The sequence below is a fragment of the Podarcis raffonei genome, chromosome 6 (genome assembly GCF_027172205.1).
Source record: "Podarcis raffonei isolate rPodRaf1 chromosome 6, rPodRaf1.pri, whole genome shotgun sequence".
NCBI classification, from domain to species: Eukaryota; Metazoa; Chordata; class Lepidosauria; order Squamata; family Lacertidae; genus Podarcis; species Podarcis raffonei.
Genome location: NC_070607.1, coordinates 91,941,447 through 92,085,625, shown reverse-complemented (window position 1 = coordinate 92,085,625; position 144,179 = coordinate 91,941,447). Strand labels below are relative to the sequence as shown.

The 144,179-nt window shown below is 45.9% G+C and overlaps 1 protein-coding gene across 2 annotated transcripts; it reads left to right on the top strand.

The window, feature by feature from the left end:
• Positions 1 to 53,059: 53,059 nt before the first annotated feature.
• On the top strand, positions 53,060 to 128,146 carry CHRNA4 (cholinergic receptor nicotinic alpha 4 subunit). 2 transcript variants are annotated; one of them, XM_053394492.1, is made up of 7 exons: positions 53,060 to 53,776; positions 59,636 to 59,787; positions 82,066 to 82,110; positions 84,052 to 84,161; positions 104,392 to 105,775; positions 112,440 to 112,499; positions 127,813 to 128,146. In XM_053394492.1, exons 1-7 carry the CDS (start codon positions 53,653 to 53,655, stop codon positions 127,936 to 127,938), a joined length of 2,001 nt encoding a protein of 666 aa, XP_053250467.1. In that variant the 5' UTR covers positions 53,060 to 53,652; the 3' UTR covers positions 127,939 to 128,146. The 2 variants fall into 2 exon arrangements, with proteins under 2 accessions (XP_053250467.1, XP_053250468.1); XM_053394493.1 differs by lacking the exon at positions 112,440 to 112,499 and having other exon boundaries at positions 53,063 to 53,776.
• Positions 128,147 to 144,179: the final 16,033 nt, after the last annotated feature.

Below are 144,179 nucleotides of genomic sequence, written 5' to 3'. Positions count from 1 at the left end.
TTTAGAGAAGAATGGAAAATGTTTAATGACTATATGGGGGGGGGAATTGGGTACACTTGAAAATGTTGGCAGCATTGAGATAAATTCAACAGTGTAAATAAGTTTTGACGGATGTAATATGGAATACTGAATGGTTTAGTTTATGTAAAATATGCAGGGATTTATGATATGCAAAATGAACCATGGAAAGAGAAGAAGGGAAGTCATCGATATTTTAAGGTTGTTTAAATGAAAATTCTAAAATGCAAAATAGAAAAACTTAATATTTTTTTTTAAAAAAAGAAAGTTCATTGTGCAATGATTTGACATAATTGTTTAGCTTTTATCTTTTTATCTTAGTTTCTCCAAGGAGCTAAAGGCAGTGTAGACGTTCTCCTTCCCTTTGATCTTCACAGTACTCCTTTGAATTAGACTAACTCAGTACTTGAATTGCTGCATTGGGGAGTCAGGTAATGCCTACTGGACGGCTACTGCCACATCCACAACCTTCCAGGACCTGGTGGGTGGAGCCGCAGGCAAAGGTGGGTGGAGCAACAGCTGTGGCTATATTCCAGCCACACTTAAATTGGTGGTTGCTCTGCACTATCACTTCAACGTGCAACTTTTCATTCTCTACCTTGTTGAGTAAGAGGCAGTATCACAGGCAGTTCAAGAAGGTGTTCCCCACCCCACCACAGGCAAAAAACACCTGAGGATGCTGGGGAACTGGGTGGACAAGGGATGTGGCTTGGGGGGAAGGTTTATGGCCTAGGAAGAGTTCCCCAGGGAGAGAGGCCTCTGCTAGTGCAGCATCAAGTGACATAAACAAACAGTTGTCCTACACTTAGTATACCCCTGTTGTACCACTTCCATTTTTGACCAGTTCAAACCTTTGGTTATCTTTTTTCCATGGCCTTAGAGCTTTTGCTCTACCTTGGTCTGAGGAAACAGTGTTGACTCTTGCAACCTTCAGGTGTGGCTTTGTCTCTCCTGTGGACAAACCTTGTACCTCACTGAAGACCTCAGTGTCTGAAACCTGGTTTGAGCTGCTAGCCACAGCTATACATGCAACAGCTGCCACATGTTGGAAACACGCCCGGGAGGGCCGCCAACTTCCCAAGACTCCGGGGCCGTCTCCTGGGTGGTCCTCCCTGGCTGTAAATCTCCCTCAGTCCAGAGAGACCAGTAATAAGTGACCCCTCCCTCCTGAGAGGAGCACGCTCGTCTTCTGGCATATCATAGCAGAAGAAAGCGTCAATCGTAGTTCTAAAACTACTTTATTTACAGTCTATATACACAGAGAATCCATCAGCACATCTGTGCTCCTTGAGCACCAGTACAGAACAGCAACACTTTCAGAAGTGAAACTAATTTCCAACAGTACTCCAACAGTACAGTGGTACCTTGGGTTACATACGCTTCAGGTTACAGACTCCGCTAACCCAGAAATAGTACCTCGGGTTAAGAACTTTGCTTCAGGATGAGAACAGAGGGACTTCCGGGTTAGCGCCTCCGGCAATGGCGGAATTCCTCTGATCAGGAGGATCTGCTCCGTGGAAATCAGGGTCTGGCCGCCACGGCGAAGGCAGACACCCACTAAAAACCACAGGCGGGAGAAGCCTGTGGACCTGGGATTCGGCTGGCACCTTTTGCGCCTCCCCTACTCACGTGGAAACCCAGTTTCGGGGATCCGGAGCGACGTGGGGTGAGTGGCGTGGTGCTTCGAATTGACTGCTTCTTTCACGGAGTGAAGCCGCATTGCTGTTTCCGGAGAGCGCTGACTTTTTCCTGTGGACAATTGGACTTTAAACAACTACCCGTGAGTAGAACAGAAAATTGGATCTTTAAACATTTTAATTTGGCACCGAAACGGGAAGGTTTCAAACAGGAAGCCCGCCTTCCTCTTTTGTAAATAGATTGAAGGAAAGATGCTGCAAGCTAAAGTCTTGGAAAGCCTTTTGTAAAGGATTAAATTTCCATCGGTTAAAATCATTAAACCCCCCTTTGAAGCAGGGGAAGAGGGGGGAAATTGTGGACCTAGTCACCCTGCAGGAGAGAGTGATGAAAATCAAATTACCACCGCTCTGAACCTGGAAACGGGCTGCCAGGAAGATTGACGTCTTGGGAGAGTTCATTGACTGTGAACAGAACGTATGTTGACAGCTAGCTAAATAAGAGAAATATATTGTTTCCATTGTCCTCTTCTGCATTTAAAAAGGAGGAAAAGTAACTGAAAATTGAAACTAATTTTATTGCTTAAACTGTGCTTGAAAGGATTGATACAAGTGGAGACTGTTTCCCTCTAGAGGGAGCTTTTGAAATTGTTACAAGAGTGGAGCTGGGGAATCTCCAGCTGCAAGATAAGAAACTGTGAGGATCAGAGATTGACCTTGGACCACTTAAGAATGTCGACAGAAGAAGCCTTAGTGACTGCATTTTGTAAGATAAGCTATTCACTGGAACAGCTCCACAAGAAGATGGATGTTATGACTACTAAAATTGATAACTTGGGACAAAAAGTGAACATCAATATAGAAATTATTCAGGATTCGACACAGGAATCTACTTTGACAGGACAAATTGGGGAGAAGATGAAGGAGAAAGTTGTTGTTGTTGAACCTAAAGTAATACAAGTGGGGGCCCCAGCCTTACAGAGGCAAATTGAGGACTATAAGTCGAGGCCTTTTATGATTGAATATAGAAAAAGTCAGATTTTGAGGATCGGAGCCCTGCTTGAACTGGAGAAGGAAAGTTGGATAGATCCTTTAACGCAGGGATTTACTGACCGTTGGGACCTGGATTTGGGTCAGGAGGTGATTGGAGTTGTGGGGGCCTTTGGATTTAGAGGAATTTTGAAACATGCCCTGAAATATTATATGGACCTTAGTTTTAACTATGGAAAGTTGGCTGTCCTGTCGAGAACGAATAAAAGCATTGCTAGGTTGGAGTCTCCTCGAGATCTGCTTTTCAGCATCAAAGAATATGAAGAAGACCAGCAGAAGGGACTTGGAAAAGAGTTAAGAGCCTCGGACAGAAGATCTCCAGGTTGATGAACTATATGGAATTGACGGAAAGGACTGGCAGAATCCGAGACCAGGGAGAAGAGATGGTGGAAGAAGATTGGAAAAGTTTAAAGTTTATATATAGAAATACTGTAAAATTAATGAGGGTTAGAAAAATGTTGGAATGAAATTTTACGGCTTTAGTAGAAATGTTATAAGGAGTTAAGCATAAATAAGTACTTTAGCATTAATGGAAAATAAGGTTAAAAATATGTTAAGATATTTATATGACAAAAAATAGAGAAAGATGGAAAGGAATTGCTGAAACAATTAACAGAAGTGGAATACAAAAAGGGAGGTGAGAGGAGGTTGATGAAACAAGGGAATGAAAGATAGAATATTGAAATGGCATGATGTATGTTTTTAAATTGTTGTTGTTTTGCTTTGTTTAGTTTAATGTGTTAAGGTAGCGTTTTGTATTGTTTATATATTGTATTCTATTGTTATCTTTTCTCCCTTTTGTTTTTGTTTTTTTCTTGTCTTTTTTCTTGTAAGTTTTAAAAGTAATAAATATTATATTTTTTTTTTAAAAAAGAGAACAGAAATCGTGCAGCGGCAGCGGGAGGCCCCATTAGCTAAAGTGGTGCTTCAGGTTAAGAACAGTTTCAGGTTAAGAACGGACCTCCGGAACGAATTAAGTACTTAACCTGAGGTACCACTGTACTCAGACTTCCTGTCTCATGCTCTCTCACTCACATGATGTACACAAAACATAATGCTACTGTTGGAGCAGCATGGATGGATAAAAACCCTAACAGCCTCATGGTTGTGTTCAGCTCTATGACTGGACTCCATCTTCTCCTAGGAACCAATGAGCCTGCTGGATCAGGCCAATGGCACATCGAATCCAGCATCCTCTTTTCACAGTGGCTGACCAGATTCCCTTGGGAAACCTGCAAGCAGGACCTGATCACAAGAGCCCTCTCTCTTCCTGGGGTTACTAGCAACTGGTATTCAGAAGCATCATTGCTTCTGACTGTGAAGGCAGAACAAAACCATTATGGCTAGTAGCCATTGATAAGTCCTCTTCTCCATGAATTTTTCTAATCCTCTTTTAAAGCCTATTTTGTTCAGGGCCAAGGGTGGCAGTGTCAGGAGCTCATCCTACACTCGAGTAGGACCCTGGCAGAGATACATGCCCGACTGGCATGTCCCCCCCCCCGGTCAATTGTTCGGGAGCTTCACAAGCTTTCTTCAGCCCGAACATCACAGCGACCGATGCCAACAGACATCAGCACACTTAGGGATCCGCAGTCTTGTGTAACAGACCTCAGCAACTCAGCATTTTGGCTAATCTACTTTATTTACATATAAACACACGCAGAGCACTGCAACATGGCTCCCTCTCTCTCTAGCATCAGACGGCAAAGAGAAAGAACAGAGGACAATAGTCCCACTTCACGGAACACAGTAACACAAACATCTTGTCTCCGTCACTTCCCACTCTGTGGAGTCAAACATATACCGTCATGTGATAGACAAAAATCCCATGACTGCAATCACGGCGCAGCAATTCTAACAGGCAGCCACTGTTAGGCCCACACAGAGTAGAATCATGACATTCTAGAGTTGGATAATAATTTCAACTCACCATCATTTCAATGAGTCCCTACTCTAGAATAATGCATCAAAACATTTGCCAGCTCCTAGTTCTGCATTCAGAGCTCCTAATGCATGAATCATTCCTAGCTATAGCCATTCTATCAGGTTTCAGAACAAAGAAGCAAAGTTATTCTTTGGAGGGTACCAAGGGCCATCTAGTCCAACCCCCTGCAATGCAGGGATCTCAACACATGGTCCCTCATCCAGTTTGAAACCATACCGGGTGCTGCTTAGCTTTGGAAATGTGCTAGCATTTTGTTGCTGTGCCGCTACAGTAAACATGTTGGAATGAATGGATCCAAGTTAGTCATATCCATGCATTTTAACAGGTCTGATTTGAACAGGGCAAACACTGCATGCAAACTCAAATATGGATATTTCTCTGTGGTTGTTTGGCAGCCTTTCTGCAGACCAAATGAATGGAGCTCGCAGACCGCATTTTGACAACCTCCGCTCTAAATAATTGCAGCTGCTTCAGGCAAAGCAGACCACAGAGGAAGTAGAAGAGCAGAGGGCTAGGGGTTCAGGGGCTTGAATGAATCCTGAGAGGATGCAATCCATTCCATCCGCGTTGCTCCAGCGGTTGGTTTTCCCTGGTCTTCCATGAGATTGTTCTTGCCGGCTGGCAGAGGGCGGCTGCTTTGACTGACACAAAGCAATTTGGGCCTTGAGGAAAAGGACATGGGGGGAAATTAAATGAAGATGACAAGCTGGAAGTTTGAATTAGCAAGGTATACACACACGGGGTGCTTTGTAAGCCTAATTAGAGATAATTGGAAATACTCAGAAGCAATCCATCAAAGCCCCGCAGAAAGCCAGAGACCACTCACAGGTGCCTTCGGGAGAGTCAGTCCTGGAAACAATGGTTTGAGAACAATAATTGTTGTTTTCTCAAAGCATTCCTCCTCTCCCTCCTGTGCCAGGCACACAATGCTATTTCTGCTATTTCTGGCATTTTGCAGACCCATTCAGAATCTAAACAGAAGGCAAATAAGCTTCCAGGGGTGTGAAGTATCTGACTGACAAATTGGTAAATAGTGGATGTGTTCAGCTTCTTATTCCTGACCCCCCAATTCTCTCATTTGTTTTTGGATTGGGTCCTACGTCACCACTGATTCCTCTTCAAAGAATCATAGAACTGTCGAGTTGAAAGAGACCCCAAGTGACATCTATTCCAACCATAGTTGTTTGAAAATTAAGTCAGCAGAGTTTATGGTCCCTGTCTAAGTCAAAGAATCAAAGAATCATATAATTGTGGAGTTTGTAATGATTCTGAGGATCATCTAGTCCAACCCCCTGCAATGCAGGAATATGTAGCTGTCCCATACAAGGATTGAACCTGCAACCTTGGCAATATCATCTTCATGCTGTAACCAACAGAGCTAAAATGTGAGCTACGAACAGTGAAATACTCAAAACAAGGCTTATGAGAAATGAACAACAACAACAACTTTTGAAGGGTGCATTCAGAAATTCAGGTCTGGAACATTTCCCAGTGGTTGGTTTCTGAATGGAGATATCTGCCTGGAAGCCACAATGCCTGGCATATAAGCTATGCTCCTAACTTCTGATATAGGTGGCTGAGCAGTGATGATTAATTACTGACTGAAATGCACTTTGCACATGCACAGATGCCCATTCATTTTCTTTACTCCATGATAAGGCATTTTTCAGGAGGAGCCAGAATCCCACTAAAGCCCTACAGAAGACAACTTTCTTATTCTTATTCTTTTATTCTTATTCTTATTCTTTGCTGTTTACAGTCCTTCTACCCTATGCCAGAAATTCCTGACTGCTGACTCTGCAGTGAGGTTTACTGGGCCAAACTGCAGTGATTTAAGCGTACAACCTCATTCTGAGTCCTGGCTGTTGCTCCACCATAATCAACAACTGTCGAGCAAGTAGTCTTAGTGGGAAACAAGCGGCAGGCTGCCATATTGATTATATTACTTGCGGCCTGGGAGCTGGGGAAGGGAGAGGGGGAAAGAAATCGGCTAAGTGCTAATTTCAGATATAAGTCTTTACAGTCTGGCTGAAGCTCCTGCTCAGTTGATGGAGGGAAAGCCAAGATGTAAAAGATCCCTGGTGTTTCGTTCTCCTCTTTTGCTTCTGTAGAAATAGGCAGAGCCAGAGGCTGTACCTTACAGGTGGTCCTCCTTGTTTTATATGCTCTTCAGTTTGCGAAGAGGTGAAATGTCCTGCGCTCGAGGATAAATCTGCTTCCTTGAAGGCCACATTTTCCAATGACAAGTCAGGCATGCCTTGAGAGAGTTCCTACTCCCCCTTTAACATATGGGGAGGGGGAAACAAGGACACTTTTGCAACACCCTGAAGGCCATTGCCTAGGGTCTTCCTCCATAATTAGGCATTGCTCAGGGTTCTTCTTCACATGCACACTGCAGAAAGCCTTAATTTATCTTGCAACAATCTGCATTTAGATCAACACAGGACAAAGAGCTTGACCATTGTCCTACTACAAGAAGAAGAAGAGGAGGAGGAGGAGGAGTTTGGATTTGATACCCCACTTTATCACTACCCGAATGAGTCTCAAAGCAGCTAACAATCTCCTTTCCCTTCCTCCCCCCCAACAAACACTCTGTGAAGTGAGTGAGGCTGAGAGATTTCAGAGAAGTGTGACTAGTCCAAGGTCACCCAGCAGCTGCATGTGGAGGAGCGGAGATGCGAACCCAGTTCACCAGATTACAGTGGTTCCTTGGGTTAAGTACTTAATTCATTCTGGAGGTCCGTTCTTAACCTGAAACTGTTCTTAACCTGAAGCACCACTTTAGCTAATGGGGCCTCCTGCTGCTGCCACGCCGCCGGAGCATGATTTCTGTTCTCATCCTGAAACAAAGTTCTTAACGTACTATTTCTCGGTTAGCGGAGTCTGTAACCTGAAGCGTATGTAACCTGAAGTGTATGTAACCCGAGGTACCACTGTACAAGTCCACCGCTCTTAACCACTACACCACACAGGAGCCAACATGTCCCTGGGCACTGAGTGTGAAACTGTAGATTATCTGGTCCATGTTCACACACCCATGGAGACATGATGCAGATAGTTCCCCCTCTTCCTCCAGAAATCTAGCTTCTGAAGAGCCAGGGGAAAGGAGCTTGAAACCCAAGGAATGGCAAATCACAGCAGCTCGCAGTAGACCAGCAGTTTGTCCCACCAACCTAAGTCTGCCCTCAACCAGCCCCCATCTGCCAACCTTCTTGCATCCAGGGGGTGACACTGTCTGTCTCCTCCCTTTGGTCTTGGTGTTGCCCCTTGTAGAACACACCAGGGTGGAGGAGGACATTAGAATTGGTTATTTTTTTATTTCTTTATTTGCATTTCTTTCTTTATTGCACATCCTCCTCAAAGGAGCTCAGGGTGGCACACACGATTCTCCCCTTCCTCATTTAATCTGTACAACTACAGGTGGGTTAGACTGAGATGCAGGGATTGGCTGTGAGCTTCATGGGGATTCGAACCCTGGTCTCCCAGGTCCTAGTCCAACACTCTGAACACTACACCACATTGGTTCTGCCTGCTAATTGGTTGTAGCTCTACTTACTCCTGTCCTCCTTGCCTTCCCAGTGGGCACCATCCACCATTGCGTAATGGTTCTGGCATCTCCAGCTTATAGACTCAGTTCTTCCAGACTTCCTGGCATGCCAAGCGCTGCACCCAAACCAGTGATCCTTGGCTTAAGCAGGGTGAAATAATGAGAGGAAACGAAGAGAAAGTTGGGGGGAAGAATGGCACATTAAAATTTAAAGATGAGGACCTTCAAAGAGGTGCGAATAACAAGTAGGAGCCAATGAAAAGACTCCAAAAAAAGAGAGAGAAGCCTGATCAAAAGGATGAGAGGGAAAAATTAATTTGGCTGCGGTTTTCTGATTTGATTGAAGAGCAGGGAGGTAAGAGGCAGCTGATGGGAGATTATGGTAATCGAGGTGAGAAATGGGAAGAGAATCGGAGAGCTGAACATCATAAGAAAAGCCAATGGCTCATCCTGAATACTTTCCACTCATCAGTTTCCTGCAACTGTTTTTTCAGAAGCATCACTGCCTCTGACCGTGGAGGCATATCATAGCCATCATGCTTAGTAGCCAACGAGAGCCTCACCACCCATGAATTTGTCTAATCATCTGTTAAAGCTATTCAGGTTGGTGGCCATCATGTGGCAGTGAGTTCCATAGTCAACGATCCACTGCACAAAGAAACACTTCCTCTGTGATGTCCCGAATCTTTCAACATCCAGCCATTCATAAGTTAGGAGAGAGGGAGAAAAACTTTACCTACTTTGACATGCGGAATTTTACAACAGACCCTCCAAGTGCCCCTATTTTCCAGGGACAGTCCTGGTTTCTGACTAGGTCCTGGAATGTTCCGCTTTTCCTTAGGACGTCCCTATTTTCATCAGAGAAATGTTGGCGGGTACGGAGTTATGCGCCCCTGAACCCAGGAGATAAGTAGCTATGGAACCTTTAGAAGACATCTGAAGGCAGCCCTGTATAGGGAGGTTCTTTAATTTTTAATGTTTTATTATGTTTTTATATATGTTGGAAGCCACCCAGAGTGGCTGGGGCAAACCCATCAGATGGGCAGGGTAGTAGTAGTAGTACAACAACAACAACAACAACAACAACAACAACAACAACAACAACAATAGAACATCCCTATTTTTATTGGAGAAATCTGAATGAATAGACTTTATTTGCGTAGCCGACAGGCCATAGCATCAAAGGACAAACACCGACAAAAATACATTACGAGAATGTATGGAGAAATCTTGGAGGGTATGTTTTAAATTTCTATCATGTTGCTTCTTACTCAATGTTTCTCCCAATCTCCTCCTCCTTCTTCTTCTTTGGCGATCACTTGTAGCCAAGTAAGATTGTCTTCCATAAATATGGTCTTAACAATAAGTGACTGTGGAGGCCAGTTTTGGATCCACACACCCTTCCACAGTGGGACATTGGTTTCCGGGTGGGAGTTGATCACAGTGTGGATTTGCCAAGCGTGCCTTCCTCTTAGCATGCTTCTCCCTTGCGTCCTGAGTTCGAGTGTCTTCAAAGCCCATGACACCTTTGCTAAAGACTGTCCTCCAATTGGAGCACTTGTAGGCCAGTGTTTCCCAATTGTCTGTGTTTATACTACTTTTTTTTTTTTTAGATTTGCCTTGAGACAGTCTTTAAACCTCTTTTGTTGACCACCAGCATTACACTTTCCAAGTTTGGAATAGAGTAGTTGCTTTGGAAGACGATAATGATGGTGAAAGAAGAACAAATAACAGCAGCAGCCATGTTCATAGAATTGTAGAGTTGGAAGGGACTCCTAGGGTGATCTAGTCCAGGGGTCAGCAAGGTTTATCTTGCTTGGGCCGGATCGATCCTGAGGAGATCCCTCTGTGGGCTGGATTGTGTGTGTGTGCATGTGTGTGCCCCTGTGATTTTCGGTGTCTGCATCTGCGCAGAAGAGATTTTCGGTGCCTGCGCACGCACAGATGAGATTTTTGGTGCCATGGAAGCGAGTCCCTGCACAGCGCTGTGCCGGTTTAGCACAGCGCTAGAGCAGGTGGCTCTAGTCAAATGGCATCCGCGGGCTGCTTCCGGCCCATGGGCCTTAGGTTGCTGATCCCTGATCTAGTCCAACCCCTGCAATGCTGGAATATCTCTGTCCCATACAAGGATTGAACCTGCAACCTTGGCGTTATCAGCACCATGCTCTAACCAACTCAGCTATCTAGCTCAGTAGGCAGTTGGGGGGGGGACATTCAGGAAAGGCGCTTGACTCTCCCTAACCTCGGCCCATCAGCCTGCTCTCTAATTGCTTCTGTGCTGACAGCAGTCCTACCAGGATACCCTAGTGCTGACTGTGCATAACTGAGCATGAGAATTCTTTTGTCTGTAATTGCCTGTAAATGGCAAATTTGCTCCCACATTTCATGCATGACAAGCCCGAGGTGGATTATTTGTTTTGGTTTTTTTGCATCCGGTAGCCTCAGAACAGACTCTTCACGAGTGCGCCGGCTTTTCAACACAGCAGTAAAAGTTCATCCTTCGACGTTCTTTCATCCTCAGTTCTCCAACCTTGCAAGCACCTTTGCCAGACTCTAGGGTGACTGAAAACAAGCCCTGGCTCTAAGATATGTTTCATGCCTTTTGGAGGGGAAAAAAAGAAGCCTTAACATTCTTTCAAACCTGGGCCCGTTGAGCTGTTTAGGATGCACTTCCAATCATGAGAATACAGGTCTTGCTGTTTACAGACGAAATGCGGAGATAATGATGATGTGAGATGAAAGCGAGTCTGAAGAGCTAGGCTGCTCAGTATGCTCTTAGTTTCTCAGCCTCCAGTGTTAAAAATCTTGCTCTGATGATATGAAATGGTCTTTGTAATGCAGACACCGAGCAAAACTTTGTTTACTCTTTCTCTGATTCCACTTACAAAGAGCTTATTTCTACAGGTTCTTCTCACTCAAACATGTCCCCCCCCCCGAGTTTTGGGGTGGTAGTGCTCAGGAGATTGTTCCATCAATGGAAACATTTCTGTTTGCCCAATGGAACAATTCCACCCTCTTTCCTCCCTTGTGCTGTTCCGAGGGTATTCCCAACCAGAGTGGATTTGGAGAAGGTGAGATGGGGTGTGTGTGGGGGGGGAATCAGGGGGGAAATCAACTGCATTAGCAGGAGTCCCGGTGCTGGCTTCTGCGAGTGGCGCTTGTTGGCATCCATCAGTCTTGAGAGACAATGGAGTGTGCCTCCGGGGGTGAAGTCAAACCACTGTGTTAGCAACACTGGTGACCTCCCGGGGGTGACCTTCCACAAGCCTGGGCAGTGTATATGGAGGTCCTGAGCTGCCCAGATGACAAGACCCCCACCACCCAGCCTCGCTGGTGTGGTCCAAAGGAAAGTAGGTGATGTGGTCTGCAGAAGTCATCTGGCGATAGGATTGGTGCACCGGTCAATTTCAGTTTCCCTCAGTTTCTCATTTTTCCCCAATCAGAAATTCAGTTCTCCACTTATCCAGATCAGTGTGTGTGTGTTTCAGTGTCCTCAGGAGAATTCACCAGCTTTTTAATGTGAATTTCTCCTAATACGTACATTTTTGTATGCCAACCATAGACCTTTTTTGTAAAGCAATTATCCCCAGTATAATGTGTACTCTGCGTATTATTTTTCACCATGCACAGTTTAGCTTAGGAAATGCATGTTACGTGGAGAACTGCACTTGAAATTTCAGAGAAATACAAATTTCAAAGGAGGGCTGGTTTTTATTTTAGTTCCCATATTGCGTTGGAAAATGGGAATTAGGTCAGTTCACCTTTAAATGTGAACTGGCCTGAATTTATCCTCCAGCTGTAACTGGGATGTCCAAGGCTGAACCTGTCATCCAAATGAAACGGGTACAGAAAGCATTTCAGATCTGCTCCTAGTTCTTTATTGCTATGGCTCAAGGTCAAAGTATCTGGCTTCTGTTCCTTTCCTATCAGCAGCCACATTTGACTCAACCATACCTTGCTTTTTGACTTCTGGTAGAGAAGCAGGTGCTGGAGGAGACTCTTGAGAGTCCCATGGACTGCAAGAAGATCAAACCTATCCATTCTGAAGGAAATCAGCCCTGAGTGCTCTCTGGAAGGACAGATCCTGAAGCTGAGACTCCAGTACTTCTCTTCATGAGAAGAGAAGACTCCCTGGAAAAGACCCTGATGTTGGGAAAGATGGAGGGCAGAAGGAGAAGGGGACGACAGAGGACAAGATGGTTGGACAGTGTTCTCGAAGCTACCAGCATGAGTTTGACCAAACTGCGGGAGACAGTGGAAGACAGGAGTGCCTGGTGTGCTCTGGTCCATGGGGTCACGAAGAGTCAGACACGACTAAATGACTAAACAACAACAGTTTACATTTAGTGCAAGCTTACCTGTTTTGCTTTTCCTGAACTAACACATGAACCAAAACCCAGCCATCCTCCAAAATCCACCCTTCTCTGAATTTTGCGATGAAGTTCTCCAGTCAAAATACATGTGCAAGAAAGCAAAAAAGTGAACTGGGAAAATGTGGATGTTTCTGAAAAGTATATACGGAAATACATTACATTAGGAAAAACTGTTTCAATTTTTTTTTTTAGGATAAATGCACACATTTTGATGTGGACTATTTTATTTGTGAAGCTTGCAAACTGATGTGGAAATAGAGCGGACTGAGCTTACAAGTGGAAAAATGAGAAACCAAAGGAAACCAAAACTTCCAGATCCACCCATTCCTAGTTTCCTGGCAGAAAGATTGAGCTTGTCAGACTTCTTCCTGCTCAGACAATGTCTGCTCTGCCGAATGATCTCCCTCGCCCCTTCCCAGTAGCTGACAGTTTGCCTCCGGGAATATCATTTCATGGTACCAAGCAATTTACACCCTGCCGCAATGATCAGGATATTAAAATCACATCATTTTTGGTACTGAGTATGATTGGATTTTTAATAAGTGACTGCCCTGGCTTTGCAATACATAAATATGTTCAATGAAGGTTCATCCAAACCAAATATTGAATCCCTCGAGGCTGCATAAGAACCACTTTCATGTTCTCTTCCAGGGAATAATCCAGTGAAAGGATGTATCGGCAAAGAGGCACAAGTGACAACTAACTTTTAAGCAAATATCAGGTTTAATTAACAAACAGCCACATGCTTTGTGTAAATGGGGAAAATAAGGAATATATATTTTTAGGAAAGATGCAGTAAGCCCAGATTGTCAGCTGGGACTGTCAGTGGTGGGAACCTGGCAGAAGGTCTTCGGTTCAACTCCTAGTTTCTCCAGGTGAGGTTGGGAGGCAGGGGCATAGGAAGGGGTGTGTGGGGTGTGTGGCCCCCTCCTGGTGTCATCTTTGAGGGGGGTGACAAAATGGCACACTGCGGGGGGCAGCTGCTCACGGCCCCCCTGGGTGGATCATAGTGATGCCCCCATGTGTGGATCGCCGTGGTGCCCCCATGCGATGCCCCTGAGAGTGGCTTGCTCTGCTGCCCCAGGTGCCAGAGCAGCTAGCTATGCCACTTTGGGGAGGAACCATAGTCTGGAACCCTGGATATCCTCTGCCAGTCAGTGCAAGCAATATGGCCCTGGATCAGCCTTTCTCAACCTGTGGGTCCCCAGATGTTGTTGAACTACAACTCCCATCACCCCTAGCTAGCAAGGCCAGAGCTCAGGGATGATGGGAGTTGTAGTCCAACAACATCTGGGGACCCACAGGTTGAGAACCGCTGCCCTAGATGATCTGACTCAGCATAAGCCATCTTCTTCTGTCCCTATGGGACCACAAATCAGCAACACTGATAGTTCACATTAGCCTACACGTATATAAACCGCTTCATGGCGCGTGCCCATCAGAGTGATGTACATTATAAATAATAATAATAATAATAATAATAATAATTTATTATTTATACCCCGCCCATCTGGCTGGGCCTCCCCAGCCACTCTGGGCGGCTTCCATAAAAACCAAAAATACAGTAAAATATCACACGCTAAAAACTTCCCTGAACAGGGCTGCCTTAAGATGTCTTCTGAATGTCAGGTAGTTGTTTATCTCTTTGACATCTGCTGGAAGGGCATTCCACAGGGCGGGCGCCACTACCGAGAAGGCCCTCTGCCTGGTTCCCTGTAGCTTTGCTTCTCGCAATGAGGGAACCGCCAGAAGGCCCTCAGCGCTGGACCTCAGCGTCCGGGCAGAATGATGGGGGTGGAGACGCTCCTTCAGGTATACTGGACCGAGGCCGTTTAGGGCTTTAAAGGTCAGCACCAACACTTTGAATTGTGCTCGGAAACGTACTGGGAGCCAATGTAGGTCTTTCAAGACCGGTGTTATATGGTCTTGGCGGCCGCCCCCAGTCACCAGTCTAGCTGCTGCATTCTGGATTAATTGTAGTTTCCGAGTCACCTTCAAAGGTAGCCCCACGTAGAGCGCATTGCAGTAATCCAAGCGGGAGATAACCAGAGCATGCACCACTCTGGCGAGACAGTCCGCAGGCAGATAGGGTCTCAGCCTACGTACCAGATGGAGCTGGTAAACAGCTGCCCTGGATACAGATTTGACCTGTGCCTCCATGGACAGCTGTGAGTCCAAAATGACTCCCAGGCTGCGCACCTGGTCCTTCAGGGGCACAGTTACCCCATTCAGGACCAGGGAATCCTCCACACCTGCCCGCCTCCTGTCCCCCAAAAACAGTACTTCTGTCTTGTCATTATAAACCATAAAATAAAATGTAAATCATAAAAACACACACAATTAAAATAATTAATACCAATTCTAAGTAGAATTATAATATTTTCTACAGATAATATTTCATAAATGGCAGGGTTTAACCTCAAAGAAAGCCTCCATGTACAGATATACCTTCAGTAGGTGCCTAAACTTTATGATGCTGATCACCTGTCTACTTTCAAGTGGTAATTGATTTCCAGAGGAAATCAGTTTAGATGGTTGCAGAACATGTATACCATGGGTAGGCAAACAAAGGCCTGGGGGCTGGATCCAGCCCAATCGCCTTCTAAATCCAGCCTGCGGACGGTCTGGGAATCAATGTGTTTTTACATGAGTAGAATGTGTCCATTTATTTAAAATGCATCTCTGGGTTATTTGTGGGGCATAGGAATTCGTTCATCCCCCCATATAGTCCAGCCCCCCACAAGGTCTGAGGGACAGTGGACCGGCCCCCTGCTGAAAAAGTTTGCTGACCCCTTCATTCTGCCAACTCGGGAGATTTTGCTAATCTTGTGCAAACTCCTCTTTGCATTCCTCAACATTTACCCAGCGAGGCACCAGGAACTCCAAATTCATCTTGGAATTTTGCTTTTGGTAAAAAGTTGGTGAAAGCACCATAATGTGTCGACACCCAACCCCTAGCCTTGTAGAAACTTATGAGATACGCAAAAGGCCTGTAAGATCTCTGAAGCCGAGAACAACCCACAAGCCTTATACAAACCCACAGGACTTTCGAGTGCTTGACAACCTTCCTGTTCTATTGTTTTCCCAGGAAGGCAAGAAAAACTCGGGAGGTGTTGCTGAACAGACTGAGAAGTAGTAGGAAAAGGAAACAATTGGGAATGGAGAAGTACCAGGAGGGAGGGGTCCTTAACCCCTCTCCCTGTAATTTCTGCTTGCAGCCCCTTGCACTCCAGCTACTATCCCCTTAGCCGGGGTTGTTGGTGCAGAATTGTGGTGTCACAGTAAACATGGCTGGGACTAGAGGAGGAAATGGGTAGGAGGGGAAGGGTCATGCAACCCCTCCCACACACTCCTTCTCCATTACAAAGCCCCCGTGCCTGCTATTTTGCAGCTGTTGGGCAGCTGCCCAGTTTCCAAATCTGCAGCCTAACTAGCTTCAGTTTAAAGGTAAAGGTAAAGGTACCCCTGCCCATTGGGGCCAGTCTTGCCAGACTCTAGGGTTGTGCGCCCATCTCACTCTATAGGCCGGGAGCCAGCGCTGTCCGCAGACACTTCCGGGTCACGTGGCCAGCGTGACAAGCTGCATCTGGCGAGCCAGTGCAGCACACGGAACGCCGTTTACCTTCCCGTCAGTAAGCGTCCCTATTTATCTACTTGCACCCTAGGGTGCTTTCGAACTGCTAGGTTGGCAGGCGCTGGGACCGAACGACGGGAGCGCACCCCGCCGCGGGGATTCGAACTGCCGACCTTTCGATCGGCAAGTCCTAGGAGCTGAGGCTTTAACCCACAGCGCCACCCGCGTCCCAGCTTCAGTTTACTTGAACTCTATGAAAGATTCAGATCCTTCTTCCCTGGCACAATATCTCTCTCTCTCTCTATATATCTATATATCTATATATATACACATCCACCAAATGCCATGCATCTTTTTAAAGGCTTAAAAAGAAGATAGAGATGGAGAAAGAACGAATACCAGGTGCCGTCCTAGTTGTCTGCTAAGTGCCTTATCATTTTACCTGCTGAGAAAAGCAGCGCAGAGGAAGCTTTTGGACTGCAATGCCTTTGTTGTGAGCAGTTTCCAAACAGACAATGAAGGATCATTGATTCACCTCTCTTGCTTCTTAAACAGCACATCTTGTAATTCAGCCAGCTCCCTTATGATTGCGCCAAGCTGCTTCCACTGGGCTTACACGAGAAATAATTAAAGTTAACATAAGCCTTGCTACTAACAATGGTCTTTTCCCCTTTTCTTTTTTTTTTGGTACTGTCCTCTTATCTGCATGTAATTCTCTGTAAGACAACCCTAGAGTCACATTTCCCTTCCTTTCTGACACAGAAAACCTCGTTTGTACAAGCTTCTGTACAGCTCTCTATACCAGGGTTAGGGAAACCTTTTTTTCTTAGCCCAGGGGCCATGATCACTTCTGTGCAACCTTCTAAGGGCCACAAACCAGCAGTAGGGAGGCCCAGAGGCCAAAGTGGGTGGAGCAAGGAGTGTAAAAATGACCTTTGAACTGTAGGCATCCACACCCATCTCTAACCTCTGTCCAGGCAAGCAAGAGGCATTATCAGAGTTCAAGGACGCATCTCAGCCAGGCAAATACCCTCAAGGAGAGCATAAAGCAGGGGTAGATAGGGTTGTGACCTGGGGAGAGAGAGGGTGGTTGGAGAGGAGGGAAAGGGCCTGGGGGGAGTCCCAGGAGGCAGATAGGGATGCGGGTGGCGCTGTGGGTTAAATCACAGAGCCTAGGACTTGTCGATCAGAAGGTTGGCGGTTTGAATCCCCCCAAAGGGGTGAGCTCCCATTGCTCGGTCCCTGCTCCTGCCAACCTAGGAGCTTGAAAGCACGTTAAAGTGCAAGTAGATAAATAGGTACAGCTCTGTCAGGAAGGTAAACGGCGTTTCCGTACACTGCTCTGGTTCACCAGAAGCGACTTAGTCATGCTGGCCACATGACCCGGAAGCTGTACGCCGGCTCCCTCGGCCAATAAAGCGAGATGAGCGCTGCAACCCCAGAGTCGGCCATGACTGGACCTAATGGTCAGGGGTCCCTTTACCTTTATGTAGACTATGTAGAGGGTCCTACAGGGCCGCATTTGGACCCCAGATCTGAGGTTCCCCACCTGTACAACTAACAGAGGCCATTGCCTAAAAAGAAATGAGGAAAAGTCATACACTGCCAATGCTATTGGTTTTAGAATCATAGAACTGTAGAGTTGGAAGTGTTCCAAAAGGGCCTTCCAGTTCCAACCCCTTTCAACGCAGGAATCTCAGCTAAAGCATCCATGACAGACGGCCATCCAACCTCTGCTTAAAAACCTCCAAGGAAGGAGAGTCCACCACCTCCCAAGGGAGACTGTTCCACTGTCGAACAGCTCAACAGTGCATTAACAGAAGTTGAAGATAATAGAACCATAATAGGGGTTGAGTTGGGTGCAGGACTCAAGCATGGGATGGACAAGGGTAAACTTTACAGGAGTCTGGATGTCCAGGGGGACATGACTCAGGCAACATGCCCGTTACAAAGAGATCAGCTCTCAGATAATGTCCAAAGATAGTCAGGCTGTATCCCTGTTTCTTTTTACTTATATGGGGTGTCAAGATATTATAAGCCAATGAGATCTTGTGTGCTGATCAGAAGTAGAGTCAGTACAGATGAGATCAAAGCAATATGTGTGAGCTGTTGAACCAAGACTCTTCTGATCTGTTCTTTTCTGGTCTGAATGTAGATGATAACCATAGATGCGGCATTTTCAAGACCTTCCTTCTGAAATTTGACCTGCAAAAGTGCTGCTACAGAAAGAAACACATCTTATGAAGCATTGTTGACAAATTTTCAAGCGGCTGCATAAAGTTACCAACTTCCTAAATTCAATGGTTTTATGCCAGGGGTGGAGGAACCTCAGACCTGGGACTGATTTCAGCTGTCAGGTGGAAGAGGATCCAACCCCCGTGGCAGGTTGCCAGGAATGGACAAGACAAGGAACAGTTCTTACCAACTGCTTTTTATTCAATATTCACAGAAAGAGGCTTGGAAATGCAGACTATTGGAATAATGGTGTTGCCCCGGGTGAGTCTCCAACCTCTCCCTCTCTCATGCGCCACAGCTAAGGGTGCAGACAAGTGCCCTCTGTGTTTGAGCTCTTTGCTCTTCTACTTTCAATGCTCTCCAGGTTGTGGGAGGGGGGTTCCTGGAATGCTTTCTAAAGACACTGTGTCTGTCAGCTGTTGCCCTCCTGGTGCTTCTTCTTCCTCCTCCTCCTCCTCTTCTCCCATTATTTTCCAGCTTTCCCCCATATCTGCCTCTGAGCTGTGATCTCCCTCAAACCCCTGTTGTAATTCTGAACTGCCTTCTTCTTCTCTGGAAGGAAGGGTCAGGCTGGTAAGGGCGTCTCCACCATTCCTCCTCTGCCCAGTCCCTGACACCAGCTTTCCTGGCCTCTTGGCCAAGCCTTTGGGACTCTACCCAACACTGGCAGACTTTGGGTTGTTAAATTTCAGCAGTGCCCTGCGTGATGTCAAAATTTGGCACCTCTCCAACTCTTGCCTTTCGTCGCTCATCATTGCTGCAGCATCCCCTTGTGGTACCCTCTTGGCTCAGCGCCCGGTGCGGGCGAACTGGTCACACTACCGCAAATATGCTTCTGTGCCCAGGCCACACCCTTCACGAACCTTTTCTGAACCTTTGCCTAAGTTTGTGCCTGAAATGTGCCCTTGGACTATGATAGTGCCCCTTGTTTGCCGGGATGGAGAAATGTATGCACTGAGATATCTGAGTTCTTCCTGGCTTAAATTAGCCTACTGTTCAAAGTCACATCTGTAGCTCCACCCACTCTTGACCTCTGCCCCCATCCACCATTGGTATGCGTCCCCCAGAAAGTTGTCCAGGAGGAAGAATGGCCATTGAGTGGAAAAAAAGGTTCCCCACTGCTGCTCTATGCTTTGCTTTTAAATCCTTCTTCTGTGAAAACAAAAAGCCCAATACAGTGGTACCCCGGGTTAAGAAGTTAATTCATTCCGGAGGTCCGTTCTTAACCTGAAGCACCACTTTAGCTAATGGGACCTCCCGCTGCTGCCGCACCGCGAGAGCACGATTTCTGTTCTCATCCTGAAGCAAAGTTCTGGTGTGGTGTAGTGGTTAAGAGTGGTAGACTCGTAATCTGGTGAACCGGGTTCATGTCTCCACTCCTCCACATGCAGCTGCTGGGTGACCTTGGGCTAGTCACACTTCTTTGAAGTCTCTCAGCCCCACTCACCTCACAGAGTGTTGGTTGTGGGGGAGGAAGGGAAAGGAGAATGTTAGCTGCTCTGAGACTCCTTCGGGTAGTGATAAAGCGGGATATCAAATCCAAACTCTTCTCTTCTTTCTCTTAACCCGAGGTACTATTTCTGGGTTAGCGGAGTCTGTAACCTGAAGCGTATGTAACCTGAAGCATATGTAACATGAGGTACCACTGTAATCCAAATCCAACATCATCCATAACTGGAAATATTGCAAAACCGGGACGTTGGGGGACAAATCTATTTAGGGGCTTATAAGCAAATTTGACTGGCAAAACATTTCTTGAGAATTCTACTCACCCACCCAAATTTAATTCCAGCTGCACTAGTAGTTCTCCACGAAGGCTTGCAATTCTCTTCTAGAAGTGGCAAAATGGCTGTCTGAGAAATGAAGGGAAAACATTGGGGTGTCTGGCTGCATGCCAGCCCTCCCAAATAGCAAACAGCAAATAAGGAACCAGGAACCAACTTCCACCCTGTTAAATGGGCAACTCCACATACCTCTTGCCCAATGGGTGGGCAGGCTCAGCAAGACGATTACATCATCCAAGACGTGTGGGTGGGACATATGGCAAATAGTCCCCTGGTGCTAATTATTTAATAGCAGCCAGTACACGAACCAGTGGGAAGATGATTTAAGCCGCAGGATTTCAATAACACAGACACGCAAAAACATCCTGAATGGGAAACACCAGATGCTACCTTTCCTTTCTCTCTCAATAATATTTCTTATCCTAAACTTGGGGAGGTAACATGCTTGTTAGAAGAAATTAAGGAAGAGTTTGTTTTTTGAGGCACTGTGTAATCACAGGAAGAACATGGGAGTGCATATCCCTCAACCACACTCACCACAGTGATTCATATATACTGGAGATGTCACTGATGTTCATAATTATCAGAGTCTGTGCAAAGTTGCCCAGCTTGTGATGCTGAGATGTACTATGAATTGAGTATCATCTTCTCCCAGAATTTCCCTTCAAAACAAAAAATCTTGCAGGGAACCAGGCAGAGGGCCTTCTCCGTAGTGGCGCCTGCCCTGTGGAACACCCTCCCATCAGATGTCAAAGAAATAAACAACTATCTGATGTTTAGAAGACATCTGAAGGCAGCCCTGTTTAGGGAAGTTTTTAATGGCTGATGCTTGAATGTATTTTTAATCTTTTGTTGGAAGCCGCCCAGAGTGGCTGGGGAAACCCAGTCAGATGGGCGGGATATAAATTATTATTATTATTATTATTATTATTATTATTATTATTATTATTTTGCACATGCTGGATGCATCATCCATGCCGATCAGTTTTTTTAGGTGCATGGGCATGTCTTGAATACAGTGGTACCTCGGGTTAAGAACTTAATTCGTTCCGGAGGTCCATTCTTAACCTGAAACTGTTCTTAACCTGAAGCACCAGTTTAGCTAATGGGCCCTCCCATTGCCGCCGCGCCACTGCCGTGTGATTCCTGTTCTCATCCTGAAGCAAAGTTCTCAACTCAAGGTAGTATTTCTGGGTTAGCAGAGTCTGTAACCTGAAGAGTCTGTAACCTGAAGCATCTGTAACCCGAGGTACCGCTGTATTAGCTCCTTGTTTCAATTAAACTCTTATTGATCAGTGTAAAACTAAGTGAACTACAAAGTCAGCAGCTTTAGGCAGATGCCCAGAAGTTACCTAATATTATGCCTATGCTCCCAACAATATTAGCATTGATCGCTATGAAGCACTTGAACAGAACTCTCATATAAGCATCCTTTAGTTTGAGGAGCATATCTACTCTGTTTGGGTTATTCGATTCTCTGGATTGCAACATTTAATGTGGTTGCTGCCCGCAGTGTAAAACCCACTATTATTCACAGGTGAGTCCAACAGGGCTGGTGATATGGAATGGGTACAAGCAAAGACAAATTGGCCAATTTCAGTTCCTCACTTTTCCAATCTGCCCATTTCCACATCAATCTGCAAACTTTATTTTCAAAAACCCTCTGAAAAATTGTACACATTTTTGTGTGTGCATTTCTCCCAATCTGCACATTTATGCAAGCAATTTCCCCTAGTATAATTCATTTTTGTGCCTCATTTTCACTAATAGTCCCACCTTCGTGCACACTTCTGCCTCCTTGTATGCTGCTTTGGGTTTGAGAACTACACTGCAAATTTCAGGGGGAGGGTTTTGAGGGATATCTGTGTTGTGGTTTGTGCATTGTTTCAGGAAGTGAAAAATAATCAGGTTTGCAATGAAAAATTGAACAAATTTCTCCCCCTTCCCTCGGTGCTGGGCACTGACAACCAAACTATACTCTTAGAGGGACAGTGATACAATAATGCACATGGGTACAACATCGTCAGTATGCAATGACGATGCAACAGACTTTCCCCTAGATTCCTCTGAGAAAGCATTGCTGCTCTAATAGGCAGTGATGGGCAAATCGGTCCATTTTGGTTTCTCTCAGTTTATTGTGCTTCCAAGGAGGGTCTCCATCCCCATTGCTCAGCCCAGACACTGAGGTCCAGCTCCGAGGTCCTTCTGGTGGTTCCTTCACTGCAAGAAGCGAAGTTACATGGAACCAGGCAGAGGGCCTTCTCGGTAGTGGCAACCGCCCTGTGGAACGCCCTCCCATCAGATGTCAAAGAAATAAACAACTACCTGACGTTTAGAAGACATCTTAAGGCAGCCCTGTTTAGGGAAGTTTTTAATGGCTGGTGCTTTAATGTATTTTTAATCTTTTGTTGGAAGCTGCCCAGAGTGGCTGGAGAAAACCCAGCCAGATTGGCGGGGTATAAATATTATTATTATTATTATTATTATTATTATTATTATTTTCAGTTTCCCACATTTTCCCACCAGTTTGTGGGTTTTTTGTATGCTCCCCCCAAGCTTATTTCACCTAATGTTTTCCCCAATGTAATGCATTTTTGTATGTTAATATATGCATTTTTATGGACACTTTGCCCTAATATATGCATTTTTGTACACATTGCTTGGATGGAGAACTGCCCTGCAAAATTCCGAGAATTTCGCACGATGACTGAACTGGGTAAACTGCATTGGATTTCTGTCCTGTTCCTCCTCACAGGGTGGGCGCAATTTGCATTCTGGCTCTGCATTTTAGTTCCCGGCTGCGGCTGATGCCTGTACCAAAAGCATCCCAAACTCTTGCCTCTGAGCATGGAGACAATCTTTTGTCAGTCAACCCTTCCCAGATTCCTATCATGCGCAACCTGGGATACATTTGTCCTTTTGGTGAAGAAAGGGCAGAAGCCGAATTTAGCTCTCCAAAGCTGTGCAATGAAACCAAAGATCTCCTTGGAGAACAAACTTGTCTAAAGAGACATGTTTCTGTTCTCTAATTTAAAATCCATCTGCCTGGATCTCCGGGGAAGGGAGCCTGCCTGCGTCTCTCTTGTTTCCTCCCCATCCTTTTGTAATAGCCGGCATTTACAAAACAGAAGTTTGGATCATTTGTAATATTAAGTCCCTAATTGCCTGGGGAAATGGGGTCCTTTAATTAAGCTGTCATTTTGCCTTCTTGACATCTTTTTCTCTGCAACGGCCCCCGCCCCATTAGTGCCTTGTTTCCAAATGTGGTCATTGTAGCCACAAACTTGCATATGACCTTATCTGTCACTTGGTTTCAGATGCTTTAGCACGGCAAACGCAAAATGAACAAACGTGACAAGGGAAGGAATGAAGGAGAGGAGAAACGCAGACGTTCTGAAATACAGTGTGGCCAGATCCTGTGAGATGCTGTGTCCGTGCTGCAGCTGTTGAGGTGAGGGGGGCAGCCGGAGTCCAGGGTTGTGTTGCTGTGTGTCGGTTGGATATCGTGATGGACAAGAGCAGTGGTGGGGAATCTCTGGCCTGTGAGCCTCATTAGAGCCACTTGATCAGCCCATTTGGGCCAAGCTACGTCTACCTTAAGGGACACGGGTGGCGCTGTGGGTTAAACCACAGAGCCTAGGACTTGCCGATGAGAAGGTTGGCGGTTCGAATCCTCGCGACGGGGTGAGCTCCCAATGCTCGGTCCCTGCTCCTGCCAACCTAGCAGTTCGAAAGCACATCAAAGTGCAAGTAGATAAATAGGTACCACTCTGGCAGGAAGGTAAACAGTGTTTCCGTGCGCTGCTCTGGTTAGCCAGAAGTGGCTTAGTCATGCTGGCCACACGACACAGAAGCTGTATGCCGGCTCCCTCGGCCAATAAAGCGAGATGAAAGCTGCAACCCCCGAGTCGGTCACAACTGGACTTAATGGTCAGGGGTCCCTTTACCTTTACCTTATGTCTACCTTAGGGTTGCCAGACATCCCTGGTTCCCAGGGGCAGTCCCCGGATTTGCAAATATGTCCCCGGACAAAATCCGTCCCCGGAATGTTCCCAGTTCTCTCTGGCTGGCTTCAGGAGCTGTTTGCTGCCGTGGCGCCGGCCATTTTTCCTGTGCCATGGCAGCAAGCAGCTCCTGAAGCCAGCCATAGCCAACTGCACTACCAGGCTGGCCCCTCCTGGGCAACAGCTGCCCGCCCATGACTCCCTAGCCTCCCCTGATCTGCCAAAACAAAGGGGGGAGGGGGGAGGAGATAGGGGAAGGCTCAGGAGTCACATGTTGCCCAGTCTCTGTGCATTTATGTTTCACAGGTTGCGAAAGAAGGGCTTTGCACCTTTATACAATATGCATGCCCACTACTGACTCCCTGTTGCTACTCAGCTTAAAAAAAAATATGTCCCTGGATTCATTGAAAAAAATCTGGGAACCATAGTCAACCTCCCTTATACCTGACATCATAGAATCGGAGAATTGTAGAGTTGGAAGGGACCCAAGGGTCATCTAGTCCAACCCCCTGCAATGCAGGAATCTCAGCTAAAGCATCCATGACTGATGGCCATCCAACCTCCGCTTAAAAACCTCCAATGAAAGAGAGCCCACCACTCCCCGAGGGAGTTCATTCCACTGTCAAACAGCTCTTACCATCAGAAAGTGCTTGCTGATGTTAAGTTGGAATCTCCTTTCTTGTAATAATAATATAGAATAATAATCTATTATTTATACCCCACCCATCCGGCTGGGTTTCCCCAGCCACTCTGCGCGGCTTCCAAGCGAATATTAAAAACAACACAGCACCAGACATTAAAAACTGCCCTAAGCAGGGCCACCTTCAGTTGTCTTTTAAAAGTAAAATAGTTGTTTATTGCCTTGACATCTGATGGGAGGCGTTCCACAGGATGTGAACCAATGGCTTCAAGTTACAAGAAAGAAGATTCTGACTAAACATCAGGAAGAGCTTGCTAATGGTAAGAGCTGCTCCACAGCAGAACAGACTCCCTCAGAAGGCAACACACTTTCCTTACCTGGAGGTTTTTAAGCAGAGGTTGGATGGCTATCTGCCATTGATGTTTTAGTTGAGATTCTCGCATTGTAAGGGGGTTGGACTAGATGACCCTTGAGGTCCCTCCCAGCTCTGGACTAGATGGGCCATTGGCCTCATCCAGTAGGCTCCTCTCATGACTGGCAAAGTCTTGAAACACACACCCAGGAACAGGTTTTCTTGGTAATAAAGGTTGAGCTGGTTGCAAGGCGTGACTTTGATTTTCCTCTAGGATCTTCTAAATTGTTGTTTTGTTGATGTTTTATTTGCTGCGATAGCTTCCGAGGCGCACAACTAGGCAACAGGGTTCACTGCACCACGGCGGTTAATGCACAAAAATTCATTAACAGCGATTTTGCTTGGAAGTGACCCCCAAGTAGATAGGCTAGTGAGCAATTGCGCCTTGCACTGGAACACATTTTTATTCAGCCAGCAGATCTGTCTAATCTTTCATTATTAGCCCTCTTCCCTCCAGTGGGTTTGCTGCACCAAGCAGGTCCTGTTTGGTGCATTGGCAGAGCTACCCGGGAGAGGATGCTCATCTGATGCCAGTATTGCAGTGAGCCATCATGCCTGGCTCGGCTGCTGTGACATTCACAGTTTTACCAGCACCCAGATCAATTAAGTTAACACCTGCATTGCAATGGGAACTGTGGCACAAAGAAAAGTGTTCTAAAAGTGTGCAAGAGCCACTGAGATGTAAAACTGCCCCAGAAGCGACACCCTTCTCTCTCATCCCCACATCTGTGGGACGTGGCTGCAATTGCTCAAAAGGAAAGCATGCCTTAGTAGAGGATGCACTCTGCAAAGCCTCCTCTTATTTAAAGTGGGAGATGTGGGATATTTAAAGTGCAGTCAAATTCATGCTTTGCTAGATAGGCACATGATAGGAGCTGAAGCTCACTAAGCTTGTTGGAAAGAACTCTACAAGAGGCACTTCCTGCCTGGGCAGACCCTCTTTCTCCTCTCTTCTTTTCTTCTTCATCTTAACCCCAAGCCAGAAATGTGAAGGACATCTACATGTCTGAACTCCAATGCTCAGATTCCATTTTAAGCTAGACTTAAGCATCTCTTACCTTTTTAAACCTACTCTTCAACAGTTATTCCCAGGGAGTAAATGTTATTTTTTACCTATTACAAGACTGTTTGTTTGATTATTGTTTTAAGGGGGAGATATCAGGAAAATCCAATCTGCCTTAAAGCATCCTGAATTACTCAAACTAAAAAGCTAAAACAAGCTGATCTAAGCTTCCCTTTTAAGCTGCCAAGGGATGGCACTCTGCTGAACTCACAGACGTGAAAAAGGAAAGCATAATATCTAATAAATATATCACCTCCTACCATCTATGGGACGCGGGTGGTGCTGTGGGTTAAACCACAGAGCCTAGGACTTGCTGATCAGAAGGTTGGTGGTTCGAATCCCCATGACGGGGTGAGCTCCCATTGCTTGGTCCCTGCTCCTGCCAACCTAGCAGTTCGAAAACATGTCAAGGTGCAAGTAGATAAATAGGTACTGCTCCGGCGGGAAGGTGAACGGTGTTTCTGTGCGTTGCTCTGGTTCACCAGAAGCGGCTTAGTCATGCTGCCCACATGACCCAGAAGCTGTACGCCGGCTCCCTCAGCCAGTAAAGCAAGACGAGCGCCGCAACCCCAGAGTCGGCCATGAATGGACCTAATGGCCAGGGGTCCCTTTACCTTTACCATCTATTCACATCCCAACAAGAGGTGCATCACCAGCAGTCTTCAGAGGGAAACATGAGATTATTAGGGTCCACTCTGCTGGTGTGGAGACCAACTGCCATTCGACTCCTTCTTGCAACAACTGTCTCCTTGTGAAGGACTAGCCTCTTGGGAACAAGAGGGTGCAATTTGCTATGGAAACGTTATGGGCAGAGGAAATGGGCTCGTCCCCTTCCTTCTAGTTTACCCCTGCAACTCCTCCTAGGGAAGCTGCTTTCCCACTCTATTCAGCTTCCAGGCCCATGTTTGTGATGAAAACACAATCCTGGAAGTTTAATAGGGAGTAAAAAGCAAGTAGCAGTTGGGAAAAACCCACCTGGCAAGGAAGGGTTAAGCACTCTGCTCCCACCCAAAGCTTCTGTACTGCAAATTCCGCCTTTCCAGACCTCAATTTGTAAAGGAAATGGAGCACCTGGACGTCACACATAATTCCATCCCTGGCCTGCAGAGAAATTCATTTTCTGGCCACAGCTGTGCCATGTCTGCATTGGACTTCCATGACTGCAGGATGAGTGGAATTAACAGTGGTCAATTCTCAGCCCTGTTCTGAAATACTCTCAGGCTGCACGTCAATCATTTGCTCTGGTCCTCTGCATCTGTGATCATGGTGATTGGCTCTGTAGTGGTACAGCTTATAATTTTAGAGTCCGTTCCAGGGAACATTTGGCATTTTGAGAAAGCTCTGATAGGTGGCAGTTGCAAAATGGCTGCCGTGAGGGTGTGGCAAAACATTAAATGGCTGACACATCTGAAAGAGTTAGGAAAAGAGGCTGGACCACAAAAATGGCATAAGCACGGCCCCTCCACCAATGCGGAAGAACAACCCACCTTCATCAGCTACTGCTGGACCTGCTCAGAGAAAACTTCGCTCCTCTCCTCTGCTCAGGATAGGAGGAAAGGTAGCTGTTCAGTCCTGGAATCCAAAAAATGTGGGCATTTTTAATGTGGCATGTTCAAAGTAAGAAAGACTGAGCCTGGGCAAATGGAATCAGGAAAAGCAAACAGTCTTGAACATCCTGCTGATTTTTAAGGAGGTATTTACAGGATTTTTTTCCAGGGATGCCACAGAAGGTATTGGTGGTGCCCACAGCTGCAACCCCTCCTCTAAGCTGCTTCTCATATTTTGCTAGACTGCTTCCCTCCTGGCTTTCTGCACCTTTGCTGTGCCTTGACCTGCTCCATCCTGCCTTGGCCTCTTAATTATGATCTCCACTTTGGACATCCGGTCTTCCCTTTGGCACAGGCTCACCATCATCACACCAAAACCTGCAAAATGTCCTTCAACCCTGAGAGCCAAAAACGTTCACCCGAGGCATGAAGACTCTCAGCATGCATATGACAATCCCCTAAGGGAAGCAGGCTCAGTTATAGCCAGGAGGCTTGTGGGAGGTTGTTTTAAAATATTTACTGAAAAGAACAGAAGAAGAGACTGGCTGGATCAGACCAAAGGCCCACGTAGTCCTGGCATCATGTTCTCCACATCTGCTGGCCTCCTCCAGTTAAAGAGTTCCTTTAACCATTGAACTTTCATTCACCTTAGGAGCTTCCTCCCCTCCTGCATGGTGGCCATGTGTCCTACTTTACAGAGGACAGTCCTCTATTTGAAGACACTCTCTTTTTCAAAGGGCTGCCCAGCCCAAGTCTGGTTTAAGGATAAAGAGTCATCAGAAGGAAGAGCAGGAAGGACCTTGAAGATGCCCATCAACAGTGAGCAGATGGACAGAACACTGAGCAGCCACACAGCTCACCTGGCAGCAGCCTTCTCTACAGTAATAGACTCACAGAACTGTAGAGACAGAAGGGACCCAAAGAGTCATATTGTCCAGTCCCTTGCAGAACATTCTTTCTAAAAGTAAATCTGTGCACACAGGAAGCTGTTGTTGTACCACGTTGCACCATTGGTCCATCGAATTCAGCATTGTCTAAAACGGGGTGGAGAACCTCAGGTTGGGGGTGCGGGAACAGCAAATGTGATCATCCAGTCCTCTCTGTGGGACTCTCCCTATGCCACACTACCTCCCCAGTGACACCCCCTCTCCCCAGACCAGAGCCCTGCTTTGCACCCTCCACGATTGCTTTTGCCTGACTGGAATGTGTCCTTGAACGATGATAACGCCTCTTGCTTGCCTGGATAGAAGATGGATATATATTTGTTTCTGTGTGTAACCTCTGATTTTTTCCATGGCTGGCATATTCCCACTGTATTATTGACTCCGACCTTTCATACACCCATTAATTGCAATGGGCCCTAAGTGGCAAAGATAAAAATCAATTAAAACTATAAAATGAGAATACAGTTCAAATGCCTGCTGGAATACTAATACTAATGTCATACCTCGGGTTACAGATGCTTCAGGTTGTGCGTTTTTGGGTTGCGCACTGCACCAAACCCAGAAGTACCAGAACAGGTTATGGCACAGACGACTAAATCGCACTTTGCGCATGTGCAGAAGACCAAATCACGACCCACACATGCGCAGACGAGGCACTGCAGGTTGCGAATGCTACGGGTTGTGAACGTGCCTCCCGCACAGATCACATTTGCAACCCTAGCGTCCACTGTACTAATACTAATATTAATACTAATCGTCGTCAATGGGAATTGGAAGTTCAACAGGGAGAAGGCCTTTTTGTCCTTACCTGGAATGGAGTTTCATAATAGTGGGCTCACAATACTGAAGACATGGTTTCTGGTGGCAGGAATACGCAGCTATCCCATACAGGGATAGAACCTGTGACACTGGCATTATCAGCACCAGGCTCTAACCAATTGCGCTATCCAGTCTGAAGTACCTTAGAAAGGGCCTTGGAAATTAATACAAGAACCTTGAACCTGACCTGCTAGTCTAGGGGCAACCAGCACAAGCTATTTAGTACTGGAGTTTTGTGCTGGCACTTGTTTGTCCCCATCAACAACTTAGCCATGGTGTTTTGTAGCAGCTGGAGCCTCTGAATGAGGCCCAAAGGTGGCCCCACATCCTGCACATTGCGAGAATCGAGTCCGAAGGTTACCAGTTGCATGAATCAGCGTGGCCAGACTGTCTCTGTCCAAGAATGCCTATAGCTGGCGTACCAGCTATTAAGACACAGGTAGCTCCTGAAGCTTCCTGAAGCTCCAGCGACAAAGATGGATCCAGGAGACCCAAACCTGTTATTTTAGAGGGAATGCAACCCATCCAAAGCAGGCAGCAGGCCAGTCTCCCAGACACAGGAGCCACCAGCCAACAATGCCTCCATTTCCCCATGGTTCAAGCTTGGTCTACAACCCTTATCCATGAAGTAATTGTGGGATGTGAAACACAAGAGCAGTCAAGTACAACATTCCTAGAGTGAACATGTTTACACATGGGGAGGGATGTTTGTCCAGCCAGCAGGTAAACTTCCTGTTTCCTTCTGGGCTGGGACAGACTTCCTCTGCATGTGACTAGAGGTGGGCGTGGCCTCACCTGTGCAGGTAATGACAAAAGCACAGGGCAGGGCAGCCATCTCTCTCTCTTTCACCACATGCATCGAAGACACAACATCTACTGAGCGAAAGATGCCCTCTTGGCTTCCAGCCAAGAGAGGACAAAGGGACTGTCTTCTTAAGAGATAGATTCCAAGTGTATGTTACTTCATTAAGCTAAGTCTGCCTTCTGGGATCTGATTGTGAACAGAATGTGAGTAAACTCTTTTTATACTTTTGTAAAAGACTGTGTCGTCTCTTCTATTTTATGAGGGAATAAGGGGAGATTACCAGAACAGTTATTATAGAGGCTTTAGCGAGCCTGAGCAAACGCTGCCGTTGCAAAGCTTAAAATAAAGGGGAATCTATTACTCTGCTGAAATTGGGGAACTTGTTAACACAAGTTGGATAAGGATATAATCAGACAATATATCCTCTCCTGCATCCCTGAACATTCCCACAGTAATGTGGTCCTCAGGCTGAGAAAGTTCCCCCGTGCCTGGTCTAAACTGACAGGCAGAAGCTCTCCAGAATTTCAGACAAGAGATATTCCCATCCCTACCTGGACATGCTAGACTTTGAACTTGAGACCTTCTGCATGCAAAGCAGCTGCTCTCCCACTGAACTCTGGCCCTCCCATCTGTTCTCTTTTTGAGGATGCAGAAGTGATCACTCTCTGTTCCTGGCCTACTATCTGCCTGCTACATCTGTGCCGCTGGAGCTTCTACCCAAGAGAGCAGAGTTCCCTCTATTTCTCTCAAGCTCCAAAGCATATCTCTCAGATTTGGACGGTTAAAAAAGAAGGAACAGGATGTATTGAAGCACTCGCTGTACCTCAGCAGTCCTGGGGATAACCCTTAGCCAGCTCAAAGTAAATGACTGCAGGAGTAAAAGCTATCCTTTGCTTTATTGAATGGGATTTTTCCCCCTCCAGCATCTGTCTGCTGATCATGATTTTGAAATTCAGCTAGGGAAGAAATTCAAACGGCATAGGCAGAACATGTCTCGCTTAATCATGCCTACGTTTGGGTTTGCATTGCACAATGCGCATTAGAGCTCTGCCTTCTGCTTGTTCCTGACCCCATATGCAAAGCAGATTTTCTCAGCTAGTTCACATGAGGCCAGCAAGACACTATGGGGAGTTAAATTGAAGCGCAGGCCTTTTCCTGGGGAAGATGGGAAGCAATGGAGAAGTCTGATGCAGAGGAGGAGGAGGAGGCAATTGTACTATTAAGAGTTTGGTAGAATATGGAATTCTAACAAGGGTTAGAAATTACATCTCTTGAATGGGGAAGACCCCTTTCCTGCACAACTGTTAGACTAAATACTTGTTTTGTACAGCATGTTCAAAGTGATTCATACACGTGGTCTTGCAATTCTTACAAATCCCTTAGCCATTCCAGCCCACCAGCTCTGTATAGCAGCATGGAAACTCTCTTCTCCTTCCCTGAAGCTGATCTCTATAACGGGAACAGAGGAGAATATTTTCTACCAGAACAGGCTTCCACTGAGCTAAAGACGTCTCTGTGGCCCAGACAAATAGGAACAGGGGATAAATTTTAATTATTTCACATTTATGGGTGAAACTACCTCATTCATACTTTCCAAAACAATATGTGAACCTAATCACATCTCTGAATTTTGCAATGCATTCCTCCGGCCAAATAATATGCACAAAAATGCATCTCTCAAATAAAGTGCAGATAAAAATGTGCACATTTGTGAAAATAGCATGCAAAAATGCATTGTGAAAGTGGAAATTGCTTTTCAAAAATGTGCATATTAGGTGAAAGTGTGTATAACGACATATTTGTTAGAAGAAATATGCGCTGAAATGCTGAATTTTCATGAGGGTTTGTTTGTTTATTATTATTATTTTTGCAAAATGATTTGGAAATGTGGAGAACTAAACTTAAGCATGGAAAGATGAGGAAAAGAGAAAGATTGAAAATGACAGATTTGCCCATCCCTTTTAAAATTCTGTTTCTCTCTGTTAGATCACCAAGCATGGCAAATTCTGGCTAAAATCAATGTCTAGCATTTATCAGAGTTAATCACATCAATACTATTACCACTAATTTAAGTTCCAACATCCTACCAAATATAACAGGCCTCCTTATCTGAAAAAGATGACTGTGTACTACTCTGTGTTTGGTGTAAAGCTGGTGCTTTTATGAAGATGCACCATTGTATTATTAGCAGGGCAGTTGTTCTGCTGCCTGGGGCAAAGCATGAGTTGCCAACTGCCTCTATTGCATGGACGGATTAAGATTTTTGTGGTTTTGTTTGTGCCTTAATGAGAAACTACCCGATTTGCACTTCCTGACTTAATCAGTACATGAACCAAAGCACAACTCTTCTTTGAATCTTGCATTTCTCTGAATTTTGCAGTGCAGTTGTACAACCAAACTGTCTGTACAAAAATGCATATATTAGGGGAGAGCATGCATTAAAATGCATGTGCTAGTGAAAAGATCGTACATAAAATGCATTATAACTGGGGAGAAATAGCTTGCAAAAATGTGTACAGTATATTACTCAAAGCTGTGATTATGTAGCTTCATGGATACATCCCAGGGGTCAGCAATCTTTTTCAGCCGTGGGCCAGTCCACCGTCCCTCAGACCATGTGGTGGGCAGGACTAAATTTTTTTTTGGGGGGGGGGCGATGAACAAATTCCTATGCCTCACAGATAACCCAGAGATGCATTTTAAATAAAAGCACACATTCTATTCATGTAAAAATACCAGGCAGGCCCCACAAATAACCCAGAGATGCATTTTAAATAAAAGGACACATTCTACACATGTAAAAACATGCTGATTCCCGGGCCGTCCGCGGGCCGGACTGAGAAGGTGATTGGGCCGCATCCGGCCCATGGGCCTTAGGTTGCCTATCCCTGATTCACTAAGATGCTGGCGAATTTTCATGTCAACCTTTTTAAAATCCCATACAGTGGTACCTCTAGTTACAAACCTAATTCGTTCTGGAGGTCCGTTCTTACCCTGAAACTGTTCTTAACCTGAGGTACCACTTTAGCTAATGGGGCTTCCCGCTGCCGCCGTGTTGCTGCCACACGATTTCTGTTCTCATCCTGGGGCAAAGTTCTTAACTGCTTCCGGGTTAGCGGAGCCTGTAACCCGAAGTGTTTGTAACCCGAGGTGTTTGTATTACACCCAGCAAGCTAGCAGAGTCCAGGTCCTGATCTCTCGTGCTGCAACAGATCTCTACGTTCTCAGGAATTACGGTTCACTCCCTTATCTCTTCCATCTTGGCATCCATAAAAATAGGCAAAAACTATTAGAGGAATTCGTGTTTTGAGATTAAAGGTCACGGTATCCAATTCAGACACAGCTTTTCCTCGCTCATTTTGTAAATTTGAAGGGCACTGACTGTTTCTTTTGAAAGCAGAGAGTGAGAGAGAAATACAATCTGGGCAATTATTAAAGGGGGAACAATAAGATGATGATCTATGGATGGGACATGGGCATGATGGAAGATTGGGAGAAGCAGATCTATTGCCCATATTAGTTTGCTATAAATTATGTCTGAAGGGGGATCTGTGCCAAACATCCAACAGCAAGATATCTAGTCATTACTCACAGGGTGAAAAATTAATTTTTCAGTTCAGATGCTGTAATCTAATGTTCTGCACCCCGGCAATTGCTTTCTCCCTTTCTTCTTTAAAGTCTGCCATAATGAAAATGTTTCAATAAATAATGAGGCATAAAAGAAAGTGAAATGGATTTGTGTTCCAGTCTCTCAAAAACTGCTTATTCAGAGGAGGGGAGGGGGAAATAATTTAAAAACATCGTGCTTTGAAAAGAATGCATGTGCTGAACCCCTAAGTCCATTGTGCAGCTATTGAATCAAAGTAGCAGAAATCCAAGAATTCGGACTGAACGTTGATTTTAGCGATTTGTTTTTAAGAGGGAGCATAGGTTTCCTGTTTGGGTCTTACAAGTTTGTCTGTGGGGCTGCCCTGTGGGACAAGAATCCCTAGGACTTGATGTTGGAGGTTTTAAAGCAGTTTAGGCATGATATGAGCCTCTACAAAAGGCTGTGCGTGAAGTGTGATTATTCTGTTGCCAGCAGGTGATGGTCAAAGTGCCTTTCCTTGAGCCAATTAAATCCCGAGAAGAAAAAGAAAACCTCATTGCAAAGCACCAGGGAGTGGGGCTGATTTGGGTCAGGACTGTGGTCTTGGAGGAGAGGGATTAACAGTTTACTCCATGCTGTTTTCCTGGTGGAAATTCGTCCACCCCCCCCCCCAAAGTCAATAAGAGACAAACAGCAGTATTAGAGACATCTATATTGGCAAAATGATTTGTGGGGAGGGCTAACTCCCTCTCCCCCAGGGCTGTGGTCCAGAACCCCTCATTCTCTAGCTGTTTAACTATTAAAAAGACAGGATCTACATCATCTCATTTAGCCTGGCTTCTATTCACCACATGTATTCAGAAACCTCAGCTACAGGGAATCAAGGACTGTAATGCAGCAGAGGAAAAAAAATCTAATATGGGAAAGGATGGGGTGTGGGGTTGATTGGTTCTGACCTTTTGCAAAATACTGATCCAATTCCTCCCAGGAGTTCTTTGCTACTAATATCTCAGAGGAGCGGTAAATAGAATTTGCCGTGAAGGCCAGAGTAAATAATACTGGGATGCAGTTACTATTGATTCAGTATAATTTGCCACATATGCAACTGGCTCCTTGCAAAACAAATTTACAAAAGGAGCTCCCACCCAGCAGAATTTGCCTGCTGATGCTCGGCTGTTTAAACCCATGGGACGAGTGTCACAAACCCGACGAAGGTCAGGGATGGCTGAGGAATTCCATCTGTCCAAATTCTGATATCAATCAACCTGACCCCACATTCCTCAGAGGTTCATTATACACAAGCTTTTGCATTTCCTGAATGTTCTGATGCAATTCTCAAATTATATTTATCTTTTGCCTACCTATATTCATTTTTTAAATGCGTACCCCCTTGCGTGTTCAAACCCAGAAACCACCCCCCTAAATAAATTCACACTTGACTCAAATTTTGGTTTTGGTTTTTGGCAGAATTTAGGCCACAACTTTACTGATTACAGAAAGTGACTGGTTGCATAGGCTCTGGTTCGACTAGCTCGCTTCCATGCAGGAAGCGTTGAACCAGAGCACCAGCATAGGTCAGCCAAGGGTGAACACCTGGATAAGCAGAAAGCTGGGAAGGGGCTAACTCCACCACCCAAATGTCCCCCTGCACTCAGGCACAGGCACAACCCCCTCTCAGGGGTTGACCTTTAACAGAATACCCTTCACATAGGGATGGTGAGAGCCTTCTCCCATCCCTATCACCTGAACCAGAGCCTATCCGCAACCTTACAAGTTGTGACAATTTGCTACGCGGCAGGCGAAACCCAAATGGCAACAGCCAATTAGCAAAGTGGGGGGAAATCCTGCCGTGCTCCTGCCCCAACGACAGACAACACACGACGGCATAGCACGGTAAAGCGCAAAGCCCTAAAAGTAGGGAGAGGTGGTCGGGTGTTCCGAATGCATGCGCCAAAAGAGGAAGCTCTGGGTCACGTGCATGGGCATAAATAGGTCCCTCGAACTGTTTGGACTGCGACCCATTACCCAGATTCCACCCAGCTTCGAGGGACCCACCAATCGGGTGTTGTGGCTGACCAGTCATACCCACCCACAACACAGGGTGTCGGTTTTCCAGGTCTCACCGCAATATGTGCCCTCTTTAAGGGAGGACCTGATTTCTCCCTTTATTTTTTAGAAATTTATTTCCTGCTGCATTGGCTGCGTGGGAACGTTTTTCACTGTGGGTCTGATCTGGTTGGCAGTCTGATCATGCATGTGCCATCAGGGTGAATCTTGCAGGTGGCACTCCCAGTGGTGCAGTCGCATGGCTTCTGTATGGGTAAGCAGCAACAATGTAGCAGCTACACCTCACCTGCTGCCACTGGCTGGAAGAGTGCTGCTGCTCTCACATCTTGCTTGCTGACTTCCTACAGGCATCTGGTTGGCAGGGCCGGCCCACCCATTAGCCTCAGTGAGGCAGTTGCCTCTGGTGGCAGGCAGGCTGGGGCAACATAGGTGGCATCTGACATCTGAAGGCAGCCCTGTTTAGGGAAGCTTTTAATGTTTGATGTATTACAGTATTTTAATATTTTGTTGGAAGCCACCCAGAGTGGCTGGGGAAGCCCAGCCAGATGGGCGGGGTATAAATAAATTATTCTTATTCTTATTCTTATTCTTATTCTTATTCTTATTCTTATTCTTATTCTTATTCTTATTCTTATTCTTATTCTCCCGGTTCCCTGTGTAGGGGAATGCCTCTCCATCACCACTGCTGCCTTGGAACCAGAGCTGTTTCCTGTGTGATCCCACCACTGAAGAACCTCAACAGCCATCTGTCCACCAAGACTCGCTTCCTCCTCATTCTCCATGACTCTGAAGGCTCCTGAGTGCATAGCTGTCAACTTACAGATTTAAAAATAAGGGATCAGCCTTGAAAATAAGGGATCGGCAGTCAAAATAAGGGATTTTCCAAGCACAGGTATGTTCAACTTCTGAGCCCCTCCGAGCCAAAGGCAGAAAGCCCAGCCAGCAGCCAAATGAAGCCTCAAGCCTCAAGGAAAGGAAAACCACCGTTACCTCTCCGCTGGGAAGCGCTGAGCAAAGGCGAGTCCCTAGGCAACGCAGCCGATTTGATCAGCAGAAGGCATGCAAGCTCCACCCCCCAGTCGTTCTTAGACTCCTTATTGGGTGAGCAACGCAGCCAAGCAACACAGTTGGAGCCTCCCTCCTCCCTGGCCGGCAGGGAGGGAGGGAGAGGAGCTGCTTCCTTTGAAACCCGGGAAATTTCAGGGACATCATCAATAAGGGACAGCAGCAGGACATGGTGCTGGGATAAGGGACTGTCCCGCCAAATAAGGGATCCTTGACAGCTATGCCTGAGTGGCGCTGGTCACCAGCACCCAGCACCTATTCCTCTCTGGACTCCTTTCCCCCCCCCTCCGCCTTCAGTGCTCCGGGGCTTCCTCAAGCCACCTCCAGTTGCCTCAGGTGGCGGAACAGGAGGTGCCATTTTCTGTTTTGCCTCAGGCAGCAAAATGTCTTGGGCTGATCATTGTGAGAATGGGATGCTGGACTGGATGGCCCATTGACCTGGTTCAGTGGCCTCTACTTGTGATCTCATGAACCTACTGCAGCTGCACTGACCAGCTTTAATGGCACGGGGCTCCTGTGTGTCACACAGAACCAGGATTTACCGGGGCCCCAGTTACGCACCTCCACTAGCCCCAGAGAGTAGCTTTCCTTAGCACAGTTCCGTGATGCATGGCTTGAACCTCAAACCTCTGCAGGATCAGAAATTGTATTAAATATATCTCCTTTGGCTTTTAAACAAAGACTCTGGTTTACTCAGCTCCCCCAAAGAAATCAATAGATGTTTATAACTGGGTAGTGAGGATGTGTTTCAGGTTAATAATGTTTTGATGAGCCTGGGAAGACCTTGGAACATCAAACAGACAGTCTTGCCTTGGCAAATCTGTGGGTGGCCGGATCAGAGCATTGCACCAATAAGGAGCCAGAGACTGTGAAAAACATTGTGTCCTCCTTTAGCTTTTCAAGATCCTTGGCTGAGTCAACCCTTGACCTTCACACTTAGCAATGTGATTAATCTTTACCGGGAGCTAACCACTGCTGATTTACTGGGCTTCTCATTGATTCTCCAGGACGTGTTGGGGGTCATTGGAAACTGCCATTTCTCACACGAAAATATATCGGTGATGTTACTTGTGTGGCCAGCTTTGCTTAGAGGAATGCAGGATTTGTCTTGCGCATTTGATAATTGATCAGCTATAATTAGTCTAGTGGCTTTCTCCTCCTCCTCCTCCTCCTCCCAGATATGTGCACTACATACATTAAAGCATGCTTAGAGAAAGAAAAATACTGTAGATTCTGGTGTGTAAGATGACTTTTTAACCCCGAAAAAGAGGTTAAAAAGTCGGGGGTCATCTTATACGCCGGGTATGGGCGGCACAGTGCGGAGTCCGCCCACTGCTGCTTCAGAAGCAGCAGCAGTGGGCAGCGGGCTCAACTCTGCACCAGGTGGCTTTCCTCCAAGCTTGGAAATTTTTGCTGGAAAGTAAGATGATATTTGGTTTGTACACACACATGCACTCTTGCTTAGTCTTCTGGCTGAACAAATAAATATGAGAATACACTGAAAGCTGTTCTTCACCAAATGCAGGAGATAGATAGATGATAGATAGATAGATAGATAGATAGATAGATAGATGATAGATGATAGATGATAGATGATAGATGATAGATAGATAGATAGATAGATAGATAGATGATAGATAGATTAGATAGATAGATAGATAGATAGATAGATAGATGATAGATGATAGATAGATAGATAGATAGATAGATGGCTAGATAGATGGCTAGATAGATGGCTAGATAGATAGATATAGATATGCATTGTACTGCTACATTACATTACATTACAGTGGTACCTCGGGTTACAGACACTTCAGGTTACATATGCTTCAGACTCCGCTAACCCAGAAATATTACCTCGAGTTAAGAACTTTGCTTCAGGATGAGAACAGAAATCGTGCTCCGGCGGCATGGCAGCAGCAGGAGGCCCCATTAGCTAAAGTGGTGCTTCAGGTTAAGAACAGTTTCAGGTTAAGAACGGACCTCCGGAACGAATTAAGTACTTAACCCGAGGTAAAGGTAAAGGGAGCCCTGACCATTAGGTCCAGTCGCAAACGACTCTGGGGTTGCGGCACTCATCTCGCTTTATTGGCCGAGGGAGCCGGCGTACAGCTTCCGTGTCATGTGGCCAGCATGACTAAGCCGCTTCTGGTGAACCAGAGCAGCGCACGGAAACACCGTTTACCTTCCCGCCGGAGCAGTACCTATTTATCTACTTGCACTTTGACGTGCTTTCGAACTGCTAGGTTGGCAGGAGCAGGGACCGAGCAACGGGAGCTCACCCCGTCCCAGGGATTCGAACCGCCAACCTTCTGATCGGCAAGTCCTAGGCTCTGTGGTTTAACCCACAGCGCCACCCACCCACATTACATTATATATTTCACCTGGCCAACCTACTCGCCCTCCCCAATATCTGAAGAAACCTAAATGCTCGTGAAAAGCAAAACTTCCGTTCAAAGGAGGCGAAGCAAGCAAAATGGGTTAAGTTTTAAAGAGGTGAGCCGTGGGTCCTGACCCCCAAGGAAACCTTGAACTACAGCTGGTGTTCAATGCATAGATGGGAAGTGATGGGAAATTCTCTTCCAGGAGCAGTGATGCGGGAAAAGAGCCGGCAGTGAGATTTAGCAAGGTCAGTTCAAGGTAGAACCAGCCATTGTAAAACGCATTCCTTCACCTCCCCCCAGCGATATCTTCTGGAGCTGGTGGGGGTGGGGATCGGCGGGAGAGATTAAACCTTTTCTCTTCCATGGAATGGCAACCCCATGATGAATATCTCCCAGAGGGGATTCCATTTTTTAATCAAAATTATTTATAGGATTAACCCCAAGCCAACCCTTGCGCGCCAGATTTATTGAGAACCAGTGCGGCCGTTTAGTGTGGGCTGGAAGGAGATGGAGCTTGACAGCACCAGTGGTATTTTGCAAAGAGAAAGTGTAGTTTTTCAGAGCTTGAGCTCAAATTCTCATCTTAGCTCTACCATAGACTCAGCAGCTCACTTGGGCTAGCTGCCATATCGGTCTCAGGCCTAATTCATTAGTATCAACTGTTTTTGTTTTAGGTGTGTTTTATTGGCTTTGTTTCATTCGATGGATGTTGGTTGTATGTTTTGGTGCTTTGTTTTTAAATTACGTAACCTGCTGAGGGGCTGCTGTGCGGCAAATAATAATAATAATAATAATAATAATAATAATAATAATAATAATAATTATTTTTAATTTATACCCTGCTCTCCCTGGCCAGAGCTGGGCTCAGGGCGGCTAACAACTGTAAAATTACAGTAAAAACAAATGGGGGAAAAATTTAAAATACAGGTTAAAATGCAATTTAAAATGCAGCCTCATCAAAACCATAAGGGGAGGAAACATAAGGGTCAGACTGAGTCCAAACCAAAGGCCAGGCGGAACAGCTCTGTCTTGCAGGCCCTGCGGAAAGATGTCAAGTCCCGCAGGGCCCTGGTCTCTTGTGACAAAGCATTCCACCAAGTCGGGGCCAGTGCTGAAAAGGCCCTGGCCCTAGTTGAGTCCAATCTAACCACTTTGTGACCTCCAAAGTGTTGTCATTTGTGGACCTTAAGGTCCTCCACGGGGCATACCAGGAGAGGCAGACCTGTAGGTACGTAGCATGACAAACTGAACAAATAAACAGACAATCAATCAATCAATCAATCAATCAATCAATCAATCAATCACATAGTGCTTCCATAGGTGCTTCCAGTCCACTTACTCATTGAGTATTCATCCTGGTTTCTTTGCAGGGAAGTTAGATGGTGTTACATTGAAGGAAGTATTATCCCACACTTTCCAGGGCATTCTTGCTGTTCACTTTCCATATTAACACTCTGGATAGCTCAGTTGGTTAGAGCGTGGTGCCGATAATGCCAAGGTTACGGGTTTGATCCCTTATTGGGACAGCTGCATATTCCTGCATTGCAGGGGGCTAGACTAGATGGTCCTCAGGGTCCCTTCTAACTCTACAATTCTAGGATCATGAAAAGCCCAAAAAACCCGCTTTTTTGCTCAGGACCTCCCAATGAATTGCAACGGAGCAACCTGAATTTGCAGGCATGGGATTGAATCCTGTCGGAATGTTCAGGAAGACAGAACAAATCCATGGAATAATAGAATCATAGGGTTGTAGAGTTGGAAGGGACCCGAAAGACCAATTGGATGGATTCATGGAGGATAAGCCGATCAGTAGCTACTAGCCATGATGGCAATGCTCTGCCTCCATTGTCACAAACACTAATGCTTCTGAATGCCAGTTGCTGGAAACCATGGGAAGGGAGAAGGGTCTTGTGCTCATGTTCTGCTCCCTGGTTTCCCACAGGCATCTGGTTGGCCACTGTGAGAACAGAATGCTGGACTAGATGGGCCATTGGTCGGATCCAGCCTGCTGTTCTTATGTTTGTTCATTTGTATGACTCTGAGCTATGGAAGTGAGAGCTGGACCATAAAGAAGGCTGATCGCTGAAGAATTGATGCTTTTGAATTATGGTGCTGGAGGAGACTCTTGAGAGTCCCATGGACTGCAAGAAGATCAAACCTATCCATTCTGAAGGAAACCAGCCCTGAGTGCTCACTGGAAGGACAGATCGTGAAGCTGAGGCTCCAATACTTTGGCCACCTTGTGAGAAGAGAAGACGCCCTGGAAAAGACCTTGATGTTGGGAAAGATGGAGGGCACAAGGAGAAGGGGACGACAGAAGACGAGATGGTTGGACAGTGTTCTCGAAGCTACCAGCATGAGTTTGACCAAACTGCGGGAGACAGTGGAAGACAGGAGGGCCTGGCGTGCTCTGGTCCATGGGGTCACGAAGACTCAGACATGACTAAACGACTAAACAACAACATGACTCTGAGCAATATCAGTGTTGGAGACAACCCATTCTCTGGATGATGTGAAGCTGTCAGATGGGCCTTTCCACTTCCTCAAGCCAGATCTAACTCCCTATGCATATGATCCCTTTCTTAAAAGAAGCAAAATAAATAAATAAATCATTTTTAATCTCCCTATGGCCTGAATTAATATGTGTTTTCTCTGAAGAATGCCAAATGCCAACATCTGCCATCAGCGGCACTCTTGATAGCCCTGTTGGGGGCTACAGTTGCATCCACTACCTGTTCCCTAGGTAACCAGCTCAGGAAGCACTGAACCTGACTTCATTGAGGTGGAGGGAGTTAAAAGCCTGCCTGCCTGCCTTCTAGCCCCAGCCTGTTAGAGACCCTGACCATCCATAGAACACGCTTTGCAAAATCTCACATATTAGTGCAAACAATACAATGTGCATAATGAGAAGACCTTCAGATGTTATTTCTCACCTCTCTGGAACGAGCAGAGGGGGGCGGGAAACCTTTCTTACACATGAAGGAAATCATTCTCCTCCCTCACCTCCAGAACATCATTTCACTTAGCTAGAGACGGCGTGAAAGTCAGCTGTGATCTGTACATATCAAACAGGAGCACCCCTCAACTGACTCTCATTAAAATGATTCTCCCTCGTTGCAGAAGTGTGGCAAAGGGGGCAGAGATCTGGCCAGGTCTGTCCTGCCTGCTTTCAGTCTACAATTGGCCCCAGAAATTCTCCTTCGTGCCAGGGCTCAAAAGGAATCACAGAATCATAGAATCATAGAGTTGGAAGAGACCACAAGGGCCATCGAGTCCAACCCCCTGCCAAGCAGGAAACACCATCAGAGCACTCCTGACATATGGTTGTCAAGCCTCTGCTTAAAGACCTCCAAAGAAGGAGACTCCACCACACTCCTTGGCAGCAAATTCCACTGTTGAACAGCTCTTACTGTCAGGAAGTTCTTCCTAATGTTTAGGTGGAATCTTCTTTCTTGTAGTTTGGAACCATTGCTCCGTGTCCGCTTCTCTGGAGCAGCAGAAAACAACCTTTCTCCCTCCTCTATGTGACATCCTTTTATATATTTGAACATGGCTATCATATCACCCCTTAACCTCCTCTTCTCCAGGCTAAACATGCCCAGCTCCCTTAGCCGTTCCTCATAAGGCATCGTTTCCAGGCCTTTGACCATTTTGGTTGGAGTTTACGCATTGGCCCCCAAGCTCAAAGGTGGCATCCGAATAGCTGAGCTCACTGCCAGGCCCATTATGCTCATTTTGGGGGTGTTACTAAATTGAATTAAAAGAGCAGCTGTGATCTTGGCTGCTGGGCACAATACAGTAGCCCATGGCCACTGCCACCTGTGTCATGGTGTTTTGGTCTACAGAGCTCCTGGAATTATGTCCCAATGTTCAGGGCTAATGGGAGCACTGAGAGTTTTGTGTTAATTTTTAGATATTTATTTCATTTATATCCCACCTTGCCTCCAAGGAGCTCGAGGTGGTGTACATAGATCTCCTCCCCACCCCCCAATTTTATCCTCTCAACAACCCTGTGAGGTAGGTTAGGCTGAGAGAAAGTGACTAGATGCCAGGGACTGGGCAGAGGAGGAATGGTGGAGACCGCCTCCCCAGCCTGACTCTTCCAGAGAAGACGACAGTTCAGAATTACAGCAGGGGTTTGAGGGAGGTCACAGCTCAGAGGAAGATGAGGGGGAAAGTTGGGAAATAATGGGAGAGGAGGAGGAGGTAGAGATGGAGCAGCTGGCTGACACGTTATCACTAGAAAGCATTCCAGACCCTCCATCTCCCAGAACCCGGCGAGCCTTAAAAGTAGGAGAGCAAAGGACTCAGAGACAGATGGCCCTAAGCGGCAACCGTAGGGGTGGTGATGCTGTTGACGAATGAAGAAGTGGAAGAGAAGGGGGTGGAGATTTACTCGGGACAACACCATTATTCCAAGAAGCTGCATTCCCAAGCCTCTCTCTGTAAATATTGAATAAAAGTGGATAGTAAGGACTTTATCTGTTCCTGGCAACCTGGGGGTTGGTTCCTCTGCTGCCTGACACTAGCCCAAGGTCCACCTTCCAGCTCCTAGTCCAACACTCTAACCACTACACCATGGTGGCGCTCAGTACCGTGTGCATTGCTGTCTAGTCCTATTAGACTGTTAGAGCATGGTGCTGATAAGGCCAAAATTTGGGGTTCAATCCCTGAATGGAAACTCAAAACAAATTGGCTGTACAGTATGGGGTTTGCTCCCACAAATTTGCCCATGTCCCACTGCTAGGAGGTCATCCAACAACATCAGGACCCTCTTCCTGATGGATTGTAGTCCAAAACATAGGAAGGGCACCAGTTTGGGGAAGGCTGTGTCAGAGCTTCTTATATTGGTAGTGCCGTCTATCTTGGTGCACCTTCACCTTCGACCCAGTAGTACTACTCTCACTTTCCTGCACCATCTGGATATCAAAAGCCCCGAAACACATTCCTTGCCTTGCAGACATCTTTGACCTTGGTGCACCTTGGCTTCTCCTGCTCTCTGCTGATGTCGCATGGAAACTCGCAAGCTACATCCTTTGATCTTGCTTCACAAGAGCATCCTAAACTGCTTACCTAGCAGAAGAAAGAGAAACAGGGGAGAAGGGGCTGCATGGTCTCCTTGCAGTGTGTCACAGAGGAGAAGCCAATAGACTTCACCCAATTGCCACTGCCCTGCTCATGCACAATAAGTTGGTGTATTCTTTCAGGTGCATCCATTCCATGAAACCTATTCATCCATCTGCATAGGGAAGTTTTTAACGTTTGATGTCTTACTGTGTTTTTAATTTCTTGGAAGCCACCTAGAGTGGCTAGAGTAACCAAGTCAGATGGGCAGTATCATCATCATCATCATCATCATCATCTTCATCTTCATCATCCCAGCTGCTTATCTGAGCATGCAACTAAGACCTTGAACCTGGGTTTACTTATTTCCTCCTCCTCCTCCTCCCCAATTGATGTTCCATTTGTTTTCTCATGTCTTCTTTAGATTGTAAGCCTAAAGGCAGCGGCTGTCTTTTTCTCTCTTTTTTCCAAGTGATTTTTTTTTTAAGCTGCTCCGGGAGCTTTCTTTTGGCTGGGATAAAACAAAAACCAAAACCCAGACACCTTTAAATAAATAAATGTGAAACCAAAAAGAAAACCATGAAGAATTTAACAGGCCCTTAAGCGTGTGGCAGGGCATTCGCACATCGTTCTGGGTTCTCTCTTTCCGTAGTCACTCCATATTTATTTCACAAAGCGAAGGCATTCATTCATTTATTTAATTCTAATCCATAGGCTCTCGCCCCTAGAGGCTTGAGGTAATTAAAAATGCAATCCTAAAAACATAACGGAGAGGGGCACGGCAGATAAAAACACGTTATTCAATAAAATCACTTCGACGTAACAAATTAAAAGCTGGCTGTGTTATTTGTTTAAAAGAAGAAGTTTTCACAAGCAGACAGAAGGCTCTACCTGAGCCTCAGGCCATGAGAACCTCACAGAGCCTGCTTCTCCACAATACTGATGCAGACACCGGGCCTATCTGCATTTCTGCTTCTCCTGCAGTTTTCCCCTGGGAAAACCCACTGTTTACCACTGAATCAGAGCAAATGTCGATCGGGTTTTCTCTGGAGTGACATTCGCTCTGATTCAGCGGTAAACAGGGGGTTTCGGGGTGGGGGGAGTGGTGGGACAATCATGTTTCCAGTATGGATGGGGCTCAGAGAATGACCATCCTTCATGATCTCAATGAAAGTGAATGTCTGTTATAGAAGAAGGCAGACAACTCGGGTATCATCGACTCCAGCCATCTAGATCTTAAAGGGTAATCGCTACTCATTTGGGTTCTGCCAGGTTGGCAACCAGTGCGGGCATTGCAAGATAGGTGCAAAATGGCCCCATGGGGCACAACCACCACCAATGTTCTTCCTGCTGCGTTCTGGGCCAGCTGAAGTTTCAAATTCTCTTCCAGAGGGAGTCCCACAAAGAGTCGGTTGCAAGAATCCAGACAGCCAATGGGATGTAGTGGTTAGAGTGTCAGACTCGATGCTGGAAGACTAGGGTTCAAATCCCCACTCTGCCATGAAGGTCATTTGTTGACTTCAGGCCAGTCATTGCTTCTCAGCCAAACCTACTCCACAGGGTTGTCGTGGGGAAGGGGAGAGAAATGTATGCACCACGTTGAGCTCCTCAGAGGAAACATGGGTGAAATATGCAGTAACTAAATAATAAAAGTTGTGGCCTGGGAGAGGGCATTTCTTGCAGAACAACCTCCCCATCTGGCCCTTTTATTAGACAGCTTTCATTGAACGCTGAAGACACAGTGCTTTACCCTGGCTTTTGACTCCTGAGATACAGTGGTACCTTGGTTTACGCACTTAATCCATTCCGGAAGTCCGTTCTTCACAAGTGTCCCCCAAACCAAGGTACCACTGTATATATATTTTTAGGGACCACCTAAATTGTAGGTTGCACACACACTGCCCAGGCTTGCACCCTGGGGAGGTCACCAGCGGTTTGACTTCACCCCTGGAGGCGCACTCCATTGTCTCTCAAGACAGATGGATGCAAACAAGAAGAGCTTTTAACGTTGTGTTTTAATTGTTGCAACCCGCCCTGGGACCAGGTGTTCCCTGGGACCAGGTGAACTACAACTCCCCATATGCAGGGCCACTGGCCATGCTTCCTGGGGCTGATGGGAGACGTAGTTCAGCAGTCTCTGAAGAGCAAAAGGTTCCCCACATGTGGCTTATGACATTGCTATGGGTACCACTGATTTCACTAGGATTTGCTTTGAAATAATGAATTTAGGACAGGGGCATTCATCACCAGTTTGGCCAGGTGGGTAAGGAAGAAGATCCTTTCTCCTTCATGAATTGAGTCTACTTTGGATAACAACGATTTGGAATTTTCAGTATTTATTTATTTAATTTAAATTTTATTAACATATAAAACACATACATATACATTTACACAATACACATACACAACACAACACACTACCTTATTTTCATAACATAAAACATGCCTACATTACTCTATATAATACCTACCTATACTGTACATATCAACATACCTACACACCTACTCCACACGGACACCCACCAAGTGACTTGACTTCCAGCCATTCTTCTTACGCTACTTTATTTTTCCAACTAGCTTAAACACATTTCACTGTTTATTTAATCTCTTCTTCTGCCTTGACTTTACTCTCCTTTCTCTCTAATCATTTTCTGGATTCACGCAATATCTGTCAGAAATTCTACTTTTTCCACATAAATTTTGATGTATTCTTTAAAAATAGCCCACTCCTTATTCACTTTTTGTACCATATCTCCTCTTACCCTCCCTGTTAGTTCGACAATATGGAAGTATTCCCTCATTTCAGATAACCAGTCAGTTTTAGTTGGGACGCTGCTGCTTTTCCAATTTTGGGCAATCAGTAAGCTTGTCGCCATAGCTGCATACATAAATATTGGAATTTTCAGTATTTAATCAAGCCTGCTCTGTTATTTATTAAAGGAATATTGGCATTTCAGCTTTGAGGGATGTTTGTCGAGCAGCTTATTTTGGATAAGTTGAGAATATTTGCTGGTTACGGCTCTGCGTTGGGCAACGAGTGAGTTCTGGCAGCCACTGTTGAGGAGGCCTTGGTCTGTTATAAGGCAGGATCAGGAAGCTGTTCACAGAGTTGTGCCAAAATCAAGTATTTTCCTTCTCTGTGCAATAGGCTCCCATTTGACTGCCCAATTATCAGGGTGCTTTAGGATTTCTTGAGAATTCTAGTGTGTGCAGGGTTTTGAACTCATTTTATCCTTGCAATGTGGTTGTCGGTGGTGTGTATTGTCTTTCTTTTCATACATTAATCCTCCAGTGTCCTGCAGCCTTCCTGGCTGCCTGTGCTTCCTGGTTTCATTCATGTCTTCCCCTGGGCTTTAGCTGAAAAGCAAGCACCCAGGAAGGCTGCAAAGCACAGGGCACTTTGCAGAACAAAGGAAAGGATGTTGAGAAACACAACTCTGCCACCTCAAAGGCAAGTGCGTCAAAAGGCCCTGTACCCCGACCATGAGAATTTCACCTACATTTTCTGCCCCCTTTGATAATTTTTGAAGGCATTTTCCCCCTTAATAATTTATGGGGAATGGTGCCAAAAATAAAAGTGGAAGTCATGTTTGGCTCAGCACTAGTTGCTAATGAAGATGCTGAGCTATTCCAATGAGACTTTGTAGCATGCAAAACCGTACACAATTGTTGTTGTTGATGTTGTTTAGTTGTTTAGTCGTGTCCAACTCTTCGTGACCCCATGGACCAGAGCACGCCAGGCACTCCTGTCTTCCACTGCCTCCCGCAGTTTGGTCAAACTCATGCTGGTAGCTTCGACAACACTGTCTAACCATCTCGTCCTCTGTCATCCCCTTCTCCTTGTGCCCTCCATCTTTCCCAACATCAGGCTCTTTTCCATGAGGTGGCCAAAGTATTGGAGCCTCAGCTTCAGGATCTGTCCTTCCAGTGAGCACTCAGGGCTGATTTCCTTAAGAATGGATTGGTTTGATCTTCTTGCAGTCCATGGGACTCTCAAGAGTCTCCTCCAGCACCATAATTCAAAAGCATCAATTCTTCGTCGATCAGCCTTCTTTATGGTCCAGCTCTCACTTCCATACATGTCAAATCTCTGTCTCCCTGCTCTGTTTTCTCTCAAGGTGTAAGGGATTCTTAAGCTATCCCAAGGGCTGCTCTTGGTCTGCATCTACACAGCTATTAAAAAACGCTCTGAAAATGCTGCGAGGGGAAACCGTTTTAAAGCTCACAATGGAAAATGTAATAGAGTTCCGATTTCAGCTCTACAACACCATTGAGTGTCATGGTGTTATAACACATTTATAATGTTGTATTTTTACTAATGCATTTTTTAAAAAATAATGATAGGTCCAAGATTAAATTGCAGGGTGTGGGGAGGAACGGAAAAGAAAGGAAAAGGGTCGTGTATATAAAAGACCACTCCGCTGTGTTTACTTTTATATCTTGCACGGTGCTGTGACCAAGACATGACAAAGAGCCGCCTCTACCACTTTGTTAAGTAAATAGATGCGTCCCTTTGTCGTGCATGCTTAGTACCCAACCCCATTTCATTGTTGGCAATCACTTAGCCTGGATTTCAGGCAATTGTTTTAGAGGAATCTGGAGATAATATAGCAGAGGTCCATGGGGAATACTCTAACACATTTAACTTAAGAGCACAAGAGGATGGGAGTTTGCAGCAGGAAAGGGGGAGGGGAGCTCTGGGGTAGGCCTAGTTCTTTGAAACCAAACCTATGCAGCTGTTTCCAGCTGTCTGATTTTTATTTATTTATTTTATAATTTTTTAATTGATTTTCACAAAATTATAAACAAACAAACAAACATGGATCATAACCTTATTCAAATTACACTTATTAACATTGTTAAGTGACTTCCTCGCTTCCCCTTGGTTGAATTTCCGTGCACTTTTAACGGTTTTCCAAATCAAAGTTCTTATGAAATTTAACCAAAACATTAACATCCTTGTATCTTTTAATTTTAAAATTAAACATATTGATTCATCACTTAACTTATATGAAATCCTAAGCCAATTAAATATCTGCAAGCTATTTCCAATTCATTTACTTATTAAAATGGTGTAGGCATAGTTCTTTGAAACCAAACCTATGCAGCTGTTTTCACCTGTCTGTTTTGTTGTTGTTTTTTAAAATAAATTTCGCATCTCTGTTTGTGGAGAACTAGAATCTTGAAGTGGCTTGAAATCTCGAGAGTTCAATCTGCATAGGGAAATACATCACTCGACAATTCATCAGCATTTTACTGTCAGTTTATCTTAGTATACACAAAGCACTTTCCCCTAACAGAATGCATTTTTTTGTAAATTATTTCCACCAATGTATGCATTTATAGGCATATGTTCATACAGATTACTTGGCTGGAGAACTTCATGGCAAAATTCATGGCAAAATTGCAAATTTTGGTGGTCTGTTGTTGTTTTGGTTCGTCACGTAATGTTCTGGAAAGGGTAAATTCGGCAAGTTTGTGTTTGCACACTGGATGATAATGTACATTCCAGTCCTGGATGCAGGCATCTTTTGGGGGATGCTGTAAACATGACATCATTCCTGCGTCATACACTTATTTGTCAGTCTAGAGCACATTCTGCTGGAACTGTTACAATCTGCTTTGTGCTGAGCAGCTGCTTCTCAAACGCTTGTTACCTCCATGTGCTCACACAGAGAGCTATCTCAGCTCACCTCCTATTGGGGCAGAGCTACTGACATTACAGCGCGGTTCCACTCCTCTGCATCATATTTAACTTGCCTATGGATGAAACAGGCAAAACATGAAGCAGTACTGTAACTCTTAACACCAGTACATGTCCTCTGTATATCAGTAGACCAGCACTCTCATTTCCAGCTGAAGACTGCAAGAGAGAGAGACGGAGAGAGAAAGAGAGGATTTTTTAAAAAGTCTGCGGAAATGCTAATTGAACAAGGGGGAGGGGGGAAATAGGGAACATCAATAGAATTGTAGAGTTCAAAGGGTCCCTGAGGGTCATCTAGTCCCACCCCGCAGCAATGCAGGACTCTCAGCTAAAGCATCCATGATCCAAACTCTGCTTAAAAACCTCCAATAGTTGAGAGTTCCACTGTCTAACAGCTCTTACTGTCAGAAAGTTCTTCCTGATGTTTAGTTGGAATCTCCTTTCTTGTAACTTGAAGCCATGGGTTCGAGTCCTGCTCCCCCCCATACCCCAAGCAGGAGAAAACAAGCTTGTTCCCTGTTCCATGTGACAGCCCTTCAGATATTTTAAGATGGCCATCTTATCTCCTCTCAGTCTCTTCTTTTCCAGGCTAAACATACCCAGCTCCCTCAACTTTTCCTAATATGGCTTGGTTTCCAGACCCTTGATCAGGGAACAGCAAACTTTTTCAGCAGGGGGCCAGTCCACTGTCCCTTGTGGGGGGCTGGACTATATATTTTGGGGAAAATGAACAAATTCCTATGCCCCACAAATAACCCAGAGGTGCATTTTAAATAAAAGGACACATTCTACTCATGTAAAAACACGCTGATCCCGGACTGTCCTTGGGCCGGATTTAGAAAGCAATTGGACCAGATCCGGCCCCTGAGCCTTAGTTTGCCTACCCATGCCCTTGATCATCTTAGATGCCCTCCTCTGCACATGTTCCAGCTTGCCAACATCCTTCTTATATTGTGGAGCCCAGAATTGGACACAGAATTCCAGGTGGGGTCTGACCAAGGCAGAACTGAGTGGGACTATTATTTCTCTTGACCTGGACACTAGACTTCTGTTGATGCAGCCCAGAATAGCACTGTTGGACACTTGTTTGAAATGTGTGTGCAGATGACATGGTCAGTAGCTGCCACTTTAGATGAAGTTATCGCACAAAGGTGGACACAGCTGTAAACCACTGTGTACAAAAGCACACAGTGGGGGTATGTTTCCAAAGTCTATGTCTGCACACAGCCTTAGAAGAGGCATCAGTAATCCCTCCTTATCTTATAGGAAGGAATGCATCTTAAAGACCTAAGAAGAGCTTTGCAGGATCAGACCCAAGGCTCATCTAGTCCAGCATCCCATTCTCACAGCAGCCAATGAGGTGTCTGTGCGAAATCCTCATGCAGGACCAGAGTACGACAGCAACTCTCCACACCTGTGACTCCCAGCACTTGGAATTCAGGTGCACACCACCTTCAGTATTGGAGATAGTATGCAGCCATCATCAAAGAGGTATATTGCATCCTGCAAGAGTAGCAGCCACAGCAGCCAATCAGGCGCTTGCAGGAAACCTACCAGCTGCCCTCATTCACTATGGTTCCAACCCAGCAATTGGGATCCATACAGGTTCCATGCAGCCGCCAATGACTAAGGGTGTGTACACAATGCCAGCTTAAAAGGCAGCTAGGCCATTTATCCAGCTGTGTACACACTCCTGTTTACTCTGCATCTAGCCTGCTCCCACCATTGGTTTGGAAAGCAGTGTACACACGGTGTGAGCCACAATCTATCTTTCATCTAGCCTGTTTTTTGTTTGTTTGTTATATAGAGCGTTTTGATGAGCCGACCCCGCCAAGCCAGGTGCGATCCGAATTGAGAAACAGAACGATCCGGCTGCGCTTTAAAAGCTGATAACGAGTGCACCGCCTCGATTCATAAACGCATCAAAGCGGACTGTTTCATCCGGAACGGCAGGTTAGAATGGAAATGTGGCTAACGTCGTGTGGACACACTGCTCCCCAAACCGGCAGCAGGAGCGCACTGGATGCGGAGTAAACGGGCGTGTGTGCACGCAAACAGCCAGCGACAAGCGGATCACCCACAAAAGTTGCCTTAAAACTGTGTCTTTTTCGACCAGGAACTCAAATCATATGCTCCCCCCCCCCCCCCGCCCAGTGGGATTGCTAAAAACAAATATTCAGAGTTAAAAGATGAGTCCGGGAAGGCTGCAATCCTGTACACGCTTACCGGGGAGTAAGACCTATCGGAGTCAACAGACGGGATTTGCTTCTGAGTAAACGTGCATAGGATCGCATCTCATCCAGTGCAAAACAATCAAAACCCGAGACTGCAAGATTTCTCTCTCTTTTTTTTAATCGGTGGAACGGCGCAGGAAGTACAGTGGTACCTCGGGCTAAGAACTTAATTCGTTCCGGAGGTCCGTTCTTAACCTGAAACTGTTCTTAACCTGAGGCGCCACTTTAGCTAATGGGGGCCTCCTGCCACCACCGCCGCCGTGTGATATCTGTTCCCATCCTGAAGCAAAGTTCTTTACCCGAAGTACTATTTCTGGGTTAGTGGAGTCCGTAACCTGAAGCGTATGTAACCCGAGGTACCACTGTAGCTTTAAAGAAGATGCGGGGAGCGTGAAATTATGTATGTGAGGTGTAAATCTGGACAGGAATAATATATATCTTTCTATCCCCAGTTCTGGGAGCGCCGCGCTCCCCGCCCAGTTCTTTAACAACACAATCCCTGGTCTTCTCTCCTGGGTTATTGCGCGTGGCTAGTGGTGGGAATCGTGGGATCTCCTCCCTCCTTCCCTCCCCTCCCTCCCCTCCCCAGCCTCTTCAGAAGAGGATGGGGGGTCGGTCCCGCCTGGTGAAGCCCACAGCGGCCCGGGGAGGGGAGAGATGCCACTGGCTTCCCTCCGCCTTCGCCGCCCAATCTGAGCGCAGAGAAGTCAAAAGGGAGAGGCAATCTCGGTGTGGCGAGAGAGAGAAGCGCATCCCTAGAACTCAGCCCAGCCCAGCAGAGGCAGGACAGCGAAGGCAAGAGGCGAAGGCAGCGAAGCAGCCTTGAGTAGATCGAGGATCCCGCGGAAGGGACCAACAGTTGCAGACTGACCTCGCCGAGCTCGGGGGCTGCTGCTGCGCAGCGCAGAGCCGAGAATCCGGGCGGAGAGGTGCTACCCGGAGGATCAAGAGGGCTAGCGGCGCACACTGTTTTTTTGTTTGCCGGGAGGGGTTCTGTTTATGTTGGGAGTGGGCGTACTGTGAAGCAGGCGGGGGACCCGGACCCAGACACCGGTTCTTTCTTGCTCAAGGCAGAGCGGTCGGGCGAGCGGGGGAGCCATGGATCAGGACCAGGCGAGGATGGCGAGGGGGCCGAAGTTGACGCGAAAGGAATGGGTGCGTTGACCAAAAGCGGAGCGAGGGGGATGGCTTTGCGTCGGCGAGGGCTCTCCAGAATGGGATTTCTCGCGTTTCAAGAGCATCTCCTCTTACTGCTCTGCGCAAACTTCTTCCCTGGTAAGTTTCACGCTTTTTTGTGTGTGCCGGTTTCTCTCTCCCACACCCCGGCCAGAAGCCCCGTGCGCCTGTCGCTCTGCAGCAAGAGAAATTCTCCTAAAATTCTCCCCTCCGTCTCCTCCTCCCTGCTTTATTTTAAACGCCTTGGGATAACTGCTTGAAGTATTGTTTGCCTCTTGCTAGAGGCATATAAATGTGCTCTAGGGGGGTGTATTCGGTGCTACTCCTACTCAGAGTAGACCCATTGAAATTAATGGGCTTCGGTTGGTTAATTCTCATGCGTCTAGTCTGAATACATACAACCCTTTATTATTATTATTATTATTATTATTATTTGCAAGGGTTGATCAGGGCTAGTCAGCAGTATGGAAAGATTGCACTTTGCACATGCTCGGTGGCTCTCATGTTGCAATAAATCCTTCCCTGTTCGTTTTAAAAACAAAACTCAGGATAGTTTCTCCCAACAGCAGCAGCAGCAGCACCAGCCCTCTGAGGTAGGCTATGTGGCGAAACTGGTCCAAAGTCTGCACATCAGCCTTGTGGCAGAGCAGAGATTAGAACCCAGCCCCCTTAAAACACAGTGACTCTCGGAATGTAGCTTGCCTCATCTGGATGTCTTCCTTCGCATGGGGAAGCCCACAAGCAAACGCACAAACCTTTTCCCATTGTATCCGTACAACAACCCTGTGAGGTAGATTAGGCTGGGACGCAGCAACAGGGGTCAAGGTCATCCTGTGAGTTTCAGCCAGAAAGAAAGCTCCATAAGAACCAGGTAAGGTGGGGTAGCAGGAGTCCTTTGTGACTGTTGGGCAGAAGGCAGGGAGACCAACAGGGGAAGGGAACAATCCAGGACCACCCACAGATAAAGCCAATTAATGTTAGTTTGGCCTCCCTGCAGAGTTGTACAAGGTCAGGAACGCAGGAAGTTGCCTTCTACTGTGTGAGACCATTAGTCCATCCAGCCCAGTCCAGACTTTGATGCCTGTTCTGTGGCTCTCCAAGGTTTCAGGCAAGGAATAGTGCCTTGCCCTACCAGGAGATATTGGGGATTGAATCTGGGAGCTTCTGCATATAGAAGGCAGGACAACTCAGTCGGCAGAAGCATGAGACTCTTAATGGCAGGGTTGTGGGTTTGAGTCCCACATTGGGCAAAAAGATTCCTGCATTGCAGGAGATCAGACTAGATGACTGCTGTGGTCCCTTTCCAACTCTAAAACCCCATGATTCTAACACTGAGACTGAGGAGGACCCTGATAGCTAGTGTCACCCTCTCGACTGGTTGTAAGGAAGAAAGCAGCTAGGCTGAAGTTGTGGGATGGAGAGATTCATTCTCCCTTATGGATAAGCCTCTACTGCCTGATCTCAGCTCAAGTGGTTTGCCCATCAACCCAATATAGGGCTGAACAGCACCATCTCTACAGGATGGAGGCAGAGAGGAGCCTCTCCATCACTTCCTACCTCCTCCCTTCAACTGCAGGTGTCAGAGACTGAACATAGGACCTTCAGTGTACAGAGGATGTCTGCTCCTTTCCCTGGACTTAACTCCCACCAGCCCCAATGGTCAGCAATGGTGGATTTGTAGTCCAAAAAACAACTGGGGAGCATCAGGCTAGGCAAGGCTGGCGTAGACGAGTCCTTTGCCACACCACACCAGCAGTCTCTTGAGGTTTACACCACATGTTGAAACAGAGATCTAGGATGCCTGGGCTTCAGTCAAGCTCTAGGTGAAGAGAGACACATGAAAAGCAACATTTGGAAGCAGCTGATATTGTCCTTTTTCAGGTCCCTCTGAATTTGCGGGGGGGGGTAGATGAGAGCTAACTTGCCCCTCTGTCTGGGGAGCGTTACAGATTGTTCAGCCTTTTTAACCGCTGCTGCTTTGGAATGTGTTTATTTATTTGCTTGGTACCTGATGAATGGCTGGAGAATGGGCTCCCTGGAGCATGTGCAGAGTGCATTGGCTTGCTGCTAAACAACCACAGCTAGCCGCTGTGACTTTGGGAGTAGGTATTGGGGTTTAGTAGGTATAGAGGGACGCGGGTGGCGCTGTGGGTTAAACCACAGAGCCTAGGACTTGCTGATCAGAAGGTCGGTGGTTCGAATCCCCGCGACGGGGTGAGCTCCCGTTGCTCGGTCCCTGCTCCTGCCAACCTAGCAGTTCGAAAGCATGCCAGTGCAAGTAGATAAATAGGTACCACTCTGGTGGGAAGGTAAACGGCATTTCCGTGCACTGCTCTGGTTCGCCAGAAGCGGCTTAGTCATGCTGGCCACATGACCCGGAAGCTGTATGCCGGCTCCCTCGGCCAATAAAGCGAGATGAGCGCCGCAACCCCAGAGTCAGCCACGACTGGACCTAATGGTCAGGGGTCCCTTTACCTTTATTGGGGTTTAGATGTCGGATAGGATGTAATGAAGGCAGGATAGAACCCTTGCCTTAGAGTACAAACTGAGAAGTCTTACCTCAGCAAGGAACTTACTAGGAACAATAAACAACAACAAATGCCTCTACCAGCCTCAACTTTCTCTCCAGTCTGCAATATGTTTGTGGTGGGGATCCAGTTCTACTTCTGCACGACTGTTGAAATTATTGTTTGCACCGTAATAACAATCTCAATACATTCAGAAAAGCGCTAGAAGGAGTGGCAAGTTCGTTAGCCACTTTTGGGGAGGTATCCCCAAAAGGCAAGTTGCAATACATTAAATAAACAAAATAAAAGGAGAAACATACCACCTAGCATCTAAATAGTAAACACATTGCTTGCTAAATGCATCATTTGATTTACACTCCTAGTTGCAAAGTCTGGTTTTTGTGAAAAGTCATTGCCTTTTTTAATTGTCTGGTTTCTGTTTTCCTCCTTTCCCTCCCTGCTCTCAGCACCTGTTTTCTCTCCCTCTCTCCTTCTAGGGTGTCTTATTATCCCCCAGATATAGCCTTCCCATTCCACTTCAAAAAGAAAGAAAGAAAGAAAATATAATATAATCCAGGACAGGCTAAAGCATGAAAAGCTTTGCTGAGCACTAGTGGAAACGGTGGCTGTGCAATCCGCTGCCTGCTTACTCTGGAGCAGTTTTATTGGCATTAAGGAGTTCACTTTCCCCATGTAAATGGAAGTGGTTTAGTGGCTCTCTGTGCCAAACATCTTGGCTTTCCCCCTCCACTGCATCCTTGCTTTGGGAAGGTGGCTGTAAAGATTGCAAAAGCCTTTTTTCTCGGCAGTTTCTGAGCCAAGCTGGACTCTATTCATTTGTTTGCTTGCTTCCCAAAGCAAATCAAGATGCACTTCAGAGAGTTCCCTTAATGGTTCTGCAGCAGCCTTAAACTTTTCAAGCCAGTGAGGGCCCCGGCCTTAACTTAAATCTCACCCTAGAGAGATGATTATCTGATTCAGATATAAATGCTTGGGGAGAAGAACTGGGGGAGGGTGGCCAAATCAAATGAATTATTGGAAACCTTGTTCCTGCCCCCTATTCTAATTTGGTTAATTTTCCTATGAATATTTATCATTTATGAGGCATGTTTACATTTGCAAAATGCTCGCTTGTGTGTATTTGTCCCCACCAAAGCAAACGAAGAAAAACAACCTTGCGAGGTAGGCTAGCTAGACTATTTTATGAATGGGGAACTGAAAATAGGAGAAAAGGGATTTCCTATGGTCATGAAGAAAATCCGTGTCAAACCTGGAGCTTTTTTACAGCCCACTCTTAAACATCTTTGTTGTTGTTGTTTAGTCGTTTAGTCGTGTCCGACTCTTCGTGACCCCATGGACCAGAGCACGCCAGGCACTCCTGTCTTCCACTGCCTCCCGCAGTTTGGTCAAACTCATGCTGGTAGCTTCAAGAACACTGTCCAACCATCTTGTCCTCCGTCGTCCCCTTCTCCTTGTGCCCTCCATCTTTCCCAACATCAGGGTCTTTTCCAGGGAGTCTTCTCTTCTCATGAGGTGGCCAAAGTCTTGGAGCCTCAGCTTCATAATCTGTCCTTCCAGTGAGCACTCAGGGCTGATTTCCTTCAGAATGGATAGGTTTGATCTTCTTGCACAACATCTACTTTTCCACCTGATAGGCTAAGGGAAGCTTTTCTGGATACGTAGCAAAATGGACACACTGGAACAAAAGGCAACCCACACAGCCTGCTGGTCTCTGTCCCTGCCTTTCCTCCGCTTCTCTTCCCACTATTTCTTAGCTGTTTGTAACAGCCAGAACAATAAAAATAGCAAATGTTCCAGAGAGTTCAATGGGGATTGCTTCCTAATAATTCTTTTCAAGATCAGGAAATCCGGCACATACCTGGATCGCAACTTACCACTTCCTTGAAAGACTTTAGTAGTCAAGGATGTTATGATTCACAACTGGCTTTCAGCTAAAATTTATCCCATTTGTTAAAAAATAGTTATAACCCTGCGCCCTGTGGAACGCCCTCCCATCAGATGTCAAAGCGATAAACATCTACCTGACATTCAGAAGACATCTGAAGGCAGCCCTGTTCAGGGAAGTTTTTAATATGTGACATTTTAGTGTATTTTTCATCTTTGTTGGAAGCCGCCCAGAGTGGCTGGGGAAACCCAGCCAGATGGGCGGGGTACAAATAATAATTTATTATTATTATTATTATTATTATGGCCGAATTGAGTTTCTCTGCCCTGCATACAAGACCAGCAGGCAGTAGCAAGAGGGTGGGGCAGCTGCCATTCTCACTTTGCCCCTCCCAGGGTTATTGTCAGCCTAATAAGGTCTGCATATCGCACTGAGCTCCAGGGCAGAAGAGCATGCACAAAGTAGTTTAGAGAAACCTATGCTTTCCCTTATTCATTTTATAACTTTAGGTACACATGTATGTTTGTTTTGTTTTGCCCCTCCCCCCATTTTAAATACTTTGTTGAAATTCATGGGTAACATACACAATATACCAATATGAAAACAATTGTGTACAGTGGTACCTCAGGTTAAGTATTTAATTTGTTCTGGAGGTCCGTTCTTAACCTGAAACTGTTCTTAACCTGAAGCACCACTTTAGCTAATGGGACCTCCTGCTGCTGCCGCGCCACCAGAGCACGATTTTTGTTCTCATCCTGAAGCAAAGTTCTTCACCCAAGGTACTATTTCTGGGTTAGCGGAGTCTGTAACCTGAAGCGTCTGTAACCTGAAGCGTATGTAACCTGAGGTACCACTGTACTAATAATCTTAAATAAAGGTAAAGGTAAAGTGACCCCTGACCGTGAGGTTCAGTCGCGGACAACTCTGGGGTTGCAGTGCTCATCTCGCTTTATTGGCCGAGGGAGCCGGCGTACAGCTTCCAGGTCATGTGGCCAGCATGACCAAGCCGCTTCTGGCGAACCAGAGCAGTTCATGGAAACGCTGTTTACCTTCCCGCCAGAGCGGTACCTATTTATCTACTTGCACTTTGCCATGCTTTCAAACTGCTAGGTTGGCAGGAGCAGGGACCGAGCAACGGGAGCTCACCCCGTTGCGGGGATTCAAACCGCCAACCACAGCACCACCCGTGTCCCTATAATCTTACATATGTTTACATAAATTAAATTTAAATTAAGTTTGTGCAATCTCTTTTTTCCTATCTTTTTCCTAACATAGAATAGACTTCCTATCCTTTCCCGATGCATAGAACTTTTCTGGTGATGAATGTACTTATCATTATTACCTTTCTGTATTTTCTAATACTTTCTTACAACAATTCGTACCTTTTTGCTTGTTTCTTAACAGTTCGTTTAGACATGGGTCATTCAAACACTGCCGTAGATATTGTACCGCTGTTATTATTCTGTAAATATCTCTTATACTTATCCCGTTTTTGAATAAATGATTTAGTTACACGTGCACACACATCTTTTGCTCTCTCCGCAGCATTCAGCCACGTCGAAACTCGAGCCCACGCAGAGGAGCGCCTCCTGAAGAAACTCTTCTCTGGGTACAACAAGTGGTCCCGGCCAGTGGCCAATATTTCGGACGTGGTCATTGTGCGCTTTGGACTGTCCATTGCACAGCTTATAGATGTCGTAAGTACAACCGGGAAGTGGCTGTGTGTGCATGCACAATCTGGAAGCCGGTTTGGCAGTTAAGTGAGGTATTAATTAACTAATGGATTAATAATGTGTGGGTGGAGGGGGATGTGGAAGAAACGATCGCTTGGGGTCTCCCCGATGTGAATTTGCATTTGGACATTTATGCTCTGCCCTTCCAAATTTCCATGTGGCCAGTGGTGTAGCTTGGGGCGACTGGCGGGTCATGGCCCTGGGTGCAAAATTCTGACGGGGGTGCAATCAGGTGCCCCCTCCCCGGCACCAGCTTTCACAGGGATCCCTGTCCCACCCCGGCAAAGGTGGCAGAGGAGCCTGGGCGTGCATGGAGGGAGGTGGGCAAGGCCTGGCACTCCTCTACCTGGGTGCTGGAGGGATTCGTCCACCAAGGGCCACATTGGCCGGCTGGGTTCCCCCCTGCATGGGCAGGCAGGTGGTGCAGCAGGCCCTGCTTGGTTCAGGTGGGAGAGTGCTCCTGTGGTAACTTGCTAGCCCCGGGCATCAGCAACCCTTGCTATGCCACTGCTATCGGCTCCCTGCAAATCCAGAGCATTCAAACGCAGAATGTTAAAAAGTGAATCAGTGTGGTACAGTGGTTTGATTTGGGAGACTCAGATGCAAATCCTCCCTCATCCATGAAACTCTCTGAGTAAGTGGCTGATGATTGATGCGAGGAGAAAATTGAGTAGGTGCGGGGACATGTTGAGGACCTTGTTATCCGTAACAAATAGACAGGACATACTTTGTCCTTTTTAAAGTACTGAGAAAACCTCCAGCCCTAACAGCTGCAACGCAGCAGTTTCCCACAAATTCCCTTCCTATTGTAGTAGCCTGGAGAATATGTAACTAGGCACAGCTGGTCTTCTTTTAACACAGGCTATTATCTCCTCTGCTAGTCCTTAACACGTTTTCTATGTAAGGAATTAGTTTTGATTTATTATTGAGACCTAAAATGACAGAGTCTGTGTCTGAATCCAATGTGGACGACAGATGTCGGAGTCTGAATCCCGCCCCCAGTCGTGACCTTATTGGGTGCCAATCAACCAATCTCACTATGCAACTGGGACAGTAGCTCAGTAGCAGAACATCTATTTATCCGTAATATTTCTTACCCACTTTTCACCACAAGGTTCTGGGGGTTGGGGTTACAACATTATAATCAAATAGTTCTAAAAGCAAGTTTGAAAGTTGTGATTATGGGGGCAGGGGGAAGCCTAGTAAAACCATTGCAACCAAAACAGAACAGCATGAATTCGACCAATCTGTTTTGCACGCAGAAGATTCTGGGTTCTTTCTGTGTCATCTCCGATTAGCAGGTGATCTCGTGAGCCCCATGGAGATGTCATGGGTGGGTATGGGATTTATGTTGGAGGGGGGCAGGACTGAGCTACCTAAAATGCGATTGGTCGGTTTGTGGAAGCCACGCCTATCGCTCAGCCGGATTGCCAGTTGCGCTGCTAGAATGCGACACAACATCATCCAAGTGACCTCAGTGAGCATTTCGATTTCAAATATTCTGATTATTTCGACTTTTAGTTGAGTAATTTGTTTATTTACTTGATTCAGGCAGAGCAGTTGCCCCCTGCCCCTCTAACTTCGCCCAGTCAGATCCCGAGGAGCATTAGGAGGAGATCAGGGAGAAGGTCCTAGCAGGATGATAGAGGTGAAATCAGGAAATGTGTGAGCTGGAGGAGGGGGCCAGTGTTTCAGGGAGTCAGGAGGTGGGTCCCAGGGGGGGTCCAAGTAGGTTGACAGAGAACAGGGGTTGCCTCTGTGTTATTGGACATCTCCTAAATTGGAGCCACCAATGTTTCCTCCTGCCAGGAAGGTGCCTCCTCCTTCTGTGGAGGTGCTGATAGTAAGCCAGATTCTGAACCAGTGCTGACTCCATCTCCATCTCCATCTCCATCATCTCCATCATCTCCATCATCTCCATCATCTCCATCATCTCCATCATCTCCATCATCTCCATCTCCATCTCCATCATCTCCATCATCTCCATCTCCAAAAACATGGAGACAGCAGCATGGATGTGAACAGGGCTCAACAAACTTGCAGGAATTCTAGCTTGCTTTCCCAGTCCTTGGCTGCTTGTCATTGGCTGTGCGTTGTCTTGTTCCCGCCCTGCTCTTCAGAAGGAAGCGATAGGGTGTGTGTCACTTGTCAGATCAAGATCTCAGCTCAGACTCAGCCCCATAATTCACCTGCAGTGCCTTCAGCCCTTGCCTTGTCCAGGTGCTGCTCAGATGAATGCATCAAAGACTCTGGCAAAAACTGAAACTCGAACTCGAGTTCTTCATCTGGCAACAGGGGACAAGACAGGGGATGGGAAGGACCTTTCCCTGCCTGCGATCCCAAAGAGCTGTTGGTAGAGTAGAAAAATTATGGGATGGAAACAGTGGCGGCAGCTCTGGCTTTGTCTACCATTGGGCTCCCTGCTTTCTGCCCCAGCAGTCTCAATAGGCACCACCACCATGGGTAGGCAAACTAAGGCCCAGGGGGCCGGATCCAGCCCAATCACCTTCTAAATCCAGCCCGTGGATGGTCTGGGAATCAGCGTGTTTTTACATGAGTAGAATGTGTGCTTTTATTTAAAATGCATCTCTGGGTTATTTGTGGGGCCTTGGAATTTGTTCATTTCCCCTCCCAAATATAGTCCGGCCCCCCACAAGGTCTGAGGGACAGTGGACCGGCCCCCCTGCTGAAAAAGTTTGCTGACCCCTGGGTTAGAAGGACAAATAGTTTGACCCGCAATAAGGTAGCTTCCTATGAACAACGATCATAGGCTTGCTGTCAACTGGTTGCAAAGGCTACAACGGGCTCTATTCCTCCTCTCCCCCAAAAAGAGTGCAGTTGAAATTATGAATGATCCAATGCATTGCTTTGAGCAAACTTAGCTTTCATAAGATTTGCATAATGGATTTGATTTGAGCTATTTACTGATAGACCCCGACCAAAGCAGGCTTCCTCATGAGAGTTGCTGAGTATAGGGAAGCAGGCCAAGGCGATGGCAGAGATGATTTGATGTCACAGGAGCTGAGCTTTATTGACATTGCCTTTCTGATGGCACACAAAGGGAGATGCCTTGAGACAGTTAATGAGCTCATCGGAGAGGATTGTTCATTTGCTCTTTGCACCAAACTGCTCTGTCATATATTATGTATAGGATGTTGAGTAACTTGGGAGTTAATTGGAAATGGACTCAAAGGTGGGGTGGGTGGTGGAGGGGGAGTGACCTTGCTGTTCTCTTAAAAGCCAGAGGCAACCAGTGTCCGTAAACTGTGATCATTAGCAAATGCACAGCTAAACACCCTCAAGGAAGCTGGTTTAAATGGGCTTGTATGTGAGACGTCCCACACTGCTTTTTAGAGCTGCACAGCAAATATCACTTCTAGTAGTTTGGTATGGGAACTGTATTTGAGCTGCATATCTTGGGGCTGGAGATGGGGTAGAACATGATGTGGCTGAATGCTCTTCCATACAAAAAACCCCCAAACCCCTCTACCTAGAAACTTGCTATCTTAGGGAGAGAGTTTGGCTTAATCCATACTACTGTATGGAAAGACCTTTAATATACAGTGGTACCTTGGTTCTCAAACGCCTTGGTACTCAAACAACTTGGAACCCAAACACTGCAAACCCGGAAGTAAGTGTTCCGGTTTGCGAACTTTTTTAAGAAGCTCCATTTTGAGTGTTATGCTTCCGATCTGAGTGTTACACACTTCCATTTTGAGTGTTACGCTGAGGTCTGTCTGTTTTTGCTATTTATTTTGCGTTGTTGTTGCGGCTATCTTTTTTGTGACTGTGTGGAACCCAGTTCAGTTACTGATTGATTGATTGATTGATTGATTGTGTGACTGCAGTACAGTGGTACCTCGGGTTAAGAACTTAATTCGTTCCGGAGGTCCCTTCTTAACCCGAAACTGTTCTTAACCTGAGACACCACTTTAGCTGATGGGGCCTCCCACTACCGCCCCGCCGCTGCCGCACAATTTTTGTTCTCATCCTGAAGCAAAGTTCTTAACCTGAGGTACTATTTCTGGGTTAGCAGAGTCTGTAACCTGAAGCGTCTGTAACCCGAGGTACATTGTTTATTGCTTTCATTTTATGGATCAATGGCCTCGTTAGATAGTAAAATTCATGCTAAATTGCTGTTTTAGGGGTTGTTTTAGAAGTCTGGACCAGATTAATCCGTTTTGCATTACTCTGTATGGGAAAGTGCATCTTGGTTTTGGAATGCTTTGGTTTTGGAACGGACTTCCGGAACGGATTAAGTTTGAGAGCCAAGGTACCACTGTATAGGTGTATTCCATCACAAGAACCTTTACTTCCAATGTGTGGTCTAGCTTAGATCGGAGGACTTGTCTGTAGCCCACACAGCTGGAATACCCCCCCCCCACTTTAACCTCAGTGACTGATGGTTACAGAAGGATGGCTGGCATTTTAGGTTATGTTGCCTTACACCCAGATATTCCCAGGCAAAGGCGGGAATGATAAAGGCAAATTTATGTACCTTCGCGTCGATTTGTCCTATGATTATAATGACCTTTATATATGTGCAAGGGATGATTCATCGCTCGACGGGCAGACTTTTTAGATAATAGCTTCAGAACAACCTTTTTAAAGGAAGCTCACCGTACCAACAGCCACGACTGCAGCCATGCAAAAGCTTTCCTTCCCCCAGCTGAAGCACGGCTGCTCTGTAGTAGCTCAACCCCACGCTGCGTAATTGTAGGGTGTGTCTTCTTACATGAGCTCGTTCCTTGGGAACTATACAGGAAGGAGGAGAGATGGGCGTTTCACCTCTGTGCTGAAGAGTGGATTAGATAGTCCTCCTAAATATATCCTCATCAGACTTGGAGAGCAATCCAACACATAAGACACACCAGCCCAGCATTTGTGTATGCAGTGACCGGGCCATTTTCACATTTACAGCTCTGCCACACATGCTACAAGTGTGCAGCTCAACTACTTATGTATACAAATTGTACCTTTGTTGAATGAACACCACCCGCCTGCCCTTTAAGGTTCCCCTTCTGACCTTGCTATGGACCTCGGTTGGTAGCCGTTAAGGGGCCTGGTAGGAATTTATTTCACTTGGCAAATTGGCACCGGCCATTTGGTGTTTCGCCTACCTCGTAGCAAATCGTCACAACTCATTTGGTCTTGGCAGTTAGGCATTGGTAGGGGTATTGTTATGTAGATGTGTTGGGGGGGGAGGAGCGCCATCACCTCCCCCAAATATTGAAGGGTAGTCTGGTAAAGGATTCGGGGGGCATGGCCTCGTTTGAAGCCTATGGAGGTCAGGGCCTAAAGTGCGCCCCCGAGCGGTGACCCCGGTGGAGTCCCTACTTGATGTGCATCAGCAGGACTTCCCCTGCTGGTGTTAACCCTTCCCGGTCTTCATGCAAACAGGCTGAAGGCGGATAGTCGGATAGGACCAATGCCTCTTACATGTAACCAATAATGTTGTGGCCAATTTTAGCCAATTTCTACTGGGGGGAGGCGGGAACTCGCCATGCAATGCTATCATGTCGCATATTTTCCCTAGATCTCTAGCGGTGGCAGTGATTGAGAATGGGATAAGGAAATACCTGATGCAGCGATGTCACTAGTGAGAGTGTTGGGATTTACATACTTGGCAGTTGTTTCTGCTGATGGTGAGCCTGCATGTACTGAAATGCTGTCCAATCTAAGAACCACTTCCAAAGCAAACTAACAGCGGCAGGTAACTGCAGGCTACCTGAAAACAAATTTCATATAAATCTTCTGTTTAGATTTATGTCCTGGTTCCTGCTGGTGAAAAACTCCAATTGGAAGATATTTTATGTGAAAAGCTCAACTCAGTGCTGTGCACCAGGCAATAGACATGGCTAAGCAAACAAAGAAGTTGAATCAAAATAAGCAGTTGACATGCTTACTGGTTTTATTGAGAGCCAGTGTGATATAATGGTTAGGGTATTGGAATTCTTCTTCTTCTTTCTTCTTTGGTGATCACTTGTAGCCGAGTAAGATTGTTTTCCATGTGTATGGTCTTGACGGTGTGTCTGTAAATGACTGTGGAGGCCAATTCTGGATCCACACATCCTTCCACAGTGGTAACATAGATTTCTGTGTGGGAGTTGATCATGGTGAGAATTTGCCAAATGTGCCTTTCTCTAGTGGTTAGAGTACAGTGGTATCTTGGTTCTCAAACTTAATCCGTTCCAAAACCAAGGCGTGCGTTCCCATAGAAAGTTATGCAAAATGGATTAATCCGTTCCAGACTTTTAAAAACAACCCCTAAAACAGCAATTTAACATAAATTTTACTATCCAATGAGACCATTGATCCATAAAATGAAAGCAATAAACAATGTACTGCGGTCACACAATCAATCAACTGGTAGCTGAACTGGGTTCCACACAGTCACAAAAACAAAAAAGAGCTACAAAAACGTAAAATAAATAGCAAAAAACAGACAGACCTCAGTGTAACACTCAAAAGCAAAGTGTGGCACTCAGATCAGAAGCATAACACGCAAAATGGAGCACATTCGGCTTCCAAAAATGTTCGCAAAACAGAGCACTTACTTCCGGGTTTGCAGTGTTTGGGTTCCAAGTTGTTTGAGTACCAAGGCGTTTGAGAACCAAGGTACCACTGTATTGGAATAGGACTTGGGAGACCAGGGTTTGAAAGAATACTCGGGCATGAGGGTCAATGGGTGACCTTTGGCCAGTCATGGACTCTCAGCTTCACAGGGTTGTTGTGGAGGGCACAACTGAGGAAAGGGTCAATCACCTTGAGATCATTGGAGGGGCGAAAGGTAGGACATAAATGATGCAAGCTAACAAACAAATAAAGTAGTATGACAAGTGGGTTGTATCTTTGGACTGGGTACGCGATGGGAACTCCTTCTGCTCACACCAGCGCTGATGTCTCTACAGAGGCAGTGCCAACTTGGCTCTAGTCTTGTCACCAAGCATCTTTTCTGTATGTGGTGGCTCACCAGCAGAAGGTGGAGTTTTGCCAGTAGAAGCAGGTGAACAAGGAGGGCTCAACCAAGTGGGAGCACAGCAGGGGCTTCGGATGGGGCTGTCATGGGTCAATCTTCCCAGGATCAGACTCTCTGCCTGCCATGTCCTTCCCAGACAAGTCTGGTACCCCATGGGGCCCCAATGTGGTCCATCCCAGCCTGCTGGGTCCCTCCCTGGGGTCAACAACCTCTAACTCCTTGATCTCCTTCCACCCTTCACCCTGGTCTGACCAGCCTCTACAAGACATTTCTGTCAGAACCTCTGTTCCTTGGCTGGAAAGTGGGGTATGGATTTTAGAGCTAAAACAAGACACTGGCAAGGAATTTCATTGATGCACCTCCTCTGGGTACTCATCATACAGCCTTGGAGATCTGCTCTTTCCATAGCTGTCAACTTTTCCCTGTGCTGGTCCTGTGGGTTACCCAAGAGGCGAGGTCCAAGTCTGGTCCATGGCCAAAGATGCAACGTGGAGGCAGTCTGTAGTAGCTGCAGCTGGGTGCAGGGCAGGGAATTGGGTGAAGTCAGGAACAGGCATGAAAGCAGGCAGCCAGGGTGGGTCAGGAGCTCAGGCAGAAAAGCAGGACAGGGTTCAGGCAAGAACTAGCAACCAACAATGTTGCTCCCGCAACTTGGGACTGGGGCTGGCCAGCCTTTATCTGCCCCGAGGCATAGGGTGGCCCCGATCCTCTGGTGACTCGCCTCTCCTGGCCTGGAGGCGAGCACTCCTCCTGCGGGAACTTAGTTCCCTCCGCCTCTCTGCCCTGAGCTTCTGCAGCTCAGGAGCGGCTGGAGGGTTACCGGACCCAGAGGCAACCACAGCTTCCCCTGACGGGGCTGAGAGTGGAGCACCTGCAGGCAATGGGTCCTCCATCACCTCAGGAGCCAGAGCAGACTCAGCTGGTGCCTGCACCTGAGGATCCAGCACAGGTGAGGACCCTTCAGGCTCATGCCCCAGCCCCGGCTCAGCTGGTTCTGGAGGCGGGGAATCCTGTGCAGGCTGGGATCCCTTAGGTTCAGCCTCCGAGTCTGAATCCCAGGCCATCACATTCCCTTTTTTAAAGGGAAATACCCTTATTCCGAATAGGATTCCTCGCAAGAAAAGGGAAAAGTTGTCAGCTATGTCTTTCTTGCTACAAGCATAGTGTGCCATCCTAGAGTCACCCATGTGTCTTGCTTCACAGAAAATGGTGCAATTCACAGGAGCTCTCTATTTGAAGGGAAACTTGGTCCATAAAAATAAAAAGGGAGAGCAGGAGGGGCATTAAAGACGCCCATCAACACTTATCACCTGGAAACTAGACTGAGCAGGAACCTTAGTCACCTGCTCACAGTCTTCCCTACTATGGTGAGATGTGCCATCTTTTGATGCAAATTGTACCAACCATTTCAAAATATTCTTTTAAACGTGCTTTTGTTTTTTTATTTGCATCCCTTTGCTGTTTTTCACCCTGGGCTCCTTTGTGAGAAAGGGCAGGAAAGACATTTAATAAACTGTCATCATCTTACAGCCGAGTCTGAGTTTTGAGGGAAATGCCCATCTCCCATTTCCTCATGTCTGGGAAATCACAGTGGAAAGTCCAGACCCATCTGCGGTTTCCAGAGTTTAAGCTGCTGCTGAATAATTCAGCGGCTTGCATGGTGGTGGTACATTAACCAAGATAGACTTTCCTAAATTATGGAGAAGGGCCTCGATCGATACATATGCTTTGAAGTGCTGTCCCAGCTTAACCTCCCAAGAAGGGGGGGAAATGCAAATATATATTAGACATGCAAAGTGCATACGTGGGAGGGTTCTGCAAACTGGCTGAACCAGAGAATGATCTTGGGTGGAGATTGTGGAAGGCAGTGATCACACCTCCTTCTCCTCTCCCTGGGGATGGGGCAGAAATTCAGTTCAATTCTGCAAGTTGTTAAGAGACCTCTATTTGCCTCACAGAGCTAATTCCCAGAGTTTCCTGGGAAGCTGATTTAACTGTTAAACCACTCTGGAAATTGTAGCTCTGTGGGTGGAACAGGGGTCTCCTAACAACTCTCAACCCCCTTAACAAACTATACTTGTCAAAGTTCATTGGAGGAAGCCATGACTGCTTAAATATTATAGTGGGACGTGGCCTTAATTTTTGGGGTTTTTTTTGCATAATCCTCATTGCAGCTGGGTTGGGGGACTGAGGCTGACAGACAAGAATCCTGTGCAGATGGTCGATCAAATTTCAATGCTTGGCAGATCAGGATCCTCCAAGCTAAGCCCACTTATAAGCCCCGTTCACAAGGTTCAGCCTACATAAGTTCAGACCCCTACACAAAGACCCCTACATGACAGAGCCTGCAGGAGGGGAATGGGGTAAACCAGCAAGATCTAGATTTCAAATCAGCTGCCTGCAGAGGGCTGGTAACTTGCATAAGGCAGAGGCAGGATTTGAACCAGGGTCTTCCAGCAGTCTCTAAGGCTCCTATTGTTCTCCTGGGATAGATTAGTTGGTAGAGCAGGAGACTCTTCATCTCAGGGTTGTGGGCTTGAGCCCCACATCGGGTGAAAGATTCCTGGTTTGCAGAAGGTTGGACTAGATGAGACTTGTGGTCCCTTTCAACTCTACAATTCTATGATTCTATATATAATAATAATAATAATTTATTATTTATACCCCGCCCATCTGGCTGGGTTTCCCCAGCCACTCTGGGCGGCTTCCAACCAAATATTAAAAACAATACAGTGTCAGACATTAAAAACTTCCCTAAACAGGGCCGCCTTCAGTTGTCTTTGAAAAGTAAAATAGTTGTTTATTGTTTATTGCCTTGACATATGGTGGGAGGACGTTCCACAGGGCAGGTGCCACTACCAAGAAGGCCCTCTACCTGGTTCCCTGTAACCTCACTTCTCGCAGTGAGGGAACTGCCAGAAGGCCCTCGGTGCTGGACCTCAGTGTCCGGGCTGGATGATGCTCTTTCAGGTATACAGGACCGAGGCCGTTTAGGGCTTTAAAGGTCAGCACCAATACTTTGAATTGTGCTCGGAAATGTACTGGGAGCCAATGATTCACCACATACATCTACACACCTACTTGGCTGTAGGTCTCATTGAACAGAGTGGGTGAAGGCATGGAGGATTAAATTGCAAGCCACTGTTCTACAGCAGCTCTTAACACTGTGCTGAATTTCACAGGAAATTGAATGCATCATGTTTCAGTCCTCCAGTACCACCAAGTTCTAGCTAGAAAGGTTGTTCTTTTCTCTCATCTCCCCCCCATCCCCACCCTGTCTTGCTATGTGTTTCACATGCTAACCATGTAGAAATGTAATTTGTGAGCCATTGACATTCCAAAGAGCACTCCGGCTCACAATAAGAAATCACTCTGGATGAACTAATTTAATTGTTTTAGTAAATTGCCTTGGACATACAGCAAATGCTGGGCTTGAAAATAATAATAATGAATCAATAAACTGCAGAAGTGGCAATGTCTGTGATCAGAGATAATGGCCCTGATTCAGCTAAAGTTCAGCGCGACTACACCCCTTAGAAAGCAAGTTAGGCCTTATCTGCATTAGTTAGGCCACCTCATGAGAAGAGAAGACTCCCTGGAAAAGACCCTGATGTTGGGAAAGATTGGGGGCACAAGGAGAAGGGGACAACAGAGGACGAGATGGTTGGACAGTGTTCTCGAAGCTACCAACATGAGTTTGACCAAACTGCAGGAGGCAGTGGAAGACAGGAGTGCCTGGCGTGCTCTGGTCCAGGGGGTCACAAAGAGTCGAACAACAACAACTTGGAGCCATACTAGTCAAAGACCTTCATCGCTCTGTTCACAGATCTTTTGCAACCCATCGTTCGGCTCTGGCTTAGAGGCATTTTGGGCTGTTTGAAATAGTGCTGGGATTAGCCCTCATTCTAAATCCTTGTTCGATCCAAGCATATTAGAACACCTCTGGCTGTGTTTGGATGTTAGGGATCACAGCAGTGGTTGTTTGACACAGCGGTAGCCAGCAAAGGACAGAGGGGTGCCCTTAGCTGAGAAAGTGCCAGCCTTTAGCAGTCTGAATTAATTCGGTGCTCAAGTTAATGGGGGAGCAGCCTAGTTTTGAACGAGTTGTTTGTACATGACCTCCTTTGCAGGTTGGCTGGAAAAAGAGGAGAGAAAATATAAAATATCCGTTACTCATGCAGGCCTTTAAAGTGAAATTACCCCAAGGTAGATTTGCTGTGCAGCTTTTTCTCCTGGGATCAGAAGGGCACTGGGGGCTCACACTCCCCACATCAACACTGGGAGAGGGGAATAAATTAAGTCCACTCTCAGTTAAAGGCATATCTGTATAATTTGCACTTTCTGAAACAGTGTTCAAACTGAAACATTGCGAAGTTTCAAAATTCGCATTTCTCAGAATTCTCAAGACAAGCAATTGTGTGTGTAAGAATGCTTATGCAAATGAAAATAATATACAAAAATGCATTACGATAAGCAAAACTGCATACAAGAATGTGTCTATTAGGAGAAATTTGCACTAAAAAGGCTGCTAAATTCTCATGGGGGCTTGTTTTGTTTTGAACAACTTGGAAGCTGATGTGGAAATATGGAGAAGTGAATTGAAGAGTGGGAGAATGAGAAAGTACAAGAAGCTGAAATTGACAGGTTTTCCCACCCCCTACAAGGCAAATACTGCAGGCCCCATATGCTTCTCCAGCTTGGACAAAATGTGAGCCATAAAAAAAGAGAATCATTTCCAACTTTGCCCGTTTCTCCTGGGCAATGACTTTCCCCCGCCTTTGAATTACACTTTCCCAGTGGGGGAAGCACCAGTCTGGCAAGTGGTGGAAATCAGAAACAAAGGGAAGGAAGAGAGATTGAAAGAGGCGGATGACAGACCCTCCAAGTGTCCTTATTTTTCAGGGACAGTCCCAGATTTACAGAAGCCACCCCTGTTTCTGATTTGATCCAGAAATGTTCTCCTTTTCCTTAAAAGGTAAAGGGACCCCTGACCGTTAGGTCCAGTTGCGGACGACTCTGGGGTTGCGGCGCTCATCTCACTTTACTGGCCGAGGGAGCCAGTGTACAGCTTCCAGGTCATGTGGCCAGCATGACTAAGCCGCTTCTGGCGAACCAGAGCAGCGCACGGAAACGCCGTTTACCTTCCCGCTGGAGTGGCACCTATTTATCTACTTGCACTTGATGTGCTTTCGAACTGCTAGGTTGGCAGGAGCAGGGACCGAGCAACGGGAGCTCACCCCCTCGCGGGGATTCGAACCGCTGACCTTCTGATTGGCAAGCCAAAGGCTTTGTGGTTTTCCTTAGAATGTCCCTATTTTCATTGGAGAATTGTTGGAGGGTATGGAGTTATCTGACCTCTGAGCCGTCTGAAGGCAGCCAAATATAGGGAAGTTATTTTTTAAAATGTTTATTGTTTTATTATGTTTTCATATATGTTGGAAGCCACCCAGAGTTGCTGGGGCAACCCAGTCAGATGGACAGTTTATAAATAATAAAAATTATTATTATTATTATTATTATTATTATTATTATTATTTATTATTATTGAATAAGACATCCCAATTTTCATTGGAGCAATGTTGGAGGGTATGGGATGAGCGTAGCAGACTCATTCTGAACTGACTGGAGAACAGAGAGAGAGAGAGAGAGAGAGAGAGAGAGAGAGAGAGAGGAAAATATGGAGACAGTGTGTGTACCCCCATGCTCTTCAGTGTCTGTGATGAGAAGCAAGCATTTTTTTTAAAAAAAGAAGGTAGGGGTGATAATGGTTTTTCCCCAAGCGTTCAGCACATGCTTTTATCCAAGATTTGTCTGAGAGTCTGGAAGTGAAAATATTACTATTTAGAACCATTTCACACCATAGGTTTCCTCTGGGAGGGGAGTGTGATTCTGGCTAAACAAATAAGCAGCAGACATTATTTTTGTCTGTGGACTGCTGGTTTATGATCCTGGCTTTGGTCTGGCTGCAGAAATACACTTGCGTCCAGCAGGCATATAATAAAGGCTTGTAGCCATGTAGAGATGGGGGAGAAATCTGATTTAGTTCACGTTCAAAGGCAAACCTACCTAATTTGCACTTTCTGAAACAATATGAGAAGTGAAACACAGCTGTCCTTTGAAAAATGGAAATTCCCTGACTTCTGCAGTGTAGTTCTCCAGTGAAGTAATGGGTACAAATAGACATATACTGAGGCAGACTAAAATAATAGAATTATAAGATTGTAGAGTCTATGACAAATCCATGACAATGATAATGCATCCATGACAAATGCATTATAGTAAGGGAAATTGCTTTGCAAAAAATGTGTGCCTTAGGCAAAACTGAATGTAAACCTGTGCGTTATCAGGAGAATTTTGTACTAAAATGCAGGCGAATTTTCACGACGAACATTATTTATTTATTTATTTATTATCACACACTGGTGTGGAAATGATTTAAGAACAGAACTTCAGATGGGGAAAACAGAAACTGAAATGGACAAGAGTTGACCATCTGTATAGGTTTTATTAGGAAGGATGCTGTGGTACCTGAGTCTTAAAGAAGAAGAATCAGTGACCTCAGGAGATGACCCTCATTTCAGGGAAGTTTTGACTCGGGGAGAGAAGAACGGGGAAAGCTACAGAGAAAAGCTGCCATTAAGCACACAGGGTCTAAGAAGCAAGTGTTAGAAGCAGGGGTGGCATGTCACCTTTTGCCGCCTGAGGCAAAATGGGAAGGTGCCAGCCCCACAAAGCCTCACTTATCAGGGTCATGCAGCTGTGACGGCTTCCAGAGACATCTCACCAGAAGCCACCACCACAGCTGCAACTGCTACACAACCCTGGCAGTGGTGGTACCTCAGAGGTACCGTCCAGCAGGATTCTGCCGGCCGAGTTGAGCTGCTTCACTCCGCCTCATGGGCAGACTGGCCCTGGTCAGAAGGAAAAGGGTACAGAAAGAGAATTGATTTAGAACGTGCAACTGAAGATGAAAGGGGGAGACGACGTCACTATTCTTGGTTGTGGGGCTGCTTCACAGACATTTGTGCATTCAGCGAATGGGTTGTCATGAGTATAACCACACTGAGAGGGCTTTCTCACACCCTCAGAAAAGGTATTGCTTTTCAGAGCAGTGGGTGCACCCGTCAGTCATCCCGTGTCAAGCAAGGAAGCAGTTCTGTGCATGTGTGGTGAGAGTCAGTGTTAGCCGCTTTGAGACTCCTTCGGGTAGTGATAAAGCGGGATATCAAATCCAAACTCTTCTTCTTCTTCTTCTTCATGTGTGAACTACAGTGGTACCTCAGGTTAAGAATTTAATTCGTTCCAGAGGTCCGTTCTTAACCTGAATCTGTTCTTAACCTGAGGTACCACTTTAGCTAATAGGGCCTCCCGCTGCGCAATTTCTGTTCTCATCCTGAAGCAAAGTTCTTAACCCAAGGTACTATTTCTGGGTTAGCTGAGTCTGTAACCTGAAGCATCTGTAACCTGAAGCGTCTGTAACCCGAGGTACCACTGTACTGCATGGCAGTAAGGGTGATGTTAGATTCCCTCTGCAAAAGCATGGCTGGAGATGTCAGGTTAAGGGACAGCCAAGGTGCAGTCTGGAGTTCACAACTTGCCAGTTCATAGATCTCAGCTGCCGGGGCATATTTTGAATTGTTGATATCATTGCATTGTGGGACTACAATGTTTTCATAGTATAAATCTGTCAAGATTAAAAATAAAACAAAATAGTGGAAGGCAGGGCAAATGTATACAGGCAGACCCTCCAAGTGTCCCTATTTTCCAGGGACAGTCCTGGGTTTACAAAAGATGTCCCGGTTTCTGATTTGATCCCAGAATGTCCCGCTTTTCCTTAGGACGTCCCTCTTTCTTCGGAGAAATGTTTGTGGTGTGTGGTAAGGTAAAGGGACGCCTGACCATTAGGTCCAGTAGCGGACGACTCTGGGGTTGCGGCGCTCATCTCGCTTTACTGGCCAAGGGAGCCGGCGTACAGCTTCCGGGTCATGTGGCCGGCAAGACTAAGCCGCTTCTGGCAAACCAGAGCAGCGCACGGAAACGCCGTTTACCTTCCCGCCAGAGCAGTACTTATTTATCTACTTGTACTTGGCATGCTTTTGAACTGCTAGGTTGGCAGGAGCAGGGACCGAGCAACAGGAGCTCACCCCGTCGTGGGGATTCAAACCGCCGATCTTCTGATTGGCAAGCCCGAGGCTCTGTGGTTTAACCCACAGCGCCACCCGTGTCCCTGGGGTGTGTGGTAGAATGTCCCTATTTTCATTGTAAAAATGTTGGATGGCATGGAGTTATGTTGGGGCCGCCCAGTCAGATTGGTGGGGTATAAATAAAATATTATCATTATCATTATTGAATAGGATACCCCTATTTTCATCAGAGAAATGTTGGAGGGTATTACAGGTGGAGTGGAAACTTCAACAATAGCATGCTGTTTGTCTGGGGAATAGCATGCTGTTTGTCTAGGTGGGCTTCTAACATCAGCTATGATGTTAAAATAGCATGCCCCTATTTTCCTCTATGGCAGGGGTCAGTAACCTAAGGCCCATGGGACACAAGCGGCCCATGAGGGTCATTTAACCGGCCCATGGACCCCCGCCGCCTGCTCAGGGACCCCTGCCACCTGCTCAGTCGGCTGCTGTGCGCCGCACTAAACCAGCAGAGTGGGGACCGCCTTCTGCGACTCTGGCCGGCTTCCCATTGGCTGGAGGAAGCTGCACATTGGCTGCAGGAAGCTGCGCACGCCTCCTCCGCGCCGGAAGGAGCACCAGAATTAGCGTTTGCACATGTGTGTGTGCGTCTGCGGGACCATGAACCAGCCCAAGCCACAAAAACTTTGCCAAGCCCTGCTCTATGGCATGTTAAAGGGTATGTGTCGTTTGTTACAATGGTTCAGTCTAAAAAGCCTCAGTGGATCCTGGAGATTTAACCTCCAGTGTCAACTCCCATTGGGCTCTTGTGTCACCTGCCAATGCCCGCCATGCTTATCGGATAACAAGGCTACAATACTCCCTACTGGAAGGTATCCATGGCTTTCAGTTTGGCAGATGTCCCTGGTTGTTCGGGGATTTATCACCAGAGTCCAGCTGTCATAGTCCCCTATTTGAGAGCCCCCTCCAGCGCCATGGATCTAAATTTATGATTGTCCCATAAAAACTTGCATTCAGCAGCCACAATAATACAGCCTGAGTACTAACTGCTGACCCCTGAGACTGGCTTCCTTGGACCTGTCAGCCCAATTTTCTCTCTTATTAATTCTAGACAAGGCTAGAGAGATAATTGTGTGCTCACCAACAGAGTTATACCTCAAGGGGCATCATCAGATATACATTGGACATGGTGCTTAGCCCGCAGTTTGAACTGGAGTTGAAATGAATTCACTGCCAACATCTCCTCTGCAAACCTTTGGGTGTGGAACTTTCTCAAGTTGTTCTTTCAATGCTCAAATGTTCTCCAAAGTTTGGACATCTATATTGGACCCCCCTAATGCAATTTAATTATTAATCTGATACATTGCAGGATCTGATGGTTGCCAAGCCATAGTTAGTGGATGGCAATATGGAGTGATAGATTAGACCACTGTAAATATATTAAAACGTTAACAGGTTTGATATAACATTTATGAAAGTATATAATTGGAAAGTAGGATAACTGAGAGGGAAAACAAGGGGTTTGGAGAAATGAAATAAGATACAAGAAATCAGGGGAGAGAAAAATTGGAATCCAGGGGTAGGGTGGGGGGAAACCTATATTGTATTTTGGGAAAGTATTCAATTTTAAAATATTGTGATTATAAAATTTGAAAATAAAATATTTAAAAAATATGGAGTGATAGATTATGGTGATTTTCAAACTTTCTGTTTTGTTTATTTACAATTAGTATTTGGTGCCCTGTGTAATTCTGTATCTAAAGCCTGCCAACATCAAACAAAATCAAGAGGTGCTAACTCATCTAATGTACACGGATTTCACATTTTTTGGAACATTTTTCCACCTTCGCTGCATCAAGCAGTTGGTCCCTTACCCTTCCCGCCCCGACCTGGCCACAGTGATCCATGCGACGGTCACCTCCAGGCCTGACTACTGTAATTCGCTCTATGCGGGGCTGCCCTTGAAGCTGTCCCAGAAACTCCAGCGGGTGCAGAATGCTGCAGCAAGGCTCCTCACGGGGTCTCTGCCATGGGAGCATATTCACCCAGTGCTTTTCAAGATGCACTGGCTCCCGGTGGAGTACAGGGTCAGATTTAAGGTGCTGCTTTTGACCTTTAAAGCCCTTCACGGCCTAGGACCCTCGTACCTACGGGACCGCCTCTCCTGGTATGCCCCACAGAGAGCCTCAAGGTCCATAAATAACAACACCCTAGTGGTCCCGGGCCCTAAGGAAGTTAGACTGGCTTCAAACAGAGCCAGGGCCTTTTCAACTTTGGCTCCGGTCTGGTGGAACGCTCTCCCTCATGAGACCAGGGCCCAGCAGGATCTGATTTCTTTCCGCAGGGCCTGTAGGACTGAGTTGTTCTGCCTGGCCTTTGGCTTGGAGCCAATTTGATTCCCTCCCTCTCTTTCTTTTTTCCTTTCCTTCTCCTGCGATGAGGCTGCATTTTAATATTTTAATGTTTCAATATTTTAATGTTGTATTTTAATGTTGTTTTTAAGTTGTAATCATTCAACTTGTTTTTATTATTGCTTGTAAGCCGCTCTGAGCCCGGCCTTGGCTGAGGAGGGCGGAGTATAAATAAAAATTATTATTATTATTATTATTTCAAATGCTAAGTTACGTTTTTCACATCCAGATGCAAATTTCGGTTTTGCTTTTAAAATGGATAATGCAGAATGGCATCAGGAAAAAGAAACATTGCATTTTAAACATTTGTGAATATTCATTTCAGATCTAGTTCCCTGCTCCTCCCTCCCCCCCAACCTCCCCCCCAGCAGTCAGTGGAAATTGCTTGCAAAAATACCTACTAGGAGAAATGCCGCTGAATTTTCATGAGGTCTTTTTGTTTGTTTGTTTGTTTGTTTAAAAAATCAAACTGCTGAGGAAATGCAGCAAATGAAATTGAAAACTGGAAAAATGAGAAACTGAGAGAACATGTAATTTTGACAGATCCATCTATCTCCATGCTCTGCTTTACCTAAACATTTTAATATGTGCATATCCTTTGGTTTATTTGACTCTATACTTTACACTGCGATGCGGGTGGCGCTGTGGGTTAAACCACAGAGCCTAGGACTTGCCGCTCAGAAGGTCAGCAGTTCGAATCCCCACAACGGGGTGAGCTCCCGTTGCGCAGTCCCTGCTCCTGCCAACCTAGCAGTTCGAAAGCACGTCAAAGTGCAAGTAGATAAATAGGTACCACTCCGGCGGGAAGGTAAACGGCGTTTCCGTGCGCTGCTCTGGTTCACCAGAAGCAGCTTAGTCATGCTGGCCACATGACCTGGAAGCTGTATGCCGGCTCCCTCGGCCAATAAAGCGAGATGAGCGCCGCAACCCCAGAGTTGGTCACGACTGGACCTAATGGTCAGGGGTCCCTTTAGCTTTAGCTTTATACTTTACACTCTTTACACCTATCCCTTCCAATCCTTTGAGAGACTCTATTTAAACAAACAAACAAACAAACAAAGGAGCTGCCAATTTTTGTCCTCCAAATCCCTTTTTAAAATCATCAGATGAATAACTTTGGTCTGCCTCCACCCAAACCTCATCTCCTAATCATACCTGCAACCATCCCTTCCTGGCTGATTTTTTTAAAAAAAACAAATCAAGCCTGATTTTGTATAGCTGATCTGGCCCCCTCCCAAAGTATCTTCCCCACTTAAAACAAATGGAAGGAAATGGGTAGGAGAGCATTGTCAGGAGACGAGCGAAATGCCAAGAGTAAAGAATTAATCTGCCTCTTTATAGGGAGTTAATGGACCATTTGGATACAGGATAAAGATCACACTATTCCAATACCAATCAAGACAAATTTATTGGGGTGAAAATAAAAGCACAGTATACTAGCTTAGCACCTTATGCAGCTATCCTGCCGGAGGGAAATAACAGGAAATGTTATTTCTTTGTTTTGAATGTGTACTTAAACGAATAAAGGAGGTGGGGACCTGAACAGAAAGATAGGAACCTGCCTTACACGGAGCCAGACAATTGGTCCATCTGGCTCAGTACAGTGGTACCTTGGTTCTCAAACTTTAGCCGTTCCAAAACCAAAGCAGTCCAAAACCAAGGCACGCTTTCCCATAGAAAGTAATGCAAAATGGATTAATCCGTTCCAGACTTTCAAAAACAACCCCAAAACAGCAATTTAACATGAATTTTACTAATGAGACCATTGATCCATAAAATGAAAGCAATAAACAATCTACTGCAGTCACACAATCAATCCATTAGTAGCTGAACTGGGTTCCACACAGTCACAAAAACAAAACAAAAAGAGCCGCAAAAACAAAAACGCAAAGTAAAGAGCAAAAACAGACAGACCTCAGTGTAACGCTCAAAATGGAAGTGTGGCACTCAAAATGGAAGCTTAACACTCAAAACAGAGCACATTCAGCTTCCATAAGTTTGCAAACTGGAACACTTACTTCCAGGTTTGCAGTGTTTGGGTTCCAAGTTGTTTGAGTAGCAAGGTACCACTGTACAGTATTATCTCTTCTTCTTCTTCTTCTTCTTCTTCTTCTTCTTCTTCTTCTTCTTCTTCTTCTTCTTCTATCACTTGTAGCCGAGTAAGAGTGTCTTCCATAAACACAGTTTTAACAATGAGTCCGTAAATGACTGTGGAGGCCGATTCTGGATCCACACGTCCTTCCACAGTGGGGACATAGATTTCCGGGCGGGAGTTGATCACGGTGAGGATTTGCCAAGCATGCCTTCCTCTTAGCGCATTTCTCTCTTTCGTCCTGAGTTTGAGCGTCTTCAAAGCCCATGACACCTTTGGTAAAGACTGTTCTCCAACTGGAGCACTCACAGGCCAGTGTTTCCCAGTTGTCAGTGTTTATACTACATTTTTTTAATTTGCCTTGAGAGAGTCTTTAAATCTCTTTTGTTGACCACCAGCATTACACTTTCCACTTTTAAGTTCGGAATAGAGTAGTTGCTTTGGAAGACAATCAGCAGGCATTCGCACAACATGACCAGTCCAACAAAGTTGATGTTGACTTACTTACTTCCGGGTTTGAAGTGTTTGGGTTCCAAGATGTTTGAGTACCAAGGTACCATGGTTTGTCTACACTGATTGGCAGTGACTTCCTAGGCAGCGGTTTTCAACCCGTGGGTCCCCAGATGTTGTTGGACTACAACTCCCATCATCCCTCAGCTCTGTCCTTGCTAGCTAGGGATGATGGGAGTTGTAGTTCAACAACATCTGCGGACCCACAGGTTGAGAAAGCCTGCTCTAGGGTTTCAGGCAGGGTTACCTTCTACATGCAAAGCAGGAGCCTAACCACTGAGCTACAGACCCTTCCCTCTGAATACATGTGGAGGGGGGATTCAAGCACGGCTGGTGTCAGAAGTCAGCAACACCCAGCACTTGCCCAGGCCCACACCCCAGAAGGAACCACACTGCTGACCCCAAGTCACTGAGCCCTCCTCCTTGTGGCCACTGCCCTGTTGATGCTCCCTGTGAGCAGCAGTGACAAGAGGGGAGAGAAGGGAATAGCCATCTTCTGCCCTCTCAACGGGGAGATTTTCAAGGTAGGTGTTGGAGGGAGGGAGGCAGCACACAGTTAAACTATGGAACTCATTCCCACAAGAGATGGTGATAGCCACCAATTGTAGAGTTGGAAGGGACCTGAAGGATCATCTATTGCAACCCCGTGCAATGCAGGAACGCAGGAAGGGAGAGCTATTGATGGATACTAAGCGCAATGACTATGCTCTGGCACTGCACTTGGAGGTCGCAATGATTCTGAATACGAGTTGCTGAAAACCACAGGAGAGGAGAGTGCTTTTGTGCTTAGGTTTACTCAGCCTCATGACCAATAAATGGTGGATAATAATAATAATAATAATAATAATAATAATAATAATAATAATTATTTATACCCCGCCCATCTGGCTGGGCTTCCCCAGTCACTCTGGGCAGCTTCCAACAAAATATTAAAATACTGTAATGCATCAAACATTAAAAGCTTCCCTAAACAGGGCTGCCTTCAGATGTCTTCTAAAAGTCTGGTAGCTGTTTTTCTCTTTGACATCCAGTGGGAGGGTGTTCCACAGGGCGGGCACCACTACCGAGAAGGCCCTCTGCCTGGTTGCCTGTAACTTGACTTCTCACAGTGAGGGAACCGCCAGAAGGCCCTCGGCGCTGGACCTCAGCGTCCAGGTAGAACGATGTGGGTGGAGACGCTTCTTCAGATATACTGGACCAAGGCCGTTTAGGGCTTTAAAGGTCAGCACCAACACTTTGAATTGTGCTCAGAAACATACTGGATGGATGCCAGGCTAAAGTGCTGCCCTCCCGGAGCCTTCAGTGGCTAATAGAATCATAACCCCAATAAAGCAAGCTGTTAGAGAAACTGAATGAGATCAGGCCACTGGCGGAGGAAGGGGGGTGCAGTGGGTGCGGCATGCCCCGGGTGTCATCCCTGGGGGGTGACATCACCGCCCCACCCCCTGGGATGCTTGCTGCTAGCCATGGGCGGCTAGCCCTGCTCCCGGGTGAACAGCCTCTGGATCAGGCTGTTAGGCTTGCTTGCTGAGCAGCAGAGAAGCAGATGCATTCCGTTTTACATGAAGATAAGACATTTGGAAACATCTCATTCTTTTAGGTAAAGGTTAAGGGACCCCTGACCATTAGGTTCAGTCGTGGCCGACTCTGGGGTTGTGACACTCATCTCACTTGGCCGAGGGAGCTGGCGTACAGCTTCCGGGTCATGTGGCCAGCATGACTAAGCCGCTTCTGGCGAACCAGAGCAGCGCACGGAAACGCCGTTTACCTTCCTGCCGGAGCGGTACCTATTTATCTACTTGCACTGCGTGCTTTTGAACTGCTAGGTTGGCAGGAGCAGGGACCGAGCAACGGGAGCTCAGCCCGTCGTGGGGATTCGAACCGCCGACCTTCTGATCGGCGAGTCCTAGGCTCTGTGGTTTAACCCACAGCGCCACCCTTCTCATTCTTTTAGCTGATGCTTAAATACATTTATTACTGCGATTACTGGCGACTTGCAAAAATAAGTGGACGGCAGCAACAAAAGCTGCTATTTCAGGAGCTGTTTGTGGACAGTGGCTGTTCTTGTTGAAACTCAAGACTTTCCCTCTTTCCTCCCCTCTCCAGGATGAAAAAAACCAAATGATGACCACGAACGTGTGGGTGAAACAAGTGAGTCAACCAAGATGTTTTATCCCATATTTCTCAGTCCCCTGCCCCAAATGTCTCACTTTTGTCTGTTGAGAAAATAGAGGGTGTAATCCAGTGGGACGTTTTCAAGGGCAAATACGAATGCAGTTGCACAGCTCCATTTCAGTGGTGCTCAGGACCTCAGCACTGGAATGTGTTCAGATATATGTCTTCAACTGGCCAACGGATGTGTTTCTTCAATGAAATAAACAATGTGGAATTAAGAGGGGAAACGAGGCAACCCAAAATGGAAGGGAACGTTGCACCATTGATGAAAGAGCAAAGATTTCCTTTCTAGCTACCAGCTGACATATTGCAGGTGCAAAGTCTATACAAGGGTGACAATGCAATGCAGCTCTCCCAAGCAAGCATTGCGTACAAAAATGCATATGCTAAGGTGCACAAAAATATTAGTGAAAATATATGCACTCAGTGCATTCAGCCTATGGCACCTTCCTTGCTGAACTTCAGGCACATAGCAATTACTTTCTTATTTCAGTAGGCTAATAATAATAATAATAATAATAATAATAATAATAATAATAATTTTATTATTTATACCCTGCCCATCTGGCTGCTTCCCCAGTCACTCTGGATGGCTTACAGCATACCTAAAAAATATAATTAAAAACATCAAATGTTAAAAACATCCCAGTACAGCGCTGCCTTCAGGTGTCTTTTAAAAGTTACATGATTCTTTATCTTCCTTGACATCTGAAGGAAGGGCATTTTATAGGGAAGGTGCCATTACCAAGAAGGCCCTCCACCTGGTTCCCTGTAACTTTGCTTCTCGCAATGAGGGAACCAGCAGAAGACCCTCAGAGGAGGATCTCAGTGTCCGGGCAGAAAAATGGGGATGAGGACATTCCTTCAGGTATACTGGGCAAAGGACGCTTATTGTTTTATGCTCGGCCTGGTTTATTTTCCATGCGCTTTCCTTAGAAATGCTCATGATTAAGTAGTATATAAATGGCTTAAATGAATAACATAACATACGAAATACATTAGGGGAAATTGCTTAAAGGTGAAATAGGCAAAAATGCATACAAATGTGTAGATCAGGTAGAATTCCTGCCGGAAAATGCTGGTGAGTTTTCAGGAGGACCTTTTTAAAAAGAAATTGCAAACTGATCTGGAAATGTGGAGAATTAAACGTAAGATTGGAGAAATGAGAAGCCAAGCAAAAAGAGAATTTGGCATGCTCACACAAGCCCTAGTTAACACCCACCTTGACTCTAAAAAGGGGCCTTGCTGACCTTGAAATCTTGCACCCCCTTTCCCCAGCCCTTTCCTCCTGCTGTTTGCCCCATGTTTGATGGCCACTGTACAGCAATGCCAGAGCAGTAAGGTAAAAGTAAAGGACCCCTGGACGGTTAAGTCCAGTCAAAGGTTTCTATGTAGTTGCAGTGCTCAGGCACAACAGAACACTGTGATGGAAACCAGAGACCACGGAAACGCCGTTTACCTTTTCGCTGGAGAGGTACCTATTTATCTACTTGCACTGGCATGCTTTCGAACTGTTAGGTTGGCAGGAGCTGGGACAGAGCAACGGGAGTTCACCACATCATGGGGATTTGAACCGCTGACCTTTCGATCAGCAAGCCCAAGAGGCTCAGTGGTTTAGACCACAGAGGCTGACACTGTTTGTTCAAGGTGGGTTTCATTTGATGTCTCTCAGAGCCCTGCCTTTCACACAGAATGTGGTTTGTCTCCCTGGGAAATGGGGCTTGAACAGAGCTGGCTACAGCTGGGATCCTGTTACACAAATTAGCATGCAGTGTTTCATACCCACGCTTAATACTGCAAATTGCCGGACGGTAATTCATTTTCTCAAGATGCTAATTAGTTTCATTTTCACTTTTTAGTCCAATTAACTATGCCGATTTTTAAATATATATATAACACTTTTGTTTGGGTTTGCAGGAGTGGCACGATTATAAGCTACGCTGGGATCCCGAAGACTACGAAAACGTGACTTCCATACGAATTCCCTCTGAGCTCATTTGGAGGCCGGACATTGTTCTCTACAACAAGTAAGGTGCCATTCTGCACAAATTTGCTTTGGAAAAGTGGCTTTAAAAGCTTTCCAGAAACCCAATGTCTCATCGGAAGCATTTTGGGGGGTTTTTTTGACGAGAGAAGGGTTGATCAATGTTAAAAGCAGCTCATCTGTGAGGCCATCTTCCCTCAGAAGGGCCTGTTGGATATAGTCTGGTTGGGCTCTCAGTCAGAGGTGCTGACTTGGGAACATTGGGGAATGTTCAGCATTGGGGCCCACCTGTGACATCATGTGTACGATGCGCAGCATTGAGAGGCGGCTGAGATTTGAGCCCAGTGCACTGAGCCTGTTGGTGGACTGGGGAAGCCTCTTGTCTGTAAACTCTAGCTAAACTATAAGTCCCATGTTCCCAGTCTCCCTACAATGTTGTTTAAATCTGAGGAAATGGAGGTGGTGATATGGGTGGGGTGGGGAGTAATAGATTTAGATGTGGTGGCGACTGCATAAGGCCGCCCCCTTCCTGCCAGAATTGCCGTGAGATGTAAGGTTTAACAAACTAAAAAAGCTGCATTCTCCCACTTTTTGTTCATAGATCACCTGCCTCTTAAAAGGACCCAAACCACTATAGCCAGTACATAAATATTAAATCCTGAATATCTGTTCAAAAACAGCCACTTTGGAATTAAAGCATGCCAAAACGAGAACAAATCATTTCTTTTTAAGTCGGCCGTCTCTTGCTAAAGATTTACTTCAGATAGCCTCTGCAGGGTCTGTGTAATTAATAATCCATGAGTACATGAGAATACCTTATGCTAAATGAAACAGCAGCATTTTAATATTATATGATTTGTTTCCTGGATCAGAGCCAAAGAAAGGGAAATATTTGTTTCTGTAATCTTCGCACGTATCGAACTATTGCCTTTCAATGTCACGGAGCTTCAACAGGAGTTGGGACCAGAGGATTTGTTTCGGATTTAGCATTACGATTCCGGTCAGTGTGGAATCAGTAGCTCAGTATAGCAGAACAAATGTGTATTTGGATACTATGAATCTGGACCAAAACATTGCAGGGTAAATGCGTAGCAGACTTGAGCTTAATGTAACTAACCTTGCAGTCCTATGCACCAGGGGTTGGGAACTTGAGGCGAAATCTGGGTCTCTCTATCTCACCACTGGGATGCTCCTCAAGCCACACCCCCTCCTTAGCCACACCCTTATTGGCCCTCTTTCATGCCCTCCTTGAGAATTTTTGGCTGGCTGGAAAGTGTCCTCCAACAATCATCATGGATGGAGGTTAGAGAGTGCCATTCGCATGTCGAAACTAGACTTCGGTACAAAGGTAAAATGTAGATTTTTTTGCTCCGCAAAAAAGGAGCAAATTCCCTGGCTGCCTCACATCCAGGTTTGGGGCAAGTACTCTTGGGTGAGAGAACATAGACTGTAAGTCCTTTAAAAGATCCCCTTCTAAGTTCCTTTCAGGGGACACGGGTGGCGCTGTGGGTTAAACCACAGAGCCTAGGACTTGCTTATCAGAAAGTCAGCAGTTTGAATCCCCGCGACAGGGTGAGGTCCCGTTGCTCGGTCCCTGCTCCTGCCAACCTAGCAGTTCGAAAGCATGTCAAAGAACAAGTAGATAAATAGGCACCACTCCGGCGGGAAGGTAAACGGCATTTCCGTGCACTGCTCTGGTTCGCCAGTAGTGGCTTAGTCATGCTGGTCACATGACCTGGAAGCTGTACGCCGGCTCCCTCGGCCAATAAAGCCAGATGAGCGCCGCAACCCCAGAGTCGGCCATGACTGGACCTAATGGTCAGGGGTCCCTTTACCTTTAAGTTCCTTTCAAAGTTCCCCTCTACCCTCAGCATAGAAAGAATTCACACATTTGTTAAGTTTAAATAGTTTACTTACAAATTCTTCAAAGGTCACGTGCATGTGCTTTTCTATTAAGAATACACAGGCAGTAAAACTTAGGTTCCAGAGTGGTAGATGTTTCTAAAATATTTGTATAGAAACACAAAGATGGCTTGCTTAAGCCACATGGTCTTGGCTTGGAGCAACCAGCCCAGACTTCCTTCCTGGTAGGGTTCACATGCTGGAATGGAAAGAACAAAGGCTTGATAACCCTTTTTCCCAAGTGAGGAGGAGTGACCTAGATAAGCCTGGCAGGAGAGCTTTCTCTATGGTCTTAACCCCTTCATGCCTTAATTAGATTTAAGGATGTTGGTTATACAAGGCTGGTTGCCCCACAGTCAGTTTGGAAAATATATTTAAAAATTCACTATAGGGAACCAGTGAATGCCTATCACTTTATGGGAGATATAGGCATAATCCACAAAGAATTTCAAAGGGAACACAGAAGCACATTATACTTAAATGAATCTTGAGGAAAGGAAAATATAAGGAGGAGTTCATGTGGCACAGTGGGGTGAGGATTATGATGAAATGATTACATGGGGAAATAAAGTGTAAGGTCTTCTATTAAAGCATCAGTTAAAGTAGCTATTACATGCAATGATTAAAGCATGCAAGATTAAAATTGACTGCAATTTAACCATAGCTAAACCTCCCATTAGTCCACCTAAACTCCACTAACCTTATAGTTAAAGTCTTACTCCATTACCAGCCGTATAGTATTTTGACCTCAAAAAGTTAAGGAAACATGACTTGTAGGTTTCTATTCTGAACAGGAGAGAGGTTCAGGTGAATTCAGGTGAAGGTTAGTAGAAATGAACATGCTGGTGGGTTCTCCCCGCCCTTTTCCCACATAACAAAATTTTTGGTTCTGTATTAGGAAATGACAGGTCATGGGGCAGAAAGTTCATCATACCTCTGGTCTTGACTGTCTAGAAGTACCGCCTCTTTGTCTTGGGATGACTGTCATGTTCCTAGGGTCTCACTAGGGCCCCCTCAGACCAAGAGACCCTAAAAGCATCCAACTTCATATCTTCTTCACATGGTGGTCCATTGGGGCAAGAGGCAGCCTGGGCCTAGTCACCATGGAAGAAGAAGAAGAGTTTGGATTTGATATCCCGCTTTATCACCACCTGAAGGAGTCTCAAAGTGGCTAACATTCTCCTTTCCCTTCCTCCCCCACAACAAACACTCTGTGAGGTGAGTGAGGCTGAGAGACTTCAGAGAAGTGTGACTGGCCCAAGGTCACCCAGCAGCTGCATGTGGAGGAGTAGGGAATCAAACCTGGTTCACCAGATTACGAGTCTACCACTCTTAACCACTACACCACACTGGCTCTTGAAGACGGTTTATCCATTTTCCCTCCTCCTGCTGTTTCAGAATCCAGTGGTCCAGGCTGAGAAAAATCTCTGCCTTCCTTTGCAACAGGAAGCAGACAGAGGAAAATCTCTGCCTTCCTTTGCAACAGGAAGCAGACTGTTCCTGAGCCACCGTTGTCAACCCAACAATAGTTTCCATTCCATAGTTTAGCTAAAGCAGGCTCTGAGTGTTTTGCTCCTCTGTGCTTTCACACAGAAACGTCCGCAGTGATTTCAGCTTAGTTATTTACATTTGTTTTGTAGTTTTATTTTAAATGGTTAGCTACCTTGGCTACAATCTCTGTGAAAAGGCGAGAGATCAGTGCAAATGCAAAATCTGCCCTCCTTTCTGATTGCTGTTCATGGGATGATGTGTGGAAAACCATCGCAAAACCTTGTGTTAGAGCTGGTCTCATAATATCCACAGCTTAGCTGGAAAGGAAGGTGTTCTCTTTGTTTGCACATTTGATAGTTCAGCCTTCCTTCTTAAATTGATATTTTTGTACGTGGTTTGATGTGGGCTGCCTGCTCTAAGATCCAGGGTGAAGCAAGACAGAAATGTCAAGGGCAAGCTATGGGAGGCCTGTGAACAGTTTCCTGACTTTTAAAACTGAAATGCATCTGTGGGGAATGAGTAGAGATGGGGGCAGGGGCTGAAAATGTGTGCGGAGCAGCAGTAAGGGTGCTTAACTCTTTCTCTGCAGACTGTTTTTTAATTACTGCTGTGCCCGAACCTCTAATTTCTCAAATGTTTCCTTTCTCCTACGAAAGAGGCTTCCATTCTTCTGCCTCTTTCCAAGGGCATGTTAGAATTTCAATGGCTATGTTGTCTTGAGCTCACCTTATCATGGTAAGGTGATGGTTGTGGTTGGTATTTGTGTGTTTTCTTTCCGTTCAACTTTCCCCCAGTTCTTTGCAGCCTCCCTAGCTGCTTGAGATTCCTGATCTGGAAAATGCCCCACAGAAAGACTCACCCCACAATATCTTCACCCCTGGGTTTTAATTGAAGCACTAGAAGCTAAGGAGTCTCGCTAGTGCAGGCATAGGCAAACTCAGCCCTCCAGATGTCTTGAGACTACAGTTCCCATCATCCCTGACCACTGGTCCTGTTAGCAAGGGATGCTGGGAGTTGTAGTCCCAAAACATCTGGAGGGCCGAGTTTGTCTATGCCTGCACTAGTGAGTGCCTGAGATTGGTGTGGCTGCTGCTTTTGTTTTTAAGGAAAGTCCTCCCTTTTGCCTTAAAATCAAGCCTCCTACACAGGGTGGTTTTTTAAAACAACAGCAACAACAAAAACTAAACAGCAGCATCTACTTTAAAAACAACAACAACGAACAGCTGTCAGACACACAATAGGCAGCCCTCAGACCTTCCCATGCTTACAGGAAAGCCCAGCTGAGGGTGTCACAGGGTTTTCAAGAAATGTGGGCACCCAGGAAGGCTGCAGGGTGTGGACTACTGAAGGGATTATTTGTAGAATGAAACAAAGGACACACCTAACAACCTACTGACCACATTGAAACCACCCTGAGACCTGCGGGTATAGGGCAGAATAATAATAATAATAATAATAATAATAATAATAATAATAATAATAATCTTTTTTTAAAAAAAACCATTTTAAAAAGCAGAGACCTTGCCGACAAAGGTCCATATAGTTAAAGCTATGGTTTTCCCAGTAGTGATGTGTGGAAGTGAGAGCTGGACCATAAAGAAGGCTGATTTCCGAATAATTGATGCTTTTGAATTATGGTGCTGGAGGAAACTCTTGAGAGTCCCATGGACTGCAAGAAGATCAAACCTCTCCATTCTGAAGGAAATCAGCCCTGAGTGCTCACTGGAAGGACAGATCGTGAAGCTGAGGCTCCAAGACTTTGGTCACCTCATGAGAAGAGAAGACTCCCTGGAAAAGACCCTGATGTTGGGAAAGATGGAGGGCACAAGGGGACGACAGAGGACGAGATGGTGGGACAGTGTTCTCGAAGCTACCAGCATGAGTTTGACCAAACTGTGGGAGGCAGTGGAAGACAGGAGTGCCTGGTGTGCATGGGGTCACAAAAAGGCGGACACGACTAAACAACAACAAATAATAATAATAATAGAAAGTAAAGTAAGAACCAATGGAGGCTGATCTATAAGGGCAAACAGGGTACTGTGCTACCCACCTTAGTCTGCCCTTAGCTGACCCCCACCTGCCTGGCATCTTATTTGCAACCAATCAGGGAGTTGCTCTGCCAGCTATAGACTCTGGTTCCACTTTCTACTTGTCTCCTTGCCTTCCATACTCTCCTTCCCAATGAACACCAGCCACTACTGGTAAGCACTACAAAAGCCTTACATCTCACCCATGAGAACTGATTTTTTTCTTCTTCTTCCCTTTCAAACGCATTCTCTTTTGCCCATAGATTGCTTATGTTTGGTTGGCTGGCAGACGGAGTTGGGGGAAATGGAAGTAACAAATTCAAAACAGTTTTATCTTATCACAACCATACATCCCTCCCCCAACTTCTTTTCCACCTGTGCAGAAAGATACAGGATTCCTATGTATTTCCTCTTGTGAGGAAAAGGGTGGTTCAAGGAGGTCAGCTTCGGGTGGACAACTGCCCCACAGGGAACCCTTTCCGCTGCGGCTGTTCTGATGAAATTTGCATCCATGTGCATGAACGTCTCAGAAGTTTGGTAAAACCACAACCTGTCAGGAGCTGGAGTCAGGTGTAGGTCAGCAAGAAAACCATAAAGCACCTGATGTCCGTGAAGTTAACTTTTTTGTTCAAAGAAACAAAGCAGCTTGGTCCTAGTGGTCACAGCATCCCTTCCCAGTAGGTCTTGCCCCCAGTTGTGGGGAATAAAGGTCCTTGCCTTCCCACAGCTCTCTAAAGCTCTACGCCAGTTCCTTTCCCATCAGCCTTAGGTTCCTTCGTCTTGCCTCTCATTGCTCTGCCCTCTTCATTTCTCTGCATGTTCTTGGAGGACGGGGGATGGGGTGGAGCTGGTCTCAAGGGGGTGGGGAGACTCCCTAGATTCTTCAGCAGCCTGCCTCATCTCTCTCTCATTCATATATATATATATTTACAAATAATTTCCAAAAATCATATAACATACTTTCTTATCTTATACAGTATTTTGGACTTCCACCAACCGCATCTGAAGATCTTTCAGTCTTTATCACTTAATCTACATTTCTTAATTTCTCTATTACTTTTAATTGTCCTTAACGGATAACTCTCTTCATAAGCTTCTCTGCAATATTTTGCATAATCCTCCTTACAAAACGTCTTGCAGTCCTACTAGCGTAATCTGCTTATTACAGTCGCTTTTCAGATAGTTCAAATATTTACTCCAGTCCTCTGAGAATCTCTGGTCCCGCAGGTTTCGGATCCTTCCTGTCATCTTATCTAATTCTGCATATTCCATTAATTTCATCTGCCATTCTTTCATCGGAAACTTTTCTTGCTGCTGTTACTGCATATAAAAACAATTTACTATCCTGTTTTTCAATATCTTCCTCTACAATGCCAAGTAAAAATGCTTCTGGTTTTTTTTTATAAATGTATATTTCAACATCTTTTTCATCTCATTATATATCATTTCCCAGAAGCTTTCTTACATTCCCACCACATGTGATAAAAAGATCCTTCTTTTTCTTTACATTTCCAACATTTATTACTTATTTTATACATTTTAGCTAATTTCACTGGTGTAATATACCATCTATACATCATTTTCATCGCATTTTCTTTCAACGCATTGCATGCTGTAAATTTTAATCCTTCCTGCCTCATCTCTGTCTCCTGACCCTGCTCATTCTCTCTTGCCTCTTAGTCTGGCTTGCTCTCTGCCGCAGACTCTTCTCTCTCACTAAGCCCTGTTACCTCTTCAGCTCCCAACACCTCCTCCTCCCAGTCTCCTCCCTCTCCTCCCTCTGACCACTCATCATTGTCCCCCCACCAATCCCCTGGCTCTGAGCCTTCTTCCCCGGGAGTTCCCTCAGGGATTCCCCAGCTGCTGCCTCCCACCACTCCACTTCACCCAGTCACAACAGCAACAACAGAACCTTCCGGGTCACATCTAGTTTGGCCGTAACTATAAAGTAAACATAACAACACAACTCTAAGCCTTTCGTGTTTCTTTCACCAGGGAGAAATAAAGACGAGGGGAAGTGAAACTGAGATTTGATATTTGTATCTTCCAGGGACGCATCCCCAATAGTTGTTCAGTTATCCTCTCATCTTGGCTCATCATTGTCAAAAGCTTCTACCGTCGTTCTCTAGAGGACCAAATTAAATCAGTAACTGGCGAAGCTTGTTCCAGGGAGTATATATACTTGTCAAGATTCATGAAGAATCTAAAGCCAAATTAATATCCTAAGGGGGAATTAGTATGCGGTAGGATTTCTCTTCGGCAAGCTCTGTTAGATTAGTTCGAAGGCTCAGAGAATAGCAGCACACACAAACCCTGCCCTAGACCTTGGCAAAGGCCTGTGCCAATGGAGGGCTATGCCAATGAGGCTTCCCTCATTGCATCTTTATTATTTATTTCTTTATAACCTGCCTTCATTGATTCTGCTTCACTGACTATGCAAAAGCCTTTGACTGTGTTGACCACAGCAAACTATGGCAAGTTCTTAAAGAAATGGGAGTGCCTGATCACCTCATCTGTCTCCTGAGAAATCTCTATGTGGGACAAGAAGCTGCAGTTAGAACTGGATATGGAACAACTGATTGGTTCAAAACTGGGAAAGGAGTACGGCAAGGCTGTATATTGTCTCCCTGCTTATTTAACTTATATGCAGAATTCATCCTGCGAAAGGCTGGGCTGGATGATTCCCTAGCCGGAATTAAGATTGCCGGAAGAAATATCAACAACCTCAGATATGCAGATGACACAACCTTGATGGCAGAAAGTGAGGAGGAATTAAAGAACCTTTTAATGAGGGTGAAAGAGGAGAGCGCAAAATATGGTCTGAAGCTCAACATCAAAAAAACTAAGATCATGGCCACTGGCCCCATCACCTCCTGGCAAATAGAAGGGGAAGAAATGGAGGCAGTGAGAGATTTTACTTTCTTGGGCTCCATGATCACTGCAGATGGTGACAGCAGCCACGAAATTAAAAGACGCCTGCTTCTTGGGAGGAAAGCAATGTCAAACCTAGACAGCATCTTAAAAAGCAGAGACATCACCTTGCAAACAAAGGTCTGTATAGTTAAAGCTATGGTTTTCCCAGTAGTGATGTATGGAAGTGAGAGCTGGACCATAAAGAAGGCTGATCGCCGAAGAATTGATGCTTTTGAATTATGGTGCTGGAGGAGACTCTTGAGAGCCCCATGGACTGCAAGAAGATCAAACCTCTCCATTCTGAAGGAAATCAGTCCTGAGTGCTCACTGGAAGGACAGATACTGAAGCTGAGGCTCCAATACTTTGGCCACCTCATGAGAAGAGAAGACTCCCTGGAAAAGACCCTGATGTTGGGAAAGATGGAGGGCACAAGGAGAAGGGGACAACAGAGGACGAGATGGTTGGACAGTGTTCTCGAAGCTACCAGCATGAGTTTGACCAAACTGCAGGAGGCAGTGGAAGACAGGAGTGCCTGGTGTGCTCTGGTCCATGGGGTCAAGAAGAGTCGGACACAACTAAATGACTAAACAACAACAACAACAACAACCTGCCTTTCTCTCAGAACCAGAACTCAAGGCAGCTGAGAGAAATTAAAACAAAAAGAGATGGAAACACACATGGCTGAAACCATATCAAATGTCATGGTCAAAAAGTAATTGAACTATGTAAAAGAAAACCCATATCAATTAAAATACAAATGGCGAATAGGGGTGGGGTGGGGACAAATAGTACAACACACCATTAAGAGCCTTTTCCTTCAAAGCAGTCAATTCCCAAAAGTCTGCTGGAATAAAGCAGTCTTCAGCTTTATTCCAGAAGGAGAACAAGGTCTTTCTGAAGGTTTTCCCAAACTTGGGTCTCCAGTTGTTTTTGGACTACAATTCCCATCATTGGTCCTACTAGCTATGGAATGATGGGAGTTGTAGTCCAATAACAGCCAGAGACCCTGTACAGCAGGAGTTGGCAAAGTTTTTGTGGCTTGGGCCGGTTCATGGTCCCGCAGACACCGTGGTGGGCTGAAGTGCGCACCCATGCATGCACCAACGCTAAAGTGTTGGTGCTCACCTTTAAAGCCCTAAACGGCCTCAGTCCAGTATACCTGAAGGAGCGTCTCCACCCCCATCATTCTGCCCAGATGCTGAGGTCCAGCACCAAGGGCCTTCTGGCATTTCCCTCGCTACGAGAAGCCAAGTTACAGGGAACCAGGCAGAGGGCCTTCTCAGTAGTGGCACCTGCCCTGTGGAACGCCCTCCCATCAGATGTCAAAGAGAAAAATAACTACCAGACATTTAGAAGACATCTGAAGGCAGCCCTGTTTAGGGAAGCTTTTAATGTTTAATAGGTAATTGTATTTTAGTGTTCTGTTGGAAGCCGCCCAGAGTGGCTGGGGAAACCCAGCCAGATGGGCGGGGTCTAAATAATAAATTATTATTATTATTATTATTATTATTATTATTATTATTTCCACTACTCCTTCCAGTGCAGAGGAGGCATGCGCAGCTTCCCATTGGTTGCAGGAGCTTCCTTCAGCCAATGGGAAGCCGGCCAGCATCACGGAAGGCGGTCCCTGCTCAGCTCCATGTCTGTTTAGAGCGGTGCAGAGGAGCCGAGTGAGCGTCAAGTGCCTGTCAAATGTTCCATTTTTCCTCTCTCCCTTCCTTCTCTTTCTCTTGCCCGTTGTAGGCTTCTTGTGGGCACCTGGTTGGTCATTGGATGAGATGGGCTACTGGCATGGTCTAGCAGGGCTGTTTTTTATGATAGCAGCACAATGCATATTCACTGAACACTGTCAGAAGCTCATTCTGGGAAAAGGAATACACTTTTGGTCAGTTCCACCAATAATAATAATAATAATAATAATTTATTATTTATACCCCGCCCATCCGGCTGAGTCTCCCCAGCCACTCTTGGTGGCTCCCAATCAAATGTTAAAAACAGTACAGCATTAAATATTAAAAACTTCCCTAAACAGGGCTGCCTTCAGATGTCTTCTAAAGATAGGATAACTGCTTATTTCTTTCACATTTGAAGGGAGGGCTTTCCACAGGGTGGGTGCCACTACCGAGAAGGCCCTGTGTCTGGTTCCCTGTAACCTCACTTCTCGCAATGAGGGAACCGCCAGAAGGCCCTCGGTGCTGGATCTCAGTGTCCGAGCTGGACGATGGGGGTGGAGACACTCCTTCAGGTATACAGGACCGAGGCCGTTTAAGTAGTTTGTAGTTTGGATTTGATATCCCGCCTTTCACTCCCCTTCAGGAGTCTCAAAGCGGCTAACATTCTCCTTTCCCTTCCTCCCCCACAACAAACACTCTGTGAGGTGGGGCTGAGAGACTTCAGAGAAGTGTGACTGGCCCAAGGTCACCCAGCAGCTGCATGTGGAGGAGCGGAGACGCGAACCCGGTTCCCCAGATTACGAGACTACCGCTCTTAACCACTACACCACACTGGCTCCCAATTTAGGGCTTTAAAGGTCAGCACCAACACTTTGAATTGTGCTCGGAAATGTACTGGGAGCCAATGAAGATCTCTCAGGACCAGTGTTATGTGGTCCCGGCGGCCACTCCCAATCACCAGTCTAGCTGCCACATTCTGGATTAATTGCAGTTTCCGGGTCACCTTCAAAGGTAGCCCCATGTAGAGTGCACTGCAGTAGTCCAAGCGGGAGATAACTAGAGCATGCACCACTCTGGCAAGACAGTCCGCGGGCAGGGAGGGTCTCAGCCTGCGTATCAGGTGGAGCTGGTAGACAGCCACCCTGGACGCAGAATTGACCTGCGCCTCCATGGACAGCTGTGAGTCCAGAATGACTCCCAGGCTGCGCACCTGGTCCTTCAGGGGCACAGTTACCCCATTCAGGACCAGGGAGTCCCCCACACCCGCCCGCCCCCTGCCCCCCCAAACAGTACTTCTGTCTTGTCAGGATTCAACCTCAATCCTATGGCCTCTCTTCCACCTGCTAGCCCTGCCCTGTGCCAACACGCTGATCTCAATTACAAAAAGGGCCACCTTTGCCCTGTGCTCTCTTTGCCCCTTCCCTCTCTTCTCTCGCCAACTCTTTCTCCACCTAGAACACCCTCTGCCTCAGCCGAAATTGCTCAATGCTGTCAACAGGGAGGGAGCGTTTTTTGCTTTATGAAACAGCAGCCAAACCATTCCTTACAGACAACTGCAGAGTCAGCAAGCGAAAGTCATTGTGTTTTGGTTTATTAAGACAATTCCATTTGTAGGAACGGCTGGGGGACTTGGCAGGCATTTATACCGAGGTATTTACTGCAGATTAACAATGCTCTGCCAAGAAATCTCAGTGAAGCAGGACGCGGAGGAGGAACCGGTCCAAGGCAGGATCCACTTGGTGAAGAGCCATAGCTCAGTGGAAGATATCCCTGCATGCAGAAGGTCTTGAGTTCAAGTTCTGGCACCTTTAATTGGGTGGCTCCTTACATATAATCATTATCATATAGAAGGGGACACTGATCTGCATAACATTTGCACAGGCTTGTATAAATACACACTTAGAAACAGATGGTGCTGTTTCTAGAGCCAACAAAAACCTTTTGCAGGCTACCAGACCTGGAGTGTCATAGACTATATCTCCCTAGAGTGGTGAGCTGGACAGCTGACTGGTTGGCTAGGAATCCCTCCTTTTATTCCTCTACCTTTGTGGCTTCTGCAAGGCTTGAAGGGCAGAGGTCTTGCAGGGAGCTTACCTGAAGGATTGCCATGTAAACATGCAGGACTGAGCTAATAAACACAACCCATTACCTTTGTAGTGTGCTGGACTAAGACCTGGGAGTTGTTGTTGTTTAGTCGTTTAGTCGTGTCCGACTCTTCATGACCCCATGGACCAGAGCATGCCAGGCACTTCTGTCTTCCACTGCCTCCCGCAGTTTGGTCAAACTCATGCTGGTAGCTTCGAGAACACTATCCAACCATGTCGTCCTTTGTCGTACCCTTCTCCTTGTGCCCTCCATCTTTCCCAACATCGGGGTCTTTTCCAGGGAGTCTTCTCTTCTCATGAGGTGACCAAAGTCTTGGAGCCTCAGCTTCACGATCTGTCCTTCCAGTGAGCACTCAGGGCTGATTTCCTTCAGAATGGAGAGGTTTGATCTTCTTGCAGTCCATGGGACTCTCAAGAGTCTCCTCCAGCACCATAATTCAAAAGCATCAATTCTTCGGCGATCAGCCTTCTTTATGGTCCAGCTTTCACTTCCATACATCACTAAAGACCTGGGAGATCAAGGTTCAAATCCCCACTCAGCCACAAAGCTCCCTGGGTGACCTTGGACCAGTCACCATCTCTCAAGCAATCCTCCCTCGCAGGGTTATTGTGAAGGTGAAATGGGGAGATGAAGAACCACCTACACCACCTTGAGCTCCTTGGGACACACATTGAATAATAATTAGAGCCAATGCACTGAGCTTAATAGATTACTGGACAGACCAGAGGGATCAGGGTTCAAATTTGTTTGCTGCAGTGCAGTCCTGTAGAAGTCTGCTCAGAAAAGCAAGCCCAGCTGGTTTTAATGGGAGTGGCTCCCAGGTGAGTGAATCAAGGATTGCAGATCACAAGTCTATTTCTTTGACTGTCATCTGACAATATAGTTTCATGGTACAATCCATGGGGAAGTTTTCCTGTTAAAATGCCTTGCAGGGTCCACACGAGGGCAGAAATATCAGTTCGCTAATGTGCTCTTCCTGCATGCATACAAACCGAAGCAGAACTAGGTTAGTCAAATACAGCTTCCCCCATCATCTAGCCCCTGGCTAAACATTAAAGAGGGACAACTGTTAACATTAGAATTGCAATATCCTCCAATTAAAGAAACCCTTTGTTCAGCAAATATCGGGTACGGAGGAAATTAGAGCTACACATTAATGAGTTTAGTGGGGGGGAAGCATTCCCAACTTAAAGCTGAGGAACAGATTTGAGGCCACTCTCAAGGGGACCCAAAAACTCCAAGGCTGAGATAATACAACAATGCAAAGAGTCTGCTCTTGCAATAGCTATAGATCCAGCAACAGCACTTTCCCCTCTCAAGGGTGCCATACAGCCTGTCACTCTCATGAGGTGCAGAAGCACCCATGAGCATAAAGGATGGCAACATGGGATGATTGAAATCTGGTGGAACATGGCAGTGTATAGATCAAAAAGCCACAGTTCTATAACATCACAGATAATGCAATGTAATGGGAACATTAGAAAGCAGGGCATAAGGACCAGGAAAGATGTTGGCATCTGTCTGTCCCAAAGACAAGGGAGTGGACAGATCCTTCAAGTGTCCCTATTTTCTAGGGACAGTCCCAGATTTACAGGAGCCACCCCAGTTTTTGATTTGATCCTGGAATTCCCCGCTTTTTCTTAAAGGTAATGGGACCCCTGGTCATTAGGTCCAGTTGTGACTGACTCTGGGGTTGCGGTGCTCATCTCGCTTTATTGGCTGAGGGAGCTGGCGTTTGTCTGCATGTGGCCAGCATGACTAAGCCACTTCTGGTGAACCAGAGCAGCGCACGGAAACGCTGTTTACCTTCCTGATGGAGCGGTACCTATTTATCTACTTGCACTTTGACGTGCTTCCGAACTGCTAGGTTGGCAGAAGCTGGAACCGAATGACGGAGCTCACCCCGTCGCGGGGATTTGAACCGCCAACCTTCTGATTGGCAAGTCCTAGGCTCTGTGGTTTAACCCACAGTGCCACCCGTGTTCCTTAGGGTGTCCCTATTTTCATCGGAGTATTGCTGGAGGGTATGGAGTTACCTGACCCTTGAGCCAAGGAGATAATTAACTCTACAACCTTTAGAAGACATCTGAAGGCAGCCCTGTATAGCAGGGGTCGGCAACCTAAGGCTGTCCTATTTTTTTAAGTGCTGTGCTTAATTGCACACACACAAGGATATGAAGAGAAATGAACATACTGAGGGATCGCGCACTGGCATGGAAATGTGGAGAATTGAACTTAAGAATGGAAAAAGGGGAACCCGGGAGAAACTGAAAATGATGGATTCACCCATCTGTACTGAGGCAGGATTTGAATCTGGGTCTTCCTAGTCCAACCACAGGCTCACACTTGCTCTTTCCTTCCTTCACCTTACAGTGTGACTGGTTGCCTGTCAAACATCTCATTTTCCCCTCTCCCCCTTCCTTCTCTTTCGCTTGCGCATTCTGTCTTGCTGGTACAAACCATGGAGGTGCAGAGGGTTGTTTTCCACTCCTGGTGGAAATCCAGAAGCACACTGGAGATCGCTTTTGACAACACCACCTCTAATGCTGGCTTCTGTGTACTGGTCTGATATTAATAGCAGAAAAAGACAGCTGGGGAGCATGCAAGGGAGGCAATGACCTGCTTTAGGAATTCCTTTATCCTCCTGTGGTGAGACACTAGGAAGCAATTATGTAAAGTTCTCCGGAACAGTCGTTTTTCATTTGGATCATGAAAAGTGAAAGCTCCCTTCATCCCCCTTTTTCCCCTCTCCCACTCCTGCTCACATTGTGCTCTTCACAGTTCCATGCTTTCCCCACATGTAAAAAAATTAAATTAGATTAAAGCAAGGAAATCCACAAACCTTGTAATAATGGCTTCCAGTATTAGAAAATTGGAGCAACGCGGTTTGCCGCAGCTGCCACTTCCTTCCATTCATTTGCTCCCCTCCACCTCCATCTCCTCCCTGAACCTCTGAGATGGAAAATATGATCACAGAATCATAAAGCTGGGGTGACCTCAAAGGTCATCGAGTCCAACCCCATGTTGACGTGGCAGGGATGTTTCCAGCAGCTAAGTCTGTCCCATTTCAGTCTCGCGGGCAAATGATAGGTCAGTTTCATCCTATTGTATGCCATTTCATCCTGTGCGCCATCCCATTGCATGTCATTTCATTGTTCACATTGTGTGTGTGCTTTTTATATAAGCCACACACTTCTTACATAAATCCACCCTTTGCTTATGCAAAATACCCATTTTTTGGTGCATGCTTTTTGCGCATGGAAAATGCACACCAAATCTTGAGAAAGATGTAATCCATCCGGGAGTTGCATTCAGTTCTACAAGTGAGTTTGGGAGCACTCCAGCAGCATAGCTGTCAAAGTTTCCCTTTTTAAAAGAGAAATTCCCTTATTCCGAATAGGATTCCTCGCAAGAAAAGGGTAAAAGTTGACAACTATGTGCAGCAGGTCTTTTGCAAAAAGCAGGCTGACTGTATCCCTCACCCCTGCTGTAAATGCAGGAAATCTAGCAGTACAATGTTCTTGATAGACGCTTTAATTCCTTCTCTCCTTATTTCTGTATGCTGCGGGTTGAACCTGGTGTCTCCTGCAAATTCCTTTATGAGATACCTGGTCCACCCTTTTCAGACGAGTGTGTGGATGGGAAATTAGATAACCACCAAACTTTGTACTTCTTAGAATCATAGAACTGTAGAACTGGAAGGTACCACAAGGGTCATTTAGTCCAATCCCCTGAAATACAGGAATCTTTTGCCCAACATGAATATTTATACCACACTTAAGAGTAGAGGAAAACACCCTAGGAGGTGGTGGGAGGAACTCAAGAAATTTAAAGCTGTAGCAAACTGAGCATCTGAATTGAATAAAGGGATTAGATTCAGGTAGGGATGTTAATGTTGTTTGATGACTGGATTTCCTGCTGATCAACTCCCGTTCGGAAACCAATGTCCACACTGTGGAAGGATGTGTGGATCCAGAATTGGCCTCCACAGTCATTTACGGACTCATTGTTAAAACCGTGTTTATGGTTTCAGCTATGAGTGATCGCCAAAGAAGAAGGAGAAGGGATGTTAAGGTTGTTTGATGACTGGATTTCCTGCTCAAATCCACAGTGGAACAGGGGAAGGTAGCAGAACAGAACTGAAAGTGTGGAAAGAACTCCCCCCCCCGCACACTTTTGCAGAAGCAAAAGCTCTCACCAGAAAGCAAAGGCCTGCAGAAAAGAGAGATTCTGCCTTCAACTTGAAATAAATTATTAAATCTGCTCCACATAGAAGCAACGCGTTTTTCAGCCATCATCTCCCCAGACAGAACTCATCAAGGGGAAACCATGTTACATTTGTGAAAAGTACAGATTCCCGCCTCCCCGCCCTCCCTTCCAACTCTGCCAGGTTGCTTCAATGCACAGATGTAATGCGACAGCCACAACACGAGGATTAGATTGCTTTTACGTGGGGTGGGGTGGTTTCTCAGTACAGAGAAAATGAGGAGAGGCAGGGGTGGTGCACTCACACGAGAGGTGCAGCAGGAGAAGATGACGAGAACGGAATGTTTCTGAGAAACTGAGATGGGCCCTGATCCATGCTCGTTCTATTAGATGTTCTCCTTTCCTTCACTGTAGGTGAGTGGTCAATTCTGATGACCAGATTAGAGGATACATTTGCTACAGGCTGGCACCTGGAAGGTTAGCCCTTCCTGTAGATAGAGCCATCATCATAATGTTGTTGGCATTTGTCTGTCTCAGGAGCCAGCAGAGGGGTGCACCTTTGGGGGTGAGGTCAAGCTGTTGGAAGGTTGCAGTGCCTGCTGTGGCTACAGAGACTGATACAGGAGAGACATGTTTTTGTTAGATTTCTGTGTGTTGCCACTGTGCAGTTCTTTGAGTCACAAGACTCTGTTTACATTCCAGACATTCCAGGCTGTTGGAAGTCTCACGGAAGATGGGAGACGGATGTGATGTTTACTGGTTTCCTGTTCCTTTGTTTTTCAGTTGCTCTCTGCTTTCACAGAGAGAGCATGTATATTTCTTTTCTTGGAGGACTCGACCGGAAGAGTCACTCGGTCGAGCGCAAGCCCAACAGTTTTGTTGCAACTGGGGCAGATGAAGGTGTTCGGTTGTGCTGCTGCAGATGCATGATGGTGTTTCTTCTCTTTGTGTTCCTCCCAGCCATAATTTCTCCTCTGGTCACTGCTATGAATGCACGACCTAACTGTCTGTCTGCAGAGTGACATGGCTGATTAATGTTGTTTGATGGTTCAGTAGCTCACGTATCATCTAGCTTAGTCCTCAGTTCCAACCAGGGGAGCCAACATGGATACAAAAAGGTAAAGGTAAAGGATCCCTGGATGGTTAAGTCCAGCCAAAGGCGACTATGGGGTTGCGGCTCTCATCTCGCTTTCAGCTTTCCAGGTCATGTGGCCTGGGTCATGACTAAACCGCTTCTGGCGCAACGGAACACTGTGACGGAAACCAGAGCGCATCACAAATGGGAAGAGTGCTGTTGACCTCAGGTCCAGCTTTCAAGCTTCCCAACGGCATCTGGTTGGCCACTATGGAGACAGGATACTGTGTGAGATGATTCTTTGGACTGGTCCAGCAGGGATATTCTCACGGTTGTACAGTGGTACCTCGGGTTACAGATGCTTCAGGTTACAGACTCCTCTAACCCAGAAATAGTACCTCGGGTTAAGAACTTTGCTTCAGGATGAGAACAGAAATAGCGAGGTGGCAGCGGGAGGCCCCATTAGCTCAAGTGGTGCTTCAGGTTAAGAACAGTTTCAAGTTAAGAACGGCGCTCCAGAATGAATTAAGTTGTTAACCCGAGGTACCACTATATGCTTTTTCCAGGTGGGGTGTGGTATCAGGGATGCATCACATTATTTCTCTGGGTATCTGAAGGCAGAACGGAGAACTTGGCAGAAATGGAGGATCAGGTTTCTCCCAATGTAACGTGCAATGGTTTTGTGCTAAGTTATATGCACAAAAGGGACACAGGTGGCGCTGTGGGTTAAACCACAGAGCCTAGGACTTGCCGATCAGAAGGTCGGCGGTTCAAATTCCCACAACGGGGTGAGCTCCCATTGCTCAGTCCCTGCTCCTGCCAACCTAGTAGTCGAAAGGACCTCAAAGTGCAAGTAGATAAATAGGTACCGCTCCAGCGGGAAGGTAAACGCCATTTCCGTGCGCTGCTCTGGTTCGCCAGAAGTGGCTTAGTCATGCTGGCCACATGACCTGGAAGCTGTACGCCGGCACCCTTGGCCAATAAAGCGAGATGTGCACCGCAACCCCAGAGTCGGCCATGACTGGACCTAATGGTCAGGGGTCCCTTTACCTTTACCTTACATGCACAAAAGTTCAAAGAGTTAGATGAAAATAGGCACACGGTCAACTAAGAAGGGAATGGTGGTTGGGACTTTGCAGCTGGGCTTGGGTTTGGCTGTTATAATTATGAAAGGGACATGGTATTTTTTTTCCAGACAAGAGACCAGACAGACATTTCATTTACTTGCAAGCCGACTGAATAATTAACTTGCACAGCATGCAGACATAATGTGCGACATTGTGAGGTCATTAAGATTCCATCGCAATCTTTCGATCAATAAGACATCATTTGACATGCACAAATTTTGCTCCCCAACCCCGCAATTCCCGTGGGGAGCCTGATGGTAGTACAGCATGGTGGCAGCTGAGAGGATGGACTCTGAATCAATAAATCCCCATTTACATCTCACCCTTTCCATTAAACCCCAAGCTGGCATCAGGGCAGACACTATTGCTGAGTCTCTGACCTCTCCCTTGTATAATGTGCTGGTCATCATATTGACTTTCCTTACTGGGCAGTTGGGGGAATTGTTGAGATAATGTATGTTTGGTAGTGTATGTATGTTTTGAAAACTGTGAAATGCTTTATGCAATTATTATTATTATTATTAGTAGTAGTAGTAGTAGTAGTAATCATTACTACTGCTACTATTTGCTCTTTATGTCTGGTTCACACAACCAGTCATCATAAGATGTATTTTGGGCAGAGGGTGATAATAATAATAATAATAATAATAATAATAATAATAATAATAATAATTTATTATTTATACCCCGCCCATCTGGCTGGGCTTCCCCAGCCACTCTGGGCTGCTTCCAAAAAAATATTAAAATACTGTAATACATCAAACATTAAAAGCTTCCCTAAACAGGGCTGCCTTCAGATGTCTTCTAAAAGTCTGGTAGTTGTTGTTCTCTTTGACATCTGGTGGGAGGGCGTTCCACAGGGAGGGTGCCACTACCGAGAAGGCCCTCTGCCTGGTTCCCTGTAACTTGGCTTCTCACAGCGAGGGAACCGCCAGAAGGCCCTCGGCGCTGGACCTCAGTGTCCGGGTGGAACGATAGGGGTGGAGATGCTCCTTCAGGTATACTGGGCCGAGGCCGTTAAGGGCTTTAAAGGTCAGCAGCAACACTTTGAATTGTGCTCGGAAACGTACTGGGAGCCAAAGTAGGTCTTTCAAGATGTAGCTTTGTGAACACACCAAGCCACCCTACATCATGCAATTGCTATTTAACAGATTCTGGAAATCTATATTTTAACAAAATGTTATCCAGGATTGTGTGCCTGAGGATCTAACAAGTTTACAGTTGCCATGTGTCCTCTTTTTCCAGGACACATCCTCTTTCTCAGGAGTAAATTTTTTGTCTGGGTGGATTTTTAAAATTTGCCAAAATGTCTCTGGCTATAATTTCCGGATGACACATAGATATAACTGGTGACTGAAGAATCTCTCTTCTCCTGCCCCACTCACCAATGTTTCACAGCTTCTATAGCCTACATACAGTAGGGATATTTCAAATGAGAGTCATCATAGCGTCTTCCTTTTTGCTCTTCAAAATATGGCAACCCTAGAGGTTAGCATTGCAGAAGACGCTTACCTCTTCTATAGCTCCCTTTGCACTGAGTCCACCTAAATAAGTCTTAGCTGAATGGAAGTGTTTTTCCAGGGTTTCAGGCAGGAATCTCTCTCTATCCTACCTGAAAATGTCAGGGATTGCACATGAGACCTTTTGCGTGTGAAGCAAGTGCTCTGCTTCTGAGCTAACACAAATACATGAGAAGGCCTTCTACTGATTATCCTTTTCTTTCCTGTGTTTTATTCTCCTTTCCTAACACAGTGCGGATGGGGATTTCGCAGTCACCCACCTCACCAAAGCCCACCTGTTCTACGACGGGCGGATCAAATGGATGCCTCCAGCCATCTACAAGAGCTCCTGCAGTATCGACGTCACCTTCTTTCCCTTCGACCAGCAAAACTGCACCATGAAGTTTGGCTCATGGACTTACGACAAGGCCAAGATAGATCTGGAGAGCATGCACCGCCATGTAGACCAGTTGGACTACTGGGAGAGTGGAGAATGGGTGATCATCAATGCTGTGGGGAACTATAACATCAAGAAGTATGAGTGCTGCTCGGAGATCTACCCTGACATCACCTATTCCTTCATCATCAGACGCCTTCCTCTCTTCTACACCATCAATTTGATCATCCCCTGCCTTCTGATCTCCTGCTTGACTGTCTTAGTCTTCTATTTGCCTTCGGAATGCGGGGAGAAGATCACTCTTTGCATCTCAGTCCTCCTGTCTTTAACTGTCTTTCTCCTCCTTATCACCGAGATCATCCCTTCCACCTCATTGGTCATCCCCTTGATTGGAGAGTACTTGCTCTTCACTATGATCTTTGTCACCTTGTCCATCATCATCACCGTCTTCGTGCTCAACGTCCACCACCGCTCCCCTCGCACTCACACCATGCCAGACTGGGTGAGGAAGGTTTTCCTTGACGTCGTCCCACGCCTTCTCTTCATGAAGCGTCCTTCAACAGTGAAGGACAACTGCAAGAAGCTCATCGAGTCCATGCACAAGATAGCCAACTCTCAACGCTTTTGGTCCGAGACGGAAGTAGAACCCAACTTCACTACCTCGTCATCCAACAGCCCTCAGAGCAACGAGCAATCTCCCACGTCCTCTTTTTGTGCCCATCTTGATGACCAAGCAAAACTACCTCCGGTGTGCAAGTCCCCATCTGGGCAGTATTCCATGTTGCACCCGGAGCCGATTCGGGCCAGTTGTACATCCCTCCAACCTCCCTGTCACCCTCTGGGAGACTCTCAGTCCAGCTCAATCTCCAAAGGCAGGTCGCTCAGTGTCCAGCAGATGTACAGCAGCCCAGTGAAAGCAGAAGAAGGGACCATACGTTGCCGGTCGAGGAGCATCCAATATTGCTACTTGCAAGAGGAGTCGTCCCAGACCAACGGGCAGTCCAGCGGGTCCCCAGCTTCCCAGCGCTGCCATCTCAATGAGGAACAGCCCAAAGCCAAACCCACTCACTGTAAATGCAAATGTAAAAAACCCGAGTCAGCCAGCACCTCGGGGCAAGGGAGCAAGACTCTTGGCACGAAAGACCAGCAGCTTTTGCTGATGTCGCCGGCCTTGAAGTTGGCTGTGGAGGGGGTCCATTATATTGCAGACCACTTGAGAGCAGAAGATGCAGATTTTTCAGTAAGTAAAAGAATAACAGTAACTTGTTTGCATCAGCACCTTTTCGCTGCAAAGTTATGCGACTCGGGATCCAATTTATTCGTACCACTAGTGTGCAGCAGAATGTTTTCCACCCTCATTAATAATGTTAGTTTATGTGTGTCCCCACTCCTGCAACATTCATTCAATTATTTTTGTAGCTGTTCACAACCAAACTTTCCTCAACCATTTTCCTCCTTTGCTGCCTCTTCAACATCATTTCCCCCCTCTATTTTGTTTCCTTCGCAAGTGATCCTAGCCAATCAGGGATTAGGTCTCTAGAAGATGAAATCATAGCAGCACGTAGCTGATCACTGTTTGATATGTATGATGGCACTACAAGTAAACAAGACCTATTGGGGTGAGTTTGTCCTGTAGTGGTCACATGGTGGATTGTAGCCTCTCAGGGTTTACTCTATGTATTGAACAGTTTATTTTGCAGTGGTCCCAGGAAAATCATTGAAGGGCTCCTTTCTGCTTCTGACAAAGCTTTTTGTGGAATCTCACCCCTTCATTTCAGCACAGAGCTAATTCCTATCGTTAACATCCGAGGCTTCGCACCACATAATCTTTACACATGGAGTCAGTCGTGGCTCCGTTACAAGTACATTGGTATGATAACATGGGCCCATTCATTCATACTGTACACTTCCAACTGCACCCTTGGTCTTAAGTGAATAGCTTAAAAATTGCAATCAGTTCTTATTTCCTCCTTGAACTTATGAGTAGCGGGAGAAGGGAAGCAAGGATTAAGGGGAAATGTTTAATATCCAAGGAGCTTAAATCTATCAGGTCCTTCATCAGGGTGTTCCATATACAGAAGTTCAACCTTCTCTAATACTATCTCATTTCCCTTTCTACTTGAAAGTGCTTAAAAGCATGTCGGCAATGTCTGGTAGACTCCAAAAGCTCAGGGTTTGGTGGGAGAGATCTGAGTCAATTGTGATCCAGTTTTTTGCCCCCTTAGAATTCCAGTGGTTGTGGAAGAATGGGGAGGGATGTCCAAGCGTTTAGGTGGGGGAATATAAAAGTCTTGTTTTTTAATGAGGTCATTGGGGTTTCCTCTTCTTTTCCTTCCACTTAAAAATGACATCAAGTTGCCACTGCAATTGAAGTCTGGCAACTGGGCTGATGTTCCCATGAAAATGTGGACTGGAATGCCCCATGGGAACACATCACTTCACAATATTGCAAGTAAGAAAAATGCTTTTTGAGGGGGAAGCTACCTGAAATGGTTACAAGTTTCGCAGAAGCTCCCTGAAAATTGCAGAAATTCTCCCCCTGAATACTTTCACATTGGACGAAAGTCCTGTGGATGCTGACATGGGGAGATTTGGGGTCAGTTCTATTCTGAATAGGATGTCCAATGATCAGAGGGTCTGCATCCTTCAAAAGGAAAATATAAAATTTGCTTATTCCTGGTGGGCATCGATCACGAATGGTTCACTCACCCGTTGGCTGGTTTTTATAGTTTGGGGAATTCATGAGTTTTATTATCGGTCATGTGGGTCCTCTTTTTAAAAGGTCCCTGAAAAGGCTGGTGAGATGCAATAACAGAAATATCTCAAAGGAATGTCTTCAAACTCACCTCTTCATACCCAACCTCCATAATGTTACATTTTCACTTTGGTAGCTCAGTTGAGGCTCTAACCAACTGAATTTTTTCAACTTGGCAATGCAGTGTGCTGTTCTTTGAGTGCTGGGTGTTGAGTACCACTGAGCTCAAACAGAGAGCCCCTTAGATTAGATACAGAGCCCTACTCCTTCTGCACCAGCAGGAATGCTGGTGAAATGGAGAGGTCCGCAAGCATTTTGGGGCAGGCAAGAGACACTGTGGACCTGGATCTTCCTGGGCTTCAAAGGCAGGTTCAGGGCTGGCTCAAGATATGTGGCTGCCTGAGGCACAATAGTATATACCGCCTTATCGCCCCACTCCCAAGTTAAGGCACACAATGCTTCTCGGTGATGGCTCCGACCTGGTGGAATGCTCTGTCCCATGAGACCAGGGCCCTGCAGGATTTAACTTCCTTCCGCAGGGCCTGTAAGACAGAGCTATTCCGCCTGGCTTTCAATTTGAATTTAGCCTGATCTTTTATTCCCCTTCCCTCCCTCCCCCTCCCCTTTTTATGAAGATTACCCGCTCTGGGCTCCAACAGCTAATTCTCCCCGGTCTCCTTGCTGGCCTAAATAGGACTAATTCAGCCAGCTAGCCCTGGTGATCATCTAATGTTTATTGGGTGGATTTCCCCCCTAAATTAATTTTTGAATTCTGAATTTATTGTTATTCACATTTTATACTGTTTTTTATGCTGTTTTTTCTTGCATCGATTAAGTGTTTTAAATTTGTTGTCAGCCGCCCTGAGCCCGGTTTTCTGAACTGGGAAGGGCAGGGTATAAATAAAGATTTATTTATTTATTTATTTATTTATTAAGGCTGGCCAAGTTGTTTTGGCACCTGAGGCAGAAAATCTTAACGAGCTCCTCTCCCCGTCAGTAAAATACAAGAACAAAATTAAATAACGAACAATTTGCTGCCCTTTCGTGATAGCCAAAATCTACTCCCCGAGGCTGCTGCCTCATGTAGCCTCATGTGGGACTGGCCTGGGTCAGGTGATTCACAAGAGCCAATCCTATTCTGTAACCTGCCACATAACTACAGCCAAGGCAGACCCTCCAAGTGTCCCTATTTTCCAGGGACATCCCTGATTTACAGAAGCCATCCCAGTTTCTGATTTGATCCCGGAATGTACAGGAGCCTCAGCTTCAGGATCTGTCCTTCCAGTGAGCACTTAGGGCTGATTTCCTTAAGAATGGATAGGTTTGATCTTCTTGCAGTCCATGGGACTCTCAAGAGTCTCCTCCAGCACCATAATTCAAAAGCATCGATTCTTCGGCGATCAGCCTTCTTGTCCTTAGGATGTCACTATTTTCATTGGAGAAATGTTGGAGGGTATGGAGTTATCCGACCCCCAAGCCGTCTGAAGGCAATCTTGTGTAGGGAAGCGTTAAAAAAAAGTTTAATATTTTATTATGCTTTTTTATATGTTAGAAGGCAACTAGAGTAGCTGGGGCAACCCTGTAAGATAGGTGGAGTATTATTAGTAAAATTATCCTTATGGAATGGGACGTCCCTATTTTCATTGGAGAAATGTTGGAGCGTATGCTATATGCCAAGGCCTGCAGAACTCTCTCATTCTGGGACACTTGCCACTGACAAAACAACTGGGGTGCCCCCCCTGAGGGACCATATTCTTCCTCAGACAGCTTTGCCCCCACACCTGTCCTACCCAGCCTAGCTCAGCCCAGCCCATCTGTATCCTACTCAGCCCTGAGTCGTATGACCCCTAGCTCTGACTTCTTGCTCCCTGTCAGGCATATGAACTCCACTTTTGCCTGCCTCTTCTGCTTCATGCCATTTACAGCCTTTCCAGCTGCTGGGGCCTGACCCTGCAGAGTCTCCAGCACTGAGCCACTGGTGCTGGGTCTTGCCTCTGTGCTTCTTTATGTCTATGTTTAGCACACTGCAGTTAGTCGTGATCGCTTCAGTAGCTGTCGTGAGTTTTTTTGTTTTGTTTTAAGAAGGCCAGGAGGAAAGCGGACTGCGATGCCAGAACTACAACACTCATTGAAAGCAAATCAGATTGTGGTGGGAGCAAGCCTCAGTTTTCAGATGCTCACCTGGAATGCCCCATCGAGTGCTGAGCACTATGACTGGAAATGGCCACGCACAGCAGCTTTCAATGGCCATCGGTGGCACCCAACTCTTTCGTAGGACTGAGCACCAAAATATGGCTGAGCGTAATAAGCCATCCCTAAAGCTATTATCCCTAAAGCTATTATCTGGGAACAGAAAGCCTGCACCTTGCAAGAAACAGATAAAACCAAAAAAAGGCAAAAGAGAGAACTGAAAAGGCTGAGTTCGACTGCATTTGCCTTCATAGATAAGCCACCAACAAGACAGGGGATTATTATCACCCCTGTCTACTGTTTACAAAAGTGTCTCTGGCAGCTGAGTTTGGAAGGAACACCACGCAGCACAATCCAGTTCTTAGGAGAAAGTTAAGTGGCTGCGCTAAGTTATTTTGTGGTGGAAACTACGCTTCAGTTTCCCAGTAAGAAGAGTGGAGCACGCTTCAAGGTCTCCAAGAATCTCATCATACCATTGATGACATCAACAGGGGCATGTTGAGATCTAGAGACATATGAACAGTAGAGCCAGGGGGATCTGGAACAATGCCTTGGTGTCTGTCGCAAATTCTCTGCGACACTTTAGCAGAAATGCTCAGAGGTTCTTCAGTGCAGTACAGTATATTTATTGTGATATATATATATATATATATATATATATATATACACACACACACACACACACACACACACACACACACACACACACAATACAGGCTATAAGTACACGAGCAGTTCATACAGTCAAACAGAGTACCTGGCTGCACCTTAAGGCAAGTAGGAAGACCTTTCTATCTCTCCCTCTCTGACCATACTCCTCTACACCACCCCCTTACTGCTGGACAGGTTTCCCTTTTAAACCGATGACAGCCAATCAACTGACAGCACATTACTGCTGAGTCTTTCTGACCCAGCACTTCCATAGAAAGTATTGCAGGCTGATTGCATGAGCCAGTTGCATCAGCTAGCAAACTCAAGCCTGCAGACTTACTATCTCACACAGCATTCTGTGAATCCCGACAGTGTCCTCAGACTCCTTGTTTGCCTGCCCATTGCTAGAAAGTACTATATCAGAATGGGGTGATCACTTGGCTTTTCCAGGAGGCCTTCAGATTTTCCAGGAGACACATTCCTCTAATTCCCCCCTCCCCTGTCCTTAAGTACATCAGACCAGGCTTTGGATTATAAGGCGGGGAAGGTTAATGAGATACATAGACTCTACCCCACGTCTAGCCAAATCCAATTTTAGCCAAATCCATGCCCCGCATAGTTGTTGTTTTTTAAAGAGTACCGGAGGGGTCAGAACAGTGACCTACTTTGGGAATTTTATTCAAAATATTATTTGTTGTATCTATTTAACCAATGTTATATACTGCCTGAAGGTAAAGGTAAAGGGACCCCTGACCATTAGGTCCAGTCGTGGCCCACTCTGGGGTTGCAGCGCTCATCTCGCTTTATTGGCCGAGGGAGCCGGTGTACAGCTTCCAGGTCATGTGGCCAGTATGACTATGAGCAGCGCACGGAAATGCCGTTTACCTTCCTGCCAGAGCGGTACCTATTTATCTACTTGCACTTTGACATGCTTTCAAACTGCTAGGTTGGCAGGAGCAGGGACAGAGCAATGGGAGCTCACCCCGTCACGGGGATTCGAACCACCGACCTTCTGATCGGCAAGCCCTAGGCTCTGTGGTTTAACCCACAGCGCCACCCGCGTCCCTTTATATACTGCCTACTTGACAGCAAACCTCTAAGAAGCTAACAAAAATATTAATTTTAAAATACCAGTAGCAGCAAACGTGAAACAAGTTGGAGATTCTTTAAAGAAATGCTGGAATTAAATAAAGTTATGGGCTGCTTCACGCCTCCTCCCACCGCCACCTCTGTGATAACCACTGTTAGTCATAACATCTGCTCTACAGGCTAATACTGGTACAGGTTTCTTCTCCATAATCCATCTTCACTCTTCATAGCAAGATAACCCTCCTCCTCTAACAAAAAACCAAAACAGAGTTATAATCAGAGCATGACATTTCAGTTTGGGCTTCACCACCTTTCTCTACCACCCCGCTCCCATCACCTCGCTCAGACTCGCTTACCATTGATGGTTGAGACACTGTGCTGAGCTTGATTGTTTCTCTGCTTGATTGGGATGATCCAAATTGGGAATGTCAATGTCAGATTCCCACCCGATGTCAACAAGAAGAAATGGAGGGCTGGATTCAGCTACCCTGTTCTGCTAGCGGAAGCCAATGGGAGGACCCCTTGCTAGTACAATGGGGCTTTCTCCCCGTACTCCTCCCATATCTCTGCTTTGAAGGGTTGGGACCACCCCTGGGAGAGTGTGCAAGGCAGAAGAGAGGGGAGATCGCTCCATCGGGAAAGCAGAAACACTAGCACTGATTGTGCAGTCTCCTTAATACTACATTCACTGCCGCCAAAAATCTAGCTAGCAGCTAATGACTGACACTGCCCAATTCTCCTTGATAGAAGTTCATCAAGGAGAGGTGAAGTCCTATGCTGCTTGGGTTTATAATATATATATGCCCATTGTTGAGGGTTGTGGGCTGGTAATCCTTCTGATGTGTTTGCACTGTGCCTACCTTGTTTCTGCCTAACCCCTTCCCCTCTCCAGCCCTCTCCAGCCCAAGGGATGTCAGGTGAGTGGCACAGCCCTACCAAAGCCATCCTTTGCAGTGAGGCGGTACCTGGAGTGGGACATTTCCAGGCTTAATCAGAAACAGCTGACTTTGGCTGGCAGAAGAAGGTGGTTGCTGGTTGATTTCCCCCATGCTTGGATGTACAGTAGCTGTCAGAGGACAGGTTGTCTTTAGGGCAGGGCCAGAGGGGGAAGCAGGTGGAGTAAAGATGCGACTCTGACCTTTGTAGGCTAGGCTATGTTGTAACTGCAGAAAAGTCGGAGGGTTCTATACCTACAGACCTCTCTCCATCCTCTACCCAGGCAAAGAAGAGGCCTTATCACAGTGCAAGGATACATCTCAGGCTGGCAAAAGCACTCAAGGTGAGTGTAGAGCAGAGTCAGTGTGGGAAGAGTACCTGGACCTGAGATTCCCCCAACCCTGATCTCCCTGCTAGGGAAAATGCTTTGTATGGAGACAATCAACTGGCTCAATCTCCAGTTGAAAGGGCTTCAGAGAGACTGGGGGAAGAACTTCTGCCAGAGATTGAGGAGAGCTTCTGCCACTCAGAACAGAGCTTGGGTGGAGGGGGCAACCTTTGGCCCCATAGATGCATGGGGACCCTGGCCTAATTTCAAAAGCCTCCTGGAAGTCCAGATTGATGGCATGAGTGACCTTCCCCTTCCCAAACAGCCTGCCAGGCAGGGAGGAATACAGGAAGAAAGAGGGAGAGAGAAGGCTGTGTGGAATTTGTGTTTTGGGGAAAACACATTCAGAAGTGCACATTTTGAGAGAAAATGCATTTTCAAATGCATAGTTAAATGCATATTTTTGTGCCAATTAAAAAAAGAAATCACAGATCAATGCAGAAACAGGGCAGCACAGATTTTTATTTTATCTTTTGCAGAAGTGATATGGACTGAAATTGGACTTAGTTGTATACCTGTCAGTAATCAAACTTCCCTCGTGAATGATCGGACCATGAAGTATATATATATAGCCAGTTATTTTTATCTTCTTATATTTATATCCTACTTTTCTCCCTCCATGAAAATCAAGGAGTCCTATATATGTTTCCCAAGTGGTCACCCATCCTGGAACTGACCAAACCCAAAGCCTCACATCCTCTTCAAACCACACTCTGGGACAATTTCCAGCACTGTGGGGAGGAACTGCTTGGAACTGCACTGAAGGCTGCAAAGATTGCAGTAAATGAAATTGGGAGAAAGCTATGCCTTGTGGACTTTGAATGATGTGGCCCTGTGAGCTGCTGTTCATTGCTGCCACAAATAGCAAAGGGCCAAACTTTTAAAGGCTATGAGAATTCAATCCTGTGCATGTTGTGCAGCCAGCCACAAAGCAGGAGTTCTTCCTCCCTCCCTTCCTTTCTTGTGTCTCAGTTTTTTTGAAGAAACTTGCAAGTAAACCCCACTCCGAGACAATCAAGTTGTGCTATATAGCATTCGGCAAGACTGGGAAAACAAATGGTTAAAACCTTGCACTTTTTTGTCCTTTAAAATAGTGGGGACACAGAGATTCGACAGAGTTGCACCTCCCATCCATGCATGTTCACTAGCATATGAAAGCAGAGTCCATCATCTAAACCAGGCCAAAATAAATTGCAGGTTAGCAACTGAAAGTCCCTGGGCCAAATCCGGGCCACTAAAAGATGCTTATTAGCTCCATCTCATTTGCCAGTCAAGAAGCAGCAGCAACAGGTTTGGCAAAAGTGACTTCTGTGGCATCTTGACCTTAAGACAGAGGGTAAAAAGGTAAAGGTAAAGGGACCCCTGACCATTAGGTCCAGTCGTGGCCGACTCTGGGGTTGCGGCGCTCATCTTGCTTTATTGGCTGAGGGAGCCGGCATACAGCTTCTGGGTCATGTGGCCAGCATGACTAAGCCACTTCTAGCGAACCAGAGCAGCTCACGGAAATGCCGTTTGCCTTCCCACTGGAGCGGTACCTATTTATCTACTTGCACTTTGTTTTTGTTTTTCTGATCGGCAAGTCCTAGGCTCTGTGGTTTAACCCACAGCACCACCCGCACCCCTAAGACAGAGGGTAGCACCTCTCAAAGTAGCCCTCTGGGAAATCTACTTACTGACCAGAAATCTACTTACTGACCAGACATCTGAATAATAATTTCGTTTAAGCTAAGGCTGGCCACACACCAGACAGGGGGCCTGATCTGGTCTCCCCTGTTGATTTTCCCCCCTGGTCCACCAAGGCCCCACTGATTTTGGCAGCTGTAGAAAAAAAAAAGTAGACATGGCACTGAGGTGTCCTTGATCAGCCCTGTAACCTGATGGAGATGCAATGTTCCCCTTCCCCCATCATCCAATGAGTGGGAGTGAGGATTGGGGTCTGTGTGGCTTGCACAACCCTGTGAGGTGTGTGTGCCTGCGAGCATGTGGGTTGCCCCCCCCACTTTTGCCAACCCTCACCACAGGAATAAGACCCCTGGGGGGTTGGCCAAGGGTGAATGCCACCCTCAGACGAAAAACCTTTGCTCCCCTTCATCTAAGAAAATCCTGAACTGCCCAGTTGCCACCTGCCCAGTCAGATTTGATCTGAACACAGTAATAGCCTCCTACCCAAGAAACAGAAAACCCATCAACTGCTGTTCTTGCTTTGCAGTCATCATAATAATAGAACTAGTCCCATTCATTGGAAGTCACACAATAGAATTTGTTCTGTGTTGCTTCCCCCCTGATTACTCATAAAAGAAGCAATCTTTTATTTTTCTTCTTTTCCGGTTTTATTTTTTTAGTTTTGCTTGCTGGGGGAAATCTTGCCACGCATTTCTCATAAATATCTTTCATAACGTTATTGAAGAAATCATTATGCTGTTATTGTTTCCCTGGTCCCACACTTTCTTCTTTTTTCGCTGCCTTTAATTGGCAACATAAGGTTGGGTGATGAAAAATGCAATATTCAGGTGCCTGTTTTTCTAGCCTGTCGATGCCTCTCCCTCGTGGCGCTTGGTGTTGCAAAGGACAGGCCCATTGCACGATTAATACAACAGAATTAACAACAACAACAAACAAACAATCCAGTGTGTGAGTGAGGACTCGAATTGGAGGGAAATAACTTACCACCGGCGGCCTTGAGTTTCCATCAACTTTATTTGGGGAAAGAGAGAGAATCCATAATATTTGAATGCTTGTTTTGTTCTTGGGTTGCTTCTGAAAAGGGAAAATTGCTTCTCTAGCTTCCAACGCCACAGGGACTAAAGTAATTTCCCCAGAAAAGTGTCTTGAACTCTGTCGGGTAAGCCTGCGCTGGCTTGTATAAATGTTTTGCATCAGAATTAACTCAATGCTTTCCCTACCTCTCAAAAAAATCAACCCTTTGCACCAATGCAACTCAAATTTCACCCCAAGAAAACTACATTCTGAAATTTGTATGGATTGTGCAAATTAGGAAGCACATAAGAAGCCAGTTTATACTTTTCAGTGTTTTCTACTCTGATTTGCGTTGCAATCAGGTGTGAGGATGTGGTGGCACTGTGGTCTAAACCACCGAGCCTCTTGGGCTTGCCGATCGGAAGGTTGGCGGTTCAAATCCCCATGATGGGGTGAGCTCCCATTGCTCTGTCCCAGCTCCTGCCAACCTAGCAGTTCGAAAGCACACCAGTGCAAGTAGATAAATAGGTACCGCTGTGGTGGGAAGGTAAACAGCATTTCCATGTGCTTTGGTTTCCGTCACGGTGTTCTGTTCCACCAGTAGTGTTTTAGTCATGCTGGCCACATGAGCCGGAAAGCTGTCTGTGGACAAACACTGGCTCCATTGGCCTGAAAGCAAGAAGAGTGCCACATCCCACAGCCGCCTTTGACTAAACTTAACCATCCTTTACCTTTACCATTACCTGCAGACAGGTGTCTTTCTCCACTTTACCTAGCGATGCCGTGAACTGAACCTAGAACCTATAGCATGTGCTCTGCTGCTGAGCTGTATCCCTTCTTCTGCAAATAAAGCAAGAATCTAGTCATCATGGTTCTGAATTAAAAGCTGGTTTAAATAGGAACACAGGAGGTGGCCTTCAGTTGAGACCACTTGTCCATCTAACTCAGGATTGTTGACACCTGACTGGAAGCAGTTCATCAGCATTTTAGGGAGTGGGCACTCCCAGTTGTGCCTGGAGACATCAGAGACTGAACCAGGAACATGTAGCATGCAAATCATGTTGAATATATTTGACAATTTTTTGCAGAATATATTTTCCGTGGGTTTGTATTGCTTCACACTGCTGTGGTATTTTATGAGAAGGCAGTATAAACTGCTCTTCTTCTTGTTGTTGTTTAGTCGTTTAGTCATGTCTGACTCTTTGTGACCCCATGGACCACAGAACGTCAGGCACTCCTGTCTTCCACTGCCTCCCACAGTTCGGTCAAACTCATGCTGGTAGCTTCAAGAACACTGTCCAGCCATCTCATCTTCTGTCGTCCCCTTCTTCTTGTGCCCTCAGTCTTTCCCAACATCAGGGTCTTTTCCAGGAAGTCTTCTCTTCTCATGAGGTGGTCAAAGTATTGGAGCCTCAGCTTCAGGATCTGTCCTTCCAGTGAGCACTCAGGGCTGATGGATGGGTTTCAGAATGGATAGGTTTGATCTTCTTGCAGTCCATGAGACTCACAAGAGTCTCCTCCAGCCTCATAACTGCTCTTAGGAATAAATAAACCATGTAACCATCCACCGAGACATGCTTCGCTGATGAAACTTACCACTTAATTTCACATTCACTTTGTCTTGGGGCATGGGTGCGTGTTGGGGAACCTGTGGCCCATCAACCCCAGTTGGCATGTCCAGTGATCTAGAACGATGTGGGTTCTAGTCTAGCAACACAGGCAGGATCATAAATTCCCAACCCAGTCTTAAGGACAAGCAACTTTCTCTCTGTCTCTCTTTAAAAAAAAAAAAGGAAAACTAAGATTCTCGGGATGCTGAACTCTGTGTTTGCTCACTGGGACCAAAGAGGACACACAGCCTGTCTAATATCTGAGTGGCAGACATTAAGCCTGAGTTCCCAACTCCCTTGGAAATGTTGGGGGTTTAGTCTTGTCCTGCATAATAAATGGAAGCAATCCATCATTTGGAGAGGAAATGAAATGTTCTTGTCTGAACTGGAAATAGGACAGTTTGGCTTATTCATCCTGTGCACCTTTGCAGCCATTATGCTTGAGCACCAGAATTAACTGGCTGCAGAATGGCTTTTCTCCCCCATTACAGGAAATGATGTCGTCCTTATAAAAACAGCTTGATGGCATCTGACTCTTTAAAGGCAAGGTTATTGGGCTTTTTCAAAAGAAGAAGAAGAAGAAGGCCTCCATACAAAAGGCTATTGGGACAAAAAGGCAGCATCCAGTATTATGTGGAAACGTTTATATAATTTAGCAGAGTTTAAACGATCCCCAGTTTGAATCTATGCAGCGACAAGCAGGTTGCTAACTTGTTTGAGTCCTATACCTTCCTGGTTGATAATCCCTTTCTGTCCCTCTTAAAGAAAACACACATGAATCCGAATCATATTAACATAAACTACTTTACTATCAGATTCATTCAGGTTTACAGAGTTGTTCCTGAAGGCAGGCTTAGGTTACATAACAGATAAACTATTTACTAGATAGTAGTGAGTCATGAGAAGACTGCATCCGAGCAGTTACCAGTTAACACTCCTTGCAGCACCGACCAACCAGTGTGGAGCCAGTGTGGTGCAGTGGTTAAGAGCGGTGGACTCGTAATATGGTGAACCGGGTTCGCTTCCCCGCTCCTCCACATGCAGCTGCTGGGTGACCTTGGGCTAGTCACACTTCTCTGAAGTCTCTCAGCCTCACTCACCTCACAGAGTGTTCGTTTTGGGAGAGGAAGAGAAAGGAGATTGTTAACCGCTTTGAGACTCCTTAGAGTAGTGATAAAGCGGGATATCAAATCCAAACTCCTCCTCCTCCTCCTCTTCTTCTTCTTCTTCTACTACAACCAACCAACCAACCAACCAACCAACTGACAAAACTGTCTGCCACATAGAGGCAGTTAGTCCTCTCTCGGGATGTTGGACTTGACTGACATCTTTATAACCCACATATTAGTTGTACTCAGAACAGACCCATTAATGACTGACTTAGTTCCATTCATTTTTATAGGTCTACTTTGAGTAGGACTTAGTTGGCTGCAACCCAAAGTTTCCTAGATGCCCTTGATGCTTGTCTGCAGTCAAAACCAGAAAACAATGTGAGAGCCAAGATAAATGCTACTGTCCACCTCTCCGTTTTAATTACTGGCATGTGTGAAAACTGATCATCCTTTTGGCCCTAACAACTAAGGGGGGTCACCTAACAGCTTTTAAGCTCCCAAAATTATTTGGGGGAGGCCATGACTGTTTAAAGTGGTGTCATAGTGCTCTGAATGTATGGGGTGAACATGGACCTGGACTCCCCTTGGTTTTTAACATTTTTTCTTTAGCCTAGAAAGTTTCCCCTTTCCCCCGAGAAAACGAGCCTCAAAACTGCTATTTGCCCAACAAGAGGAAGTATCTAGGTGTTAAGTGAGCATCCAAGCCAATTCCTGCCCCTCCCAGCTGCATTTAGCTTCCATTTAAAAATGGGAAATACAGCCATGTATCTCCCATCATCTCATCTCATCAAACTCTCAATCCCCATGAATTCGGTGGGATTTACTTTCACATAAATATGCATAAGAAGGATTGGTCTGAAAGGGGGGAATTTAACAAGCCATCACTTATCAGGATGAGCCTGTCTTTAAGTTCCTGATCAGTATTCTGCAGAAGCCGCACTGCCACAAGGGGAATGTGGTTGTATTAAAAGTAAGTGGTTCTTCTAATTGAGTGCTTGAGGTTTTTTGTTGTTGGTGGTGTTGTTGTTGGGTGTTTTGCTTTTGTTTTTAAAAAGAAAAAAACAAAGCCAGAAGACAGGAAGCAATAGGGTGTTCCAAAAATGGACTTGTACAATTGGGATTTGCTAGGGACTAGTGACCTGGGTTTGTTTGGGTCTGTTCCTGCATACCCTCCAACATTCCTCGGATGAAAATAGGGACATTTCTCACTCCCCCCTGCAACTGACCCTCCTTGAACCCCTCCCCATTTTTTGTCCCCATCCCCAGAGCATTTCCTATCAGAAAAGAGTGTCACCACCACTTGACCAATGGGACACAGCACACACACCCTCTGCTGTCCTGGGAAAACCCCTTAATCCAGATTTAGTCCAACCACATGTGGGGAACATCTTCCCAAGCTGAAGGGCTTGAGAGAAATCCAGACGACAGAGAAAGAGCAGGGTGGGAACGTCAGCAGTTCAGTAACGAAGCAGGAAAGGACCTCTGAGTTTCACTCAAAAAAATCTCATTTATTCAGCCCGCTGCATTTGGATTGCAACATTTGTCAGTGTTTATTTTCTGTTTGCTCTGCTGAAGCACTTTGCAATAGAGCACATAGAAAATACAGAGTTCCTTTGCCCCTGACGAAGTCTGTAATCAAAACGCATTGGGCTGAATAAATTGGCACTCTGATTGGTGTCTCTTAAAGGTTCTCTGGTCTCCCATTCAAAATGGCCTCTACCCAAGCATCCCAAAGCTTGCCTTTGACCTGGATACTTGTATAGCCTTACCAGGTGGGGGAAGGCCAATGGGTTACCTGAGTGGATGGAAATCGCTGTCCCAGGAGTCTTGTGTCTCACTGGAGGAGAGTCCAGGCCCAAAGGTTCTTGGTTCTAGTCCTGGTGACTCTCAACTAGAGATAGGTGAGAAAAGTGATTCAGTTCACATTTAAAGGTGAACATGTGTAAGTCACGCTTTCCGAAACAACGCAGAAAGTGAAAATCAGCCACACTTTGAAAACAGCACTTTTCTGAATTTTGCAATTCTCCAGCCAAGTGTACAAAAAATAAATAAATCACGTGCTTGGGTAAAATGTGTAAATAGGTGCATATATTGGTGAAAATTACATAGTGAAATATGTCATATTAGAAAACTTTGCCTTGCAAAAATGGGTTTGTTAGGTAACGTCACATACAAAAATGTGTAGATTAGGTGAATTTTGCACTAAAATGCTGACGAATTAAAAAAAAGCAAGTTGATATAGAAATGTGGAGAATTAAACTGGAAAAATGAGAAAGTGAAACTGGCAAGTTCATCCGTCCTCACTCCCATCATTATGCTCCCAATAGTATTGAGAGTTTTATTTGGAGGAAATTTCTTGCAAATAAAGTAAATACTTCCCCTCTGCTCCGTATGCCAACTAACATGGGGTCCCCTGTTAGCATGTCTGACCATGGCCCACCAAGACTGTTCATCTGCCATTTTGTTGGAGAGTCTTCCTGAACGCTGGATTTTGTGCAAAGCTGCTTATACAAAGAACTACAGGAAGGGGAGAAATGGACTATACATGGTTCTATACATTGAAAAAAATGTATAGAACAGCACACTATGTAGGACCCCATGAGGGAGGTGTTTTCATTCTAGTGTTTATTGGTAAACTGGTTTCCAAAAGATGGCTGAGATACACTGGCTGCAAATTGGGTACTGAGCTATGTTCAAAGTGCTGGAACTGGTATGCAAAGCCCTATACCAGTGATGGCCAAACTTGGCCCTCCAGCTGTTTTGGGACTATACTTCCCATCATCCCTGACCACTGGTCCTGTTAGCTAGGGATGATGGGAGTTTTAGTCCCTAAACAGCTGGAGGGCCAAGTTTAGCCATCGCTGTCCCATACAGTCTGGGACCAAGATTATCTCACCCTTTAAATACCCAACTGATCACTGCTCTCTGCCAGAAAGGGCATCCTGCAGGTGCCATCTTATCAGGAGGTGCATTCCAAACTCACAAGCCTTTAATGTGGTGCCACCTACCCTTTGAAACTCCTTCCCTTCTAAGCAGAGACTTTTATCCCGATCAGTTCCCCGCTCCTCCAAGTCTTATTACAATGAATAAAGGGCCGAATTCCAGACCTCCAAATCAAGTTAAATTGTAAGCTGTTCTTTTGAAATATAAGTAGCTCTTTTTCTCCTCTGTGAGCTGATTTCTCCATCCTAAAAAGTACTGGGGGGGTTTAATTGCCCCCCAGAGAACATGTCTAGTAGGCTTGATATTAATTTAATTTGACTCTTGGGAAAACATGCAGACATTGATGAAGTTAAATAAGCATGGATGTAAGAAGCTGAAACCAAATTCTGCCAAAATTTTAGTCAGGTCTCGTTAGAGTCATAGACATGCCAAGTCCACCACTTCAGTTTTATCAATCGATGACCCACAGCGATATCTTCCTGATGTTTATTCGGAATATCCTTTCTTGTAACTTGCAGCCATTGGTTTGAGTCCTACCCTCCAGAGCAGGAGAAAACAAGCTTGTTCCCTCTTCCATGTGACAGCCCTTGAGATATTTGAAGATGGGTATCATATCCTCATTGGCTTGATCCAACAGGCTCTTCTTATGTTCTGACCTTGAAGTGGACTTTGAAACAAACTAGGACCCACTGAAGATCTCTTACTATTAGTGATGGTGATGGAGCCTTTGAATGGAATGGCTTATATGGTCTTACTGAAATTCATTGTTTTGAACTAGGGTGGCCCTTTGTCCTGCTTTATAGATGGCAGTCCTTTATCAGAAGGGCTATCCAGCTCAAGTAGAGAGGGTCGGAAGAGCTGTGAAGTTGCCCATCCATAGTTAGAACCTGGGCAGGAGACTGGCACAAATCTCACCTGCTCACAGTCTTCCTCACTACGGTGAGAGCTGTTGCGTTTCACTTGAATTATACACTTCTAAACTTGCGTACAGTGGTACCTTGGTTCTCAAATGCCTTGGTACTCAGAACAACTTGGAACCCAAACACAGCAAACCTGGAAGTAAGTGTTCTGGTTTGCAAACTTTTTTCAGAAGCCGAACGTCCTCCATTTTGAGTGTTATGCTTCCGATTTGAGTGCCATACTTCCATTTTTAGTGTTACACTGAGGTCTGTCTGTTTTTGCTATTTTTTTCGCATTGGTTTTGTGGCTTTCTTTGTTTTGTTTTTGTGACTGTGTGGAACCCAGTTCAGCTACTGATTGATTGATTGTGTTCATTGTTTATTGCTTTCAGTTTATGGATCGATGGTCTCGTTAGATAGTAAAATTCATGTTAAATTGCTGTTTTAGGGGTTGTTTTTGAAAGTCTGGAATGGATTAATCCATTTTGCATTACTTTCTATGGGAAACCGCATCTTGGTTTTGGAACGCTTTGGTTTTGGAACGGACTTCTGGAAGGGATTTTGAGAACCAAGGTACTACTGTATTGGAAAATGGGGTTTATGTCCTTTGGGGAGGGGGCAGTTCTTAAGCTGCTGCCCTATTTTTGCACTTGTAACTTGACAGCCTAAAATAAGAAACCAGAGCACGTTTTTTGGTAACGATTTGCAAGCAGAGCAAAGAGGGGAATTTGCCAGATAACTTAAGCGCCATAAATAATTCCAAGAGCTGATAGCAGAATCACAACATGCTTCACTCAGACGTTAGCACCATCTTGATGTGACATGATTTTTCCTGGCATTTTGAGATTTGAAGAAGCAGCAACACCACCGTGGCATGGTAATAATTAATGTAGGAAGTGAGGGTCACGGATGATTTTACACAGCCACTTTTGTGGTAGCTGTCAAGCTGGACAGAATGACAGATCAGAAGACTGGTTATGTGGATAGCAGGGGTAATGCTTGGGATGGGGCTTCTTAAAGGGTGAGAGGAGGACAAATAGCTTATGTCTCTTCCCAGGGTGACGTAGTAGTTTAATTCAGGTAGCTGTTTCAAGAAATTCTGAACCCTCTTTCCAGTTTAGAATTTGGGCATCCTTTACTGTCTTGTGGGTGGCACTGTGGGTTAAACCACAGAGCCTAGGGCTTGCCGATCAGAAGGTCAGTGGTTCGAATCCACGTGATGGGGTGAGCTCCCGTTGATCGGTCCCTGCTCCTGTCAACCTAGCAGTTCAAAAGCATGTCAAGTGCAAGTAGATAAATAGGTACTACTCCGGCGGGAAGGTAAATGGCATTTCCGTGCGCTGCTCTGGTTCACCAGAAGCGGCTTAGTCATGCTGGCCACATGACCCAGAAGCTGTATGCCACCTCCCTCGGCCAATAAAGCGAGATGAGTGCTGCAACCCCAGAGTCAGCCATGACTGGACCTAATGGTCAGGGGTCCCTTTACCTTTCCATTTACTGTCTCACTTGGGAACATAGGAAACTGCCTTATCCCAAGCTTGGCTGGTTCATCAAGCTCTGGCTGGCAGTGGCTCTCCAGGGATTCAGACTTGGGTCTCTCTCAGCCTTACCTGAAGATGCAAGGGATTAAAGCTAGGACATTATGCATGCCAAACAGATGTTCTACCACTGAGTTGTAGCCCTTCTGGGTTTCAAAGACATACTCTAGAGAGGTGAAGAAAATACAATTCAACCATAATGCTTCTAAACTTTAAAAATAAACTAAGAAGACTGATATAAAGAGAGTCCTGACCAATCAAACCAGTGATCTATTTAGTCCAATGTCCTGTTCCCTACAGTGGCCAGCAGATACTCAATTTGACGTGCCCACAATCAGGTCATGAAGTTAATAACCCTCTCTCAGTTATTCTTCAGCAGCTGCTTTGTTGTTGTTTAGTTGTTTAGTCATGTCCGACTCTTCGTAACCCCATGCGTAAGCACGCCAGGCACTCACTCCTGTCTTCCACTGCCTCCCGCAGTTTGGTCAGAATCATGCTGGTAGCTTCGAGAACACTGTCCAACCATCTCGTCCTCTGTCATCCCCTTCTCCTTGTGCCCTCAATCTTTCCCAACACCAGGGTCTTTTCCAGGGAGTCTTCTCTTCTCATGAGGTGGCCAAAGTATTGGAGCCTCAGCTTCAGGATCTGTCCTTCCAGTGAGCACTCAGGGCTGATTTCCTTCAGATTGGAGAGGTTTGATCTTCTTGCAGTCCATGGGACTCTTGAGTCTCCTCCAGCACCATAATTCAAAAGCACCAATTCTTCGGCCATCAGCCTTCTTTATGGTCCAGCTCTCACTTCCATACATCACTACTGGGAAAACCATAGCTTTTACTCTATGGACCTTTGTTGGCAAGGTGATGTCTCTACTTTTTAAGATGCAGCCGCTGCTAGTCAGTGCTATACTGCCCCTGAATCTGGAGGTTGCATATAGCTATCATCAATTGTAGCCATGGATGCCCTTACTTTCCTTGGATAGGCAATTGACAGCATCGACTGGTTATCAAAGTTTTAAAAAGAAGCATCAGAAAACTGTAGTTAAAATGTGGCACCCTCAAAGGCATGCTAAAAAAAATAGGTTTTAATTGCTCACTGGAAAAAGGAGCTGAGATGAAGCCAGGTGGACTGCCCTTGGGACGGCATTTTATCACATTGAAGCTGCCACAGAGAAGGCCCTGTCCTTTGTGTCCTTCTGATAGTACAGAGAACCAGAGCAGTTGACCTCAACCCTCATCCAAGTTCATATGATGGCTCCATCCCATGAGCCTAGCCAGGACTCCACAAAGCCTGGAGCAATTACAGGTTTGTCCATTCCAAGTTTTGTTCTGTACCAACAGGACAGAGGTCACAGTCAAAGGCCAAAGGCAATTTATCAATAGATATATTGATTGATTTTATTTGTAGAGTTGGAAGGCACCACTAGGATCATCTAGCTCAAACCACTGCAATGCAGGAATCTTTTGCCCAATTTACGACCCTGAAATTAAGAGTCTCATGCTCTACCAACTGAGCTATCCCAGGTGATGTGTGTGTGTATCACTATTCACAAAAATTATCAGAGCCATTTACAACTATTTCACATATAATCATACCATAAAAACCACATAAAATGTTAAAATCTGCAGAGAGTTTCCTCAAAGCCTTAGCTGGAAAGAAAATCTATGTCGATAGTATCATAGTTCAGTGACATTATAGAGAATGTATGGGAATATTCCCAGTATTTGTTGTTAATGTTAAAAGGCAATGAGTGCTTCCCCCCCGCCCTTGTATGTGGTAGGATTCCATTATTGGAGCAATGTTGTTACCGCAGTCGAGAACATTGTCGGATATAAGATCCCATTAAGCCCCACGCTTCTTCTGCTTGGTGTGCCTAAAAATAAAACACAGGCATTTCAGCCAGTAACTTGCTGATCTCTCCCCAAATTTCATTAGAAAGATTTAGGAAACAGAGGCAGCTCCCAATATTGAACGATGATAGGCAGAATCTGTTGCTTATTGTGCTAATAGCAACCATCTGCTTTCTTTTGAATCACCAAAGAGAAATGGTCATTAAGAAGTACTGGCCATAGTTTCACATTACTTCAGGCACAACCTAAACTGTACGCTTTTTATTTTAATCTTTTTTTAAAAAAATGCAATAAGTAAACAATATTTTTAAATATAATGATGATGATGAACTGAGGTTCCTCCTTGGGCCAAAGATCTGAGCAATTTTGAGTAAGGAAGGCTTGGAAGAAGTGGCAGTTCTCCAGGGGATGCCAAACATCTTCCGTCTACGCACCAAATGCTAGATGGGAAGAGACTTTTGGTCAATAGAACTGAATGATTGACAGCGATGTAGCAAACTTTTTGCATTTCCTTAAGTGTATAGAAGGACAGCTGGGAAATATGTAACTGACAGGATGTCCCTAGGTAGAACTATTCTTTCTTTTCAAAAAATGCTTTGACTTTTTCATGGCTGGAATATCTCTATATCTATCTATCTATCATCTATCTATCTATCTATCTATCTATCTATCTATCTATCTATCTATCATCTATCTATCTATCATCTATCTATCTATCTCTATATCTCTATCTCTAGCTATCACTAGCTAGCTATCATCTATCTATCTATCTATCTATCATCTATCTATCTATCTATCATCTATCTATCTATCTATCTATCATCTATCATCTCAGTCAGTAGAACTTGAGACAGGGTTGTGGGTTCAAGACTCCTGCATTGCAGATGGTTGGACTAGATGATCCTCATGGTTCTTTCCAAGTCTATAATCCTATGATTCAGTTATATATTACATATGTTCTATACCAGCTCGACTTTTCCCACTGTGACAGAAGGTTCACCAATGTGGGTGACTGGCATGTCAACGTTTGCGAATAACCTTTGAGGTATCTCAGGAGCAGAGCACCTGCTTGGCATGCAGAAGGTCCTAGGTTCTACCTAGCATCTCTAGGTAGGCCTGGGAAAGACTCTTTGAAGGCCTGGAGATGAGTGTACAGACCAGCATTGTCATGGTCCGGTCTATGGGCAATTGAAGTCCCGGCTGAGGACGTTGGGACCAGGGGCAAGATGGCGGGGTGGGAGCAGGAACTAGAGTCCAGAAGCCAGGGGTCCAAGGGTCAGGGAGCAGGGAGTCACAAAGTCAAGGGTCCAAGAGGCAAGGAGTCAAGGAGCTGAGGTCTGAGGATCAGGAAGCAAGGAGCCAAACGCAGCAAGGCAGGAAACGTGTTGCTGTGGCAAAGAGCTGAAGGGAAATGCTGACCTTATATCCCCGGCTCTAGCCACCTGGTGCAGTGAGTTATCAAGCGGCCTCACCTCTGCGGCCGCGCCTTGCCTCTCCAGAACAAACTTAGGAAGGCCCCAGTCCTGCGAAGCCCTACTGGTCACAGGGCCTGGCTCCTGCACGCACTCCTGACAAGCATTTCCCCAAGTTGTGGGTGATGATCCAACAGTGGCTCAGAAAGCCCGGTGCCAGGTGGGTTGCAGGCCTTATAAGCTCCAAATAATTATTGATTTCAATCCTTAAGTGGTATGAGGAATACCTCTTACCTCATTGTTTTGTTAGCGTATTATAATGCTGCGGTGATACTTGCAACCAAATCTCAGAAAGGCTCGAGTCTTATATTTCAACACTTGGGAGCTGCTGTTTGCTAGCTGGCAGCAGATCCAGCAATCATTCAACAAAAGGTGCTCATACAGGGAGTTGTTTTGAGTGACTCTTATGGCTTGTCTCTGATTCATAGGAGACAAGATGTCGTAGTCTCCCAGAACAACTCCCTGTGGTGAACCATCATCAGATCTACCATTAGGGTTATAATTAGGTTCTTCAGCAACATCTGCTATGAAGACGAAATACGGAAGCAGGTTAAGTATCAGTAATGATCTGGGATGATGTCTGACCACTTTCAAACCCTGCATTGCCATTCCAATTGATACTACTACTATTATTATTATTATTATTATTATTATTATTATTATTATTATTATTATATTTTATATATACCCTGCCCATCTGGTTGGGTTTCCCCAGCCACTCTGGGCAACATACAGACAAAAGGCAAACTCACACATCCCACTCATACTTGCAGTAATGGACTGTATTTGATACTTTTTTTGTCCGAAGGTTTTCAATGGGTTGGTTTTTTTTAATTGATAACCATCCCTGGATTCTTTTGAATGAACTGTGGTTTTGAAACACAATCAATCAATCAATCAATCAATCAATCAATCAATAGGATGTCATATAAGGCAAGGCTCCCCATGACCAAAACCAACCAACCTTGGGTTTGCCTACCCACATTGCCAACTCTGGTGGCAGCTCTGCCTTAGATGACCTCACCATCACAGACACAGAAAAGTCTATGTGCCTCTTGGCCAACCAGTAATTGGCAAACACCTACAGCCTTTCTTCCTGCTTTCTGAATGTTCAGTAAGTGTCCTTCCTTCTCCCCCTCTCTCATTCCAGGTGAAGGAGGACTGGAAGTACGTGGCAATGGTCATTGACAGAATTTTCCTCTGGATGTTCATCATTGTTTGCTTGCTGGGGACTGTGGGCCTTTTCCTACCTCCTTGGCTGGCAGGAATGATCTAGGATCCAAACAACTCTGGAAAGGAATCCGTCGCATCCCATTCAACCGATTCCAATCCACCTGGAAGGGGCAAAGCTGAACGCTGGAGAAGGCTGCTACGAACGATTTGCTGTAATGTCTGCGCATGAACCATTCCTGGGGAGCTCCAAGGATGCCTTCCAAGGTTGCATCACTTGCCTAAGCCATCTTCATCTTCTATATCTCTTTGGGGGCGGGCGGGAGGGGTGGGGCTGGTCAATTAAAGTTTATCCATAGCATGACGGCATCTGTTGTCATATATACTCCTGAGAACACAGCTGTGTTCCTTTAAAGCAAGTGCAAATAGAGTGCACTTAACATAACGGACTCAGTCCCTCCTGGCAAGTCAATGGAGAAGTTTAGCACTGGCTGGGTATTGAGCTGAAGCTCTTCAGAACCAAACAAGGTCGAGTGAAGGGTCTTATTGAGGTGTGTTTGAATAACCGGCAAGGAGCAGTGGAGGTGAAGAGGATAGATTTTTGTCAGAGGCACGCCTTGGTGGAAATGAAAAATATGAATTCAAGTTCTCCTGATCTTCAGAGTTCAGTTTCGTAATGAAGCTGAGCAAACTGGAGGAAAGACATACCACATCTGGCCACCACTGGACTGTACATCTTGGCTGGTCCATATGATCAGAAGAGACACCTGGTACAGCTTTTGCTGGGCCAAACCACATTAGGCTGCAGGTGGGGGAATCCCATCTTTGCACACTTATTAAACTACCATGCCTGGAAGAAGGGTTGGCTCGAACTCTTCTTCCTGCCTTTTTAGTTTTTGTATTTGCAGGGAGCTTTGTTTGCACTGCAGGAATGTTCGGATCCTCCGCTGGCAATGTGAAAAGGAATAGACAAGCAAAAGCTTCAGTGTGCCGCTCTTGAGATCGGAAGCATCAGCTTTGTGGCTCTGAAGCAAAGGAAAGATAAAGTCAATGGGAGAGGAAGCTGAAGCTCAGAGACCCACAAAGCTACAGGGTCCCCGTTTCTGGCAGTGTCAGCTGGAGTTATACAAGTTCACAGAGCGCTTTCCTCTGTCGTGCCAAGAATGGGGAAGCCCCTTCTTCCTTACACAGCATGGGCTGCTCTGTGGGAGAGCAGCTAAAGTAGTTAGAAGCAGCATCCCATAACTTTGCTTGTAAAAGCATTTGCTGTGTTGCTTCCATAGAAAGACTTGGGGGATCCAAAATGGTACTGACAATACCTATGAGCAGGAGCAGGCACTGGAATTGCTAAGATCCCTTCTTCGTAGCCAGCAAGGAATCCTGTTTGACAAGAAACCATTGTACTCTGCCAACATAGTGGAGCAAAGGCACCAGGTGCCACAGATTGCATCTAATCTGTTCCTCCCCGTTCCTTCCATTTGTTTCCAAAGTGTCAGGTGTAATTTGCATAATACATTTCACCAGTACAAATCACATTTCCTAGGTGCACAATGCACCCTCCGCCCCCAGTGCAGAATAAATGCAATCAGGAATTGAAATGGAAACCTATCTATTAAGAGTCCTTCGCTATGAAGATTAGGGCTGGGTTTCAAAATCAGAATATATCACCAGACAAACATTGTGATAGAATGATACACATTATCACAATATCTGAAATAAGGATGGAGCTATGCAGAGGCATTGGCTGGCTTCACAATTATACCCACATTGTGATTTTGCATAACACACATCCCATGATTCGTGATATATTGCCGGGTCAAAAACTATGGAACCAATATCGTGACATGCTCTTCAACCCGGTTTTGGGTGATATATCGCCCAGCCCTAATGAAGATGCAGCTTAAACTCTTGGGTCAAGCCATATTTGATGGGTGGGTCTGGGGGAAGGGGCATATGCATCCATATAATCCATTGTTCACCACTGTTGGCACATGAGTAGGGTTATAGTGATGGAAAAGGGGGTGGATTTCCACTGCTGACATTTGTGGCTTGATCTTCTGTGACGGAGCATCACGCGGGTCCTGCACTTCCTGCCCAAACAAAGCTCAGTCCATGCCTGCTTGGTCTTTATCTGGTGGTGTGAACTCAGGTTAACACTTAAAACTTTTCAGATGACAAAAGCAAAGACGGAGAAGAGAATCTTCGAAAGGGAGATAAGAATGCGAGGATGACTCCTCCAGACTTTCCCCTGTGATTCTGGGCCAAATCTTTCTCGATTAAGAGAAGCAATTGTTGAAGCTTCGTGAACAGACTTGAAATAAAGGATTTCTGAGTAACTGTCGCCTTGTGTCATTCTTTGAGTTGTCTTACTTGAACTGGTAGCCCCAACAAGGCTTCTATCAAAGCACTGGACTTTCAGGAACTGGTGGGGAGAGCATAGCTCAGAAGCAGAGCTTTGAACGCAGAAGGTACTGAGCATCTCTAGAGAGGGCTGTGAAGACCTTCTGCCTGAAATCTTGGAGAGCCACTGCTAGCTAGTGTCAACAATATTTAGTTAGGTAGACCAATGTCCTGCCTCAGTATAAGGAATCATAGAATCATATAATTGTAGAGTTGGAAGAGTCATCTAGTCCAACTCCCTGCAATGCAGGAATCTCAGCTAAAGCATCCATAGCAGATGGCCATCCAACCTCTGCTCCTGCTCTTCCCAAAAATTGGGAGATTTGGAGGAAAAGAAGGTGACAGAAGGTAGATTTTGAGAAGGGGTGTTTGACATAGACGGGATAAAATGGAATGGTAAATTACATGCAATATACTTCTCCCTCACACCTTAGGAAGAAATCATCTGCCTTGTAAAACTCTTTTTTAGAATTGCTTTAGGAGAAATTACTTGTAAACCTGATCATCACCATTTGCCCTTTAAATTTACTACTTAAAAAAGGAGCATTTCAATATATCAGTTTTCAGAAGAGGCCTTAGTTTTCAAGCTTGGGAAATGGCTCATTCTTTCTGTTCCCTTCCACAATTCCATATTATGTTGCCTTCTGACTGACAGAGAGAACGATCAAAACATTTTCCGGGCTGAAACAAATGGAAATTGCATCTTGGACACAGAAGTTCTTCTGCCATTTGGATCTCATGATGTTCAGCTCCATGCGCTCACCTTGATTACCCAGGACAAACTGGTCCTACCCTGACGGTTGTCAGGCACAGGAATGGGCCCCAGATGGAGACTTTATCCAGGGGCTGGGCCAGGCCAGGCCTGTTGCATCTCGAGGCCCCAAGACCCACCCCCAAAATAAATACACACGGACACTTATATTAGTTTAAGTGTGGGGGAAAATTTTGGCCACAACTTTATTGAAATACAATCATGTGAGCTTAGTATTGGCTTAGGCATTGACTCCCCAGTATAACTGACTCCACCTCTGAGGGTGATTGTCCAATGGGGTAAACCAAACGAGGGAGCAAGGTCGATGAGGACCAACCTAAGCTCACCCCGGGGTTCCTGTGGTCCTGGCATGGCCCTAGCCCCTCAAGCGGACTTCGGACGAGATCCAGTACCCCCAGATTCCTTTAACGGAATACCCAGTTCCTGGAGGGGCAGGTGATGGTCGCACCTTCCCTCCCCACAATCCAACCGAGTCAATGCCTAACCGCCACCTTACAAGTTGTGACGATTTGCTAAGGGGTAGGCAAAAACCAAATGGCTGAAGCCAATCTGCCAAATGGAAAAATTCCTGCCCAGCCCTTGTTCCAAAACAGGTGACCCAAACCAAAGCAAGGCCAAGTGACTCTACCTAAACCAGGGAGGGACGGTGGGTGTTCAGCAGTGAGAAGCAAGCGTCCCTGCTTGCGTCATGCTGCCGTTTTTAAAGCCCCTGGGATCACACCACCTACTGGCTATTGGCTAAAACCGCCTGGCGTGATCCCTGGGGAATGTCCAGGACTTCCTGCTCCTCCCCCCCATTTAAACCCTATTGGGCGAGCTCTTAGGTCCCAAGCACAACCAGGACCCTTTGTTATGAGGATCCCATTTGGAAGATACACAGCAGAGCATTTCTCAAAACCAGGACTTCCAGTTCTCAGTGCCAAGACTCTGCTGACTCATCAAACCTGGTGGGTGAGCCGATACAGATCAGGAGCGCCCTCTAGGTTGCAGTTTTAGCCAGAATACCATCAACTGCCCCAACAGTTTGAGCTTGTGTCAGCCAAGATATGCCAGGCCACATAAAACCCTCACATCCACATCAGCTACTCATTCTGGGTAACAGAAATTAACCAGCACGTTTCTCCTAACACGTTTATATGCAATTTTGCCCAGTACACATATCTTTGCAAGTAAATAAATGCACAGGGGTTTGCAATGCAATGTCCCAGCCAAATCAGGCAGTTGGAACATTGTGTACCCAGCCTTTATCTGATAAAATGGTAATAGTACAGACCAGCTGATCAGCTTAGGGGACATGGATTTAATCCTGTGCTCCCGTTCCCTAGTGCATATCTAGTTGGTACAACTGGCAGTTGGGGGCCCAGGTGCCATGAACGGTTGCTTCCCCTGCCCCACCATAACCCAAGATGAAATGACCACACTTAACAGTATTCTTTGGTTCAAGCTAGACCACAACTTTATTGATTACAGATATAAGTGGCTTAGGCTTAGGCATTGGGCATAACTGGTATTGACCAGCCAATTTGTGGTCCAATTCTCCAAGGGTTCGAGCCCATGTTAAGATTGTCCTTTGACATACATTAAATAGGAACGACCCCACACAGATCACCTTGAGGGGTGCTATGGCCCTAACCCCTGCAGGATCCCTTTAACAGGATATCCAAACCTCCCCTCCAACCAAGACTAAGGCTTTTACCCAATGCCTTTTGTGCCAAAGTTGTGACGATTACTATGAGGTAGATGAAACCCCCAGGTTGGCCAATTGACCTGAAGGACAAATGCCTCCTCAGCCCCCCAAATGGTGGCTGATCGTAATCCATAGCAAGGCCAGATACACAACCTACCTCTGTGATGGGTAGGAGATAGCCCAAGGGGATGGGAGACCCAGCAAAAACCTGAAGTGCACGGTAAGGGACTGAGCATGCCCACGCCTTGGGCCAGCTGTCACTAGCCAGTTTAGCAGCCAGACCAAATCCAAATGCTCCTCAGGTGGTGGGAGAGGCTGTTATATCTCCTGGCAGCTGAGGACCCAGTAGGGAGGCAGAAATTGTGGGAATGTTCAGGGAGGCAGGAGAGGATATATTGTTTAATAATATCCTTCCCAACTTGCGTTAGCAAGTTCTATAATTTAGCAGAGTAACATTCCCTTTTTAAACGGATAACTTGTTGCAAGGCTTGCTTTAGCCGCTAAAATAAGTTTCCTGGTAATTCCCCTTTATTCCCTCCTAAAAAAGAATAGACATGACAAAGTCTTGTATAAAAGGTATAAAATAGTTTACTCACACATTCTGTTCACAGATGGATCCCAGAAGGCAGACTTAAGTTACAAAATATATACACTTGGAATCTATCCCATAAGGGGATAGTTCCTTTGTCCTCTCTTGGCTGGAGGCCAAGTGAACATCTCAAGCTAAGCAGCTGATGCTTCTACGACGAAAGCAAGATGGAGGAGAGAGCGATGTGGTGGCCAGCCCTATGCTTTTGTTACCTGCACAGGTAAGGTCATGCCCAACTCTGGTCACATGTAGAGGAAGTTTGTCCCAGCCCAGGAGGAAACAGGAAGTTCCGACTGGCTGGTCCAGACATCCCCTTTTTACGTCCCCTCTAGGAATGTTGTATTTGACTGCTTTGTGTTCCACATCCTACAGAAAGGGCAACGGAGTCTCTCCATGCCTCAATGCTGCACTGCCAGTTAAATGGTAAGCGGACTTATTTGACAAGGTTCTGCATTTCCAGTTTTGGTTTGATGCCTTCGTGCAAAGGGAAAAATCTGTGTGGGTGAAAATATACGGTTGATGTGGTGCTTTATGGTTGACAGATGTGCTGTGCAAATTTGCCCAAAAGTTTACTTCTGTGTCAAGAATTTGTTTTAGCCAAGATGACCAACTTTGCTTGGTACTCATTAATTTTATTCCTCCCTCCCCCGTGTAATCTTTTGCAACTTTTTTGTTTCAAGCTGCATCTGAAGGTTGGACAGACATCTATACATGGCTTCAAGTCTCGGACCTACACCCAATTGTTCTTCCATTAGATGATAAGATTGGAGTCATTAGCGACTAATTAAAACAGACCCTTTAACCTGGGTGTCTCTTTGGATGAAAAAAGATGCATTCTCTTGAAGCTGCTGCATTCATTTGAGGGAAGATAATGAAGCCCCAAATTTCACATCTACCAGGGGATGAGATGCTGTCACAAGCGCATAATGGCAAGCTCCAAGTTTTAGAATAAAGCTTGCGGGTCAAGAAACAGAGCATGAATAATCACTGCTGAAGAAAGGCTGCACCAGCTTACACCAAAGAATTGCAAGCCTGAGAGCTGGGGAATGTGTTTTTGTTCCTAAATTAAAATGGGAAACACATGCAACTCTGGCCCCTGGAAAAAACAGGGAAAACCCTGCTCACCTCAGAGGAATCCACCCTCTGTGCTTCTGTGTGAGTTGCCGTTCTGGTGGACGGGGCCAGAGGCAAAACTGGGCAGAGCATTAAATGCAAATGTTTACTTTTGTGCAATGGCCTAGGTAGACTCGCCAACTCCTCTCTCTCTTTCATCTAGATAACTAAGAAGCATTATTAGAGCGTACCCTTCAACTGTCCTGGTTTAATTGGGATATGCCATTTTGAGGGCCATGCTCTTGTGTGAGTCACCTGGCTCCCGTGAGATCACAGACTTAAAAGATGTATGTTTGTGGGGTGTGTGTGCTATTGCGCAGGTCATGTGACTCATGCAGGAGCAAGGCCCCGAAAGATGCACACCCCAGTTTTCCTCTGGGACATGTTGGAAAGTACATCAGAATTCAAGGGCAGCTTCCAGCCAGGCAAAAACAGTGGCAGAGCGTGCAAAGGTGTGACCTAGGAAAAGTCCCAAGGGCCAGATTAGAGAGACACGGAGGACTGCATTTGCTCCCAAAACCCGAGGTTCCCCACACCTGCACAGCACTATATTATCTCTCCAGTTTAATTTGGCCCTTGCTCATTTTGAGTATATGGTGCTGGAGGAGACTCTTGAGAGTCCCATGGACTGCAAGAAGATCAAACCTCTCCATTCTGAAGGAAATCAGCCCTGAGTGCTCACTGGAAGGACAGATCCTGAAGCTGAGGCTCCAATACTTTGGCCACCTCATGAGAAGAGAAGACTCCCTGGAAAAGACCCTGATGCTGGGAAAGATGGAGGGCACAAGGAGAAGGGGACCACAGAGGACGAGATGGTGGGACAGTGTTCTCAAAGCTACCAGCATGAGTTTGACCAAACTGTGGGAGGCAGTGGAAGACAGAAGTGCCTGGCGTGCTCTGGTCCATGGGGTCACAAAGAGTCGGACACGACTAAACGACTAAACAACAACAACAACACATTTTGAGTAATTCCCACTCATGGCAGGAGTCTCAACCAGGGTGCTTGACTGGTGCAGCGATGGCATCAATCACAACCTGGGATCACAGCAGTTTGGAAGCAGAGAGGACAGAGGTCTGCTAAACAGGGCTTGCAGGCTCCTTGTGTGGCAGGGCTTCCCTTGGGATCTACTGGGATTTTTAGAGCGCTTTCCTCCCCCCCCCCCAGCCCTGTTTTTATGAGCTTGTTCAAAGTGGCCAGGGGAAATTGCAAATATTAGCTCAGTGTCACATAAGAGACAAACCCAGCAAAGTGTGCCGATGCTGAGCCAGCGGTTCCTGCCAGCAAAGGCAGTGGAAGAGAAGCAGCAGAAAGGAACCTGATGAATATGGATGAACTTGGCTCAGGAACTCAACCCGAAATGAAAATTGCAATCGGGAAGAAATGAATCCCTTCTTAGGTCCTCGCTAATGGAGCATTATGTTAGTTGTGGCTTCAAGTTCGTGCCGTTTGGAGACTAATTGCCAGTGTGGGATGGAGACGATCTGGTCCTGATCTGGAGTCTGCATGCCCCCGGGGCAGGGAAAGCTCCCATCCAAGCAAGTGGGAATTTCTTCCTCCCCATAATAATAATAATAATAATAATAATAATAATAAATAAATAAATAAATTTATTTATTTATTTATACCCCACCCTCCCCAGCCAAGACAGGCTCAGGGCGGCTAACACCAGGTAAAACAATTGATTAAAATACAACTTAAAAACAAGATTAAATACAACATTAAAATGCAGCCTCATTTCAGTAGAAACTCAAATCAAAAACATTTTGGGGATGAAAACATCAAATCTTCACTAAGGCCAACTATCCAGACTGGTCTAATGTGGGTCAGAAAAAAGCCAGAGAAGTCCCCAAATAGGAGTTCCATCACAGGAGGAGAAAGGAAAGAGGGGGAGGGGATCAAGTTGATTCCAAGCCAAAGGCCAGGCAGAACAACTCTGTCTTACAGGCCCTGTGGAAAGAAAACAGATCCTGCAGGGCCCTGGTCTCATGAGCATTCCAACAGGCTGGAGCCAGTGCTGAAAAGACCCTGCCTCTGGTTGAGGCTAATCTGATTTCCTTAGGGCCCGGGACCTCTAGGGTGTTGTTATTTATGGACCTTAAGGTCCTCCGTGGGGCATACCGGGAGAGGCGGTCCCATAAGTACAAGGGTCCTAGGCCGTGATGGTCATCTGGTTGGCCACCACGAGAGCAGGATGGACCATTGGCCTGATCCAGCAGCCTCTTCTTATGCAACCAGTGAGTATGTTGGAGGAGTAGGGGCAGAGCTCTCCATCCCTCCTCCACACCCAACGTAGAGAAACCCAGAAAAGCTACCTCCTTCGCACCCAGCTCAGAAGTGCCATGGGCCTCTGCAAGAGGATGGAGGTCCCTGCAATATTATTGCAGGCCAATAACTTTTTGTGAACTAATTGACAAGACTGCCTTAAGCTTATTGCGTCCTGCCGTCTCCAATCGGAGGAGTGGAGAAAAAGAACTTTGACACAGGGAAACTGGGATTCTGTCTCTGTCTCCCCCAGATATTTCTGGCATCCGCCGCTGAGTGTTGAGCTCTCCATTATCCAAAGAAATCTCCTAGATTCAGCGAGCATAAACAGCTGCTGTAGCGTGTGAGCAAAAAGAGGAAAATCTAAAAATACAGGCATCTCTGGGGGCTTGGAGAGACTACAGGAGTAAAATACAAGGGCAGCAGCAGGAGAGCTTGATGTTATTCTGCAGCCAGAGCGCTGCTCTGCTGAACACTCTCACACCCCCATGCCAGCATCGCATTGCTGTGCAAACAGATGTAAGGCCTGCCAGTAAAAAGAGGTCACAGAGCTAAGCCAAGAGGACTCCTGCAAAACTCTTTATAGTTCCATCAGTGTGATGGGTTGAGAGCAGCAGGGCCACCATCCATTGTCCTCCCTCTGCCCCACATGCTGCTCTGGAAATTGCTGGCAATACCCAGCCCACCTAGAGACAATTGCTCTGTTCTGCTTTAGCTGATCTGCCTCAACATGAACCAAGTTTGTCAAATTCCTGGTGCTAGGAATTGCACTAGAAAGTGTAGTAGCTGTTAATGATGATGATGATGATGATGATGATGATGATGATAATAATAATAATTTATTATTTATACCCCGCCCATCTGGCTGGGTTTCCCCAGCCACTCTGGGCGGCTTCCAACAGAACACTAAAATACAATAACCTATTAAACATTAAAAGCTTCCCTAAATAGGGCTGCCTTCAGATGCCTTCTAAAAGTTTGGTAGTTATTTTTCTCTTTGACATCTGGTGGGAGGGCGTTCCACTGGGCGGGCGCCACTACCGAGAAGGCCCTCTGCCTGGTTCCCTGTAACTTGGCTTCTCGCAGCGAGGGAACCACCAGAAGGCCCTCGGCGCTGGACCTCAGTGTCCGGGCAGAACGTTGGGGGTGGAGATGCTCCTTCAGGTATCCTGGGCCGAGGCCGTTTAGGGCTTTAAAGGTCAGCACCAACACTTTGAATTATGCTCAGAAACGTACTGGGAGCCAGTGTAGGTCTTTCAAGACCGGTGTTATATGGTCTCGGCGGCCGCTCCCAGTCACCAGTCTAGTTGCCGCATTCTGGATTAGTTGTAGTTTCCGAGTCACCTTCAAAGGTAGTCCCTTTGTTGTTGAGTCACACATGTGTTCCTTGCCTCCCCCTTCCTCTCTCTTTTAACATTCACAATAGTCCTGTAAAGTGGGTCTGGATGGATGATACTGGCTGGCTCAGCCATATATGACAACGAAGCATACTTTTGTTAACAGGAGCCAGAGTCTGCTCATGTTCTGTGACTGTTGCAATAGTTGCATAATGCCTGCACAGCTGTATGAATATATTTATGTGGAGAGCTGTGTTTTGTGTGTGCTTAACGCTTGCTTTGGCACGCTGCTGAACTCCACAAGAAAGCCCAACACGGCTGGATCAGAGGTTGTTCATTTGCATTCCCACCAGGGGAAGCCGACATCAAAAGCAGACAGTGACTCCCCTCCGCCACACTTGTTCCTCCTGTGGCTTCGAACCTCTCGAGCTCCCGGATGAAATATGCATGAAAGAGGAGAGGAAACTCCACCTTATGGTGCAGAGGACTCATCCAAATGGGGTCAGGGACACCAGTTCCTCATAAGAGGGAAGATGGCTCTTGTGCCTTCAAATGTAAACAAATGTGTCGTTTGAGCAGTAAAGTCCTTAGGGGTCCCCCTCTCTCCCTTCCTCCAGAACACATGGAGGGGGTGGCAATAGCAAAGGCTGAGTGTCACCACTTGGGATTCTGGATAAAACGGGCACCAGCACCTAACAGTTCAACTGAGCTTGTCGCAGATCTACCACATGCCTATAACACACACAGAATGCACATTTGAAGCACATGACTCCCTCCAAAGAATCCTGGATACTATAGTTTGTTTGGGGTGGGTGGGAACTGTAGTTCTGTGAAAGGGTATCTCCACCCCCATTGTTCAGTCCGGACGCTGAGGTCCACTTCTGAGGGTCTTCTGCTGGTTCCCTCACTGCGAGAAGCAAAGTTACAGGGAATCAGGCAGAAGGCCTTCTCGGTAGTGGCACCTTCCCCTCGGTAGTCAAGGAGATAAAGAACTTTTAGATACGTAACTTTTAGAAGACATCTGAAGGCAGCCCTGCATTGGGAAGTTTTTAATGTTTGATGTTTTACGTCGTTTTATATATGCTGAAAGCTGCCCAGAGTGGTTGGGGAAATCCAGCCAGATGGGCAGGGTATAAATAATAAAATTATTACAGTGGTGCCCCGCAAGACGAACACCTCGCAAGACGAAAAACCCGCTAGACGAAAGGGTTTTCCGTTTTGGAGGCGCTTCGCAAAAAAAGCGAACGCTTCGCTGCCGCCCGCCAGCATTTTAAAAGCCCCCGGGACAGCGGAGACTTCTCTGCTGTCCCAGGGCGATCTGAAAATGCTGGCGGGCGGCAGCGAACGCTTCGCTGCCGCCCGTCAGCATTTTAAAAGCCCCCGGGACAGCGGAGACTTTTCTGCTGTCCCGGGGCGATCTGAAAATGCTGGCGGGCGGCAGCGAACGCTGCGCTGCCGCCCGCCAGCATTTTAAAAGCCCCCGGGACAGCGGAGAAGTCTCCGCTGTCCTGGGGGCTTTTAAAATGCTGGCAGTCGGGAGGAAAGCCCTCCTGTCCCCGGAGCTTGCGGGGTGGGAGGTGGGGAGAAGGGCTTTTCTTCCCACCGCCAGCCTTCAGAACAGCCTTCTGAAGGCTGGCGGTGGGAAGAAAAGCCCTTGTCGCCCCCCCCAGCCTTCAGAAGAGGTCGGGGGACAGACTGTCCCCGGACCTGGTCTGAAGGCGGTTTCCATAGGAACGCATTGATTGATTTTCAATGCATTCCTATGGGAAACCGTGCTTCGCAAGACGAAAAACTCGCAAGAAGAAAAAACTTGCGGAATGAATTAATTTCGTCTTGCGAGGCACCACTGTATTATTAACTACAATTCTCAGGGTTCTTCGGGGGAAAGCATGCACTTTAAAAGGTGTATGGGATGTGCATTTAAATGTATGGTGTGAATCTGCCCACAGTTTAGAGGAGTAGGTTTTAGATTAACAATCAGCTCTAAAATAATTCCAGGATGAATGATGATGGGGCAGGAGAGGACATTACAGTAGAGGCTAAGACCGAGAATTGGGAAGGCCGTTGGCTAAAAACCTCAGTCACAGTCTCACTCAGCAGTCTTAGGCATGCTACTATGTCCCCATCCTCAGCTTTCCACCTGAAAAATGGGAAGAACAACCCTCATGTCGTTCACGGTATTGCTGTAAGGCAACTCTGTACAACTCACCATCCCACCAATAATAATAATAATAATTTATTATCTATACCCCACCCATCTGGCTGGGTTTCCCCAGCCACTCTGGGTGGCTCCAACAGAACACCAAAATACAATAACCTATTAAACATTAAAAGCTTCCCTAAACAGGGCTGCCTTCAGATGTCTTCTAAAAGTCTGGTAGTTGTTTTTCTCTTTGACATCTGGTGGGAGGGCGTTCCACAGGGCGGGTGCCACTACCGAGAAGGCCCTCTGCCTGGTTCCCTGTAACTTGGCTTCTCACAGGGAGGGAACAGCCAGAAGGCCCTTGGCATTGGACCTCAGTGTCCGGGCAGAACGATGGAGGTGGAGACGCTCCTTCAGGTATACTGGACCGAGGCTGTTTAGGGCTTTAAAGGTCAGCACCAATACTTTGAATTGTGCTGGAAAACATACCGGGAGCCAGTGTAGGACTTTCAAGACCAGTGTTATATGGTCTCGGCGGCTGCTCCCAGTCACCAGTCTAGCTGCTGCATTCTGGATTAGTTGTAGTTTCTGGGTCACCTTCAAAGGTAGCCCCACGTAGAGTGCATTGCAGTAGTCCAAGAAAGAGATAACTAGAGCAAACTAAACTCCACCCACTAACCACAGAAGGTGTTCTACTAGCAGCTCAATAAAGCTTCCTGTTTTTCTCAAGCACCTGGCAGGCTGCCCTTCATAAGTACATAAAAAGAGTGTGCTGAATCAGGCCAATGGCCCATCTAGTCCAACAGCCTGTCCTCACAGTGGCTGACCAGATGCCCGTGGGAAACCTGCAAGCAGGATTCGAGCACAAGAGCACTCTGCCCACTCTGCAACTGGCATTCTGAGTCAATATGCCTCTGACCGTGAGGTAGAATCGTAGAATCTCAGAGCTGGAAGGGACCCAACGGTCATCTAGTCCAACCCCCCGCAATGGAGGAATCTCCACTTGCTCTACTTCACATGGAACAGAATCATCCCGGAAAATTGTAATGTGGCCCAGAAACCCCCAGTGCAGTGACTACAAATTGGTACGATACATTCCAAGGAATTTGGAATAGCTCAAAACACAGGAATGCAATTAACCTTGTTCTCGGTTCCTGTGATGCCAAAGATGTAACAGTGGGTGGGGGGGCACAGTTCACAAAATACCCACACATTCTTCCATCGACTCCTCAGAGAATGGGGACCGATTCACGTCCTGGGCAAATTGTCAGCTTGAAACCACAATGGCAACAACGTGAAGATGATGACATGACAAACTGATGAAACTTATTATCGCAAGGGCAAGGGCGTCTTCCATTCTGAGAAGCTTTTAAAAACTTGTCAGGGTGTTGGAAGGAATTTTGACTATTTTTGCTGTTTTTGTGGCAGAGGCATGAACTTCGGCAGTGCTTGATGTGAAGAGATGATAGATAGATAGATATAGATAGATAGATAGATAGATAGATAGATAGAGATGATAGATAGATAAATAGATAGATAGATAGATAGATAGATAGATAGAGATAGATAGATAGATAGATAGATAGATAGATAGATAGATAGATGATAGATAGATAGATAGATATAGATATAGATATAGATATAGATATAGATATAGATATAGATATAGATATAGATGATATAGATATAGATAGATGATGATAGATGATAGATGATAGATAGATAGATGATCGATAGATGATAGATAGATAGGTGATAGATGATAGATGATAGATAGATAGATAGATAGATAGATGATAGATAGATAGATATAGAGATGATAGATAGATAGATAGATAGATAGATAGATAGATAGATAGATAGATGATAGATAGATAGATAGATAGATAGATAGATGATAGATAGATAGATAGATAGATAGATAGATAGATAGATAGATGATAGATGATAGATGATAGATAGATAGATGATAGATAGATGATTGATAGATAGATAGATAGAGATAGATGATAGATAGATGATGGATAGATAGATAGATGATGACTAGATAGATAGCTGTTCTTTAATTCTGAGTGAGTGGAGACAGGTTGTGGTTATGTGGGAATGGGTGAGTGCCCTCTTAACATGCTCTAGGGCTGGGTTGGTAACATTCTCCTGCTAAAACAGATGGGTTTTAAAATATCATTTTAGCAGAGAACCCTGATAATACAGTGGAAGAAAGCCGCCTTTTCAGCAGTGCCTTGTAAGCAGCTGCAAAGTCCCAACTTCAGGACTTCAAAGCAGTTTGTTTGCACATGATCTCACTGTCTTGCCATGTGATTGACAGGGGGGCAGCCCTGCTCTCCTGTCAGATCTGGCCCACAAGGCTGGTTCTGATAAGGATCTGACCCATGGATTCCCCACTCCAGAAATAAGGCTATAAGCCTCTGCACACCTTCTAGGAAGCAAGTCCCTCTGAATGCCATGGACCTGACAAAGATGTGTGAATTCAAAAAGATAGTTTTGTTTTGTTCCCAATTTGCTTATTGGATCAGGGGTTGCAAATTAGGTAGGTTTGCTTTAGAAGGCAAACTGAACCCATTTTCTGCCCCACCCTTAATTACAACCACTATTCTTTGTCTTATCAAAAACAGATAAAGCTTCAAATCACCTCCTTCCTTGACCAGTGATATGCTGTGTAAAGTGACTCCCCATTATTATGGGATGCAGTTAGGTGGAGAAATGTCCAGGAAAAATAAAGGGCCACTTTTCATGTTAAGACAGTAAGAGGACAAGGTTTATGCTATTTAAAATCCTGTTCTACTTTTGCCTCTGGATATTTTATACTTGGCAAGCTCTCATTACTAAGAAGTGGTGCAGCATAACAAGTAGGAAGAGGCATATTACAGTCAATTGTAAAATTAATACCATGAAGTACTGAAGGATGGAGAGGAATCCAGTTCACTTCACATTTCCTGAAACAATATGTGAACTGAATCACAGCTGTCCTGCCAAATTCACACTTCTCTGAATTTTGAAATGCAGTTCTCCAGCCAAGTAACGTGGAGCAAAAAAATAAATATATACATATTTTTACTAGGCTGTGTGTGTGTGTGTGTGTGTGTGTGTATTAATTACTAGGCTAAAATGCATATACTGTATTGGTGACAATACCACACACAAAAATCATATTGGGGAAAATTGCTTGCATATATGTGTATTAGACAAAGTTGCACTAAAAAGTATATAAAAGGAGAAATAGGCATTAAGATGCTGATGAATATTCATTTGGATAGAAAGATAGATAGATAAATAGATAGACAGATAGATAGATAGATAGATAGATAGATATAGATATAGATAGATGATAGATAGATAGATAGATAGATGATAGATAGAGATAGATATAGATAGATGATAGATAGATAGATAGATAGATAGATAGATAGATAGATAGATGATAGATAGATAGATATAGATATAGATGATGTAGATGTAGATGTAGATGATGTAGATGTAGATATAGATATATATTGCAAACTTATTTGGAAATGTGGAGTCCAAAACTTATAACTGGAAAAATGAAAAACTGAGAGAAACTGGGAGATTCACTCATTCTAGAAGTAACATATTGAACACTCCTGTGAAATTTTGCCTTCTTCCAGTCTTAGAACTTCCTTGAACTATGTAGATCTAAAATGCGTCAAAATGCTAAAAATTATAATTTGCCCTTGCATTGACAGGTGATGAGCCAGATAACCATCCTGCCCTCCTCCTCCTCCTCCTCCTCCTAATCTTTATCTTTCATGAGGACACCAGCACTTTCCTTTCCTGCCTTCAAGAGAGTAGCACGAATCTGCTCAATTTTAACTCTCCGATAAGCAAGCCTCTGTTATCACATGACAATTTAATTGTATTGGCTGGAATCCCCTGTCTCTATCAGCACCAGATTGCCAAGCTATTAGCACAGACAGCTCAGCACCTTTTACAGTAATCATGGGAAGTTATTTTCTGCTCAGCCAACTTGCACTGGTCCAGCCCTGTGTTTATACTCTAAGCGCTCG

Bases quoted from the DNA above. Each gene is read 5' to 3' on its own strand.
- CHRNA4 (XM_053394492.1), top strand. From the start codon at position 53,653: ATGGGTGCGTTGACCAAAAGCGGAGCGAGGGGGATGGCTTTGCGTCGG. The intron at 53,777-59,635 runs GTAAGTTTCACG...CTCTCTCCGCAG, and splicing joins CTGCGCAAACTTCTTCCCTG to CATTCAGCCACGTCGAAACT. The intron at 112,500-127,812 runs GTGAGTGTAGAG...CTCTCATTCCAG, and splicing joins GGCTGGCAAAAGCACTCAAG to GTGAAGGAGGACTGGAAGTA.